The sequence below is a fragment of the Peromyscus maniculatus genome, chromosome 21, assembly GCF_049852395.1.
Source record: "Peromyscus maniculatus bairdii isolate BWxNUB_F1_BW_parent chromosome 21, HU_Pman_BW_mat_3.1, whole genome shotgun sequence".
In the NCBI taxonomy this organism is placed as follows: Eukaryota; Metazoa; Chordata; class Mammalia; order Rodentia; family Cricetidae; genus Peromyscus; species Peromyscus maniculatus.
This window is the reverse complement of record NC_134872.1, coordinates 46,601,759-46,740,812: the sequence shown is the minus strand read 5'-3', so window position 1 is coordinate 46,740,812 and position 139,054 is coordinate 46,601,759. Positions and strand designations below refer to the sequence as shown.

Sequence of the window (139,054 nt, the reverse complement as noted above, 5' to 3'; positions counted from 1 at the left end):
TTCACTAAAAATAGAAACAATATTCCCCCAAATGGACTGGCCCAAGTCTAGCAAGAAGTGAACAAGCCAGGCCTGAGACATCTTGTCATGCTAGATGGTAAGGAGATGGAAGGGAAGGACCAGGAACTAACCAGGGTTGAGCGATTCCCATGGCAACAAAAGCAACGGCCACATGTTGCTATAATGTCAGGAGTGGTGGCACAAGCCTTTAATCCCAGCACTTCAGAGACAGGCAGGCGGGTCTCTGTGAGTGTGAGGCCGGCCTGGTCTATAACAATGAACCTAAATGTATCAAATCTATTTAAATTGTTCATTTATACCTATGTGAAAAATTAAAAGATATTAACCGCAATTGGAGCTCCAATAGAACAGTACACCCGTGGAGAATTCACCAAACCAGATCTGCAAGCCTTCCCAGTTCTGGCAACTTAAGGAAGTGTTGGGGCGGGGGTGGGGCAGGGGAGAGCGACATTGGGGGTGTGAGTCAGCAGGCCACACTGTAGGGAACCCTGCAGGGCAAGCCATCTGGTTTCCTTAGCAAATAAAACGCAAAGGAGGGGAAAAGTAGAAGGGAACTAGGAATGTAAACAGATACCGCACTGACTAGTGTGTATCCCTATTTTCTTAAACCTATAGAATGCATATGGCATTGTGGGGGCGTGGGAGATGGCTCTGTCCTCGTGAGTGAAGACCTAAGCACGGTCTCTAGAGCCTCCACAGATTGCCGGGTGTAAACATGCACATTTTTCCTTTGTTTCATGAGAAGACACTTGGTAAGGGACACATGTGCAACAAGAGATGGATAGGGCTTGATTGCAAAATTCATAAAATAACTGGATTTTTTAAAATTTTATTTTACAATACTATTCAGTTCTACATAACAGCCACAGATTTCCTTGTTCTCCCCCTTCCTGCCCACCTCCCCTTCCCCCCAGCCCACCCCCCTTTCCCACCACCTCTAGATCAAGGCCACCCCCGAGGACTGAGATCGACCTGATAGACTCAGTCCAGGCAGGTCCAGTTCCCTCCTCCCAGATTGAGCCAAGCGTCCCTGCATAAGCCCCAGGTTTCAAACAGCTAACTCATGCAATGAGCCCAGGACCTGGTACCACTGCCTAGATGCCTCCCAAACAGATCAAGCCAATCAACTGTCTCACCTATTCAGAGGGCCTGATCCAGCTGGGGGCCCTCAGCCATTGGTTCATAGTTCATGTGTTTCCATTCGTTTGACCATTTGTCCCTGTGCTTTATCCAACCTTGGTTTCAACAATTCTCGCTCATATAGACCCTCCTCTTTCTCGCTAATTAGACTTCCAGCGCTCCACCCGGGGCCTAGCCGTGGATGTCTGAATCCAGATTCCTCAGTCCTTGGATGGGGTTTCTGGCACAACTATTAGGGTGTTGGCCATCCCATCACCAGAGTAGGTCAGTCCCGGCTGTCTCTTGGCCATTGAGAAAAGGAAGAAACAAAGTGCTAAAGAGGCCCACAGAAATCCACAAAGATACCCCCACAATAGACTGCTGGCAAATAACTGGATTTTAAAGCGCTAACAGGCTAAAAATATTTTCTGTCCTTACATTCTTAGGTCAGAATGGATACATCATTAAACATGTTGTCATCCATTGTAGATAAAATTATGTAATGTAACTCTTTAATTATTAAAGTTAGATACACCAGACAGTGTAGCCCAATGGGTGAATTTCATGCCAAGAGAGAGACTCTTCCTCAAGGAAAGACACCTTTGGTCTAAACACACACACACACACACAGAGAGAGAGAGAGAGAGAGAGAGAGAGAGAGAGAGAGAGAGAGAGAGAGAGAGACACAGACACACAGACAGACAGACAGACAGACACACACACACACACACACACACGACCCATGTGATTCAGGGCCACTCCATACATTAGACCCACCCTGGTCTGTTTGTCCTGTTGTGGAATACCGTCTTCTACTCCCCAGGAGTTCTCATCTCCAGATGCGCTTCCCATCACATGACCCATCACAGGAGGAATGAGCAGCCACAACCATGAGAACAGACAGAGAGCTGTGCCAGAACTGAAGCCGGGTAACGCAGCCGCAGGCTCCCAGCTTCTTTCCTCAGGACCTCTGCCATGGCTCTGTTTCCAGACTGGAATGCCTTCAGATGTCCTGAGCTCCATCTCTGACTCACTAGACACCTTTGTGCCTTGGCTCACACAGGACTCTGTGCCTGGACCATCCTTCATGGACACTCCACCTGTGGAATCCCTATCCTCTAGAACTCCAGGAAATGCCAGGTCTGTCCCACTAGGTGGTCAAAGTTCAAGACTGGGCTGTGTAGCCATGTGTACATGGGAGACACTCAGCTCTGCAGAGGAGGAAGTTCCGGGGCAACCAAAGTGGCTCCCCTCTGTTGTAGAGAATTATTCTCTGAGCAAGACAGCTGCCATCTTCATCAAATAAATAAGCTTTGCCTGCTTGCAGAGTTCATCACGACTGGGCTTGTGGGTTGTTGACATATCTTCATAGAAGGAGGGGGTAGAGAGGGTCATTGGAGGCCGCTTGAGTATCCAGCCATTCCTCCAAGCCACCTGTATGCAATTCTGCTCTAATTGTATGTGGCCTTGGAGTCTTGGGGAGGGACTATAGTGTACAGCTCGAGGAAAGTTACCTGGAGAAGGGTTCCACCCATATGACCACAGGGAAGCCATCACGCATACTCCATGAAGACTTCCTAGTGCAGCTGATTCAAGGCCACCCATGCCCCCACCTATAACCCTGCCCGTCACTCATGCTCTGTAAGTAAGCCTAATAGACTCACTAGCGGGGGCTGAAGAGATGGTTCAGTGGTTAAGAGCACTTGCTATTCTTCTAGAGGACCCAGGTTCAGTTCCCACCACCCATATAGAGCCTCACAAGCTCTCAGAACACCAGCTCCTTGGAGGTCACCTACATGTACACGGGGCACATACAGAAAGACAAAACATCCGTATACATAATTAAAAATAAATCTAAAGTAAATAAACTCATTGATTTTGGTCTTAGTTACTTTTCTGTTGCTATGGTAAGACACCATGAGCAAGACAATTTAAAGAAAAAAATTTTTTACTTGGGGCTCACAGTTTCAGAGGGCTGGAGTCCATGTTGAGGAGCAAGGGAGCAGGCGGGCATGGCGCTGGAGCAGTAACCGAGAGCTCACATCTTTTTTTTTTTTTTTTTGGTTTTTCGAGACAGGGTTTCTCTGTGTAGCTTTGCGCCTTTCCTGGAACTCGCTTTGGAGACCAGGCTGGCCTCGAACTCACAGAGATCCACCTGCCTCTGCCTCCCGAGTGCTGGGATTAAAGGTGTGCACCACCACGACCCGGCTTGAGAGCTCACATCTTGAGATACCACCATGAAGCAAAAAGAATTCACTGGGGTGTTGGGACCAGCCGACCTGTCGACCAGTACTTGAATAGGAGAGTGAGGATTAAGAAAGAAAGAGATAAGAGACAGATGATAGAATTGAGAGGGCTCTCAGTGAATACTGCAGCAGCCACAAATTTATTTCTAAGTCTTTTTATACCCAAAGCAAGGGGCTCAAAAGACTTCCTTACCACGGTTCAAGGAACAAACAAGTGTAAACACCTGCTTAATCTCAAAACATCTGGTAACCATGCCTTTGGCCAATCATCCTGTTATTCAGCCTTAAGGAGCAAAGACAAGCTTGAACTCTCTGACCTTAAGTCAGGATGGAATCAAGCCACAAGCTGGAGTCAGTGTGGGCTCCCACACTGGGGGCGGTATGGGTTTTTGAAACCTCAAAGTGACACCTCTGCCAATGAGGCCACACCTCCTAATCCTTCCCAAACAGTTCCACCAACTGGAGACTGAGTAATCAAATGTACGAGCTTATGAGGATATGGTAGCTGGAATAAGAATGGCTCCATGGGCTCATACATTTAGATGCTTATTTGAAAGGATTGGGAGGATTACAGGCTCTCAGCTATTGCTCTCACACCTACCTGCAGGCAGCTTGCTGCCCTGATGATAATGGATTAAACTTCTGAAACTGTAAGCAAGCCCCCATTTAAATGTTTTCTTTTATAAGAGTTGCCTGGTCATGCTGTCTCTTCATTGCAATGGAATACTGACTAAAACAGGGGGCTAGTCTCATCCACACCACCACGGTTCCCCAGCATGAATCTTGATGGAATCTTACTTTGGTTTGTCCTTAAGACCTTATGAGAGGGAATAGATGCTGTTTACGTTTCTCTAGGGAAGGGATTCTTGAAACGCACTCAGAGATTGCCCATTTCCCCATCTCCAGCTGATTAGGGTAAAAGACACAGTTAACCCTTGCATCTGGACCCTTGATTGCAGGAAACCACCTTTAGCCCCTGATAAATTTGCTTATCACCAACTGTCCCATCCTACAGGTGCATGAAATGAGGCACGGAGAGGTTACAGGCCTGATCATACACATAGCAAACAGGAAGTCTGGCTCTGGTCTACGTCCTTAGCTGCTGCCTTACCCAATAGGGTTGTGATCAGGAGCTGGTGGCATGCCAACCTAAGAAGCAGCTGTCCTCCATTCGGGAAGAGGCTGGGACCGGTGGAGATGGCCGACACCCTGGCTATAGTGTGAGAATAACAGCCCCCGATGAGGTTCTGCAAGGAGATGAAGCCATCTACAAACCTGACTGACCCTAGCAGGAGGGCAGCTGACCTTCAGCCAGCACTGTGGAGACTTCCTTCCCTTCCTTCCTCATACCCTCCTTGAATCATAGCGCCTACCCTAGTCCTGACTGTTGCTCAATCCAGGAGCGCAGTTCCTGTGGGCTGCGCCTGACTGGCTTGGTCCTCTCTTTTCTGCACTTCAAGGGGAAGACGAGATCTTGGACAAGGGACTCCCACATCTGTCCCCTCCGGCTGGCTGAGGAAGGGTGCCATGGGGCCTCTCCACCTGTCTCTCCTGCTGCTGATCACAGGTGGGACCCACCCTCTACAATGCTTTCTTTTCCTCACCTTCCCTGAGCAAATGGCTGGGCGGGGGTGTGGATGTTATGGAGGGGACTGCAAAGGAGGCTGGAGTCCCAGCATGCTCAGTGTCCTGCTTAGCTCTGCTTTTCTCCCCACCAACACGTGTTCTTCACACCATGGGGAGGGTTAAGGGGCTGCTGGACTTGGTCACTGAAGGAGTCGTGAGGGTGGCACTGGCCGTCAGGTGGGACCCGTGGATGCACTTAAGCATAAGTGGGGTGGCAGAATGGGAAAGCAGGAAAAAAGAGGAGAGACTTGGGGTTTGCAGCCTCCTAAAGCCCAGCCCATATTTGACCTCAGCCCTCAGTGGGAGGTGGGGATGCTGAAGACTCTACCACTGAGTACTCACAAATGACAGACTGCTCCTCCCACTGTGGGCTGGGTGCCTCCTATTGCTGAAGAGTAATGGGCAAACCCAGGTGAGAGAGGAGGCTGCCCTGTGCCTTGTTCCTGCAGCCTCTGGAAGTGGAGGGAGCTGTAAGGTACCTTAGCCTGCCTGGAGGCAGAGGGATGGAGGGGCTGGTGTGTGGAGAGAACACACACAGGAGGTCTCTGGTCCCAAAAGGAGCAGGCCACCAGCTCCTCTATCCCGCCTTTCACGTTTCCATCTCAGTAACAGCTGGAGACAAGACACAAGCGGCAGAAAGTTTGGGGGGACCCTTGTCCTCCTGCCCCAGCCACAACTTGGCGGGTGCTCCAATGCCACCAACCTTACCCCAAGAGGATCCCCAAAATAGCAGCCTCATGTCTCCCCCCAAAATAGCTTTGAGACAAGTCCTTCCTAAAAGAGGAACAGAGCCACAGAAATAGGGAAGCTGGGAGTTAAAGGTTAGGAAAGTCGAGCCATCCAGTGTGGATGACTGCAGGGAGGGCAAAGAGGCAGGGGCAGGGAGGTGGCCATCCCAGACCCTCGGGGAACCAGCCTGAGCTCCAAGGATCCACTAACCTGCTCTCCTGAGATGAAGAAGGGAAAAGAGACAACCTGGTCCCACACGACAGCAGAGAAGGTGTCTAAACTAGAACCAGAGGGGCTTGAGGAACAAGACATGGCTTAGTCAGTGCAGCGCTTGCCTTGCAAGTGTGAGGACCTGCATTTGGACCCACGGAACCCTGAGAAAAGGCAGGTGTGGTGGCGTGTGCCTGTCTCCTAGGAATGGAGGCATGGGAGGCAGACACAGTCAGATCCCTAGAAGCGCTCAGGCCGGCTTGGTCTACGTTGTGAAGTTCCGAGCCGCATTAGAAGTTATTGTTTTGTTGCTGTGGCAAACTATCACAACTCAGTGGAAAGAGGACCTGTTGGGCTCACAGTGCCGGGGTAGACAATCCATCCTGGAGGGGAGGCATGGCGGCAGGGGGCAGCTGGTACATTGCATGCTTTGTCAGGAAGCTGGGAGACGAGTGCAGCTGCTGGGCTCTCTCTCTCCTTTTGAGGTAGTCGGGGACTTTGGCTGCTCATATTCAGGGTGGGTCTTCTCACACCAGTGAACTGAGTCCAGGTACTCTCTCATCAATATTCCCATGGGCTAACTTGATCTAAAAAGTCCCTCACAGGCAAGCTCAGAAGTTTGCCCTCTCGATGATTCTAGAGCCTGTCAAGTTGACCATGAATGTTAACTATCTTGCACACTGGTAAGACACCCTGTTTCAAACAAGAAGTGGAAGGTGCCTGAGGACCAGAGCTTATTCTGATGACCACGTGCACACTGTGCTCCCCGCATCCCTGGAGGTGACTCCAAAGGTGTCTGGGAAATATCATAAGAAAATCAGATCCTAGATCCCAGCTGTGCCACTTCCCCTCGAGACCCTAAGCTCTTTAAGGGCAGGATCCTGTTGGCACAGTCTGCTGCTCCTGGGAGACAGATGCTCAGTGACTATTTGGTGTGTGGATGAAGTGACAAGTGGCAGTCTCCTCTGCAGAGTTGTCCCAAGCCCTCAACACAACCGTGCTGCAGGGTGTGGCTGGACAGTCCCTGCGGGTATCATGTACTTACGACTCCTTGAAGCACTGGGGGAGACGCAAGGCCTGGTGTCGCCAGCTGGCTGAGGAGGGCCCCTGCCAACGTGTGGTGAGCACACACAGTGTGTGGCTGCTGGCCTTCCTGAGGAAACGGAATGGGAGCACAGTCATCACGGATGACACCCTGGCTGGAACCGTCACTGTCACTCTGAGAAACCTCCAAGCCGATGACGCGGGTCTCTACCAGTGTCAGAGCCTCCGAGGCCGAGAGGTTGATGTCCTCCAGAAGGTCCTGGTGGAGGTGCTGGCAGGTGAGTACAGTGGCTTGTTGCACCTTTGGCTGGTCCTTGGACCGGGTCTCATTGTTGTGTGACTTTCCCTGGGAGACATAAGCAAATGTCTGTCCTGGATTAGCCACCAGCCACAGATCCAAGAAAAGATTCCTCCCAGGTCTAGCTCAGTGAACTAAAGAGTTTACCAGGGCTACTTGTAGGTGCATGGGTGAGGGTTTGCTAATGGGCAACTCCAAAGCAGCTGTATCAGTGAAAAGCCCATCCCAGCATCCCTGGAGCTCCCTGCATCCCTGGCACTCCCTGAATCCATGGAGCTCCCTGAATCCCTGGTGCTCCCTGCATCCCTGGTGCTCCCTGCATCCCTGGTGCTCCCTGCATCCCTAGTGCTCCCTGAATCCATGGAGCTCCCTGCATCCCTGGTGCTCCCTGCATCCCTGGAGCTCCCTGCATCCCTGGTGCTCTCTGCATCCCTGGAGCTCCCTGCATCCCTGATGCTCCCTACATCCCTGGAGCTCCCTGAACGACTTGTAGGCATCTGGTCCTCACTTGAATTTCCTCTACCCAATAACTGTAATGGCTTGGGGTGCATGTATAAATCTTGTTAAGTTTCATGAGATTCCTGAGCCTTGTAGTTTTCTTTACTTCCTGAGTTATAGGGCCCTTCCCTGACAGGCAGTGGCCTAAAGGAATGGTGATCTCATGGCTTGTCTCTCACAGACCCTCTAGACGACCAAGATGCTGGAGATCTCTGGGTCCCTGAGGAATCGGAGAGTTTTGAGGGTGCCCAAGTGGAACACAGCACCTCCAGGTACAGTAGTGGTCCCCCTCGGACTTCTGGCTGTGACTGGAGATGGAGGTCCGAGGACCAACAGATCAGGCAAAGGCCCAGGTGTAGTCTTGTGTAAGTTCCCTCCCACCCACTAGTGCATCGATGTTTCTGAGCTTAGATATTAAGAAACTAGAGCACTTTGTGACAATTCCAAAAGCACCACTCCAAGATTCTGAAAGGGCAGCACCTATGGGCCCCTGCACTTCAGCAAAGGTCTCAGTACTTAAGCTTACAGCCAGAGCCCTGGGTCTCTGCATCTTCAGAAGAACCGGAATCCATTCTGGATGCTTCATGTATTAATATAGAAATGATACAACCCCTGAGCACGTGTGTAGGTGTGTCCACCCCTATGTACTAATATAGAAATGATACAACCCCTGAGCACGTGTGTCCACCCCTATGTACTAATATAGAAATGATACAACCCCTGAGCACGTGTGTCCACCCCTATGTACTATTATAGAAACGATAACAACCCCTGAGCATGTGTGTCCACCCCTATGTACTATTATAGAAATGATAACAACCCCTGAGCATGTGTGTCCACCCTATGTACTAACACAGAAATGATACAACCCCTGAGCACGTGTGCAGGTGTGTTCTACAGTCCTGAGCAAATGTGCAGCTGCATACCCGTGCACCATACCATACTACAGGAAACAGCTCAGCAGGGAAATGGGATGTGTTTTTGTACACTCAGCAGATCCTAAAACTGACTGCAGATTCCTCTGAGCCCCATAAAGCCCCTTCCCAGAGACAGTGTCACCCAACCGCCTAGGAATTCCTGGTTCCTCTCTATCCCCTCTCCAAGGGCAGGCTTCATCCAGTAGATCATCTCTAGTCTACTATCTTCCTTCTCTTTCCAAGGAGCCAATCACAGGAGACTTCCTTCCCACTCACGTCCATTCTTCTCCTCCTGGCCTGTGTCCTCTTCAGCAAGCTTCTTACAGCCATCGTCCTCTGGGCTGTGGCCAGGGGCAAGCAGAAGCTGGGGTCACCTGTGGCCAGTGGGCTGGACTGCGGACACGATGCTGGGCACCAGCTTCAGATCCTGACGGGTGAGTGGGGCAAGCTGGTGGACATTAGGCACGAACAGGGCAGGGATGGAAGGGACTGAGCCCTATCTGTTGTAGGACCCAGAGATGCGTGAGAGAACTCCAAGATGGAGGAGAAGCCCAGCTCAAGTCCACCCATGAGTCATCCAGCTTGCATTCTCTCCCATCTGCCACCAAGACTTCTGCTTCTTCTGGTTTGGCTTCAGAGGTCACTTCTGCCTAAAGCCTGCCTCTTCCAGATGCAGGGATACTCGTGCTAAAGCCCGTCATTTCTCCTGGAAGCAGGAGCACTCCTGTGTTTCTGTGTGTTGCGTGCAGAAGAGAGCTGGAAGGTCACGTGTGAGCCTCTGGGCTTTGGCCATTAAACACTCTCACACACCAACCCAGGACTATCCACTCTTTCTAGATGCTTTTGTGCCTCATAATGGTCTTCTGTTTCTCAGTGCTGGGATTAAATTCATGGTCTTGTTCATGCTAGGCATGAATTTACCACTGAGATAATTCCCAGGGTAGGATTATGCATCTGGATGAGAAAAAGGGGAAAGGGTACCTTGCTTTGTAGAGGAGAGATACCTGTCCTCAGCCCCTACCCAGGGTCCTCTGAGAAATGCTTCCCAGGAGTAAGGGAAAGTGAAAATTCTCTGTAATAACTTTACACACACGGGCCAACGCTCTTCATTCTACGTGTTCTTTATTGCTGTGTTCTTTGTGTCTTCCATCTTTATTCTCCTCTACGTTTGTATTCTACATCTTTATTCTACATCTCTACTCTACTACATCTCTGTTCTGGGACCCATTACAAATTCCCAAGCATAAAAACTACAAGGCAACCTTCAGGGATGAGCATTCTGATAAGAGTCACACTTAGCAAAGACTTGGTCAGCTTAATTGGTGACTGACCACACCTGTAGGTTGTGAAAGTTCTGGCTGTCTCTTAAAGGGACAGCCACAAGGGTTACAAGGGAAGGAACTGAGCCAATGAGAGATCTAAGGAAGAGGCAAAGAATGTGTGTGCTATTTTATGTGATTAATAATATCTGGGGGACTGGAAAGATGACTCAGAGGTTAAGAGCACTGGCTACTCTTCCAGAGGTCCTGAGTTCAATTCCCAGCAACCACATGGTGACTCACAACCATCTGTAATGAAATCCAGTTCCCTCTTCCAGCCTGCCGGGATACATGCAGGCAGAACACTGTATAAATAATAAATAAATAAATCTTTAAAAAAAATAATATCCGGACGTGGCTAGTCAATTACCAGCCTTTTCCTGTTAATTATCTGAATCTCAGGACCTATACATAGTTAGTCTACTGAGCCTAAAATCTTGCATTATAAACTGGTGTAGAAATAAATACAAAGTGTTAATTGTTATTTGAATCAGAGTGGGGAGGTGCTGGTGGAGGAAGCTTAGGGCAACATAGGTGGTATTGATCTCCTGAAGGACTAAGATACACCAGGGCTAGACACCTGCACTATCACTTCTGGTTCACTATAATTCTTCTGAAGGCTTTTGATCCAGCAAGGCCAGGCACCTGCAATTCCACTCTGTGAAAATTCCACAAGGTCACTTTGTCTGGCCAGTTTTGCCTTCTCAGTGGCTAAGGTTGGAGAACAAGACCTCTAAGTGTCTACAGTCCACAAGGAACAATAGAACTAATTATGAAGCATATTTTAGCATGTTTCTATTCATCAAATTTAGTAAAAGTTAAATGAGAAACCATCGTCTTGACCATCCACAATTATGTGTGCCCATAAGATTGAAATGTAACCAGGGGTTTACATGAGCACATTATATGGAAATGCATGGCAAATGGGGAGATATCCTAGCTGTTCTTCAGGAAGGAATGAAGTTCTTAGGGGAGAAATGAGGTGGCACATGAGAGAAACACAGACAAGGAGCAACTGGTCATTCATAGTCAGTAACCTCACAGCCTGGCCAGGTGGGGCTTCCCATCAAAGAGTGGGTTTGACATATGAACACCAGTTATCACCTGCTGTATACTCTCATGGCCCTCGACATTACGTGAGGCCGGGCGTTCAAAGACACTGTCTGAATTTCACTTCTGTTGCCGTGGTAAAACACTGACCAAAACAACTTAGGGGAGAAAGGGTTGATTTTCGCTCATAACTTCGATTACAGCTCTTCCCAGAAGGGAAGTCGAGGCAGCAGGAACTTAGAACAGTTCGTCACAGCACATCTGCAATCAAGAACAGGGAGGGAATGGATGCAGACATGCTTGTGCTCAGCTCCTCTCTGTACGGTTACCACTTACACAGTCCAGGAGCCCCTCGGGGCTGGGCCTGTCCACGGCAATCAACATGTAATCCAGACAGCCCCCTCAGACATGCCTGTGTGCCAGCTTCATCTAGACAAACCTTCTTTGAGACAGTATTGGGAGGGTCTAGACTTTGTCAAGATGGCAACTAAAACTAACTATCGCGGGTACCCTGTCTTCCGTCTCATAGGCTCCCATCAAGTCCATCTTTTCATCCTGATTTCCCTTCCCTAAGTTTGATCACCAAGTCCTTCTGGGGGATAGCTGGTCATCTTCCTACTCCTCCCCTTGTGGCATTCTCTCCATCAGCTCCTACAGTTGCCCGCTTCCCAGACCCAGGCTCCTTCCTCTCCACCCCCCCGCTCTGCCACTCAGGCCCGTCCAATCCCCTGACTCATCCTCTCATCTCCGAGAGCTGTGCTTCCATCTGCAACTTCCCCTCTGAAGAAAGGGCAAAGACCGAGCCACAGTATCTGAGCTGGGAAAGGATAGTCCACACCCCGGGATGTACTGAGAGGAAATGGAGGCCGGGAGAAGGAGGGGCTTATTCACTGTCTCTAGTAGAGCCTGGACATTCACGTTTCCCTCCACATTCCCGGCACCCTTTTCTCTAGCTCCATCCTGCCAGTGTGTTTGTGAACAAGTGTATTCCAACGCGTTGTTCTGAGTCTGATCCGAGCCTCAGAGACACACACAGATTCTACACTAGAGTGTTCTTGTTCTAGGGAGAGGAGGTGGGGGGGGCCGGCAAACACAGTAAAGGGGTTTTGTCCAAAGTGTGGATGAAAATTTGTAAATAAAGCTGGTGTAGAGGAGATGGAATGTGCCATTTTGAGCGGGACAGTCAAAGGTGATGCATGAAGGAAGTTAGGAAATACGTGAGGACACTGTGAGCAGGAAGACTTTGGGGCAAAGGGAACAGTCAGGACCGGTCCATCTCTTCAGCTCTGCTTCATTTCTGTTGCGGTGATAAAACATCTTGATCAAGAGCGGCATAGGGAGGAGGAAAGGGCCCGTTTAGCTTACTGTTACAAGTCACAGTCCATCGATTTGGGGAAGTTGAGGCAAACTCAAGCAACTAGTCACATTCCATCTTCAGTTAAAAGCAGAGAGAAACAAGTGCATCCCTTCTGCCTGATTGCCCAGCCAGCTTTCCTCCCTTGTACAGTCCCACCCAGTCCAGGAACAATGCTGTCTGACTTCAGGCTGAACCTTCCCACCTCTGTTAACAGTCAGGACAGTCCCCCCAGACATGCCACAGACAGACATGCCCACAGAATGCCACAGACATGCCACAGACAGACATGCCCACAGAATGCCACAGACATGCCCCAGACAGACATGCCCACAGAATGCCACAGACGTGCCACAGACAGACATGCTGACAGAATGCCACAGACATGTCCCAGACAGACATGCCCACAGAATGTTTCCAGACATGCCCCAGACAGACATGCCCACAGAATGCCTCAGACGTGCCACAGACAGACATGCCCACAGAATGCCCCAGACATGCCCCAGACAGACATGCCCCCAGACATGCTCCAGACACCCACAGTCCAACTTCATCTAGACAATCCTTTTGGATTCTCTTCCCAGATGATTCTGGGTTGTATCAAGTTGACAAATACACACCAACACCCTGGGCAAGGGTGAGGCAGAGTGGGATAGAAACTCTCTGATGGACCCAGATGAGGAGGATCAAGCTAGCCATAGACCCAAGCTTTCTATTAGGCCTGGGAGGTAGACACCCAGAAATCCCTGTGGCCACGGTGACATGAGCATGCTTTAACATCTAATATGAACATGGAATTATGGGAAATGTCCATCATGGCATGCCTTCTCCAGCCTCACTTCACACGGCCCTCCCTGGGTTCCAGCCCTGCCTTGTGCATTCCCACTTAGACTATTCCAGTGACCCTGGTCTGGAACTCTGAGATTCTGAGTCAGGTTGCTTTTGGGCTTCTCCAACTGCCTTGTTGTGTCCTAAGGACATTGACTCTTTCCCACGATGGAGTCCGCAGTCTGGCCAAATCCTTTTCAGCTGCCTGCATCCTGAGCACCAGGCTGTGAAGCAGGCCTGAGAGGCTCCCTGAGCCATGCCTGGCTCTGCAGCATGGTGGCTACTCTCCTCTTGGGGTCTGCTCTTCACTCCTTACCTGCTCTTCCGAGTCTGCGATGCCCACCTCTGGGTTCCAGTGACCGTTGAGATGCCCTGCCTTGGGCTAAGGATCACCATGGACCGAACAGTAGATAGATCCTAGGCTTCAGTCTCACCTCTCCCTCCTGACAACTTGTAGTAAGCAGGTTCATCAACCCACGACAGGTTGGCTGATTGTAAAAAATAGATCAGTCAAGCAAGCAATTAGTCAACCAACACTCCCCTGGTCTATTTCACAGGGCTTTAAATGGTTTTGAGGGGGCTGGAGAGATGGCGTCTTAGTTACTGTTGTTCTGTTGCTGTGCGGAGACACCATGACCAAGGCAACTTAAAAAGGAAGCATTTAATTAGGGCTTGCTACAGTTTCAGAGGGTGAGTCCATGGGCACCATGGTGGGGAGCACGGTGCTGGAGCAGCAGCTGAGAACTTAGTCTGAGATCTGATCCACAAGCAAAGGGCAGAGAGGGCGGGGGAGGGGGAGGGGGAGGGAGGGAGGGAGAGAGACTAGACCTGGCATGGGCTTTTGAAATTTCAAGTCACCCCCAGTGATACACATTCTCCAACAAGGCCACAGCTCCTTACCTTCTGTGAATGAGAATGGCCCACATAGGCTCAGCGATTTGAATGCGGAGTCATCAGGGAATGAACTGTTTGGGGAGGGTTAGAAGGTGTGGCCTTTGGAAGAGGTGTGGCCTTATTAGAGTACCTGTGGCCTGTGGTGTGTTGCTGAGGGTGGGCTTGGAGGTTTCAAAAGCCCACACCAGACCCAGTCTCTCCCGCTCCCTCTCCCTCCCCTCCTCCTCTCCCTTTCCCTCCCCCTCCCTCCCTCCCCCTCCCGCTCCCCCCTCTCCCTCTCCCTCTCCCTCCCTCTTGCTCCCCCTCCCTCTCTCTCCCTCCCTCCTCTCCCTCTCCCCCTCCCTCTCCCTCCCCCCTCCCTCTCCCTCCCCCTCCCCCTCTCCCTCCCTCACTCCCCCTCTCTCCCCCTGCTGCTTGCTGATCAGGATGTAAAGCTCTCAGCTACTCTTCGTCCCCAGGCCTGTCTGATTCCCACAGTGATTATCATGGACTAGCCCTCTAAACTGTATGCACGCTTTATTTTATAAGAGCTGTCTTGGTCATGGTGTCTCTTCACAGCAACAGAGCAGAAACTAAGACAGCTTCCTAAACAGTCCACCAACTGGGAACCAAACATGCAAATATACAAGCCTGTCTAAATTAGGGTTTCTGTTGCTGGCAAGAGACACCATGACCACAGCAACTCTTATAAAGAAAACATTTAATTGAGGTGGCAGCTTACAGTTTCAGAGGTTCAGTTCATTGTCATCATTGTGGGAAGCATGGTGGCATGTAGGCAGACATGGTGCTGGATTAGGAGCTGAGAGTCCTACATCTTGCAGGCAACAGGAAGTCAACTGAGACATTAGACAGTATCCTGAGCTTAGGAAACCTCAAAGCCCGCCCCCACAGTGACACATTTCCTCCAACAAGGCCACACTCACTCCAACAAAGCCACACCTTCTATTAGTGCCACTCCCTATGAGCTGATGGTTAAGAGCACTTGGTGTACCCAGGTTAGCCTGCTTTCAGTTGCTTGTAACTCCGGCTCCAGGACATCTGACATCCTCTTCTGACCTTCTCAGTGACCTCCCTGTGAACATCTGCACACACACACACACTCCGTTGTGCACATGTGAGGTCTGAGGACAGCTTAGTCTCTTCCACCATTAGGTCAGTCCCGGGAATCAAACTCGGATTGTTAGGCTTGGCCGCGACTTCACCCACTGAGTCACCTTGAACCCTCACTGGGTTTTTGTGAAGTGAAAAGACATAACGTTTATGGAAATCCTTGCCAGGTGTCCAGTACATTGTAGGTCCTCAGCAAATGCTGACTTCCTCACTATAAAACCCAAATCATGCTTCCGTGGAGGCCAGGGTCCCTCCAGGCCCCACTGGTCCAGCAGTGAACCATATTCATATGAGATCTCAGTTTAATGTATGACACAGTCACATGACACACAGCACCTCTGTGACTGTGTGGAAGAAGTCAAGGGCTGCCTGCATTGTCGAGGCAGGAGACAGTCTGGGTTTGCTGGGGTCTTGTATCCTGGGAAGCTCATTGGTCCTCAGCACACAGGAACAGTGGGTCACCCTGTCATCCCTCTACTAGGTTCAGTTTAGGATGTTGGGGCTCTCAGGTGGTCATCTCAGGTCCTTCTAGGCTTCAACAAACTGTGCCTGGGGGAAAAGAAGGGAAGAGGAAGAGGGAGCGAGGGCAGGCACTTTACTCAGTTGTCGAGGTCAGAGCCTGGTTCCCACAGGAAGCCAATTAAAGGGAAATACTGGGGAAAGCAGAGGAAGGAAGTGTGTCCAATGTGGTCACTCTGGGGACCTCTCAAGACCATCTTCAATATCTGCTTTTCCCCATTTTTCTTGTGTAGACATACATGAAATGTGTGTGTGTGTGTGTGTGTGTGTGTGTGTGTGTGTGTGTGTGTGTGTGTGTGCTTATGTGGGTGTACATGTGGAGGCCCAAGGTTGATGTCAGTAATCATCATTGCTGAGCATGGTGGTGTACACCTTCAACGCCAGCACTAGAGAGGCAGAGGCAGGAGACTTGAGGTTCTCTGAGTTCAAGTTGGTTTACATAGAGTTCCAGGTCAGCCAGGGCTACAAAATGAGACTATCTGAAAGAGAAAAAAAAAATCGGGCTAGAGAGATGGCTCAGAGGTTAAAAGCACTGACTGCTCTTCCAGAGGACCTGTGTTCAATTCCCAGCAATCACATCATGGCTCACAACCATCTGTAATGAGATCTTGTGCCCTCTACTGGCCTGCATGCTGTATACATAACAAATAAATAAATCTTAAAAGAAAAAAAAACTTAATTAAAAAAAAAAGAAAAGGAAGAAAAAATCACCCTTGAGGGTTTCCACTTTATCCACTGAGGCAATGTCTCTAACCAGATCTGATGACATGGCTAGTCTCTGTAGGCAGCTTGCTCTGAGGACCCTGTCTCTGTCTTCCGGGATGCAATTGCGGGAGGGGCTGCCACACCTGCAGTGGCATTGAGATGGGTTCTTGGGGATCCGAACTCCTGTCTTCAAGCTTAGGCGGCAAGTGCTTTATCTGCTGAGCTGTGGCTCCAGCACCCACCCCTGGGGTCTTAGCATGAGCCTTGGGTTTGAACAGAGGGTAGAGGCATGATGAGTAAGGTATTCCTGCCAGGGGCCGTCCTGCCCACCATCGCTGTCTGGCATGGTATTCTGACAATTATTATAACTGTGTGAAGTCGCTCTCTGGGAGGCAAATTTTCCTCTGAGAGCTGGCACCAGGGCTTCAGGCTTTTCCTTCCTCCACCATGAGATTCCAGGGGCAATTCTGATTCTTTGGGAGTCCATTGTTTCAATAGTCTGATACCAGAGGAGGGAAGGGGAGGGGAGGGAAGAAGAGGGACTGAGGGGAGGAGGGAGGGAGGGAGGGAGAGAGGGAGGAGAGGGACTGAGGGGAGGAGGGAGGGAGGGAGGGAGGGACTGAGGGGAGGAGGGAGGGAGGGAGGGAGGGAGAAGAGAGACTGAGGGGAGGAGGGAGGGAAGGAGGGAGGAGGAAGGAAGGTCTTCCTGCCCTTCTCTGAGCTCATCTTCCACACCAGGGCAATGTGTCCATCCCTACATGTGTCTCTAGTTCTGACAGACTCTGTCACATGTTCTGTCTGGTTCCCCAGAGCCCAACTCCTCAGGGCACTTTTGAGACCAGATGCTTCCTCTGCAGGCACTGAGCCTGAATCTCAAAACCCCCAGATAGACTCGCAGTACAAGAAACATGTGAGTGCTGGGGTTCTGCAATGCCCCTCAGGCTCGTGCTTGAACACATGGGTCACAGCAGGTGGTGCTGGGGTGCAGGGACTCGTTAAGAGTCACACTGTCGGTGCTGGGGGGGGCGGGGTATGGAATCCATAGTTCACACCAGGTGGTGCTGGGGGTATGGAATCCATAGTTCACACCAGGTGGTGCTGGGGGTATGGAATCCATAGTTCACACCAGGTGGTGCTGGGGGTATGGATCTTTAGGAGTCACACCCGGTGGGCCCTCTCCTAATCCATCTTTCTTCCTGTCTTCCTCCACGACGCAGCCAGCCACCTCATGCTTCTGTTGCTATGCCTTTGCTATCTTAACAGACCAACACCCCCTGAAATGGTGAACCCCAGTAAACCTTTCCTCCCCTGAGGGGGTTTTGCCAGAGCAATAGGAAGAGTAATACATACATAGGTGCGTTGACTCATCTTCCTCTCTGGAGAGAGGCAGAGACAGAGAAACAGACACCATCGTTCTGGAGTAGAAATGTTTTAGGAAGGAAAGTGAAGGATGAGAGTCTCCCCGGCTGTTCCCAGTCTCTAGTCCTGAGGACTGTTCACTGCTCAGTCACATTCAAGCATAAGGGTTCTTTGCACACACTGTCAGACCATGTAGACGGTGGGAATATTCATGCAGAACACAGCATTCCTAGAACCAAACTAGTTGGCTTCAAGAACGATAGTAGTGCTTGAAAAATAAGAAAGAGAACTTGTAAATTTAAAAAAAAAAATCAAGAAAATGGGGTTGGAGATATGGCACAATGGTTAAGAGCATTGTCTGCTCTTGCAGAGGACCCAGACTCAGTTTCCAGAACCCACAGGGCAGTTTACAGCCATCTGTTCCAGGGGAACACGCACCCTCTCCTGGTTTCTGTGAGTACTGCGCTCACACACATAAAACAGAAGGCAACTGGCTGGGATGTCGCTCTGCTGACAGACTGCTTGCCTAGCATATGTGAAGCCCTGGGTTCCAGCCCCAGTGCTAAAGACACCGGGTGGTGACAGGAAGTCTGAAATTCCAGCACTCGTCAGGTGGAGTGGAGAGGATTCAAGTTCAAGATCACCCTTGGCTACATATCAAACTCGAGGCCAGCCTGGGCTACATGAGACCTTGTCTCCAAAAGAAAAATGGGGAGTAAAGGGGACAGAGGGGAATGGGAGAAGAATATGCAGAGATTCCTAGAAGCCAGAACACAATGGAGAAAGAAATAAACAACGAGGAAGAAAAATTGGGAAAACAGGAAGAATGCCCAAAAAGCAAGGACTCAAGCAGCTAATGACCGGGTGACCGAGAGCAGGGGAGGAAAGAACGTGGTGTGTCCACACTGGAGGAAAGCATGTTCTCTAGAGCCGGGAGGGGAGGTTTGGTAGAAAGGCTCTAGAGTCTAGGCAGGTACAGCAAAGAGGTTGTAGTGATGGAGTGGAGGTCTCCTGGGAACTGGGCTGGTGTGTGTGTGTGTGTGTGTGTGTGTGTGTGTGTGTGTGTGTGTGTGTGTGTAGCCAGGACAGAGGATGAGTCACTCATAAAGACTTGGGAATCAGATGGCCTCAGGCCACATGGAGGGACCTTACTTTCCTTCTTCACAGCTGTTTCTACCTATCTGTACTTGGGAGACTGAAGATTATCCTTATTTCTGGGGCCCTTCAGGAGCTGGGTCCTCTCACCATTCCCTTTGGTGGCGAGTCAGACCCCCTTCTTCCAACCTCTCTCAAGCTCTCAGGTCTTCTGAGCCTTGAGCCAAGCAAGCCCTGGAGAAGCTCCCTGCCCCCAGCCTTGGAGATTCCCACCAGCCTAACTCTGTCGGCCCCTATGGTTACTGGAGAGCCCACGTGACTGTATGAGACAGCTGTTTCCTGCCCCTGGGGGCCTGCAGTGTCCGTGAGGAGGTCACTCAGAACCGACTTCTGCCCAGCCATGGGCTGCTACCTGCTGCCGCTGCTGCTGCTCCTGGGACTGGCAGGTAAGGTGCAGATGGAGCCACACCTCCTTCTGCAGCCTGGAGCATCACAGACGCAGTACCTGGCCCCTGGGTCCCCACGTCTCCGTGCCAGAGGGTGGGCTGGGAACCACTCCTGCTTCTGTTCAGCCCTCACTCCCACTTCTCTTCCTTCCCCAGGTCAGGGCTCAGCTGACAGCCACCCCGAGGTGCTCCAGGCACCCGTGGGGTCGTCCATTCAGGTGCAGTGTCGCTACCGGCTCCAGGATTTGAGGGCTCGCAAGGTGTGGTGCCGGTTCCTGCAGGAAGGCTGCCAGCCACTGGTGACCTCCGCTGTGGACCGAAGAGCCCCAGGAAGTGGGCGCACATTCCTCACCGACCTGGGTGGGGGGCTCCTGCAGGTGGAAATGGTGACCCTGCAGGAGGAGGACACAGGGGAGTATGGCTGTGTGGTGGAGGGAGCCGCCGGGCCCCAGACCCTGCACAGGGTCTCCCTGCTGGTGCTTCCACCCGGTGAGTGTACTCAGGATGGCCTGTGGTGGGGAGTCTTGGGGCCCTTGGGGTGTGGGGCCCTTTGGGAAGGCATTGGGCGAGGTATCTTTTTGACAGCTCTGCGGGACTGAGTGGCAGCGGAACTGCTTGGGAAGCTGGAGATAAGTAGCTGAGCGGGCAGCCCGCTTCCTCTCCCTCCAGTAGCTTTCCATCACAGCATCTCCGTGGCCCTGCGTCTTCCTCCAGCTCTCCCAAGCCTGGCACTACCTTTGCTTTACTTTATGTGACTTGCAAGAACATTAATGGCAATTAACTTTTGTGCTTTCCAGTGTGGGGGGGGAGAGGGGGTGGGTATATGTGTGTGTACATGTGTGTGTATGTGTACATACATGAGTGAGTGTGTATGTGTGTATACATGAATGTGTGGGTGTATGTGTGTATACATGAGTGTGTGGGTGTATTGCACATGTACCACCTGTCCAGCCCCAAAGGATGATACAGGATGTCCATTCTATCCCTCTCCACCTTATGACGGGGTCTCTCACTTAACCTGAAGCTCACCATTTTGGATAGATTGGCTGGCCAGAGAGGGATTTGTTTATATCTACTCCCCAGCACTGGGGGTTCATAGCCGGCATTTTACCGATTGAATTTACATTTCAAATTGGGGATTTGAACTCAGGACCTCATGCTTGCCCACTGAGGCATTTCCTCAGCCCTACCTTCCTCTGATGATTGGAAGTTTATCTTAACAGAGTTTATGAGTCTTCCCTAAGCATTTAGTAAGGGCCTGACCTACAGACAGGATCCTGTAGTTCCTGGATTGGATTTCAACTTATTCGGGGTTTGTTTTCTTTTTTAGAAATCTCACACTATAGCCCAGACTGGTCTAGAACCCATTTATGTAGCCCAGGCTGGCCTCAAACTCATGATCCTACTACCTCAGCTTCCGGAATTATAGGGGATTATAGGTGTGCAATGCTGTGCCTGGTTCCATTCAGTTTTAAAATTTGGGGGAAATTTCTAAAAAATTAAATTAAAAATTAAAACTATTTAAACCTGCCATTTATCCATTAATATTAAATACACTAATGTTTAATTCCCTGAGAAGTCATAATTAAGAAAGCACATTGCTTTTGCAAGTTTTATTCTCACAGCTCACATCTTTCTAGGCATTTATTAAAATAAAAATGTAATTTGTCCAGGCAGTGGTGGCACACGCCTTTAATCCCAGCACTCAGGAGGCAGAGGCAGTGGATCTCTGTGAGTTCAAGGCTAGCCTGGTCTACAGAGCCAGTTCCAGGAAAGGTACAAAGCTACACAGAGAAACCCTGTCTCGAAATAAAAAAAAAAAAATGTAATTTAAAAATAGGGTGCTGGGGTCTTGAGAGCTGGCTTGGTGGTTAAGAGCACCTGCTGCTCTTCCAGAGGATCTGGGTTCAGTTCCCAGCACCCACATGCCAGCTCACAGTCTCCTGAAACTCCAGTTCCAGGGGCTCTGATGTCCTCTTCTGGCCTCCTGGGGCACCAGATACACACAGAGGCCTTATCACATTGGAGTCCAGGTACTAACTGGGCCCTCAAAAGGGTCACTGAGTGTTGCCTCCCATTAGTGCTGAGCCAGAATCCCTGTAAATCCCAGGGCCAGAACTCGGGATGGGATCCTAATCAGCCTGAAGATGAGGCCGGTTACAGGTATGTAGGAGGAGGTCCTCACTGGAGACCCATGAGAGTCAAGGGCAAGGCTGATGTTGAGAATGATGAGAGAATCTACTCTGGGATGGTAAGGAGACTCAAGCAGACCATCCAGTGGTGGCGGGACATGGTCTGAGTGCCCTGGAGAGACTCTACGGTGTGGATGGAGCTGGCAGAGACGGAGAGATGCAGGGGGCGGGTGTCAGGTGGGAGCTGGTGTCAGAGGGGAACCAACCAGGTTTCCAACCAGGCAGAGATGCAGAGTGGAAGGCGTTCCCTAACCCCGAGGGAAGGGTGTTCCCAGTCTGTCTGCCTTCCCCTGGGACCTCGATTTCCTCAGCTTCGGATCTTACCGACCCATGGCAGCTGCTCCACGAGGCCTATGCACTCACTAAATGTTTCCTTCTCTCAGTTCCTGGCCCAGGAGAGGAGGAGGAAGTAGAGGAAGAAGAGCACTATAAAACTGGAAGTCTGCCAAAGGATCCCTCCTTGGACCCCGAGGGGAGTGCTAGTCCTCACGAGTTCATAAGGCCCGAGAACAGGTGCTGAAACTAGTGGTGTGGGAGGCCAGGGGAACCGGGCACTGAACACACAGCTGGCTGTGAGCTGTGGCATCAGATGGAGGCTGGAGAGGTGGCTCAGCAGTTCAGAGTAGTGGCTGTTCTTGCAGAGGACAGAGTCCATTCCCAGCAGTTCTCAACAGCCTGGGACTCCAGCTCCCGATCAGAAGCTCTCTTCAGGCCTATGCGGCCCTTGGCATGCATGTGCCTATGTGCTCTCAAAGACACACACAAATACATTTAAAAAATCATCTCAAATCAAATACTTATTCCGCTGCTGGGGAACTGACGTATTCCGCTGCTGGGGAACATCTCATCAGCAGACAGACCGACCTCTATCCATTTCAGCAACTATCTCTTCATTTTTGTAGAGCTCCAACGAAGACGCTATGAAAATGTGTCTCTCCTCTCCCCGACCTGGGCCTACCCCCATCCTCCCATTCCATCTTCTCTCATTTATGGTTCCCCAAGAGGGTGGCAGTTTCTCCCACTACCCGAGCGCTCTTGGTCGGCAGCCCCCCTCAGGGCTCAGGGCTAAACCGGCCTATCCCTTTCTGTCTCTCAGTATGCCCCTGATCTGGAGTGCGGTGATTCTGCTGGGTCTGCTGGTGGTGGCTGTGGTGCTGTTTGCGGTGCTGGCCACAAGGAAAGGTATGTAGCCCTCCGCCTGCCTGCAGAGGCTCAATTTGGAAGAGGCAGGAGACAGTGTGTGTCCTGCATGAAACATCTCGCCATTCTTTAGCCAAGTTCCCACAAGCTGGAACTCCAGTGGCTGCTGGGGAGAGCAGGAAAGGGAACTTGGCCAGGCCTGGGGGACAGGGAAGAGTGGGAGTGGGACAGGAAGAGGAAGGATGGAGGGAAGGAAAGAGTTCCAGGGGGGCAGGTCAAGTGCTGAGGCCGCTGGAGAAGCAGAAATGGCCAGGGAAGTGAGGCGGGCTTGTGGGGTGCAGGGTGGAGGGGTGAGAGATGGGAGAGGGGAGAGTCTGCACTAACAAGGGCTTTGGAGGCTTTGGGAGCTCGGAGATGCTCTGCAAGTGACGAGACTACTGTTCTCTGTTGCCAGGGAACAGGCTTGGTGTCTGTGGCCGGTCCCAGAGCAGTGGAGTTTCAGGGATGGTAAGAGACCCCTGCAGATCCCCCTCACCCATCACACTACCGAGGAGGTGGAGAAAGACCATCATGGTCCAGACCCTTGCCTTCCTGTATCTGAAGAGTACCTTGGGGCTTAGGATATCTTCAAAGCACCCCCATTCTATTTTTCTTTTAATAAGACAGGGTCTCTTTATATTTGTCTGGCCTATAGCTTACTATGTATGCCAGGCTGGCCTCAAACTCACAGAGGTCCTGCCTCTGCTTCCTGAGTGCTGAGGATTTCCAACTCTCAGATTTTTTGTTGTTGTTTTGTTTTTCAGACAGGATCTTACTAGATACTGCTGGTCAGCCTGGAATTCACTATACAGACCAGGCTGAACTTGAACTCTTGAGTTCTGGGATTAAATGTTTGTGTGTGTGCATGCACACGTAAGCCAGAGGAATACCCTCTTGTCCCTTTGACATACTGGGATTGTTACCGCAGGTCCATTATGACTGCCTTTGCATGACTTAGTTGCTTTTATTCCAGGAACCCTCCTCAGCAGTCCACCACGGCAGTGACCCTGGACTGGCCGCCGGACTGCCCACGGACGTACCGTATGTGAGGCTAGACTCCCCGCCCTCCTTTGATACCGCCTACCCAGGCTTTGCTCTTGATCCTCCAACGAGGAACCCCCCAGCCCCACCCCGCCAGCCCCCTCTGCCTCCTAAGGTTCTGAAGTCACCCAAGCCTGTGACATATGCCACAGTCGTCTTCCCGGGAGGGGACAAAAGTGAAGGAGCCTCCAGTGAGCCTGCTCCAGATCCACCAAACAGTCAAACCCCACCCAGCTAAATAATACACCTTAGCACACTCCGGGGATCCGCCCTGGGGCGTTCTCTGCAGCCGTCCAACACGCCCAGAGTGTGTGAGCAGATGGTGTGACTTGGGGGATCTGGTCCAGTATCCTGGCTTGGCAGCCATAGGAAGTGGCTCTCGGAGATGGTTGAGGTGTTCAGGGAGGGACTCTGCCTGCCACTTCTTGGTGCTGGTTCTGCTGTCTTTACCTATTAGGCTAATAAACCCTGATGATGTGTGAACTCTTCGTGTGTGTGTGTGTGTGTGTGTGTGTGTGTGTGTGTGAGAGAGAGAGAGAGAGAGAGAGAGAGAGAGAGAGAGAGAGAGAGAGAGAGAGAATATGTGTGTGCATGTGTGCACTCAGAGGTCAATGGTAAGACCTTTGAAACAAGGTCTTTCACTGATCCTGGGCTAATAAAAAGCTAGTTGGCCAGAGAGCCTCGAGGACCCTCCTTTCTCCATCTCTCAGAGCTTGGATTTCTGGCACCTACTACGGCACCCAGCTATTTATCGGATGTTGGGGAACTGAACTCAGGTCCTCAGGTTTACAGAGCAAGTGCTTTGTTTATGGATCCATCATCTCCACTGGCCCAGTGTGTGAACTCCTAAAGGTTGAGTGGACAAGACAAAGCCTGCTTCACTAGTCACCTGGTTTATGAACCAGGAAGACTCCGGCCCGAGCCTGCATGGCCGGTGGGGAAGTGGCTTCTCCTCTGGTCCAGACCACCGCAGGACAGTGAGATCAGGACCTGCTCCAAACACTGCCTGCCGCCATCCTGACGCCCGAGGGTACAGATTCATTGACTTGAGTCTAGGAAGCTCTTCTGCTCTGTACCTTGTGAGCAAGTGACCTGTGATCAGCGACGGCATTTGAGGGCCGTCGGGTATGAGGGGTGGGGATAGGGAGCAGGTACTGATAAAGGAGACTCGGGACAGGTGCAGTGTGGGAGATACGACTCAAAGAAACAGGAGGAAGGGTAGGGATGGAAACACACCACATTCCCCCTGGGGGGGGGGGACACCGTGTTTTCAAGCACTGGGATGAAAGAGCTTCTCAGACATTAGTCTCGCCAAAGCTGGTTTTCCCAGTCAGGTAGCCATGTGGCACCTCTGTTTGGCCTGGGAAGAGCCCAGTGAAGAGAAGGTATCCCTGAGGGAAGTGGGCGTGGCTACCGCAGAGGAGGGAGTGGGCGTGGCTACAGTCAAGAGTAAATGTAGGGGAGCCCAGGCTGGAGGATGCCTAATGTCCCTGAAGAATTTCTTCTGAAACTGACGGGAAAAGATTTGCTGTTACTGGGACAAGAGATTGAAGGGCAGGAGAAATGAAGGCTTGGGGCTCCAGGACTGTGACAATGACATGGTGCAGATAAAAAGGGTCCTAAGTTTGACTTTGGCACCTCAGAAGAGAGCTAATGTCACGAGGCTATGTAAGCCCAGTGATGTTACCCTGAGGGAGCTCTAGCAAATGTCCTGAGCATCTCCTGACAAATGTCTCAAGCTGTGATCTCCGGAGAGGTGACTCAGTGCTTAAGCATTTACTATGCAAGCTTGAGGACCAGCGTTTGGATCCCAGAACAATGTAAACGCTGGATGTCGTGGTGCCCCCTTGTAATTCCAGACTTAGACGGTGGAGACAGGATGCTCAGAGCAAGCTGGCTATGGAGACTTATGTTGGTGAGCTCTAGAAGGTGGAGACAGGATCCTCAGAGCAAGCTGGCTATGGAGACTTGAGCTCTAGGTTTGATGGGGAGAACTTTCAGTGAATACGGTAGAAAAGTAATGGAAGGCGATTTCTGACATTAATCCCAGGTCTCTACATGCATGCACACGCAGGCACATACATACAAATGGGCGCTTCTGTCTTAGTTAGGTTTTTATTTGCTGTGAAGAGACACCCCGATCATGGCAACTCTTAGAAGGAAAAATTGAGGAGGCTCGCTTACAGTTTCAGAGGTTCAGGCCATTACCATCAGGATGGGGAGCATGGTGGCACGCAGGCAGATGTGGTGCTGGAGCTAAAAGTCCTACATCTTGACTCAGAGGCAACAGGGAGTCGACTGACACACTGGGCAGTATTCTGATTATAGGAAACCTCAAAGCCCACCCCCACAGTGACACACTTCCTCCAACAAGGCCACACCCACTCCAACAAAGCCACACCTGGGGGCTGCCCAGCATCCCAGAGCCTTGTGTGTGCGGCTAGCCTGAGCAAGGACCAGGATTCAGAATTCTCAGCACAGTTCCTAATAGATGCAGAGCACGTTGGAAAAATCACAAGGCAAACCGCAGTAGTCAGGAACTGTCTGTGAAAGTCCCAGCCTTGTTCACAGTAGACAGGTCACGAACACCAACAAACATGGCTAGTGAGTTGCAGGCTTCCAAACAGAACCCGGTCTGTCTAGCTTCAGGTCTCTTGCTCTTGACTGCTAGTCAGTACTTGAAAACGTAAAGGAGTGCAGGAGGAGGATGGGGCACAGTGGGTGAGAAGAAGGCAGGAAAGCAGGGATGGGAGGGAGGCAGGGGAGGAGACAGAGAAGACGGAGGGTGGCTAGGCACAGGGAAGTGGCTGGGAGATCAGTATGAGTGGATATGCAGATTAGACATTATGTTATGGGCAAACATCCCCCTCCCTTCCTTGAGGTTCTCCTCACGGTCATTTAGAGGGAAGGGCGAATGCTGGGTCTCGGATAGCTTACCACAGGCTAGGTTGTGGTGATATTTTGTTTGTGCTCTAATAAATAAAGCTTGCCTAGAGATCACAGTGCACACGCCTTTAATCCCAGCACTTGGGATCTCATGCCTTTGATCCCAGTACTTGAGAAGCACATGTCTTTAATCCCAGCACTTAGAAGGAAACAGGAAGTGATATGGCTAGGCCAAGAGAGGAAGTGATAAGGTGGGGTGGAGACTGGAGCTCGATCCTTTTCAGTTGAGGGTTCCTAGAGGAAAGAAGTCTCTCTAGTGTCTGACTGCTCTGCTTCTCTGATCTTTCAGCTTCCACCCTCAATATCTGACTCCAGGTTTTTATTATTAACATCAATTAGAATTTGTGCTACACTAGGTCCTATAAATGCCAGTGAAGCCTAGTGGTCAAGGACATCAACTCTAGAACTAAATCTTACCACTCTGTGGCTGTGCTTGCCACGTAAACTTTTTGTACGCTTACACAGTTTTGGTCCCACCAAGTAGTTCCTACTGGATGTGGAGTATGTTTGCACCCGTGTGACCCTGGAAAATCACAAGAGGAACTACCACAGTCAGGAACTGTCTGCATTCCAACTGTGAGTTCTTGGTGGCCGAAGCTGCCAAGTTCTGCTGCTTGCTGGGCCTGGATTGTGGCCCCTCATTCAAATACACTTTCACCAGCCTTCTGTTTTTGGTGGTTTCTTTCACTGCCTAAGCTTGCCTGTCCTGGAACTTGCTCTATAGACCAGGCTGGCCTTGAATTCAAAGACCTGCCTGCTTCTGCCTTCCCAGTGCTGGGATTAAAGGTGTGCACCACCATGCCTTGCCTTAATCTTTTTTTTTTAATTCCTTTTCACAAGTTGGAAGCTTAGCTGGGTAGGGTCTTGCCCTGAGGTCACCACTCCCTTTATTCCATTTGGCATCAGGCCTTTCTTTCTTTCTTTCTTTCTTTCTTTCTTTCTTTCTTTCTTTCTTTCTTTCTTTCTTTTTTTCTTCCTTCCTTCCTTCCTTCCTTCCTTCCTTCCTTCCTTCCTTCCTTCCTTCCTTCCTTTCTTTCTTTCTTTCGCACAGGACTTATATCCATTATACTCCCTGGTACCCCCTTTTCTCTCAAACTGTATATTTTGTATTTTTTTCTTGCTCAACTTGCTCCTTTTCATTTTAGATTTGCATAAGACTGGCCACTAATAACCATATGATACAGTCAATACTAGATGGCTTTGAAATCTCCTCTGCCAACACTGTTAATCTAAAACTCTTCAATTTATCTTCAAGCAGATTTTTTTGGACAAGGGCAAAAAGCAGTCATGTTCTTCAACAAAATATAACAAGAATGATCTCTAGGCCACATACTGATATTGTTTTCCTCTGAAACCTCTTGAGCTGGCCCCCCCACAGTTCAAATCACCCTCAGCACTGTTTCCATGCTCTACTAGGATAGTTCCTTAGTCCTGCCTCCCCCAGCTTAAAGTGACCAATTGCTTTTCTAGTCCAAAATCCCAACATGTTCCATATTCTTCTAGACAAAAACACGATCAGGCCTATCGCAGCAATATCCTCCTCCTGGTATCCATTTCTGTCTTGGTGTTGTATTGACGTAAAGAGACACCATGACCATAGCAATTGTTACAAAGGAAACCATTTAACTGGTCCTGGCTTATGTTTCACAGGTCTAGTCCATTGTCATCATGATGGGAAGCACAGTGGTATGCAGGCAGACATGGTGCTGGAGAAGGAGCTGAGAGTTCTACATCTGGATCCACAGGCCGTAGGAAAGGAGAGAGCCATTGGGCCTGGCTTGAGCTTCTGCAACCTCAAAGCCCACCCCTAGTGACACACTTCCTCCAACAAGGCCACATCTCCTAATAGTTCCTGAAGAACTTATTTAATTATTATTTTATTAATAAAAACCTGGGAGTCAGCTATCAGGGTAAAAACCTGATTAATCAGAGAAAGGGTGGAGAAGTGGCCAGTGACCACCTCTCTCTCTCCTTCCTTGATCCCAAAGGGCTAAGAATCTTTCTAAGCCCCTCCCCACTACTTCCTGTGTCTCTCTATATGTCCTCAGTTCTCCAAAACCTCTATGGCTAATTTTGGTCGGCTAGTAGCTAGCTCTGCCCTCTGATTCAAAGTAAACTTTATTGTCAGTCTTAGAAGTGTCAGACTGTGATCAAAATATTCCACAACATTTCTCCCTTTTTTTCTAAATAAAAAGGGAAGGTTTTAACTCTAACACATTAAAGCTATATACAATAAGAACAATTATCAAGTAAGAATTACATTTGCAATGTCCAGTCCATTTGCATTTGGCAAATTCAGAGAAAATACTCCATTATCTATCCTATCTTCGTGAATCCAAAGGGTTGTATCTAATTCACCTTTTTTCCTAATTTGCATTACCAACCCAAAACTTTCTTTTTAGACCTCAAAACATTTTCTTAGATAAACGATTTAAGCTTATGTCTCTCAACCTTTTACACTTAATACCTCTTTTGTGATATTCTTTTCTGAATTTGGTAACAAGGAAAACTGTAACTATAACTATCTCATCTTCAACTCCAATAGAGACCTGAGAAGGATATAATATTACCTGAATAAACAGGAAGTACAAAGCAAACAACTTCCAAAATTATAGAAATTACAGAAACAGCTGGCTGCCTGGACAGTCACCCAAGTTTTCTTTGCAATTCTGGGGCATCCATCTTCAACCTACAGTCCTAGAATATCTGACAGACTTTTCTGTGAAGCAGGAATTTTGAAGGACTGTCCTACCTTGTCTTGGCAAAGTCATATTCTTTTGTGTCCTGTTTGTCCAATTAGGAGAGCATGCTGTCAGAAGTCAAGGCAAGGACAGTTTCTTGCCCAGTGGCTAATTTGCCACATTGAAAGCAAACTCCATATGGAGGTTCTTCAATGTCCATCATCCTTTTATGAAGTAAACTGGTGCTTCCAGGAGCAGATGTGTCTCACTGTCATGAAAAGCCTTACGTTATTAAAACATCTTAAATGTTATATTCTGCAGATCTCTGAAGTGTATGAAGATCACTTGTATATCTAAAATATATCTCTATTTGACCTTGAGGTTTTTGTTTTTTGTTTTTTGTTTTGTTTTTTTTGTTTTTTTTTTTTTGGTTTTTCAACACAGAGTTTTGCTGTGTAGCTTTGGAGCCTGTCTTGGAACTAGCTCTGAGACCAGGCTGGCCTTGAACTCACAGTGATCCACCAGCCTCTGCCTCCCAAGTGCTGGGATTAAAGGCATGTGTCACCACCTCCTGGTGAAAACATATCTAATATGGCCACAAATGTGATTGTTTTAGATGACTAACAACTAACCTACATTTCTTTTTTTTCTTTTTTTTTTTTCCGAGACAGGGTTTCTCTATGTAGCTTTGCGCCTTTCCTGGAACTCACTTGGTAGCCCAGGCTGGCCTCGAACTCACAGAGATCTGCCTGCCTCTGCCTCCCAAGTGCTGGGATTAAAGGCGTGCGCCACCACCGCCCGGCTAACCTACATTTCTTAATTATTGTCAACAGTTGATAATAATAGCCTTTAAGGACTAGAACTTTACATTACATTTTAAAATGAACTGCATAGGTACAATACCTTAAACAAGAGTTGAAACATATATACAGTGTGTTAAAACAAAAATAACCTTAAATTTCTATCAATATACAAAAATATCTTAAACAAGACTAGAAACATATATACAGTATAACAAAAGTAACCTTAAATTTGTATTAATATGCAAAAATCTATACCAATGTAAAATATTTAAGACTAGTAGTTGCTTCTTTAGCTTGAAAATAGATTCAATAATCAACACTTTTATCCTATCATTCATATATCCCTTTTCTTTTCAGAACGAGATCCATGAATCTAATCTCCTTTGCTTAGTTTCCTCCCTGACTATGATCAATAACAACTTGCAACCAACTCCCCTAAACAATGACAAACAACCAAAATCACCCATCCCACCTCTTGGGAATGTGAGCATCATGCTCTTAAAATTATTTCCCATTGTCTGGGGGCAACAGTATCTTTAGGAGACTCTGAGATAATGATCAAGTCCAGAGAGAGCTAGCTGTTGTCCAATCTTGGTGTGATGGGAAAGTGCAGGGCTTATCAGAAGTCCTGGCTGGAGTAGTCTGTGAGGCTGGACCATCTCAGCTAACTCCTTTGAAGTTGTCCTGAACAGTTTGTAGTCCAAAGCTGATCTTTGGGTGGTGTTTGTCAATTTAGTGGCATTACCACAATCCAGGTAGATTTATCATTGTGGGGCTCTATCATCTTCTTGGAGACCTCAAAGGTCACTGCCAAGAATGCTTACAGGTCACTGCAGAAAACTTAAACATTTTAAATGTCATATGCAACAAATCTCAGAGAGGTTAAAGGACCACAATTTGCTAAGTACATCTGGGATATACAAACTTAATTTCTAGTTACCTGTTTCAGACTCAAGCCTGAAATCTCATACAGAAAGCTAGATGAAGCCTATTTTTAGAATTAGTTCATGCTCTATATGACCATTAGTATCATGACAGGAAGTTTAAATGTGTATATATTTGAATAATATATATATTAACATTATAAATTTTGAGATAATAGTTATATCTTAAGAAGAGTTTTAAAGAGTCAAAATAAAACCAAAGGATCATGAGATTGGTGACAATAAAATAGTCCCTTGGTTTTGGTTTTTCTTCTGTCCCATACCAGGTGGATCTTCTGACACGAGACAGAGATTTTGGATTTTCCTTTAACAAGCATGCTTGGGTTTAGAGAAGGAGAGCCATGCTCCAACTCCAAATCCAGCTTTAATTTTTAACTGAACTGGGACTACAAAAAGACCTTTTTTCTACATGTCTGTAGAGAACAGCAGAAACAAACATTTGGGAAGATTTATGAAATTTTATCCTGTTGGAAATGTGATATACCAGTAGGCCAATTTACTCTTTCTTGGGACACTTTCTCTGAATGATTTGTTCTTTTTCTTCATATGTCTCATCTGTCCAGTAGTCTCCAGATTCTTAGCTGGATGTGTTCACTCTCTTGGAAAGACAAAAACAAAATCCTGTCTCAACTCTAACTTTGAGGACTTTCCCTTTTTGGCAGGTTATATTTGATCATTTTAGATTGAATGACCTCACTGTTTGATGAACTATTGCTGTTCCTAATCCAGAGATCTCTCCTGTTCTAGATGAATCTCTGTCAATTTTGATGGTATCCATAGCTTTTCTTCTGTGGAAACAAGAGCAAAACCTCTTCCCCAACATAACACATATCTTGGTTTCCATTCTGAGGTCAACACATCCTTTAAGTGTACAGGATGATTCAATTCAGCCATTTTTTCCTACTATCCAATGGCTCTGCAGCTGTCATTCCTTTCTCATTGGCATTTAAAACATTTAAAATTAATAAACCATTGTATAATCTCTCTCTGGGGGTCTTTGTTACCCTTTTCTGTTTATTAAGTATATCTTAATTAGATCCTTCTATACCTGCTTGTTCTAGGATTGTATTGTATATCTGTAATATGCTTTTGCTTTATGTTGTAATATGTAATATGTAAAACATTGTTTCATTTTTGCTAAAGACACATGCTGGTACATTGTCAGTCTTAATTTGTACAGATATTCTCATAATGGCCATAACATCTAATGAATGTATAATTACAGAATCAGCCTTTCAGAACTTAAAGCAGTTGCCCATTGAAATTCTGAATATGTATCTATGGTATGACAGACATATTTTAATTTTCCAAACTCTGTAAAATGAAACACATCCATTTGCCAAATTTCATTTCTTTGAGTACCTTTTGGATTGTTTCCTGCAGGTAATGGAATTTGGTTGTAAAAAGAACAAGTACAGCATTTCCTTATAATTTTCTTGGTTTGTTGCCAAGTAATAGAAAAATGTTTCTTCAAACTTTGCTATTAACATGGTATTTCTTATGAAATTCTGAGGCTCCTAGCACATTTCCTACCAATAGCTGATCAATTTAATCATTACCTTGTGCTGGAGAGCCTGGTAGACCCAAATGGGATCTGAGATATGTTATATACAAGGGATGATTTCTATTTCTGACTATTTCATGTAATTGAATAAATAACAAAGATAATTCTGCATCATCTAGAATAAGTTCAGCAGTTTCAATGTGTACAACAATTCTTTCTTCATATTGAGAGTCAATAACTATATTAAGAGATTCTGAGGAATCTAATAATACCATGAGAATAGCATGTAATTCTGACTTTTGGACAGAATCATAAGGGCTTTGAGCCACTTTACTTAAATTTCTTGACTTATAACTTGCCTTTTCTGATTTATTTGCATCAATATAAAATGTAGGGGCTCCAGAAATTGGTGTTCCTCATACAATGTGAGGAAGGATCCAATTAGTTCATTTTATAAACTGAAGTCTCTTGCTTTGGGAACATTTGTTGTTAATCTCTCCCATGAAATTACTGCAAACTCTTTGCCAGTGTTCATTTTCTGCCCATAATGAGGCAATTTCAGCATTAGTAAAAAGGCATCACTATTTCTGCTGGGTCTATTCCTGCTAATTGACAAAGTCTTAATTTTCCTTTCAGAATCAATTCAGAAAACTTTTCTACATAGGCCCTTAATTTTTTACTCTATTTGTGTGGTAAAAATATCCATTCTAAAATATTGCCTTCTCTCTGTATTTTAGAATTCCATTAGGGAGTGCATAGATGGTAAAGTAACCAGAATACAATCAAGCTATGCATCCAAATTACCTGTGCATTCTGTAATTTCTTTTCTGCCAAAGCCAAATCTCTCTCAGCCTCAGCTGATAATTTTCTTGGACTATTTAAGTCCTCCTCACCTTGTAAGGTTTGAAATAAATTACTTAGCTCTTGAGTAGTTAATCCAATTGTGAGTTGTAGCCAGTTAATATCTCCCAGCAATTTTTGAAAATCATTAAGAGTTCATAATTGATCTCTCCTGAATTATAATTTCTGTGGTTGAATTTTTATAAACCTATCTTATATCCTAGGTAATTAATAGAATCTCCTCCTTGTATTTTTTTTTCAGGAGCAGCTTGTAAACTTCTTCAAACATTTTTTTCTAAGGTATCTGAGTCTAAACCAGCTAGTAAGAAACATATCATCCATATAATAGTAAATTAGATTGAGGAAACTGTTTATGAAATATTCCCAATGGCTGTTGTACAAAATATTGATACAAAGTGAAAGAATTTTCCACTGATATTTACATTTCTAAAAGATCCAGTTAACTTCTGAATAGCCTTGGAGGTGCCTATCATTGTTCTTGAATGGTAATTGGATAAATTAAGGCTTGTTTTCTAATAATCTTGGGCCACTCCTCTTCAGTTTCATAATGCCATGGTGTGGTAGGTTCTACTCTAAATTCCTCTGTTTGTGTAGGAATATTTTTCTTGGTTTCATTAATAGGTCTTTCTAAAGATTGTATCTTATCAGTCAATTTTTTTTTAATTTGGCACCAATATCAAACTACTTTTTAAGGATAAAACATGAAATACCAAGCTGATAATGATTATAATAAACATTATGTCATTCCCAGCTAAGCTGATAAACTCTTCATATAATTTTTTCAGTTTCAAACCATTCATTGTGAAAGCATATAGAGACCTAACTCCCTGCATCATAATATTGTTCTCCATTCTTTTTTTTTTTTTTTTGGTTTTTCGAGACAGGGTTTCTCTTGTGTAGCTTTGCGCCTTTCCTGGAACTCACTTGGTAGCCCAGGCTGGCCTCGAACTCACAGAGATCCGCCTGCCTCTGCCTCCCGAGTGCTGGGATTAAAGGCATGCGCCACCACCGCCCGGCTTGTTCTCCATTCTTAACCTGGGGAAAAACTTAAAAAAAAAAAGAACCCCCCCTTGAAGAATTCCCAGGTGGGTGTCTCACCACATCTGCTGATGTGTCTGTCTCTGTGCCACATGGCTGGGCAGAGAATGCGGGTGGTGCACGACCTGGCTGAGGGCAGCTGCAGCTGCTCCTGTGTACCTGGAGGCTGAGAGCGTGTGGTGATGGCAGCAGCAGTAAAAACCTGAGCGGTGTCAGGAGGCCAACAGGACATGGCAGTGGCCCCAGGAGGGGTCCATGGGGAGAGGGAGCCAGCTGCCTGAGAAGTGGACATGGGATGTACTGCAGAGGAAGCCTGCATGGCCAAAAGTGAGGGCATAGAGCTGCCTAAATGACAGAGCCGGCCAGGGGTGGGTGGCTAACTCTGGCGGCATGTGGGACCTAGCTGCGTGTGGCAGTTGGGACCAAGGATGGACAGCAGCTGGAGTCTGCTGTAGAGAGGCTGTAATGGGAAAATCTCTTACGTGGTGGGCCTTGGGGTGTGGAGGGAAAGTCAGCTGTGGTGGCAACTCTGGTGGCTGCAAAGTCGGCTGAGAGCAGCTGCCTTGTGATCGTGTGCCCTGTGTTGGACGCCAGATGAGGCACTTATCTTATTATTCTTTTATCAGTAAAAACTTGGGAGTCAGATATGGGGCAAACACCTGATTGATCAGAGAAATGACAGAGAAGTGACAGGGACCTCTCTCTCTCTCCTTCCTTGAGGCAAAAGGGCGGAGAATCTTTCTAAGCCCCTCCCTACTACTTCCTGTGTCTTTCTATGTCCTCAGTCCTCCGAAAGCTTTATGGCTGGTTTTGGTCAGCTTGTAGCTAGCCCCAACTTCTGATTCAAAGTCAACTTTACTGGCAGTCTCAGGAGTGTTATAGTATGATCAAAATATCCCACAAGTGCCATTCCCTATGAGCTGATGTAGGGCATTTTCATTCAAACCACTACGCCAATCCTGGCTCTTTTTTTTTTTTTTTTTTTTTTTTCCTTAATTTTATACTTACTAGTATTTCACCTGATTGTATGTCTGTTTGAGGTCTCAATCCCTGGATCTGGAGTTACAGACAGTTGTGAGCTGCCATGTGGGTGCTGGGAATTGAACCTGGGTCCTCTGGAAGAGCAAACAGCTCTTAACCACTGAGCCATCTTTCCTTTTTCCTTTTCCTTTTTTTTTTTTTTTTTTTTTTTTTTTTGTTCTTTTCAAGATAGGGCTTTTCTGTGTAGTTTTAGAGCCTATCCTGGAACTTGCTCTGTAGATCAGGCTGGCCTTGAGCTCACAGAGATCCACCAGCCGCTGCCTCCCAAGTGTTGGGATTAAAGGCGTGCGCCACCACCGCCCACAATCATGGCTCTTTAACAAAATTATCACTTATGGGTCCTAATTAGGGTTACCATTGCTGTGATGAAACACCACGACCAAAAGCAATTTGGGGAGGGAAGGGTTTATTTGGCTTGTACCTCCACAGCATTGTTCATCATTAAAGAAGTCAGGACAAATTCAAACAGTAGGAACCTGGAGGCAGGAATGATGCAGAGGTCATGGAGAGCGCTACTTACTGGCTTGCCCCTCAGGGCCTGCTCAGCCTGCTTTCTCATAGAAGCCATGGCCACCTGCCTAAGAATGGCACCACCCACCATGGGCTGGACCCTCCCCCATCAATCACTAATTAAGAAAATGTCCTACAGGTTTACCTCCAGCCCGATCTTATGGAGGCATTTTCTCAATCGAGGGTCCCTCATCTCAGATGATATAGCCGGTGTCAAGTTGGCATAAAACTAGCCAGCACACTTACGTAAGGCTCTTAAGTCCTTCCATACAGTCAGAACTAGTATGCTAGAGAAAGATAATGGCTACTGACACACCTTCGAGGAGACTAGAAGAAGGACCAGTGGTGTTCAGTCTTGCCTTTGGGGTATTCTAACTCTCAAACAAGCCCTCAGTCTATGGTCTGACATTCTTTAAGGGAGGGGCACAAAGATGCTTCCAGTAAGACACAGAGGCTAGGTGGCAAATATCTCTAAAAGCTTTTAGGAGCTGGGTTTGGGGATGTAAAACTATAATTTTCAGCACCCAGGAGGCTAAAGCTGAAGGATCTTGAGTTCCAGAATGACTAGACTAACTCATGAGTCCTTGTTTTTTAAAAATAAAGTTATTCAAGATATTGAATAGCCTCTGGAGGGAGTGGTACTGTTGTTTTTTAACAAAATCACAATCATTTGATTTTACCAATGAAGACTGAGGAGCCAGATGCTGGGGTGAAAGTCTGCTAGGTCAGAGAGGCAGAAAAAGCATCCGGCTGATCTTCCTTCTCTACCAAAGTCCCAGAAATAGCCTTTCTCCTACACCGTCTCAAACAAAACTCCTCAAACTGAATGGCCCTCCCTTCTACTTCCCGTGCATCTCTCTATTCATCCTCCTGACTCCCTTGTACTCTCTATGGTTTTTCTTGTCAGCTGATTGCTTCTTTTACCTCTTAACCTATTGTTGACTTATTTAATCATGCTTACAATATCCAAGCTGAATGTTCTTAGATTAAAGGTGTGTGCTAGGTTTTCCAGTAAATAACTCAGTCTCAGGGTTCATAGTGTGACCAAATAATCCTGCAACATGGTACAATAACCTAAATAACTTCAGTGTGGCCCTAAAACTCCACCCTCTCCCACAAGTCCAGAATGAATCATTACCATGTGGCTATGGAGGAGTGAAGACTCCTTCCTATGCACACAACGCTGTGTTTTAGTCATCCTTCTGAGCAATTAAAACACAGCTCCATCCAGTGTTGAGTGGAATGCAGACACTCAGGAAAGGGCCAGTACAGTAACCCTGTGGGCAGGAAGGCAACTGTGCAAGGATATGTTGTCGAGGTGGGAACTGGGATGCAGCACACATGGAAAGGGGGGACAAAGAAGACCCAAGGCACCTGAAAACTGAGGGACAGGTTCATGACTACCTGTGTTCCAAACCTCAGGCTCCATCTGAGTTCTGAATTCCTCAGGAATACAGCAGAGCCCTGTGCAAGATTTACCCTTTTTATTTTTAAAAAATTGTTTTCACACTGTGGTGGTTTGAATAGAAATGGCCCCCACAGACTCATGTGTTCAAATGCTTGGCCTATAGGGAGTAGCACTATAGGATGTGTGACCTTGATGGGGTAGGTGTGGCCTCATTGGCGGAAGTGTGTCACTATGGGGGTGGGCTTTGAGATCATACATGCTCAAGCCTGGTCCAGTGTCTCTTTCTGCTGCCTGCTGATCTGGATGTAGAACTCTCAGCTCCTTCTCCAGCACCATGTCTGCCTGCATGCTGCCATGCTTTCTGCCATGATGACAATGGACTAACCCACCCAAACAGAAACCCAAGACACACATAATATATTTGATCATGTTTTTCCCTCCCTGAACTCCTACCAGATCCTCCCTGAATCTCTACTCATCTGTCTTAGTTAGGGTTTCTATTGCTGTGAAGAGACACCATGACCACTGCAACTCTTATAAAGGAAAACATTTAACTGGATGGCTTACAGTTCAGAGATTTAGTCCATTATCATTATGGAAGGACTCAGTGGCACATGGCAGACATGGTGCTGGAGAAGGAGCTGAGAGTTCTACATCTTTGATCTGCAGGCAACAGGAAATGAACTGAGACACTGGCATGGCTTGAGCATATATGAGCTATCAAAGTCTACCCCCACAGTGACAAACTTCCTTGAACAAGGTCACATCTGCTCTAACAAAGCCACACATAGTTTTATTCCCTATGAGCTTATAGGGGCCAATTGCATTCAAACTACCACACCACCCAATTCCATGTTCATAAAAACAAAAACAAAAAATAAACAACTGGGCAGTGGAGGCACATATGAAGCAGAGGCAGGAAGATCTCTGTGAGTTTGAGGCTAGCCTGGTCTACAAAATGAGTTCTAGGACAGCCAGGGCTACACAGAGAAACCCTGTCTTAACCTCCCCTAAACCAAGAAACAAACAAACCAAAAACAAAGCAAACAAACAAAACAACCACAGAAAAAGAAAAACCAAAAAACCCAAAAAATTCCAAAAGTTTTGTTTGTTAAGATTTACCTTCCTTATAAAGCAGCAGCTCTAAGCAAGCAGAGGAGAAGCGGACCAGGCCAAGGACAGCATGACCTTGGAGGATGTGAGTCCACTGGCTTTCCCACACGTGGAACAGAGCAAGTCTGCAGAGCAGTCAAGGAGACAGGAAGCTGGTCCAGGAGAAGAGGGGGATCCTAGGCTTTCAAAGCAATCTAACATCCTCAAGATCTCTTCACAGTTCTATTTATACAGAGAACATCTGTGCCGGGGATCAGGACTGTCTCCAGTGAAAGAAGGTGGGAAAATGCCTGGGGCAGTGCAAGGGATCTGAAAGTTTTCTACTTTCCTGCAAGCAGACGGCAGCATGCGGGGGTGGGTGGGGGTGGGGTGGGTTAGGGTGGGGACGGTGCAGAAGAGCATATTAGTGAGCTCCAGATCAGCCCCAGTCCCGTTTTCACTCCAGATCCCCTGCCCTTTAAGATGCTGCTTCCCGAGAGAGTATACTGAGGCAGAAGCATACAAATCGACATTGGGGGAAGATGGGGACAAAAATAGTGTGGGGTAGCATCAATCAAAACTAAGCACGTGAGAAAATTCCATACAAAACTGGATACTTTGTATTAATTAAAAACATAAACTACTGGTCTGGGGAGATGGCTCTGTGGGTAAGGATGGGGACTGGAGTTTGGACCCCCAACACCCACATAAAAGCAAGCTGTGGTGGCTTCAGTCTGTAACCTCACCTTCCACCCCATGCTGAGAGAGGAGGGCAGAGACAGGTGGATCCTCTCTGGCCAGTTAATCTAGCCAAAATAGTGTGCTCTGGTATAAGTGAGAGACCCTGCCTCAAAAAATAAGGCAGAGTGTGATGCCGGAAGTCACTCAGGATCCACCTCCAGCCCAAACACATGCACACACTCACACACTGAATAAATGAATGAACAACTGATCAACCGAATGAATGAATAAATAAATAAATAAATAAATAAATAAATAAATAAATAAATAAATAAATAAATAAATAACCAGCCAATCAAATGATACTGCTTCCTAGAGAGGTCAGGGGAAAGACCAGCCTGGCTGTGGAAATGGAATGGCAACTCCCTCTCCACTCCAGACGTCTCTGCTAGGACACCCTTCTCCCCATGCAGGAAACAGGAACAACGGCAGAAAACAGTGTTTCTTCAGAAATGCAGATCTGAAGAGCACCAGTCTCGGACAGCCCCCCTTAGCGACACCGCCTCCCTCGTGTATCCGGATCACCGTGTTCCCGGCTCCTCTTGTCTGACCAGTTACTCTGGGTTTCTTTTGCTAAACCGAGGCTTGTCACTCCGACCTTTAACGTTCTCCTACACTCATCCCAGTGTGTCCGCGCAGGTCAGTCCTGTCAGTTTGACACAGCCTGGACATAGCTGGGAAGAGGGACGCACAACTGAGAGGCTGACCCCATCGGGTCATGTGGCCATGTCAGTGAGGACCCCCCCCCCCGCATTGCTAACCCCCTGTGGGGGGTTCCATTTCTCGGAAAATGGCCCTGGGCTGTAAAGAAGGGCAGCTAAGGAACCAAGAGGAGGCAAACCGTAAGCGTTCCTCCATGGATGGTTTCAGCTCCTGCCTTTCTTCCCTCCACGACCGACTGTGGCCAGTGAGGCACACAGACCCTCTCCTCCCCAGCCTGCTTTTGTCGTGGTGTTCACCACAGGAAGGAAAGGCCAACAGGTCCCCACCCGGCTTCAGAGTTTTAGTAACATTTATTCAGGGGCGACCCCTCCACTTGTATTTCCAGTCGTGCCGTTTCCTATGATCTCAGACTCCCTCCCTCAGCTGCCTCCTCCACAGCTCTGCCTGGCTCACGGGCATCTCCGGGCACACACCTCTCAGTCTTCCACAAAATCTGTTTCTCCCGCACACTTCCCCAGCTTAGAAGTCTTTCCATCTGTCTCGAGACTCAGGATGTAGATCCTGGATTGCCATTGACTCTTGTCCTTCTCACGTTCCAGAACAGGATCATAAGAGAGTCTTGCTGGCTTTCTCTGGACAACAGGGTCCCCTTCCCACTCTGTTGGCACCACGGTCTAAGCCACTCATTGTCTGACTGGACTGACCTCCTGACTGCTCTCTGCTTCCTTCTTTGCCTGTTTCAGATTGTTCTCAATAGAGAATCCAGACTGAGGAGATGGCTCCAGGAATAAAGGACTTTTGCTCTGTAAGCAAGCGTGAGAACCGGAGTTCAAGCCCCAGAATTCACGTGGAAGCCAGAGGCTTTAACGAGCGCACACCTGCAATTCTGGTGTCCCTGAAGTGAAATGGGCATCTGGAAAGGGCACTGTGGAAGTCCCCGGGCCAGCTGGCTTGGGGGACACAGGGACAAACAACCAAGAGGCCCTGTGTCGAACGAGGGGACGGTGAGGACCAACTCTGGGGCTGTTCTCCGACCTCCCCAGGCACAATATGGCATCCCTCACACACACAATAAATAGAAGTAAACCTTGCTCTCTTTGTAGACACCACCAATGGCTCCCATTTCCTTTTAGAGCAAAAGCTCAGCCCTACAGTGGCTTACAAGGCCCACGCTGCCTGCCAACCAGCCCCTCCCCAGGTCCTTTGAGCGCATCTCCTCCCTCACCGTTCCTTCTACACGGAAGGCATGACCATGCAGCCCTCCATCAGTGCCTTCCTCTCCGCCCCAGCGAGTCTTAATTCTTCCGGTATTTGCGCTAACATCACCCCTCTGCAAGACGTTCTCTAGGCACTTAATGAAAACTGACTGCCCAGAACCCCACGTCCCTGCTACTACTTCATTTTTATCCTCCATGTTTATTGCCACCTAGCACATACGTGCTTTCCTATGTCCTAACACGCCCCGGGGTTCCCCAGAGCCATGATCAGCGTCTGGCATCAGGATGCTTTTCTAAAGTACCGAGCAGGCAGGTAAAAGTGATGGTGAACACTAACACCAGAACAATCTATTTCCTTTCCTTTCTCCTAAGTTAGTGTCTCCAATCCCTTTAGAACACGGACTCGAGGAGAGTCTGGTGAAAGCTCTGATTACCCTCACCAAATGCTCCTTTTTATTAGCCCAAGTATTGACTGGATGCTTCGAGATTTTTGGTGTTTAATTGTTGTGATATTCATATCTTGGATACATTTTTTTTCACAAGCAGCCATTCCTTTCCCAGCTTTTATGTGGGTGCTGGGGATTTGAACTAGGGTCCTTTGATTTCACAGCAAAGGCTCTTACCTGCTGAAGCATTTCCCTTATTTCCTATCTCCTGGATATGAATCTTGTCCGATGTACACTGGACAAAGAGTTTTCTCCTCCTTCTGGTGCTTTTTTTTCCTTTACTGTGCAGACAACTATGCTTTTTTGACCTGGTTATTTACAATACATATAGTCACACTGAATATCTTCCATTATTCCCTTCCTTTTACAGGCTCTCCACCATTTATAGCCAAGGCCTTCCCCAAATGCTCTTTTGAACACACACACACACACACACACACACACACACACACACACACATACACACACACGGAAACCCATCTGTGAGCTGTGAACAAGAAACCTACTTAGACAGATGAGAAATGGTGTCTAGTTAAGTCTAGTTAGCTGGAAGTCCAAGCCAAAACAGGAGTGTGGCATCCTTCTCCCTAGCACTTGATGTTTCTGAGAAAAGCCCAGGGATTGCTCACCCTCATCTGACTTCTGCATCAGAGCAACCATGCAGATAAATGTGTGGCTTTTGCTGAGGCCTCCAGGCAACAGTGTTCAGAGTAGATGTACCCAGCTTCTCTTTGCTGAGAAGCACAGGGAGGTCACACCCTACTCTGCCAACATTCAATTTTCCTTCCTCCATGAGAGATCAAACTCTACTCTCATGGGGCCACTATAGTCTTTCAAACCCATAAATGTCTCCCAAGCTTCCTGCTTGGAACCCCATATACCATTTTAAGCCATCACTGTCAATTAGGAAACAATTTCTTTTTTTAAAGTTCAGACTAGGGTGATGATTTAGTGGGTCAAGTGCCTGCTGTGACATCGTGGGGACCTGAGTTTGGATCCCCAGCATCCATGTAAAAATCCAGGCATGGAGGCATACACCTGTAACCCTGGCAGAGGGAGGCAGGTGGATGCCAGGAGCTCAGTGGCCAGCCAGTCTAGACTAATCAATAAGCTCCAGTGTCAGTGAGATAGCCTGTCTCAAGAAATAAAGTGGACAGTGATAGAGGAAGACACCTGCACTGACCGATAGCCTTCACAAGCATGCACACACATGTGCACAAGCACCCATAAGCATGTGCACACACTCACAGAGGCTAATTTTTTCAGTTTCTTCTTGCCACATTCAGGTGGTTGGTAGAGCAAGGTGGAAGACCGAGGCCTGGCTGCCGCTCTGCTAAGTGATTTTAGGTTACTCGACAGCAAGAGAGAGAGGATTCTTAGATGAATGTGGGCAGAGCTCCTGGCTAGGACCTAGCTTCACTGTGGCTCTCTATTGCCTTAAGGAGAACCAGGACAATTTGGCTGGGCTTCTCATTTCTCACAGGGGTTGTTAGAAGGTTGCCTCAGGAAACAGGGTTACTGAACTTTTCCAAAAATGTTTGAAAAAAGACACTAGACCAGGTCCAGAGGAAATTCTTCTTCGGAAGTTGAAGGGTTTGTCTAGCCAAGGTTTTTCCTTTGGGCCGCTACCTCACAAAAAAACATGGGGACTTATTAATTATGAAAGCTCAGTCTTAGCTTAGGTTTGTTCCTAACTAGTTCTTATAACTTAAATTAACCCATATCTTTTAATCTACATTCTTTTATGTGGCTCAGTTACCTTTCCTCTGTACTGCCAATCCTGCTTCCTCAACATCTGGCTGGTGACTCCACCTTCTTCCCAGAGTCCTCTCTCTAGAAGCCCCACTTATCTCTCCTGCCTAGCTATTGGCTGTTCAACTTTTTATTGCACCAATCACAGCATCCTCAGAGTGTACGAATATCCCACAACAGCCAATTGTTTGGCCAAGGTGATCTGTCCATGTTGAAACAGACCTAGAGACAGGAGAAGAAGAATGTTGCACATGAGGGTAGGAACGTGGAGAAGTTAGACGTACCATGCTGGCTCTTTGGCTATGACCTGCAAGGTTATGATATGATCAGATTTTCTTCACTGATTTAGGAAAAACAAGGTCTTGGCACCTCTGATAGATTTTATTCAAAGTGAAACACATATTATACACACAACCCATACAGGATTCAGAGGCAGTAGAGAGGGAACTGGAAATAGTGTCTGAATCTTTCTGAGGGTTGGGGCTTTCTTATGTTTAGATGTGGGATGGGTTCCCGCTCTCCCTCTGAATTGGCTATAGTGGGAGTATCCCCAGGGATTGAGTAATCCCTGGCAAAGACAAGGAAGCTGATTGGTTCCTGCCACAGGAGCCCATCAGTGGGAGATTCTTTGGGAGATTCTCTCTCTCTCTCTCTCTCTCTCTCTCTCTCTCTCTCTCTCTCTCTCTCTCTCTCTCACACACACACACACACACACACACACACACACACACACACAGTGTGGGGGGGGCTCCAAGTCATTGTTTTGAAGAACTTGCAAGTTGGCATCTTAAATGTTTAAGTGGAAAGTACACTGACCTACCTGAGCATTTTTCCCAGCATGCCTAGGGGGCTATCTGACTCTTAGCCCCTCAGCTGGGATCACTGTGGTGCCAGAGGGAGCTGAGCTGAGCTGAGCTGAGCTGGAACACAGCTTGTCTATCAGCCATGTCACAGCAGCTCTGTAAGCAGGGACAAGGGAGGAGACAGAGCTACAGAGAAAGCACTCTTCTCTCTCACCACCCAGACATCTGTCTGTGGGCAGCGAAAGAAGGCTCCGAGATGCTGCCACATGTGGGCCAAGACGCAGATGCTCAGCTGGTGGGGAGCACTGAGTTCTCACCAAGCCCTGCATCTCTCCTTCCTAAACGGGTGGTTCCTGCTAGAGAAGACATGGAGGTGGGTGCTGAAGCGCCATCACGTTCTAAAGTGGACTCCTCAAAGTCTAAGTCTGATTCTAAACCAATCCTTAAATGGTGTAGGGAGTGGGTGGGTGGGCTTCCCACACCCAAGCCAACCCTCATGGATTTCTAGAAGCCACTCTAGAGGGACACAGCATTATGTTGGTTCTCCTTGAAATGTAAGAACAATAATTTCTTAAGAAGGGAGTGCCCACAGGAGGAACTTGTCAAATGGCCTTGCTGGAGACACTGGGGCTAGGACCATTGTGGGCCGGGTGACACACCTTGCTGGACTTTTAGCTGTGTATGTCTCTTGCTTTCTATTCATTTATTTCAAGTGTAACTTCCACTTTCTCTCCCCCACGATCTTTCTTGTGTCCTCATGAAGCCACCTCTTTACATGGCTTTGCTGGAGGTCCCAGGGCAGCAGCAGCAGTTGTGTGGGCGTGGCCCATCCTTCCAGGTTCACATCCATGCCTGACTACCTTGCCAAGAATGGCACTGCTCATGAAACGTAGCTTGAGAGTCTGGAAGAACATAAGCACTGTCCCTGGTGGCAGAGGCTTCTACAGCGTTCCAAATGACAAACTTAGCTGCCTTTTCCTTGGGCACTCACTGTGGGCATCCACACAGCAAATCAGCTGCACATGGCTGAGGCCTTTTTTGGCACAACGGTTGTTTTTTTTTTTTTTTTTTTTTTTCCTTACTCATCTTGGAGCCAAGACCCAAAAGAGCAGTCCTTGTTTTAATTTTAAAATTTTACGAGTGTGTATTTCTGTATGTGGATCTGTGAAAATGAGGACATAACCGCAGGGGCCAGAAGAGGATGTAAGATTTTCTGGAGCTGGAGTTACAGGTGATTATGAGGCCACCAACTTGGATGCTGTGATTTGGGTCCTCTGCAAGAGTAGCAAGACCTCTCAGCTGCTGAGCCATGTCTCCCAAGGGCTTTAATGGGAAAACGACTTCACACTTTTAGCCTCATTATAAATTACACTCTGGTGATAGAAAGGGGTTCTCCTAGCAACCTTTAGAGATGTCCCTTAGGGAGCCACAAGCGTACAAAGACCTCCCAGGGCTCTCCTATGACAAACCCGTTCCCTACGGACTGTGCTCCCGCCCTCCGCATGTCCTGTTTTGTGTTTGACTCATTCTGAAATGCCTTTCTTCCTCAAAGCCTGGCGCCCAGCTTGCCTGGAGGGCTCTGAGAAGCAGTCTTCAGGCATCAGCAGGTGCAGTGTGGTGCTGTCTCCCCATGGTGACAACTGTCCCACACAGAAGCACCACAGGGACCCTCCAAATGGAAGCCAGTCTCCCTCTCTGGGAGGGGCGCGGGGGTGAGTAGGTAGGTTTCCCACAGAATCTAATCTGCATCGGCTTTCCAGAAGCCACACACACAGGAGGGCACAGCTACCATGCTGGCTCTCGTCGAAACGTAAGGAGACCACTAGAATCCAGAAGGGAATCAGTATTTTCCTCCCTTATGGCTAGACCAGGCCCCTGGTTCACCTTTGAACTTGAGACAGGTCCTCCTGTCCCCACGTGACTGGAAGCACACCCTAAGCGTTAGACTGAGTTGTTCAACACTGCCAGCACTCTTCCTTGGGAGCTTGGTTTCTGGAAGGACAGGCCTGCTGCATCTCACCTTGAGCTCCCAGGGTCTGCTTTTCCCCGGCTCCTGAGATAAATGGAGAAGCTAGTCTTGATTGTTCAGATTTCTGGAGAATCATAAAGCAGCAATCATACCCGAAGGCTGTGGGTTTTGCAAGCGCATCTGTGTCTACAGAAGCCAGGTCAACCTTGGAATATCATTCCTCAGGTCTGTCCACTTTTTTAAGACAGGGTCTCTTAATGGCTTAGAACTTGCCAAGCAGGCCTGGCTGGCCGCTCAGCCGGCTCCAGGGATTGTCCTGCCTTCATATCCTTACTGTTGAGATTAAGCCAGGGCTGCCCCATGCCTTTTACACATGCTTTCTAGAGCTGAAATGAGGCTCCCATGCTGAGACTGAGATAGCTTCCCAGCCCCAAGCTGTGGATTTTAGTTTGCTCAAAATTTAAGCAGTGTATCTTCATTCCATTTAGGTCTACCACATGGAAAATTGAGGGCTGTTTTGGTGATAAAACATTATGAATGTTTCCAGGCACTGGACATGCAGATTTCTCAGATGTCATCCTTGCTGGGAGTGGGGGTGACCACCTGGCAGGAAGATAGTGAGTTGGAGGCCAGCCTGGGCTACATAGCCAGTTCAGATCTCAAAAAGCAAAACCAAAAACCAAACAAAATAAAGTCAAACCACTTTTTACTATTTTTATAAATTTATTTAAAAAAATTGCAATGACACCAATGATCACCTGTACCCCCCTTGCTGGTGGGGAGACCTACATAGTTGAGACCCAAAGGAAAATCACGACATCATTATCAGGCACCCTGCAGCCAGGGGAGGCTGTTGGTGCGGCGTCTGGACACTGGCGTGCCCCGTTTATTGCCAGTGCAATTCAAATCTACACATTAGCTATCCTGCAACAGAAGTGCTCAGGAAGTACAGAGATGCACCAGACCAGCAGCCCACTCCTCCACTCACTGTGTCTTTGAAGCCATCACTACGATCCCAAGAACAGGTAAAAAGAACTAAGTTAAACAAACAAAAACCCAGAACTCAGCCGCCCCCCAGGCTGTGACGTTGTGCTACAATACCACAAAGAAAGGGTCGTGAGCTAACCGCAGTGCAGGGGCAAATGGAAACCCAAGCATCTGTCTCAAAGGAAATCAAACTCAAATGTGCCTTCCTCAAAATGAAACTCAGCAACGATACGAGGTTAAGCTTATATACAAACTTATGGAGACAAATAAATAACATCTACAATTGCTGGCTTAAGCACTAGACGTTAGGTCTGAGGAATCCCTGACCTTCCCTTAGAATCCTCACCACCACAAAGGTAGAAATTCCTCATGGTTTTCAGTAATATCCGAAAGCTCACGTGAAGAGCCAGAAGTTTCTAGTGAGTTTACTAAAAAAGGATTAGCCCCCTCTGACATCTGGAAGCCAGGAGCAATGGCAAGATTCCTGGGAGCTGGAAGCGATGGCTTACTTCATGCTTCTCCGATTAAACCGCTCTCCACACCTGTGATGTTCCGTTCTAAGGTTAAAATCTTTCCCATCCTCAACACAGAACGAAGTCAAAGAGCCGGTCTTTAGACTTGACTGGTATCTTAACCAACCCCAAGTCTTGGGAATGACTGCACTTGACTCTGACTGCAGAGCAGCAGCCCACTCTTCTCCTCCAGCCTCAGCATCCACAGGAGATTGCGGGCTGGCTGTGTGTGGCTCAGCGGTAGAGTGCTTGTCCAGAAAACACATTTCTGAGGCCCAACTCATCCTGGGAGCTACGGCCCAATTCCTGACCCCGCAGGAATCTTCTTCCCAGTCTGTAGTGGATCCCCACAGCACAGATGCGTGTGCAAACCTTGCTACAAGGCCTACAGAGAAAGGAGAAAACAAGTGGGAACTGGCACCAAAGAGATCAGCTGCCATGGGAAGAACATTCAGCCTCTGGGCAGCACGAGGAGGCGGGGTGAAGAAGCCGAGTCTCTCCTCCACTCCGAGCTCCAGCAGTGTTCCAGTATGCGTCCAGGATGGCCACCTCAACAGTGCTTCTTCGGACACTGGAAGGAGCACACCTCCACCTTCCCTTAGTGCACGGCAGAAGGTGGTCAGCGTGAATGTGAGTGAGTGACGTGCTCTCTTCAGCCTGAGACCCAGGCCTGGCACCCAGCCACTGGGGAATCATGCTCTCTGGCAGCACCCGGGCAGGCAGGACACTTGCTCTCTAGAGGGAAATGCAAAGATCCTTCCCTTCCCTACTCGCTGTCATAAAGCCCATGATTAAAGATCCTAGGTTTGCCTCTGTTGAAGAACCACCGTACACGTCGATACTTCAGCACAGATGTTGTGAAGTTTTGTTCTCTCCTGGGAAAATCTGCTGCAAGGTCCATTTACTCTCTAAACTGTCTTTAAAGTGGCCCAGTACGAATGACAGCCCGGAAGGCCTGTTAACAGGGATGAGCAGACCAGTCAGAGCTAAGTCAGTGATGTACCTTTTAGACAGATCCTCAAGGTCGTCTATCCTTTTATCCTGAGTCCAAAAGATCCTCTCTGGACTTTCTTGGCTGAAGTAAAACCAACCTAACATGTGGGCAGACAGGTTCTTATCACACAGCCAGAGACTGCAGCTCAGTCTGCTGCCCCATGTCTGAACATGAAGCTTCTGTTTCTTGAGAGCCACCTGAGTGCAGTGCATCAGCCAGCCCGACATCCCGCCAGGGGATGGATGCTGGTGACACTCCACAGGAAGGCATGGGCTGCGGCTGCCTTGACTGCAGGCCAAGGTGAGAAGGCTGCTCTCCCTACTCGATGGCTGACTGGCTGGCCTCAGACCACTCAAGAGAAGTGCTGGGTATGGAACGCTGGGCTGGTCAACACCTCCTTGTATCATCCAAATTCACAAAAGGTCAGTGTCACCGCCAGTCTGAAAAAGGTCCTGAATGAAAGGGTGAGACAAAGGCTGGCAACTCCAGTTCCTCAGCCAGCACTGCAGCTGTAATCCTGAGCTAAGCAGTTCCTGTCCTGAGCAAGGGCAGCGTGCAATCATCAGTGTCCCATTGGAAGAGTCGGCCATTTCCAAACAGTGGAAACAGTGGAGAGGAACATGACTCGTCAGCTCTGCCGCCCTCCTGGGGTTAGGAAACTCGGATAATCTGTGCCATGGCTTCTTCATCAGCTTGGTTTGGATCCTACAAAGACAGAACAACAGTCCTTTACGCAGGAGTTTCTGCCTCTTACAACTCACCACCCAGGGAACCCACCCAGCTTTCAAGTAAACCGAAGCTCCAAAATGATCTCTTTTTCCGCACACATGGTTTAAATACAACTCTACCATCAATGAGGGTGGCAGGTCCATCCCCTGAAAGCACTAAGGCCTGGCCTGGCTCCCCATCAAGCTGCATGGTTGATAGAGTTTTGCTTTCATAGCATCCTGACCTGTGCCCACCCTTAACATACTTGCGTGGCTAGGACAAAGACCCGAGCAAGCACCATGACATGCTGTGTTTGGAATCCTATTGGTATTCTACTCCACAGGTAAAGGACTAAGAGGCTACGGAACTTAAGATCCTCTAGTCAGCATGGAGAATAAGGAGAGCCTTTAACACAATGGCCCACAGCTGGCAGCCCCACAGACAGCACCAAAGAACAGAAGGGCTGTCCTGCTGCAGACCACCTTCATGACTGAAGGAAGTGTCAGAGCCCACCCATGGACAGGCCAAGGAAACCCAGGCTGCCTCGAGTAGACCATGAAAGTCTTTACGATCTGATACAGAAGTGCCTGTGGTCAACGGAAGAGGCTGTAAGAATACGGAGGAATTCCACGTGATGACAGTGAAGCCAGCCAACCAAAGGAATTCAGCAACTCATCCAGTACTTGCTGAGTATTTGTTCAGAACTGGATCCTAAGCTAAGCCCAACAAACGCAAGAGAACAAAACCTATTTTGATGTAACTTACACTCTAGTAAGGGAAGCAGTGTGACCCAAACAGAGAACATTTCTTGATGATTTTCATACTTTCAAGTGAAGGAAGAACTTGCAGGAAAAGACAAGAGTAAAAGAGCTCTATCTCGAGATGAGAGCAGGCTAAAGGCCTTTCAGAGCTAACCAGGCCTCAAAGGAAGGGGACAGAAACTGCCTGTTGGTGGCACACACCTGTACTCCCAGCACTTAGAAAACTAGGGCAGGAATACTGCACATTTGAGGCTAGCCTAGGCTATGCAGTGAGAAAAAGATACCCATGCAAAACGATGGAGAAGGAGCATCTGAGCCTGGAGACTGGAAAGACGCGGACCAGGCAGGAGAGAGAGAAATGGGTAAGGGCAGGTGAAAGAGAGCGCAGAGCTAGAAGAGGCGGACAAGCCTACTGGCCGCAGCTATCTGCCGACTGACCTGTCAAGTTACTCACTTCTCAAAGACTCATATTCATTGCAAAAATGGTGACAAGAAGTCACTCCTATCCCATGGCCCTGAGGTCGCCAGTCAGTAAAACAACAACTAAAAGTTTACTGGAGTGCTTAACACAAGACCTGTCATGTAGTAATAAATGTCACCTACTGCTAATAGAGCATGCTAAAAGAAAAGAAAACCTTTCCTTGAAACACAGGAATTGAGAAGAAGGCAATAGAAAACATTTAGAAAAACAAGAAGGGAAAGAAAGGCCACGGGGTGGAACCTTTTAGTGCTTTTAAAAAGAAGGAAGCTAAGCAACGACCCCGCACTCTGTGGAGGACACGTCTCCTTGAATGGAGGACAGCTCGCTGCTGCTGAAGAGAAGGCAGGAAGCAGAGGACGAAGGATTCCACCCCCTTACCTGCATGTGAGGACTATCCTTTTCTTTTGGAGAGAAGAACCGGCCCCCTTCACCTCGCTTCCGTGCCATGGCGTGTCGATGCCGAGACTCGTGGAGGTATTTCTGAAAACAGGAACACCTAACTTGGTGAGAGCTGCCGGTCACCCAGTGCATTCAACTGTTCAAAGTTCCAGACAGTGGCACTCCAAGACAATGAACGGAGGGAAACGTGATGACCGTTATCCCCTTCCCAGCACTGATCCCAGAGGGAGGCGTGCCTGAGCGGTGGCAGGTCAGGAGGAGACACCATCTCTACGCTCTCTGCAGGTATGCTAGACTGGGTCACTGCATGCTGGCTAATGTGATGGCTGGACAGCCTCCTTTGAAGAGAGCACCTCTTTCGTATTCCCTTGGCCCCAGCTCCATAGCCATTACAGACTACAAGTGACAGACAAGCACTGCAGCTGTAGACGAGACGAAGTCCGAGGACAAGTCACCTCTGGACTTCTTTCAGAAGAAAGGGGGAAAGAAAGCCTCTGGCTTATAGCCACTGTGTGTTCTTACAGCAAGCCTGCCTGCCTCCCATTGTTTGGAAGGGACAAGCAAACACCCTACTCAAGACACTCTTACAGGCAGAACAAACGTGCTGCTTCCCGCCTTTCTAGTAAATGTCACCTACTGCTAATAGAGCATGCATACACGGCATACGCACCCTTCTTTCCTTTGGAATTTTCCCTTCGGCCTCTAGCTTGGCCCGCGCTTGTCTCCTCTTAAGGATGCGATGATACTGTTTGGCATTCACATACAGGGGCTCTTCCTCCAGCATCTCCGCTCCAGGTAGAGGGATTCTTTGGATAGCAGGCACAGAGCCAGCTCCAGGCACCATCTGCAGGAACAGAGGCCAGCCCTGTTAGTAGCATGAACACTCAGAATAAACTGCACATTCACACCTCTCTTCTGCTGTATCTCCAGTGTCTAGAATAGGCTGAGACACTGGGAGGCATCAGAATGAATTATGCATCTTGTGAGTGTCGACCACTGTTAGTGCCTGAGATGGAGTTCAACTCCAAGAAGTTCACACCATAAGCAATTTCACAACCTGCAGCTGAGATGGGGAGCCCGTGGAAAGCTCCTGTGCCAGAACACAAATGGGGAACAGCCTTCCTTACCATGACCATTCCTCCCGAGTTGACCACATTGCCCGCCACCGGCAGTGTCACGGTGACAGTCCCTTGTCCACTGCTGGTTGTGTTGGTATTGGCTCCTGTCTGAACGATCTGTGCTCCTGCCAAACTGGCTGCTGGGATGGTGATCATGCCTGAAACAGGGACTGTAACTTTAAGAAAACAAAACAAAAAAACAGGCACACGGAACAGAAAGAAGGGAAGACGGTTAGTCCCGTCCACCTGGCTATCGTATACCCTCCTGGACAGACGCACTGACAAACGCCAGGGAGAAAAGATGCCCTCCCCCACTCCTTTACTCCATTTGCTAAGCAGTCTGTGTAAGTTCCTTTTTGGAAGTGTCTATGAATGGTCTAGGGCCCAATTCTACATACATTATACTTCCACCCCCATACTATACACTCTAACGATGGTATCCAAAGGGCAAGATGATGTGGAGGCCTCCTCACGGCCATTCCCACGGCCAATGCAGCTGCAGCTCTGCTGCTGCTTTTCCGTGGGGAACAACGTGCTGCAGGCAGCCCGAGGACCTGGTCACACTATACGAGCCTTGCCGGGGCTCAGTCCAGCCTGGCTCTCTATGTGACTACCACACAGCTACTCACTCTCTGCATGTAGTACACTGTGAGATCTTGGTCTCAATCGAACCATCATGGTTCTGGCTGAGCAGCCTTTCTGGGTTTAGTTAGCTTCCAAAGCCTGTAAGTAGTCCACTCTGAGCCTGCCTCTTCCCCAGCCTGTCTAGACTCGTGTTCCCTCATCTCCTCCTAGGGCACAGATTCTCTGTATGTGTGTTTACATCGTCTCAGCCAGGTGGAGGCTGAGAAGCCCTCTTGACTCTAAAGTAAACAACTAGATGACTAGATGTAGAGGCCTAGAACTAAACTGCAGCATCAATGGGCTGGTCACTATGGTGACAAGAATTGATAATCCCTGGCCATCTGGTGGAAACCCTGCTGTTGTGTAAATGTGATGTGGACTTCACAACACCTCTGAAGCATTCCCAGGTACACAAAGGCTAGACCTAATGGCAGCAAAGTTCCAGGGCAATAGTGGCAGCTTACCTTGCTGGAGAATTGTGCCATCTGCGTTAACTGGCTGGTACACGATAGTCTGCCCTTCAGCAGTCTGGGCCACTTGCTGTCCCTGGACAGCAATTTGCTGCTGTGTCTGTAGAAAACAATGACATGCTCAACAGATGCCAAAGACCCACCGAGAACCCAAGGACATTTTTGATAGCTTTCGTGCATTCATGTTCTATGTGAATGAGATGGCTTGCTGCTCACCTGAGTCTGGCCGGCGGTGACTGCAGTCTGTGGCTGCTGAATGATGATCTGCTGAGTCTGACCCTGCTGGCCTTGCACCTGCACTGCCTGCCCGCCCTGAATCTGGATCTGACCAGGGGGGACCAACTGTATCTGTGAAAGACAATACACTAAAAGGTTGGCACCAAACCGAGATGACTCCGTTGGTTCCTTATTTTTGTTTTTACTTTTCATTTTTATTTTATGTGTATGGGTATTTTGCATGCATGCATGTATGTATTCACCATGTGCATGCCTGGTGTCCACAGAAGCCAGAAGAGGGAGTTGTATCCTCTGGAAATGGAGTCACAAATGGCTGTGAGCTACCATGTGGGTACTGGAAATCAAATCTGAGTCCTCTGGAGGAATAACTAGTGTTCTTAACTGCTGAGCGCTCTCTCCAGTCTCTCTCCTTTGGTTTCTGCAAATTAGCTGAATAAATTCCTCTAGAGACCAGGAAATATGTGGAGGCACATGCCTTTAAGTCTACAACCTGGGAGGCAGAGGCAAGATGGTCAGGAATACAAGGCCAGTCTTAAAGGACACAGTGAGTTTGAGGCTAGTGTGTGGCCTACTTAAGACCCTAGTCCCAAAATTACAACAGAGTAATAAATGCTCAGAAGAGGACAGGAGTCTTGTCCTAATATCAGCTATCAATTACTGAAAAGCTTGTTTCTGTTTTTCAAACCATCAAATAATATTGAATATTGTTTGGGATATCAACAATTAAAGAATCGGTGTTCATTAAAAAAAAACATTGCTGGAATGGTTATCTTTTTAAAGTACATTTAATTAAAAATACTCAAGTGCTTTATAAACCAATAAAACAACTTTCAAAATATATTCTTTCTAAGTCAAATGTTAAGCTTATGGCAGCCAAGCTTAACATTATGATTAGGTCCTTGAGAGACAGAGATCAGCTGTCAAGATTCCTGATCCACAGAAATTGAAATGTACAATCATCAATTTGATTGAATAAAGAATCATTATGGAAACAAGCCCTAGGCACGTCTGTGGAGGGAGTTTCTAGATTAGACAAACTGAGGTGGGAAAACCTATCCTAACTGCAAGTGGCATCCCGTGAGCTGGGGTCCTGAACTGAGTGAAGAAAGGAGAAAGCGAGCTGACCCACGGCATCCATGACTCCGCCTCCCGGCTGCAGATGCGATGTTCCTGCCATGTCTCCTCCCCATGCTGGGCTGGTGCCCTTAACTAATGTGAGCCAAAAGAAAAGTAACTAATACAAAAGCTTCTTGCTACAACCATGGGAATAGACAACATGCACAGCAGGAGACAGGGGAGGTGAGGGACACCTTGTATTCCTCCTCTTACTCCAGTCCGAAACCCTCACCACCACTCAGCACCGCCATTAATGTCCATCTACCTCTCCCAGACTTCTCCTTTGCTTCCAGGTTTTGGAGCACCAAACCTCACAGAGCAAATAGGGAAGGCATGAGATCCTGTGTGGTACCCGAGCCTAGTTCCTTTCCTTATCTAATTGCCACAGTCACTTGTTAGGAGTATCATCAGAAACTTGACAAGTTTTGAAAGTTTTTCTTTGAAGGCTTCTAACTTGAGGAAAGGTTAAAAAAAAAAGCCTCAACACTCTGCTCAATGTACAGAATCCCACTTCCCTGACTGCTGGATACAAACCTCTAAAGATCCAATGAGAAAGTACTTAGAAAGGCCCCACAACTCAAAATTTCTAGTACTTTATACTCAAGAACACCCCCAACCCAGAAGTCAGGGTGCCCAGCTCCTTAAACAAAGTCATTGCCATGGCCCACCTGAGACCCCCATCTCCCTGCTCAGCAGCTTTGGAAGCGTTCTGTCACTTCCCTGACCCATCTGAGGAGCCCTGCCTGCCTCACACATCCCGCAGCTGGGAGGTTACCTCCAGTTAGGTGCCTTCTACCCACTGAGGCTGTAAAGGACATGCCTAGGACCTCAAGTTCCCACAGCTCTCAGCTGACTGACTGTGGTAGGAGGAAGGGGAAGAGGATCAGGACAGGGCCCCATGTCCTAGAGACGTTCTTCATCTATCTGGTAGGCTGTACACCGCCCAAGTTTTCTTAAGGACTCTCAAGTATAACAATTAAAAGTGTTGGCAGCTGACTAAAGGTGAAGACACCTGACACTGACGGACGACTAGCCTGCATCTGTGTGTGCAAACCTGTACACACATGGATATATATACCACCCATACTTATATCAAACTTCACTGATGTGCAATCTAAGTACTTTTAAAATACCACTTACCTGCTGTAAACCTTGTGTTCCAGACACAGGTACTTGCATGATAGTTTGGCCTTGTCCACCCGGCACAGCCTGGACCATGATGGGTTGGCCAGTTGATGTAATTAGCTGGCCTCCACTGACTTGTACCATTAATGGCTGCCCCTGGACCTAGAATGAAATAAAACACCAACAATGAAACAGCGTAAGACACAGTGGCTTCACCAGACAGTCACTGGTCACTGGAATTGTCTTCCTGCTTGGCAGGAGGGGAGGCAAGACAGACTTTAGTGAAAGTCAGTCATCCCCCACCCCACAGGGTCTTTCTATGTAGTGCTAGCTGGTCTTGAACTCAGAGATCCTCCTGCCGCGGCTTCCCAAGTGCCAGGATGAAAAAGTCAGTCTTTTTACCTCCCCCTCCCCATGTGTTTGTCTGTGTGGAGCTTATGTGCATATGCTGCTGCAGAGGGTGGACTGTCAGATCCCCTGGGAGCCTGAGTTACAGTGATTAAGAGCTGCCACACAGGTGCTGGGAACTGAACTCAGATCCTTTGCAGAAGCAGTATGTGCTCTTAATCACTGAGCCATCTCTGCCACTCCAAGAAAGTTAAGTGTCATGCTCTTCAGATACCTCTGCTATTTTTGATTAAGTGCCAAGTTGGATATCCAAAAGTCAAATATAAGGAGCCTATTGAGAATCTGGAAAATCTCAATAGATGTAAGGTATTTATCACCAAAACCAGGCTGAATTTAAGAAAGCAGTCAAGTCACCAGGTTGTTTGCCTTCTCAAACAGGTACCCAGGAATGGTTTCTGGTACCGACTGGAAGATCGGCAGTGAGGGAGGTAATGGTGGTGGTGAATCCAAGCAGCCCTAACTCTAGCATATGAATAAATAGGAAGAGCTCTGAAAGCTCATGCGAACCTTCCTCCTGGGTTTCACTCAAAAGGGAAACATGAACGTTCTCTTCCACTTGACCCGGAGGAGTCCAGGAATGGTGGCTCCTTAAAGAGTCCACCACTGAAGACTCATGGCCTGGGTGGGCCAGTCATCTCAGCACTCGGGAAGCTGGGGCAGGAGCATGGGCTTGAGGACAGATGGGAGCAGAGTGAGCTCCACATAAGCCTGATGAGACCCTGTCTCAAAATCAAACCAAATCAACTCTCCAGAAATACTTTCCGGTCAGTCTGTGACCACCACAGTCGAGTTCTGCATACTGCATCTTAAATAATTACATAGTTATTTAATTATCAGACGCAATCAAACACTGAAATCAGATAGCTATCATGTGTAAATGATTTCTAATCTTCAAGTCTTCTGCGTCAACAGATCACTCTAGAAAGGAAGTCATCCCAATGTGAAAACTCAGGGAGAATGCCGTCAGAGGCCCAGAGAGAAGTTGCTCTGGAGATGGGGATGAGCAACAGGACAAATCCAAACTCCCACTGTAGACTGACTTTGCTTGAAGGAACTATCTGTAACAGAACAGCTAAATACTTGTTCTCAGTTCCAGCATCAGTCTCCTCCAACAGCATCAGTCAACTGTGCGGACGATGAATTTGTCCTAGATAAGGAGATGGTGAGGCTCTCCTGCTACCACTCACCGCCATCAGAACCATGGCAATAGCCCACCCTCAGGGCTGCCCCTGAGAAACTGTAAAGACTTTATGGCTTATTTGCTCACATTCTCTCCTCTTAATTCTCCACTGAAATCCCCTTTGCTGCACCAATGCTTTTATGCGCTATGTCAGGAAATTTATCAGAAGCCTTACCACGGGAGTAAGAGAAAGAATTACTTAAAATTCTCCTGAAATGCTGAGATTTACAGAGGAAAATTCCCATCATTCCATTTCTTTTCAATGCAATCTGGAGCTCCTGGGGCTGACACAGCTGTGTTGTTACTGTGTGCTGTCAGGATGTGCAGCTCCCTGAGTGAGAGTGGGGGCTAGAGCTGGCACTGGATAGTATCTCCTCCTGCTCGCCACCCTGCTACTCTGAGACAGTCTCCCAGGGCTCCCTGATTTAGGCAGCCAGCCCCGGGGGCTGCCTGTTTCTGTGCCCTAGTGCTGGGGTTACAGGGCAAACCCACATATTTATGTGAGTTCTATAGATCCACACTTAGGTCTCCACACTGCCACAGCACTCATTCCCCAGATTTAAGACACAACAGTTTTCTGGTTATCCACCGCCCCCCCCCCCCCCCCGCCCACCAACACACACTAACATGCTATATATCATGCGATAACGGAGATGAGACTCTGAAGAGCTCACCATGTCTACAACAGATGCTAAGGACTCATGCATGAGACAGAAGCCACACAGGTAAGAGCACGTTACTAACATTCCCATTCCACGGTGGTTAATGACAACCCCAGACACCATTTCATGTATTAACAAGATGAAGCAAGCAGGACAGAAAGCTACTGCGCTCCCTAAGATTCCACCTGTGCAGGAAGACAAACAGAACCCCCTTCTTTTGTCTTAATGTATGTGGAGAACTCGCCACTGTCATCACCAGACACTACTAAGCGCCAGGGTTGGGGCAGGTTGACAGGGTCAAGGCCTTACTGTAGTGGTTCTCAACTTGTGGGTCATGACCCTTATGGGGTCAAATGACCCTTTCACAGGGACCGCCTAAGACTATCAGAAAACAGATTATTTACATCACAACTCATAGTAGTAGCAAAATTAGTTATGAAGTAGCAATGAAATAATTTTATGGTTGGTGGTCACCACAACATGAGGAGCTGTATTAAAGGTCACAGCATTAGGAAGTTGAGAACCACTGGCTTACAGGAAGGGGCGGTTACCTTCAAGAGGATCTCAGCAGCACTCACTAGAAAGTGGGATGCCAGTTTGTCTTTGGAAGCTCAACTAAGTCATTCCAATTCAGTGGAGGATGACAGGGAGGGCAGGCATCTGAATCCTGCCAGTTTCTCAAAACCTTTAGTTCTCAATGGACCCAGAAAAGACCAATGCTGCTACTCTTATTTTTCAAGGATATTTAAATTGATTTAAATTGACCATACATGATTCTGAAGAACAGCACTGGTTAACTCCAGTTCATTTTTTTTTTCCATCTTTGGTTTTTCAAGACAGGGTTTCTCTGTGTAGTTTTGCGTCTTTCCTGAAACTCATTCTGTAGCCCAGGCTGTCCTTGAACTCAAGAGATCCTCCTGCCTCTCACTCAAAGTGCTGGGATTAAAGGCGTGTGCCACCCCCCCAACCCCCACCCCCACCCCCCGTTCTGTTTTTTCTTTTTTTAAAGAGAGCCCAACCTGGTCCCAGATTCAGACTCTCATTCCTCCTGCCTCCATATCCCAAGTGTTGGGACAGGAGGCAGGGACCACCATACCCTATGCTCGACTTAAATATGCCCATCCAAGAGATATGCCATCACCTCAGCAGAGCCCGTAATGAGACAGGAAAGGCCATGCAGTCCTCAGATAAACTTGGCTCAGTGCAATGGCTGTTGGCTGTCAAAGTGCACTTTTAGCAAAAACAAAACACAGTACAGCCAGGCCTCTCCAGGCCACTTCTCTGGTGTAATATAATTCACAAAACTTCACCAAGTGGCTGGACTGGCATCTGAGCACTGAGTAAGCTCTAAAGCCATCTGTAAAATGTCTTCCTGTGGCTTGTTTCCTGGCATTTCTAAAGCAACACACTTAGCACATACTTCTCAGAAAACAGACAGCAGTCACCAGATGTTTTGGCATGGGACACTGGCATGTTGGCCTCAGAGACAGGTTAGCAGCACAAAAGGCATGCGACTTTGCCATTCAACTGGAGATCCAAACACAAACAGCAGCGGACAGGCAATGTTCATGCAGTGCTCACAGAGAATCAGAGAGGGCACCACTACCTGGAGGGTCTGGACTTGCTGGCCTGAGGCGGATGCCACCTGGGCCTCAGTCTGCAACTGGACAGCAGTGACACCACCCTGCTGCTGAGAACAGGAACAGGAAGAGCTTGAAATGTATCAGGATGGAAACGTACAGCTCAAGACCTGAGATCACTTGAGGGAGAATGGGGAGTCTCTGAAAAGCTTCATTCCACACAGGAGCTTTCAAAGGTGTGGACTCCCATCTCCAAGCTGTCATATAGCAAGGCTGTCCCTAGAGTGGGCCTTATAACATACTTCTGTGACTTAACACAACAGGACAATGCAGGCCTTCCTTACTTCCAAACACAGGGATTTTACCCCACTGCTATGCATTTATGGTAAAGATTTCTTCATTTGCTTAGGCTCACAGGAACAAAACCACCAGGTTTTAAAGCCTTGAAATGACCAAGTTTCTGTGGCTTTAACACAGCACCACGGAAGAAGGAACTAGTCATGGTGATCCAAATTTCAGCCTCGAAAGGCTGCTACTCCTGCATCCCCCAAATGAAGACTTATTCCCATCCAAATGACTCGCTGCTTTAGAGGCAACCTTTTCAGAAAGCCATCTGACTTCCTATCCTGGGGAAGTCCTCCCAGGAAGAGACCCACCAAGGCTCTGCCCATGTGAAGGCTCCCAGGCCCATTTGCTAAGGCAGCTGCAGGAAGCTGCTAGTGCTACAGCAGAGTGGACAGGGGGGAGGCTGGGGAGCTACCAAGCTCACTAATCCCCTTTAATGCAGGGCAGCCTCTCTCCTTGACCAGTGGGATGGAACTCATCATCAATACTTCCTTCACCCTCCCTCTAATCTGTCTTAGTGAACCTCTGTTCTAAGGAGAAAACACACCCAGGACAACAGCACTGGCCTGTGAGCAGATAGAAACAATGTCTTTTTTCCAAAGCTGGGGGGGGGGGGGGGGATGGAGAGAAGGTTTGCTTCTATAAACCTAGGTAAAAGCATGGCAAATGTTTTCTGCGCACTAACTCAAACATCTGGTCCACTTCCTTATGGAAGAACTGGCAGCAGGAGCTCCTCTTCAATATGTACTTATTCAGAGCAGCACCCAAAGTATTATTCTAATATTAACTGCAACTGTTCAGAATAAACTCTGGGGTAGAACAGACCAGCAGACTGCCTGAAATCTGACTGTTGTCTATTGTGGTTAAACCTTACTTTATCACAAGTTGGCATAAAACAAAGGGAACAAGTAGACCAAATCCAGAGCAAAGCAGAAAGTGTTCTGGCTTTCTTTTCAATAAGCTACAGAGGGCCAATGTACTTCTCAAGTGTCTTCACAAAGAACAGATGCCAAGTGGCAACACACGGGTTCCCAGTGCAGCACAAGTCATGAGACCCGGGAGGGTCTTGTAAGGTCTGACAGGGCCCAAGCACTTCCCCAGAGTAACCACAAACAAGCCCCCGCTCCGTCACCAGCTCCAGAACTGGGATGGTCAAAGCACACCGGCTCCATACCTGCTGCTGAATCTGGCCAGCCTGCACCACGATCTGCTCTGTGGAACTATTGCTGTTGGTCGTATACTGCTCCATGGCCCCGCCACGTAAGAGTCCTGTGGCTTCACTCTACAGATCCCAGGCAGCTGCCAGCTAGGGAATCCTATTAGAAAGGGAAGGAGAAAACCTAAAGTGAGTCACTCGGCAAAGCTCTCTTAAGACACCATCCTTTATTTTCTAACTATAGGCGATATTACTAAGAAAACCAACAGGAGATGTTTGAGCCAGCCTGGGCTATACAAACCTTCCTCAAAAAGACGAACCAACAGAGCCAACAGAAACATGATATTGTATTTTCACATTTAAAAAATGCCTGTACTTATTTTGTTCCTGGAAACTTACCTTGTGTGTTAGCTATCTCTGTGATGCTGTGACCAAAACCTAACAAGAGGAAAGGAACTGTTTCTTTTGGCTCAGTTTTAGTGGATTTTAGTCTTCCATGTCCTTATACAGGCTGCCACCAGCAGAACGTGGGCCTAGATTAAAGGTGGGTTGTCCTACCTAAAAAGATCTGGATTAAAGGTAAGTCTTCCCACTTCAAATGATTCAATCAACAAAAATACCTCAAAGGTGGGTTTTAGTTAATTCTGGACGTAGTCAAGCTGACACAAGGAATAGCCATCACATAACACTTGCCAAATTTATCTGTTTTTCTTGAAGATTTCATTTTTTATGGCTGTATAAATTCCATTTTGCATATGCAAGGCATTTTTATTATCCATTCTGTTGATGACACATCTAGGTTGGGTCCATTCCCTTGTTACTGTGCAGCGCAGCAGTAACAATGGATGTGCAAGCATCTCTGAGGTAGCACAGACCCTTTGGGTCCATGCCTACAGGTGGTATGGCTGGGTCACGTGGCAGTTCTGTTTAATCTGCTTGAGAAACCTCCACACTCATTTCCACCAACCAGCTGTGTAAATGAGGCTCCTCTCCCCTATATCCTCAACAGGACTGGTGGGTCTTTATTTTCTGGATGACAGCCATTCTGACTTGGGTGAGAAGGAGAGATGGCGTAGTTTTAATTTACATTACCCTGGTGCCTAAGGATAGTGGTCACATTTGAAGATACTGGCCCTCTGTGCTTCTTCTGAGAGCTGTGGAACCTATCTACTGACTGGCAGGTCTAGTCTTCTGGTGGTTAATGTTTGCAGTTCTTGGGGCTAAGGAGGTGGCTCAGTTGGTAAAGTACTTACTTGTCTCATGAGCATGAGGACCTGAGTTTGATCCCAGAATGTCTAGAACTCTGGGTGTGGTGGTGAGTTTATAAGGCCAGGGCTGAGAGGGCAGGGACAACACAGCCCTGGGGCTCTAGTTCAGCCTAATTAGTGAGCCCCACAACAATGAAAGTCCTTGTCTCAAAGGAGGACAGCAACTGAGGATGCGCAGTTGCCTCCAACAAACAACTAATAATTTTGCAGATATTAACCCCTTGTCTAAAGTACGCTAGGAAACTTTCATTCTGCAGGCTATTCACTTTGTTAACTCTTAATTTCACATAACCCCATTTGTCAATGAACACTACTGCCAGTGCCCTTGGCTCCTAGTCAGAAGGTCCTCATGCTTTACTGCCTGCACATCACCCTGGACACACACACCTGATCTTGTCGGATCTCACAAATCAAGCAAGGTTGGGACTCATCAGTCCCCAGTACTTGGATGGAAGACTATTCTTTTCTATGTCTATATCTCAAGTGTTTTCCTCTAGTAGTAACTTAACTCCTGATTAAAAAAAAGAATGAGTAGGTGAACGATGAATTGGCATTTAGTATGGCAGATGCTAATGGTAGACTCTAAGTAGTAGGTACATGGGTATCCATCATAACACTCTTTCAACTTCACTGCCTACAAATTTCTATGCTACAAAGTTGGGGAAAATACTCAATAAAAACAATAATCAGGCACCAAGCAGAGGTGACACACACCTTTAATTCCAGCACTCAGGAGGCTGAAATAGGTGGATCTCTGTGAGTCTCAAGACAGTCAGAGATACACAAGAAACCCCCTCTCAAAAAACCAAGAAATAAAGTAATAATAATCAGACTTATTATCCATAACCAAAACAGACCACTACACCTTTAGTGTGGGTTCTAATGGACTTGCAATGGGAAGATAATGTAAATAGCAACATAACTAAACTTGATTGCTACTTTATTAGCATGGCTTTTACATAATGTATGTAACCTGCCTGGACCACGCTGACCCTCTTTTTTTCTTTACAAATAATCCCCCTTTTTGTCGGTTTTAATCTAGAGTATACGCACGAGAGAACATAGTTGGTGGTTGTCTTTCTGAACATGCCTCCTTTCCCTTACTGCGTTGTTGCGGTTCCATTTGTTCTTAATGCACAATAGTCCATTGAGTACACATCCGTTTACCACTGATGGGCACCTAGACTCCTAACTTGGTGGCTGTGAGGGCACAGCAATGAAATGCAGTGCCTTTAGTATATATGTTAGTTCTGTTCTCTTCAGGTGTAACCCCAGAGCGGTACAGCAGTTTCATGCACTAGTTCTAGTCTTAGGTTTTGGAGAATTTCCACACTGGTGGCTACTCCTGGTGTCAACTTGACTACATCTGGTATTAACTAAAATCAAGCAGCTGGGTACATCTGTGAGGAATTTGTCTAAATTCAATCACCTGAAGTGGGAAGACCCACTTTATACAGGTGGCAGCCTGTATAAAGGACATGGAAGAAGAACACTTCTGCTCTTTCCCTGCTTGCCTTTGCTGGCAAGTTCATTCCTTCCCTGGCATTAACAGCCTACTTCTTCAGGATTCTGGTGTGTATGGAACATCCTGCTTTGAGGACTGAACAACCTCTGGATTCTCGGACTTTCTGTTGGTAGACAGCCAATGGCGGATGAGCTGGATCACAGGGTATAAGCCACCTCTACACACGCACTCTCTTTCAGTTCTATTCCTTGAGAACCCTGACTAATATATGCACCAATTTCCATATACTCTCTATAGTGGTTGAACTAGTTTATATTCCATCCAAGGATATTTAAGAGCTGCTCCCATTCTTGACAGCATTCTGTCTTCTTCTTTCAGTGTGTGGGGGGGTGTTTGAGACAGGGTTTCTCTGCAGAACAGCTGTCCTGGAACTCCCTTTGTAGACCATGCTGGCTTCTGCCTGCCTCTGCCTCCCTGTGTATGTAACACTATTCTCTATTTTCTTAATGACAGCTATTCTGACTTGAGTGAGCATAGTTTTGATTTGTATTTTCCTGGTGGCTCAGTATGTTTTTTTTTTATACATCTACAGGCCATTTGTAATCTTTTGATAACTGTTTATTGTGTAGATTATTTTGGTTTTTTTAATTTCTGAGTTTTTTTCTATATTCTAGATATTAATCACATCAGATGAAAAGTTTACTGATTGTTATACCAGCCTTTGAATGAGTTGATTCTTGGGAGACTCCAGGTACAATAGGGAAAATCAGCCAAACTAGGTGGCTCTACTAGGGAAACCAATGTTTCCCCTTTTAGCTGTGTGTGTGTGTGTGTGTGTGTGTGTGTGTGTGTGTGTGTGTGTAGACAGGGTTTCTTCAAATAGCCCTGATTGTCCTGGAACCCTTTCTATAGACCAGGCTGGCCTCAAACTCAGAGATCCCCCTGCCTTCCAGGTGCTGGGATTAAAGACGTGAACCCACACAGCAGGCCTCATGTTCACACATTTTACCTTATGTCTAACACAAAATGTCTGTCTTGAAACTAATAAAGTTGAGATTACAATATAAACAAGCATGGCACCATTCATATAAACCCTGATATCGGTAGCCTAGACAGGAAGAAAAGATCAGAGTTCCTTGGGCCTGAGAAAGAGAAGGGGAGGCTAACTGGGCAAGCTCCACAAACCTTCTGGGGTGACAAAAGTTCTCATCACTTTCCAGAAGTAGGGACTGTACCCGTGTGGAGAGCTTTAAAAACTCACCAAGATATACACACATACACTGATTACACTTTGATGTGAAAAATAGAGAGTATTAACAGTCTCTGTATTTCAGTACGTCCACTAGCCCCAAGTCCCCTTCCTATAAGGCTTTCTTCTTGGCTAAACGTCCATAAATCTGCATCTTATCAGATTAAAATGTAAAATGGAGCTTGAAGGATGATTAACAAGTAGCACCTAGACTTCGTTAGTTTATCCTGCTGATACAAACGCCTCGCCATGGAAACCCGCTGTACTTGGAAGGGTTTGAAGAGCAGAGGCAGCTCCAAAGGCAGCAGCCATTCTGCATTAGCAAGGGAGCCGTGGCGCTTGCTTCCTGGCTCCAGTGGAGCTGCATGTGCCTGCTTCTGTCAACTGCAGCTAGAACCGCACGTGACCTGACAGGCTGCCCTCCTCAAGTGCTCCTCTGCCCAAGAGGAGGACGAAATTGAGGCTGCTGTATTCAGTCTGTCTAGCTCTTCCACCACATTCTCAATGTTTCTGAAAGTGAGGATAGAAATGAATATGAATGAGAGTGGGTTTATTCTGGTCTCTCATTCTTTCCACAGCACTCCCTGCCCATTTAAAAGGCACAGAAGCAGTTGGCCAGAGCTTAGATTCTAACTTCAAAGAGGCTTTTAAGTCTAAAAGGGAACAAAAATGTCTTCTAGACTCCTAGGAGGAGAACAAAGTAAACACGAGTTTGGAAGATAGGCTTCTCTAGCTGGGGATAAATCAAGGAAACCACCAGGAGGAGGTGTCATGTGAATGACCTGAAGTGTGAGGTCCTGTCTAGGGTGAAGTCCTTCAAAGGGGAAAGTCTCAGGCTGTGACTAGCGAAAGCCAATATGCATTACTTTTTCTTAAAATGCAGAGGCAGATAACAAGTGGAGGCTCTGACCGCCCTGGCGACAGTCACCAGAGGATAACTGCCTTTTGTCAGCAAAAACATTTGGCATTTTCAAGTGGCCAGATACATCCATTTTTAAAACACTAAGGTCAGAACACCCGGTCCAAAGGCAACTCTATTTTTAAAAAAGATTGAACCCGTGCTGACGCTGACCCAGTTACTATTGCAAATGTGAGAACTAAGGCATGCCAGTTAGTTGTCAACTTGACACAAGCCAGGGTTTGGAGATGAGAAAACACCGACTGAGAAAATGCCTCCACTAGACTGGCCTGTGGGCAAACATGTGGGCATCTTCTTGATGAATGTGGGAGGGCCCAAGCCCTTGTGGATGCATCTCCTCTGGGCAGGAGGTCCTGAGTTTGAGCCTTGAGGAGAAAGGCAGCAAAGAGCACCCGCTGAAGCTTGAGTTGTCTGGACTTCCCTTCATGGACTCTAAGCTGGGAAAGGAAATAAACCTCCCCAAGTTGCTTTTGGTGTGGTGCTTGTCACAGCAATAGAACAGGGAACTAGAACATAAGGGAATTAAGAAAACCATTTGTTTTCACAAAGAAAAACTTCCTAAAATGTGAAGCTGTTTCAGCTCAGGAGCACTGGATTAGTTTTCTCAAATCCATCAGATAAGATTTCAGCAAACATTGTCAGGTGGGGGCGGTGGCACACGCCTTTGATCCCAGCAGATAGGCGGATCTCTGTGAGTTCAAGGTCAGCCTGGTCGACAGAGCGAGTTCCAGGAGAGGCTCTAAAGCTACAGAGGAACACTGTCTCGAAAAACAAAATCAAATAAAAAAAATTCAGCAAATGTGACTAAAGAAACCACACCCAGAAAGCGGGCTCCATCTAAATGCTGAGGACAACTGATGTTTGGCCAGAGAAAAATCTCCCCCCACACACACCAATTCAGTTATTATTATGGAGTAGAATCCTTAACTTTTTTTTTTCACCGATAGGGAGAAAATCCACTCTACATCACTTTTAAGCTCCATCAAAGCAGTTTCCAAAAATTCCTTTGTGAGATCTGCAAGGTTTTACACACTGGACTTTCCCGCCTAAACTCTTAGTCCTACTGGCCCTTTCTGCGTCCAACAGCACTATCTGCTGCCTACACATGCTCTCCTCGCCCAGGACATTATCCTCCAACGCCCAATCAAGTGTGCCGATGAAAATTGGCTGGCTTCCTCATGCAAATAGCACTTCCCGCTACTGCACTAGACCTCTACATAACACTAAGCCCCAGGTATTGATTTCTCACGGGCCAATCTCCACAGGGCAGGCGTGGTTCCTACCTCTCCCGCTCGCAGCACTTAGGTGATGCCCGCCAAAGACTACTCAGCACATGGAAGACTTTCTCTCGCTCAAAGGAAAAAAAAAAAAAATCTCGGCATGTAAGTTTTTTTAAACATCTTTTGAAAAAACGTTCACACGGGATTTGGGAAGTGTATTAGAAAACAGACACGAGTGGGCTGAGCCGAGTGGTGCCTAACACTGGCAGCACAAAAGGTTCAAGGCAAGCAGAATCAGAGAGCATGCAAGGCGCAGAGCTCACAGGAGACTCGGATAAAAGAAACGGAGAGATGCGTGCCCCCAGTCATTAAGAATGCACGAGGTTATCAGTCTTGCAAGACCGAGGTTCCAAACACCCAGCGAAAAGAGGAAGAGCGCTTGGGTAGGCTCCAGCACGGAGGTGTGCCGGCATCGCCGGCCGAGCGGGGCGGGAGGAGAGGAAATGACGAGCAGAAAGGGGTGGTAACGGCGCCGGGCCGGAGCCCCGGGATGGCGGGCCGGGAGGAGGGGCGCGGCGGGCGCGCTAACGGCCCCGGGGTGGGTCTTGCAGGCTGCGCTGCGCGTCCCCGCCTGGCCTCGCTTCGGATCTGCCGGCCCGACTGCCTAGGGGCTCCGGGGACACGGGCCTCACCGGGGCCCGGAACGGGGGACACAAGGACAGGTCAGAGGATGAGGCTGGCACGACGCGGGGAGACCGCCACGGTCCGCGGCCGGCCGCTTGGCCAGCTGCCCTCCCGGTACCCGAGCAGCAGGGAGCAGCGGCGCAGCGGCCGCGGGCACCGGGAGCGGATCCGGACTCCGAGGAGCCTGGCCCCGGGGCGCCATCCCTACGCTGGACGGCCCCCGTAGGCCTCCACGGGCTCCGAGCCGGGGCTGCCGGCTCCCCGGCTCCGGCAGCCTCGGCTCGACTCCCGGGCTCGACGGACGCCTGGGCCTCTCCTGAGTGGTCAGCGAGACCCGCCAATCGGGGCGCTGGGGCCGGCTCTGGGCCGCTGGATATTGGCTCCTCATACTCACCGTGCCTCGCTCCCCCGGTTCGCTGCCCGCGCTGATTGGCTCCAGTACCGGACCCCGAAACCCAATCAGAGGCTCCAGCCGCCGCCGCCGCCGCCACTGCCGCTGCCTCGCAAAATGGCGAATCTGAACAAAGGGGAATCGGGCCTCCCTCCAACCGCCTTCGCGCAAGCGCCTTCGAGACCACGCCCCATAACCCCGGCCAAGCTGGCCCCGCCCCCCGGCAGGGGCACTGCGCAGGCGTCCCCGGGGCCACACCCCCTGCCTAGGATTGACGCCGCCTTCCGCCGTGTCTTACGCAGGGAAGGCGCCTTACTGGGCTTCGCAAGCACCGCCCCGAGCCGTACACTACGCAGGCGCTGACACGCCCTTTTTATTTTTTATTTATTTATTTTTTTTTTTTGCCCACTGTCCACCCATTTCTCAGCGACCACGGGGACGCACTCCCCCCCCCGCCAGCCCCAATGCGCAAGCGTTCCTCTTCTCAAGTCGGGGTCGGCACCTTGGTACGCATGCCTGAGCGGCGGCGGGAGACTGCACAGTTTGCCGCCGGAAATTCTGAAGCCTTTGCCATAGAGAGCGGGCTCGGCCGGGTGGTAGCTAGAGAGGCTCACTTCCGCCCCGTTAAGGGGTGGGGGCCGCCATCTTGCGTGCGTGCAATTAAAGGCCGTGGCGGCATTGGTTCCGCGTCGGGCCTCTTGGGTTGCTCCCCACCTACCAGGCTTCCATCTCAAACTCTCCCCTGCGTGCAGGCGGGGCTGTCGACGGCCGATTCCTTTGCAGGTGAAGGATGACTCCCGCACAAACTCTCCTGCGGGACCCCAGGACCGACCCTCCTTAGGGTGGGAGGAGAGACTGGGAAGCTCTTTTAGACTTTCCTTCCTGCACTCTAGGAGCGATGGTGATCCTCCCCGGACCGCACACCTCAGTTCGATTCACTCTGATTGCAGCTCAATGGCACTGTGCAGAGCCCCTCCTATTTTCTTCTAAGCCCTATCCTCTGGGAAAATAGCAGCCCATTCTAAAATCTACCCTGCCAGGAGGCGGTTTGCAGTTAGGAGGTGTGTCTCGGGACTGCCTTGGCCCCCGCTCCTGGAAAGCTGTTTTGTGCTGCGTCTTAGAGGCTGAGTGAACTCACGTTAAGAGAAAAGTAGAGGAGGTGGGGAAAACTAAGTGGGGTTGTCACGGTGATCCGAACATGCTGTGTTCGGGCCGCGTGAGTGTTTTTACCTGCTTCTCCTTTTCATTAGCAGAAGAAACTCTTAAATTCTGGAAATAGCGACTCCGTATCATGGCCGGCCGCCTTAATGAAGATCCAGAAGGAAGTCGAGTGCGTGACAACTATTAAATTTATCGGTGAAGTGAAATTCAGAATAATTGAGGTCAAAAACATAAACACTTTCTAATTAAACCAATAATTGGATTTTCGCGGCACCCCCCTCCCGGTTTGTTTCTCCAGCTGATTTACTTAGGAAAGGCTAATACAATCCTAGGCAGAGATCATCCATCACTTTCCTTTTCCAGATACTTTAATATATGGTGGTTAATTCTGTAAGATGGGAAGGTTTGGCTTTAATTCAGATTGGCAGTGGAGAAGCAGGGGAGGGGGGGGGGGACGGGACAGACCGGGAGACCTCTGTTGAAGCTCTGAAAGAAGTAATCCTTTTCTGTTTTTTTAACACGCTTTTTCTTTCCGTTTGCACATTTTAGATCACTTATGTGAAAGGAGATCTTTTCGCATGTTCCAAAACAGACTCTTTAGCCCATTGTATCAGTGAGGATTGTCGAATGGGTGCTGGAATAGCTGTTCTCTTCAAGAAGAAGTTTGGAGGGGTACAGGAACTGTTAAATCAACGTGAGTTTTGAGAGTAGCCTGTTTCATCCTGGCTGAAGCATGGTTTGGTCTCCTAGTACACTCTATTTACATGTGTATTCAAAGAGATTTCTAACTAGTGCTTTTAACTTTTCAGGTTTTTTTTTTTTTTTTTTTTTTTTTTAATTTCCTCACAAGAATAGCCTCTGGTTTGGATCTTTACCATACCAAATCAGAGTTCTTTTTTTTTTTTTTTTTTTTTTTTTTTTGGTTTTTTCGAGACAGGGTTTCTCTGTGTAGCTTTGCGCCTTTCCTGGGACTCACTTGGTAGCCCAGGCTGGCCTCGAACTCACAGAGATCCGCCTGCCTCTGCCTCCCGAGTGCTGGGATTAAAGGCGTGCGCCACCACCGCCCGGCTCAAATCAGAGTTCTTATAAAAGTTTTCAATCTCTTCCTCTTTTGTGTGTGTGTATAAGTTCATGGTGTGCAGATACATATGTGGAGGCCAGAGGCTGACACTATCTGGCTTTGAGCTTGCCCATTTAGCTCCATTAGCTGGCCATCAGGGCCCTGGCACCCTCCTATCTCCATTTTCCAGTTTGGGGTGCACAGTGTGTACCCTAACGCACAGATTTTATGTGCAAAAAACTAGGGGTCAGACTCAGATTCCCATGTTTGTGCAGTAAACACTTCATTGATCAGTTCATCTCCCAAACTCTGAAAAATTCTTCCAAAATTATTTCACTTCTCTCAAACCTTTGGTTAACTGAAGGGCTTATCAAGGTCCTTATGCCCATTATGCTTGGAGGTCAAGATCCTGTACTAAATACTCTTCTGTTTGTTCTTTCTTTGAAGCAGAGTCTCATTGTGTAGCCTAGGCTGGCCTGGCACTTCCTAAGCTGGTTTTGGACTCTGAGCAGTCCTCCTGGCCCAGTCTCCTGAATGCTGACATTACAGGCATGAGCCACTGCACCAGGCTTTTTCAACTTATTCTTCAGAGAGTAGTTTGTACTGGAAGTGGTACCAGACACCGTTAATCCCATTGGTCAGAATACAGAGAGGGGTGGATCGCTGAGTTCAAGGCCAGCTCCGTCTAGGTACTTAGACCAAGGGAGAGTAGTTTGGAAACCGCTTCTCTACAAACCTCTCCACCACTCTGTCGATGACTTTACATCAGAACTGTACAGTACCTCTGGAGCTTCTGAAAGAACTTCTCAGACCACATTTCAGGCCCATCCCTCTTCAGAACAGCTACTTCTCCAGACTTCTAAGATGATAACTAAGACCTTAAGAATTGTTTCTCATAGCTGGGCAGGTGGGTCTCTGTGAGTTCGAGGCCAGCCTGGTCTACAGAGCAAGTTCCAGGACAGCCTGGGCTGTTACACAGAGAAGCCCCAGGCATGGGGGGGGGGGTGTTCCTCATAATGTTTAATACACACTGAAAGGTCATCGCTGGGATGGGGATGTGGTTTAGTCTTGTCAAGTGCTTGCTGAGCGAGCATGAGAATGTGAGCTCCGTCCCCAGAACCCCTGTGTTTTGTTTCGTTTTCTTTTTTAAAGCTATGTACAGACATACTTGCTCCTCCCTGGGGAGGTGGAGGTAGGTGGATCTCTGATGCTCACTGGCCAGTCAGTAGCTGATTCAGGGAACTCCAGTTTTAGTGAGAGACCCTGTCTCAAAAGAAGGAAAAAAAGAAAAAGGAATTAAAATATAAGATGATGTGAGGTGCGGGGTGGGGTGGAGGATGCTGAAGACATGACTCAGTGATTAAAGACATGAATTTGATTCTTTACCTCCACATTGAGTATCTCACAATTGCCTGTAACTCTGCTTCCAGAGAATCTGATGTCTCTGACCTCCACAGGCACGTGCACACACACACACACACACAAACACACACACCTTGTTAAATGTGTTTGACAGATTTTGAATAGCGGCACATTCTAAGACAATTTCCAGACAGTTAACATTAGTGTTTTTAAGTGGGCAGGTGACAGTGCATTTGAAATTGGGATAGGTACACAGGTCTATAAAGATTTTTCTTACTGAAAGTGTGGAGATGGGTGTTTTGGTTTTCTTTTTCCTTTTTACTATTAAGTAACTGTTTTCTTAGAAAAGAAGTCTGGAGAAGTGGCTGTTCTGAAGAGAGATGGACGATATATATATTACTTGGTAAGATGGGGCCAAATCTTCATACCGAATGGATTGGCAAATTCCCTGTGTTGATCACGATGCTCCATCCTAGACAGCAAAGGATGCCAAACAGCTTCCAATTTGACACCAGCTCAGCTCCAGGGGAGCTGGCTGTTTGGAGCACTGAGTTAGGCATATCAGACTGCATCACAGCTCCATGGTGAGACGCTGTGCTGTCCACTGTAGGCCTGTGGTCCAAGAGTGGTGGACCTTAGGAGACCCACTAGCCTTTCTTAGTCACAGTGAAAGGAAACCTTGTCTCAGGAGATCTCCCTGAGGTACTCTAGTAATCTTCCCTGTCAAATGCAGAGCCACAGAATGCTCTGATCCTTTCCTGCCTGCTATGAGAATGTGGGTTTCTTTACCTTCCACACCATCTTTGGACCCAGAGGTGTGGCTTCTTTACAGCCAGTTGGGTGATTTAGGGCCAAGCCACTACAAACCTTTTCTAGCCAGCAAACAGAGTACGGAGATACGCTAAGCTGTTGGCACTGTCCTAAAAGGCAAGAATGATGTTCTGTTAGCAGAATTACCTCTTGCTGCTTCATTTTCGGGAAACAGAAGCAGGGGAGCATGATTTCTAAATGAACAGACTTTGAAGGGGGCTGCTCGGGCAGTGTGGGCACCTTGGCACAAGTGTGCCACTTATCTGGCACAGAATTCACTACCTTGCTTAAGCATGGCAATAGGCACAGCTTTCCTGTGCCGTGTGGTTTTCCTTGTTACACATCGGAGTCTGTTTCTCATTTATTAGTGGCTTTTCCTGTGGCTACGGGACATTGGGACATTGTCGTCCCTGCTGAAAGTGCTAATTCTTTCCATTTCAGGGTGTGGAGGAATCTGGTGGCTTCCTCATTGGCTCCTTTTCTGGGAGGTGGAGCTAATGAGAGTTTGAATCCTTTCTTTTGTGTTCAGATTACAAAGAAGCGGGCTTCGCACAAGCCGACCTATGAGAACCTGCGGAAGAGTTTAGAGGCCATGAAGTCCCATTGTCTGAAGAATGGAGTCACTGATCTCTCCATGCCCAGGCAAGGAAACCCAGGGTCCTAACGAAGATTGAACTGATTGATTGGTTGAATCTCTAACTTCCAGGCCAAGCCGAGAGTGTAGATGTAAAGGTAGACATATCCCTGCTCCTCAGAGCTCCCTTCCAACTGGCTCTGAGGCTGTAGGATAGCTGTTTTCTAGCTTAGGTTGAATGAATCAGGATAAGTAATGGGAGGCACACACCTGCCTCAGCTCCTCTGGGGAGTGCCCTTGGTGTTCAGACACATCTGTTGAGTTCTTGACTGGTGTTGGAAGCAGTGGAGTCCCAGAACTGAGACAGCAGCCACAGCTTCTTGCAGGCTGCTGCCAATCTCCTCCAGTTGAGTCTGTGCCAGGGAAGCTGTCAGTGATCTCTGCCGTTTCTGCTGCTCACCTGCTTGTCCTTCCATGGGGAGCAGTCAGGACTTGTCCCTGCTGTCCCTTTGAGAACTTGAATGACATTGGGTCTTCTGTGACCCTTTGCTTCCTCAGGAACTGGTCTCTCAGCCAAAACGCTTTAGTTCCTGTCTCTTCACGCCTTATATACCTTTCTCTGCCTAGCCATCACTTCCCTCCTAGTGCTGGGATTAATGGTGTGTATGCTTCCCAAATACCGGGATTAAAGGTGTGAGATCTCAAGTGCTGGGAATAAAGGTGTGAAACTCCCAAGTACTGGGATTAAAGGTGTGAGATTTCAATTGCTGGGAATAAAGGTGTGTGACTCCCAAGTACTGGGATTAAAGGTGTGTGCCACCACTGCCTGGCTCTGTTTTCTCCTAGACTGAGTCAATCTCATGTGGTCCAGGGTGGCTTTGAACTCACAGATCCAGACGGATCTCTGCCTCCCAAGTGCTAGGATAGGTGTGTGCCACCACTGCCTGGCCTCTATGTTTAATCTAGTGGCTTGTTCTGTTCTGTTCTTCAGGCAAATTTACTAGGGTACACAATATATCACCACCTTTCCCCTTCTCTTTTATTATCCTAGTAGTTTTCAGTCAGTGCTTACCCAAGTGTAAGTGACTTTGGGTGTGACCACAACATCAATTCTTTTTCTTTTTCTTTTTTTTTCTTAAATGTACATTGGTGTTTTGCCTGCATGTACGTCTGTGTGAGGGAGTCGGATCCCCTGGAACTGGAGTTACAGACAGTTGTGAGTTGCCATGTGGGTGCTCTTAACTGCTGAGCCGTCTCTCCAGCCCATCATCCCTTTAGTATACTCATGGCTTATGTATCAGAAACTTTTTTTAAAAATCGCTATTCTTGAGGAAGTTCATTGTATTGCTATCATGTGAAATTGGGATTTTAAGTGTCCCCTTTATCCCTAGGGCTGTTGAGGATCAGTGTCATATTAAAAGAAAAGTGTCAGATGGTAGAGCTTTACAGGTTGACCAGCAGGCTGTGACGATCTCATGTCGGCCACAGCCCACATTTCTGGACATTGCCTTTTTTGCTTCCTTTTACAAAGGTCCTCCTCTCCCTTGCATCCTCCCTAGCATTCCATTATTGTAAGTGTGTTTTAAACATATGTGTGTGTTTTCCCGTCCACTGAAGTGAGTTTTCATTGAAAGAGGGTAATTGGGCTAGTGGCCTCATGTCAAAGAATGAAATCATTAGAATGTAATAAGAATTGCCAGCGGCGGCAGTGGCGCACGCCTTTAATCCCAGTACTCGGGAGGCAGAGCCAGGCGGATCTCTGTGAGTTCGAGGCCAGCCTGGGCTACCAAGTGAGTCCCAGGAAAGGTGCAAAGCTACACAGAGAAACCCTATCTCGAAAAACCAAAAAAAAAAAAAAAAGTAATAAGAATTAATAGGCAAGAGAAGAGATATGGCGGTCACCTAAGAACTGTCCTGAGTGGCTTCCCACTGAGACTGGACTGTCGATTCTTCATTGTGGCTGCCTGTAGGTGTGCACCCCAGGACTGGGCCTTGCATAGAGCCTAAAGGAAGGGGGGAGGAACAGCCTCCCAAGTACTTTTAGGTTTTGTTTATCCACACTTGATCATAACCGAAGACCGGGAAACGTTGAGATTTCTTCTTCTGTTTCAGGATTGGATGTGGTCTGGATCGTCTGCAGTGGGAAAATGTGTCTGCAATTATTGAAGAGGTGTTTGAGGCAACGGACATCAAAATCACCGTGTACACGCTCTGATCAGATGAAGATTTGGATGACTCGTGGTCTTTGTGTTGTTGCTACTTGGCTGTAGGACTAAGCACCTGTGGGACCTCAGAATGGGCAGGGGACAGTGTGTGAGGGATCTGTGTCACAGGCCAGCTGTGGCTTTCTGTACTCCAAGACTGGAGGGTGCTGGGCCCACGCAGTGTGGCAGGGAACCAGCTTAGTAAGCCCACCGGGTCGGCCTGTTTGGCTCGTCCACGACCGGATTTGTTTGGCTGGCCACTAGGTGGCAGCGTTGATTCTAAAGCTCTTGCTTTTGAAGAGAAATTCCGGGAGTGGTAAACTGTTGCAATTCTTTGCGTCTTTTGTGACTGTGCACCTGGTGCCAGTCTGATGTCATCAGAATCGTCACAGGAAAGGATTCTGGTTGTTTTGTGGTAGTTACACGTGTAGGTTTCTGCTGTCACCAAGGGGTTTGTGGGGACATGAGTGGAACAATAAACCTTTCTGTTGGGGTCACTGAGGTTTGGGCACATGTGCGTCTGTGTTCTTTGTTCTGGATCTTGGGGACAGGCTAAACCTGTGACTTAATTTTGAAGAGCCAGGGTTCACTGGGAAGAGCATCAAGGTAAGAGGTAAGTGCAGACAGGATTGTGTCCACCTGGTTAGAAGGCGGGGGTGTGGATTTAGTCAGGAGGCTGGCGAGGAGGGTTCCAGGTTCGTGTCTCTCCCTCCCTGGAAGATGGGAAGGTTACAGCTAACCGGATCTCAAGAGCACTGCGGTCATTGGTTCCTCTTCAGAAACTCAGGACAGACCTGTCTGGAGGGAGGAGACCGCCTGCGCGTTACTGGGGAAACTAGGAACCCTCCGGCCTACCACTGAAAGGCTCCCAGTGTGAGTGCTGGTTGCTCAGGAATGTGTTTCCAGCGTAAAAAATAAACAACTAAGTTTTACAGAAGGCTTGTGGGAGCACCGGGAAGGCACTGGCAACCCACCTTGGTACTTTCTTCCAAGAGGCAGCAGCTTGGAAAGTGTTTCACTGGGGACAGACAAGTTCTACATGTTGCTGGGGTGGGGTGGGGGGGTTCATTACAAACTTAGACCAAAGCTTTTATTGGAACCTTCTCGTGTCTTTAACACTGTAGGGAGAAATGTCTTAATTTCATGAAGTAGATGAGATCAGGGTGATGGGCAGAAGATGATCTTATTTCACTGTGGTAAATCTTTCCTTTCTCCACAGACTCAGTCTGTAGCCTTAATCTTAGGCTGCCCCTCTATCCAACTACACCTCCAGCCCCTACGGAAACATCTCAGTGCGTAGTCAAATCGGTAGCTCTCAAGGACTCCTTTGCTTTTAGGGGGATTATAGTTAATAGTTAATTTTTGTCAGGGAACCTGATTATCAGTGACATCCTGGGCCTTGATGGGGATATTATCAAGTGACTTGGGGTCAAATTCCAGTGAGTCATCACCCATGAAACCTGAGGGAAGGAAACAGCCTGACAACAGATGAGCACAACCCTCTTGGAAACCCAGATGGATCTGACTGACACTCAGGTGTGTGAGTGTGACTTCACCTCTGCAAAGCACTCCACAGACCTTTTGGGAAATGACACTTGCCACCACCCGGTCATGGTCTCCAAGTGCTACTTTTGGGAATCTCACAGTGTGTATGAACATTGACTTGGTTCTTTGGACCCTCTCTAGTGAGAAGGAAATTGCTTATTGCCTGGCCGTTGAGGTGTGGCTATCTCATAAAATTCCACGAGCCTTGTGACCCCCACCATATTATCTTCAGAGGAAAGGAAAAGCTACCGTTGACAAAGAATCCCAGGGGAAAGTGTTTTCTTTATTTTTCAGTAGTGCAGGGATGGAATGAGGGCCTTGCATATGCTAGGGAAATACTCTGCTGGCAAACTAGAGCTCCTCCTTCCGGAGGAAGTCCATGCATGTGTCGTAGCGTGCAGATGGAGGTGAGAGGACCAACCATGGCGGTCTTCACCTTCCACCCGGTTTGAGTCCGAGTCTCCTGGTTGCCACTGGGTAGGCCAGGCTGGCTAGCACACCTCCAGGGATTCTCCACCTCTTATCATGTGCTACTGCACACTGCCTTACATGGGTTCTGGGGATTTGAACCCTTGCTGCCATTTCCCCAGCCCTCAGGAGAAAATATTGAAGGTTGGGGTCATGGTGAGAAGTCAGCCTTGGAGAGTTGGTTTCCTTATTGTCAGGACCTGACTTGACTACCCTAATGTCACAGCTTGGTTCTTAGCCTACAATATCCCTGTGCCCAGCATCCATGCACTGTCCATGGGAACTTTGCACTGCCCAACTTTCTTAAAAGAACAGGCCACAAAAACCACACTATTTCCTTTATTAATGATGCTATTTTGCCTTTAAAAAAAAAAAAACACCAACAACCCAGCCCAACTCAAAACACTTTTCTTGATGTATTTCAAAGGTCTGTGCCTTGAATGTGAGGATCTTTGTCTCAGGCAGCACCCTGGGGAGGCAGGAAGAGCCTCCACCCCCAGGTGCCCACAAACAGCTGCTTTTCTTCCCTTCAATTCCCTTTCCCCCAATAGCCACATCACAAAAGACGTGACCAAATGGCGGCCTGGGTGCGCTGAGTTCTGGGAGGGAGGGCCTTGTCCAGAACAACTGGTTGGTGTCAGATGTCCAACTCCAGGTATAAGTGGGAAGACAGGCCTGTCCTGGGTGCCATCCATGTCACTGCTTCTCCGGGTGGCAGCGGGCAGACCTTCATGGAAAACAAAGCATGTTACTGAGAGCCTCGCCGACCCGACAGCCAGCCCTCTGAGATAACCGAGGCTTCTTTGTACCTTTCCGAAAGAGACCCTGGCTGTTTCCTCCAGGGCCTCCTGTGTGTTGGGAAACTCCAGCTCCAGGGGTGGGGGTGGAGGGCCCAGGGCCCCTCAAGACTACACCTACAGGGTATTTAAGGTTCATCCATAGACCTTCCATATGGTTTCTCTTCCCCTGAGATCTCCTGGGGATGCTTTGCTCATTAAATCTGCACTTTTAATTCAGCTTGAATTGGTATATTGCATTGGTGGGGTTACCCACTACCCGGGATGATTTTTCAAAACACTCATCACTAGCCGGGCGGTGGTGGCACACGCCTTTAATCCCAGCACTCGGGAGGCAGAGGCAGATGGATCTCTGTGAGTTCCAGGCCAGCCTGGGCTACCAAGTGAGCTCCAGGAAAGGCGCAAAGCTACACAGAGAAACCCTGTCTCGAAAAACCAAAAACAAAAAACAAAACAAACAAAAAAAAAAACACTCATCACTGTGGTTCCTGGCTGAGCTAGGGTTGGGATGTTTCTTTCTTTGCTTTGGTATGGTTACAACAGTCCCAGGGGAGATCTGCTCGGAGTCTGTTATCTTAAGTTAAATATATGGTACAAAGATTCGGCTTGGCGTGGCTTGGCTTGAGATGGGGTTCCACAGTGTAGCTTTGTCTGGCCTAGAATGTACTATGCAGACCAGGCTAGTCTCAAACTCAGAAAGCTGTTTACCTCTGTGCTGTGGGATGGTCTGTATGTCAAATTGCTCTGATTGGTCAATAAATAAAACACTGATTGGCCAGGCAGGAACTAGGTGGGACAAGGAGAGAGGAGAATTCTGGGAAGCGGAAGGCTGAGGCAGAGAGACACTGCCAGCTGCCGCCATGATCAGCACGGTAAGCCACCAGCCATGTGGCAAGGTATAGATTTATAAAAATGGGTTAATTTAAGATACAAGAACAGTTAACAAGAAGCCTGCCATGGCCATACAGTTTATAAGTAATATAAGTGTCTGAGTGGTTATTTTATACATGGATTGTGGGACTGTGGGGCTTGGTGGAACCTGGAGAGAAACTCTAGCTACACCTCTGCCTCCTGCATGCCGGTCTGCTAGTCTTAAAGCAGAAGATGAAATGAGATGTATTTATTTATTGGGTGCTTCTTAGTACACTTTAAGAAGGGCTGTTCTTTAGGGTCATTTAGACTCTGCCGTAGCTTTTCTGTTGCCTTTGACCTTCCCCTCAGGAACTTGGAAGACTCACAGATATGCACAGGGAAGTCTGCTAATGCGTTCAAGAATACTGGTCGTATCTGCATACACAAGGAGTACTATTCTTTTTGAAATTACATTTACTTATGCATATGGGTGCATGCATGTTTGGAGGTTGAAGAATAGCTTTTGGGAGTCAGTTCTCTCCACTATGTGGGTCCCATGGATCAAACTCAGGTCTTCAGGATTGGTGGCAATCACCTTCACTTGGTGAGCCATCTCGCCGGCCCAGAGAATTTTAAAATAAGCTGACTTAGACATGCACTTCCCCTCATGCTCGATTATTTATTGAGTACCAGTTAAAACGCTCCGTGATTCCAGATTAAAACTTTTTAATCATCTGTGAAATTCATAATTTAATGAAAAAAAAAAAATCCCTGAAGACTTGCTAGTAGTTTGGGAGCTGGCAGAAGTGGCCTGTAAGTCTTCCCAGGGCTGCCAAGATAGCTCAGGTTAGGCTCCTGCCACCAGGCCTGACACTCAATCCCAGCCCCGGAACTCATGGTGGAAGCGAAGCCCCGACTCTGGCAAGCTGTCCTCTGACGGCCACATGTGTGCCACGACACGTGCCCCCCCCAATAAGTAAAAATTAAATATAATTTTATAAAGTGGCATTGGGGGGGTGTTTTTGTTGTTGCTGCTTTGGGGATAGAATAAGTAGTAGCCCAGGCTGGCCTATGAACTCTGCATTCTCGTCAATCTACCTCTTGGTTCTGGGAACACAAGCATAGAATAATAATACTTAGATTATTTTTGTTATTGTTGTTGTTATTGTCAGTGGCGCTGGGAATTGAATCCAGTATGTATGCATGCTAGGCAAGCATTTCACAACCAGACATACCCCAGCACAAATGTTTGGGCTTTGTAAGCATTCTACCACTGAACTACATCGCCACCCCAAACTCTCTGGGTTTTTCTTTGTTGTTTTGAGACAAGGTCTCTTTAGGTAACTTAGGCTAACCTGAGAATTGTTATAACCTAAGACAGCCTCTAGCTTATGATCCTCTTGCCTCTGCCTTTGGAGTGCTGGGACTGTAGGCACATACCACAATATTCCTCTCTCCATGAAGACTGCAAAAGAAAGCAGCTCAGGGTTAAAGTTAGGCCAGTGGTCACCATTCTGGTGAGTCCTATGCTATCTAGACAGTTACAGTAGGGGTGCATACACTAACAAAAATCTTTAAGGAATTGTAAGCAAGTTCTGTATTTCTAGGCGTCACCCTCGACATCTGTTGTTACTGCTGTCCTGACCCAGTGTCCTGTGTTATTTTATGGTGGGAACCTACCTCATGACTGCCCACAAAGTCTCTGTCCTTTTGCTGAAAAGAATAGACCGAAAATGTGTTGGCTAGGACAGGAAGACGCAGCCTGAGGCTGTCTGGGCACCCCACGTGCTTACCTAATAGCAAACACCTGCCAACACGCAGCTCCGGAACATTGAGATTTCCAGAACGTGCCTGTGAAGCAGCGTCTTCTCTTAAGGGTATTAGGAGCGAGAAACATCAAACGTAAATTGAATGATCTTCATGGACACATGCTGCGTCCATGTTTTATGAATACAGCAGTTGTTCCAGAATTAAACTCGGGTAGGAGTGCAGTGAAGAGCCTTCACCATCACTAGATTTTGACCAGCAACCCCGGCCTTGGAAAGGGGTTCAGTCACAGCAGTTCCATGGGAGCAAAGTAGACCAGACCAAATTCAAAGGATAGTGAAGGATCTTTTACCCTCTTTCCTGAGGATAATTGGCCTGTTTCTGTGAGAGTCTAATTTACCCTCAGCAAGAGGCCAAATTGGCCTTAATTGTGTCCTAATTATTTGCCTAAACAGCTCATCTTTATTTCCAGTTTCCTATCACCTCTTGACATCTGGAGGAGGCTACTTCTGAGCTGCTAGTTCAGTTACAAACATCTCTTAACCCTTTAGACATTCTGGTATAAAATAGCTCACTACTCTCACCTGATAGCATTTGACTCTCCATGAGTTAGTTCCCTGGGTGATTCTCAGTAAGAATGCCCTGGCCTTAGGCATCCACCCAGCAAACACTGAGCAACTCAAAGAACAGCCCTTTGAAAGCGGGAGAGCAGATCCGGCTAAAATCAGAAGATGAACGCAGGCTTGGAGAGACAGCTCAGAGCTGAAGAGCTCTGTGTGCTCTTCCAGAGGACCTGGCTTTGATTCCCAGCACCATGTGGGGCCTCACAAATACCTGTAACTCCAGTCCCACAGGATCCAATGGCCTCTTACGGCCTCCTTGGTACCAAGTATGCACATGGTACACGAACACACACACAAGCAAAATACCTATATCCATACATTTTTTAAAAGAATAAAACTTCAAAAAAAAAAAGAAAGAAAGAAAGAAAAGAAAAGAAAAAAAAGATGGCAAAAGAAAAAAGCAAGAAATTGCCCCCAAGAATGAAAATTCTGCATTACAGAAAAACAGAGGTTGTGAATTTGGGAATAGGAATCTAGGAAGTATCCACAGTAAGGACTTGGAGTCCCAGAAAGTGGAGTTATGGGTGATTGTAAACCACCACGTGGATGCTCAGAGTCAAACCTGGGCCTTCTGTGAGAATAACCAGTGCTTGTAACTACTGAGGCATCTCTCCGGCCCTTATTTTTTAATATAGATTTGTGTATGTGTGTGTGAGTATGAGCAAGTGCATTCTAATGTCCCAAGTGCAGAAGAAGGTGTTAGGTCCCCTGGAGCTGGAGTCACAGGCGGTTTTGAGCCACCCAAGTGGGTGCAGGGAACCAACTTTACAAGCGCACCAGTGCTCCTAACGGCTGAGCCACCTCTCCAAACCCAAGACGTGGATTTAGGCAGAGGGATCCAGGGGAAAGGGGATGAAACAATGTTCTAGAATGTTTCTACAACCAATTAACACAGAGGAGTGCACCCCCTTCCAACTGTGTTTCTTCCTACCTGACCTCAAGTCTTCTACCCAAGTAAACACAGAGGGCGCCAGGGCACCGGGAAACTCACAGAAGGCTGCGCTCTGCTGCCTACTTCAGGATATCTGCCAGCTTCTCCTCATAATATAGGAAGTTCTCCTGAATGTCCTCCCAGGGCTCAAAGGCCTTGGATTCACCCTCTTCTTGCTCCACAAAATTCTGCCAGATGTACTCGAAGTCCTGGGGTTTCATGATGCGCAGTTTGCAGCCAGCCTCCTTGAGCTTCTTCAGAGCGGCCTGGACCTCTGGCTCCTCCCACATGAAGAGCCGGCCCACCAGGATGAGCAGGCGCAGGTTCTTGGTCTTGCTGAGCATTTTGAGAATTCGGTCAGCGCAGGCTGCACAGGGGCTGGAGGACACGTACCAGGTGACATTGTACTTCAGGGCCGGGTCGCAGGCCGGCAGGATGGTGTTAAAGAAAGCCTCCTCAGCATGGGCACCGGCATGCTCATCCTCCAGGTAGCCCCGGGTCGCCTGCACCTGGCCTCCCTTGCTCTGAGCTTCCACCACATAGCAGAGGAAGGTCTTGTTCCGCCCCGAACTGTACTCCACGTTCCGGAACTGAAATTTAAAGTAGTTGACAGGCAGCCGCTCCCTGTAAGTCAAGGAGACAAGGCAGGGAAGAAGGGAATGATGAGCCCTTGTTTCTTGGACCTAGATCGGGCAGCTCTCCAAGACCCATTCATTCTTACTGAAAATGGGCTTTGCCTGTGCTAATACTGACACATACATACATACATACATACATACATACATACATACATACATACATGGGGGGGGCGCACAGAGGTCAGGACTGCTTACTACTCTTCGAGGAGACGAGTTTGGTTTGATTCCCAATATCAATGTTCAGCGACTCACAACCACCTGTAACTCTAGTTCCAAGAGCTCTGACATGGCTTTCAAAGTCACCAGCACACATTCAGTGACATATACACATCAGTATAAAAATACTCACCCCTTAGAAACAACAAAGGTCTTTTTATGTAGCCCTGGCTGTCCTGGAACTAATGTAGACCAGGCTGGCCTCGAACTCACAGAGATCTACCTGCCTCTGCCTCCCAAGTGCTGGGATTAAGACACCACTGCCTGGCATGAGAATAGCAATTTAACGAGGCAGTAGGTTGTGGAATTTCTCATGAGGAAGCAGGACAAAGATTTTATGGAGTGTTCCATATCTTCATTTCTATTTGTAGCTCACATAGATTGCATTTTGGTCATGGAGTGGCCTATATCTCATAATACCGTGTTCTCCTATTGGCTGTTTCTCAATTGAAAGGGGTGTCACATGATCAGGGGCTAAGAATTATCTGTGAGACAAGTCTACCCGAGGGTATCACAGGGTAGGTAAGCTTGGGTGTAGTATCGGATCATTTGGCCCTTGGCCTCCACATGGCTGTCATCTAATAATAGCTAGGATGTAGACGGGAGCCATGTAAATAAACTGTCAAGAATGCTAGAACACTGCAAACGTGGACGGGAGAGGACATGGAGTGTGATGGTTAGTTTGTCAATTCCACTGCATTTAGAACCACCCAGGAGACACATCTCTGGGAATGTCTGTGAAGGTGTTTCCCGGGAGATTTACCCTCAAAGGGAAGAGCTAACCTGAATTTTAGGTACCAAACCGTGGGCTCAGTCCTCAGATTGGAGAGAAGGTGAGCAGGCCAGCATTCAGTGCTTCCGGCTCCCTGACTGGATGCCATGTGACCAGCTGCCTCACTCACGCCTCCTCTGCTTCAAAGGACATCTCCTCACTCTGTGGACCCAAAGAAACTCCTATTCGGTTGCCTCTTGTCAGGCATTTGGTTACAGCAACGAGGACAGTCTTGGGACGACATATGGAGAGGGTCGTGAAAGTTAAACCTTGATTCAGGAGTCAGTACAAGTGTTTTCTAGTTCTCGAAGAAAAGCATGGCATCCAGGGAAGACCTGGTGATACCATGCTGGTGCAGTACAGCTGGGCACGGCCTGCAGTTTAAAGAGCCCTCTAGATATCTTTGGCAGTGGGCTTGGTGCGTAGATTTAAGGGGAGAGTTATACCAGGCAGTGGATGGAATAGGAGTAGCTAGGCATTTTAAAGAACAGCGTGGCATTGATAAGGAGAGCAGGCGTCAGAGTTGACAGTGGTGTTCTTTTAAAATTACATATGTATAAACCTTTATTTATATTTATTTATTTATTGGGAGGAGGCACTTGTGCCACATCGTGTGTGTGGAGGTCAGAGGACAACTTGTGAGCGAAGTTTCTTTCCTTCCACCCCGCGGGTTCAGAGGATCGAGGTTAGGTCATCAGGATTGACAGCAAGCATCTTTACCTGCTGAGCCAGCCATCTTGTGGGTCTCTAATATTGTTTTTAGTTTTCTTGTTTGTGAGTGCTTTCCTAAAATGTAGAGCCGTATAGGTTTGGAGCCAATGAAAATGAGAGTTTTCAAAGTCAGGAGTGGAAAGTGCTGGCCAGAGAGCCTGCTTCCCCTGTTCTGCCGGCCACAGGGGCTGGGGTTGCGGCTCTGTGATCGCTGCACCTGCTGCAGGACATGCCCCGCTAACTCACCGGGGGGGGGGGGGGGGGGGGGGGGGGCGTGTCCAGGGCTACCGGGGAGTCCCTAGTGTCCCAGACCTGGCTGCTTAAAGCGAAACAGCCGATTGGAAGAACCAGGAAGCCCCAGTGACTTACCTCCTCCTGGCCTCATCACAGAACGTCTCTACCCATGTTCCCATGTTCCCTGCTGGCAAGTCAAGTTTCCAATATGGAGATGGATCTGTCGGAGGACCCAGCCCCAGGATTCCTGCAGGGCTATATTTAGCTCTCTAAGCACCTCCATCCCTAGCTGGAAGTGTTTATTATTTACTTAACATTTCAGCAGGAGCAATCACCTGCTGTTTTTCCTTTCCTCTTTCAGACCCTGATGGAATACTCCCCATTGCATAGTTTCGCTCACCCACCAAACCACCCTCCGGCTCTACCTGTTCCTCAGGGGTCCCCTTTCTTCCTGAAAGAGATTCCTGTTCCTGAGAACACAGAACTCGTGTTTTTGGTATTTAAAGACTTGTTAGACTCCTCGCCCTCCCTGACAGGAGTCCAAGCCAGAGCCCAGAGTTGCCTTCTATGCTGGATTCTGGGGGAGGGTGGTGTCGGAAGTATTTAGGGCTATGCTGTAGGCTTGGGGCTTTAAGCAGTAGCTGCCCCATGTGGTCCTTCAGGGTTTTGTTGTTTGGTTTTCCGGTGAGCTCCCCTCATCCCCCCACACACCCCATGCGTAAAGCGTTGCTTCAACTTTGTTCGGTGTGGCCTCACTAAAAGCAAGAATTGGGCCCAGTCAACAGTAGCAAGCTGGCTGAGTGGATGAGAACTACTTCTGGAAGCCCCCCCTCCCACAGGAACTCTGACATTTGCCCCCTCCTCTCCTTCCCCAAGCATGAAGGAAGAGAGAACCCAGAAATCCTAAACCCATGGGAGAGGAAGAAAGGTCGCCTCTCTATAAATATCCTTTCTGACCCAGCCCTGCCCAGTCCCGAGCCCACCCCGCCCCGCTCCCTGGCAGGGCCTCTGGGCTAGCTGCTTAAGGGAAGACCTGCTGCCTACACTCGCTTGGCTAGGCTAGAGCCTGGGCTTGCCGGGTTCCTCTGGCTCCTCCGTGGGCCTCTCGGTCAGAAGGAGCAGAAAGGTCAAATAAGGTTCTTTGGGTCTCCTATGGACTACCTCAACCAGGAAAGAGCTGGCAGAGGCCTGGAATTATTGCAGAGAGCTGGATAACATGGCTACCCCAGGCAACTGTGGAAACACAGGATACACCATAGGGGAAGAAAGGAAGCAGGGACTCGAACTTCTCAGTTGTAAACCTTTTTCCTAATCACACAGTATGGCTGAGTATTACTCTCAACCTCAGTAGATCTCACGGTTAAAGAAGGAGGGACATCCTGTCTCTGTGTGTAACCGTGTGATGTGTGATGTGTGCATGCGTGTTGGGAGGGCAGGCTGGAGAGTGACGACGGCGGCAGGTCTTGTTCTCTGCACCTAGTCACTCGTCCAGGTGAAGACCCAAGAGTGTGACTCCAGTGCCCTCCTTAGGCACCGCTCACACTGGGCATCGCCAGGAACAAACAGAGAAACACTGGACCCTCATACCAATTCACAAAAGAGAGTACGTCTGCCCAAGCAGGGAGAGCCAATGTGGGTGGGTGTAGTATGTGTTGTTTCCAAGGTGCATGCTTTAAACATTTGTGTTTCCCAGGCACAGATACATAATGAAGGGGGGCAGCAGTGGAGTCCCTGTAAGCTGGTCAGAGACGGACTATCTGCCACACAGTGGCCCACGCAGTGGAGCGAGCACTCGGGACAGACGGGATGCTGACTGCTTCAGTTTCCCCTCACTGGACCTGTCTGTGAGCCCTTGACCGAGGGGGAGCTGCTGCTTTCGATAGACAGCCGCCTTTCTCAGACTCCCGGTGCCGACACCAGGAGAGAGGGTGGGAGATCAGGTGCTCCCCCAGCCTGCCTGGAGCGACTCAGCGCCAGCAGTTAGGCCACGTCATCACAGACTCCTCTCGTGCTCTCTCGCTCTTGCTCTCTCTGTCTCTCATGTACCCACTCTGAGACGGCCTTTCCCTCCCCCAACCCCAATAAATCTCTTGCATGAGATCTGTTGTGTGGTGTGATCTTTGCGGCATACCTTCGCCTGGAGACCCACCAAGGTACTCCCGCCTTATAAACGGTGGGCCCAGTCAGGAAGAGGAGTATAGAGCAAAACAGAAGGTTCTAGAACTAAGGAGAAAAGGCTAGATTTGCAGAACTGATGAGGTTTTACCCAAAGCAAGCAGGAAGCCAGTGCCTTCTCCATGGGACACTCAATCCACACAGCTTTGGCCTCCCTGAAGGCCAGGGTGGCAGCTAGTGGGCCATTTCCTGTTTCCAGTAGCCCACTCTTCAGCATGCTCCAGAGGCCAGGGTGGGGATTTGTGGCATAAAGAATAGTGTTGAGGGGCTGGGCATGGCAGCGCATGCCTTTAACCCCAGCACTGGTGAGGCAGATGGGCGGATCTCTGTACATTTGAAACCAGCCAAGTCAAGACCTGACTTTGGATCTCCAGAACCCAAGTAAAGAGCCAAATGTGGTAGCGCCCCTGTCTGTAGCCCTGGCAGGAGGCAGGGACAGAAGACTCCCTGGCAGCCCATGGGCCAGCTAGCTGGGCAGACACTGCAAAACAAGAGACCCTGCCTCAAACAAGGTGAAGGTGGGGATCATCTCTCAAGGGAGTTCTCCTCTGACCTCCACATATACACCATGGTATGCATGCTCCCCCCCCCCCCACACACACACACACGGTGTTGAAGGCTCACTCCACAGACATACATGTGAGCAAAACATCCATATGTACACATACAGTAAGTAAACCTAGAAGACTGAGAAGACGTGGTTAAGAGAAAACTCATTGTGCCATTTATCTTCAGCCCACCGTACCCTGTGACAGCAGGCTGTGCTTTCTACAGAAGCATACACGATTCCACACATAGAAGGGTGGCACTAGGTAGGTCCAGGATCACCATGGCAGAGATGGGAAGATGGAGATCGTGTTGTCCTAGAGTACCCCTGTGCTTTCTGCAAGGGAATGCTTGGAAAATTCTATGTGCTGAGAACTGCAAGTCTCTTTATATTCTCTGCATTAGAAGCCCTCCCTCCAGCTCACTTCCTGTTACAGCACCTGGCAGACAGCCTAACACATGAAGTGCCCATTCATTAGTCCATTCATTTATCCTACAAATATTTATTGAGCACCAATTGAGAGCTAGAGATAAAGCAGTGAGAGAGAGTCATTGCTTTCCTGCAGGACAGCTACCCTAATGGAAATAAGCACTAAGTGCACAATTCATAGGTGGCAAATATTCGTGAATATAAAAGTCCTCGTTATGGTTTGCTTCAGGTAGTGCTATGCTCTGGAGTCACAAGGTCCTGAGGTTCATGCCCTATGACTCTGACTAGCCTTGAGCAAAGTCCCTGTCCCTCTGAGGTTTATTTTTCTATATGCAAATAACTGAGTAATCCAATCTCCCAGATTTTGAGCAATAGTAGACATTTAATAAGCTATAGCTAGTATTGATGCATGATGCCATCTCTAAGCCTCTAAGAGTTTTACCTTTCAAAGAGCCACCCTGAGCTTAGGCAAACCACAGAAAGAGGAACTTCCAGAATTGAGACAAATATAACCAGCTTTCTGAGAGAAAGAGGAAAAAAAATCCCCAAGTTGTAATGTGTCGTGATTTTTCTTTTTACATAATCATCATAAAGCGTGTGTGTGTGTGTGTGTGTGTGTGTGTGTGTGTGTGTGTGTAATTGCACATGATGTGTGGTGTGGACATCAGTCTCTGGATGTCATGCCACCTGTTTGGAGTCCAGAGGACAATTTTGTGAAGTCGGTTCTTTCCTTCCACCTTTACGTGAGGTCTGGGACTCAAACTCAGGTTGCCAGGCTAGCATGCAAGCTCCTTGACCTGCTGAGGCATGTTGCAAGCCCAGAGTTTGCTAATTTCTCTCATGTAACCCCTGCACTATGGAGATCTCAAAGCATGAGTGGAAATCACTGGATACAGGATGGGGAAGAGATGGGCAGAATCTTCTCTCCAGAAGGGAGGATCTGGCTTCAGCACACCCTATGGCTTTAGACCCTTTTCCAGAATCTTCTGCCATCTTTCTTGTCCTTGTGCTCAGGTCTGCTTTCCATCTATCTATCTGAAGCACCCCATGTAAACAGAATCACCACAGACAAATCTCTCTCCTCGTGCCTCTACAAACCCTCCTTGCTTCAGACTGTTCCTGAAATGTGTTCTCTGCTCTTCTAGCTTCAGCCCAAATCTAAGGAGCATTTTAGAGCCATCCCCTGTGGAGCCAAGACTAGGGAAGGAGCGACTTCGCTGGCCCTCTGGAAAGGGAAGGAGAGGCCAGCCATCTTTCCCGGTCCGGAGAAGACAAGGCCACACCTCTGGGCTATTTTAAGTATCTGTTTATCCAGAGAGGCCTAGAGGACAGATCACCACAGCTGTTGCCTGTGTCCAGGAAACACTCAGAGCTCCACCTCCATCCAGAAGTGCTCTCTGAGACCCAGAACTGTGCCCCTCTGTGCCCCTGTCTCTGAGCCTTGGCTCATGGAAAACCTGTAACTCTCATCGCCATGGGAGACGACACTTGGCTGGGAGTCCAGAAACCTGTCACTTCCTGGTTCTTTGGTCTTAGGTATATTATTCAGTTTCTCTGAGTCTGTTTCTCCTCTCTCTCTGCATTATGAATAAGCATTCTCTTGACTGTGTTGTGAAGCCTTAGACAAATGTCGGTTACTTCCGAGACCTTCAGGCTCCACTGCCCTGAGACTCCAGTGCATGTTCAAGCCAACAGTCTAATTTTGTTGTTGGCTCACCTTGCCCCTGTACCTGGGAGATCAAGAGCTGCAGAGAGTGGAAGGCATGTGTGTAACCCAGGACAGCATGGTCCAGCATGCTCAGGTGTCAGTAAAAGGATCCTCTGCCATAGGCAAGCCGCTGGAATTGAGGACTCTGCTGGCCTGTTTGCCCTCGGCTTTCCCTGTGTCTATATTAGTCCGTGCCCAGCTGTTCCCTTAATCCTAGGATGAGAGCAGGATTAGCTGGGTGAGCAAGAGTGAATGGAAGTTCAGTGGCTACTCACGTCTCAGGAACCAAGCTACATTTCCCCTGGGCTCTCTTAGAAGTCAGAAAATATCTGAGCAGGAAGGGACATTAAGAATCAAGTCAGGTGAGCTTCCTCATGTTAGAAATAGGAAAATGGAGGCCACGCCTAGGGCATTGCACATCAAGCATAAGACAGCAGCAAGTCCAGACTTCTCTCCAGGGCTGCTTCTCCCCATGAGAGCATCCGCGGCTTTGTTCCCCCTGAGAATCAGTGTGCCCCCACCCAGTCTTTGCACATTGCCGAGCCTGCCATGAGAAGCCCCGTGCAGGGGGAAGCCTGCCACCCGTCCCTTCTTACTCCCTGCCTTGACCTAGCAGTGTCTTTCTCTCTCGGAATAGAGAGAGGTGAGGAGGAAGGCTGCTATTGTTCATTTCTGGAGATGGGACAATCTGGACAAGAGGGGACCCTGAACATGGCTCTCCCTCAGGGACCTGTAGACTGTTTGATCTGGGCACAGTTGCTCCAGGCTGTGTGGAGCTTGTGGGACAGCTCCTCTGGGTAGAAGCTCCTAACGTCTGCACTCCGGGAGATGACGGTCCTGCCAGGACCTTCTCACCACACTCCTTGGGGGTGGGTCATATGCACAGGGGCTGGTGATACCCAGTACCCGCGGCAAGTCCAGATGGCCCCAGGGCTCTTTCTCTCTCCCTCTCCACAGCATCCACGCCACCACCATCCCTCCTGAAGCTTCTCTCAGCAAGGCACAGTTCTGCCTTTGCACACATCAGAAACTGCCATGATTCTGTGGCTCCCTTTCTCAGAGGCACTCCCCATTCCCATCTCCCACTGATTAGAGTCTAAAGTGTCACCTCAAGAAGCCAAGAGTAGCTGGATCTGGTGGTGCACGCCTTTAATCCCAACACCGAAAAGGAAGGGGCAGGAGGATCTGTGTGAGTTCAAGGCCAGCCTGGTCTACAGAGTGAGATCTGGGTCAGTCAAAGTCACATGGTAAGACCCTGCCTCAAAAAAAAAAAAAAAGTCAGGAGGCATTTGCCGCCCTGAAGCCCCGGCTAGGATGTTGGCCACAGAGCTTGAGCCTGACCTCGGCCCTGTTATTTCCCTCCTAACCTTCCGCAGCCTGCTCAGACCCCACACTCTCCCAGGCAGGAGACCCCAGCCCCCACACAAGGCTCACCCAGTGACGATCTCAAAGGGCGGCAGGTCAATGAGCTCCTTCAGCTTCTCAGGGTCTTCTAGGTTCTCCAGATCTTCTCCATTCTGGGAGGCCGGCGCTGCAGCCTCAGCGACCTCTTCTTTCTGAGCCATGGAGGGACAGTGGCTGAGAAGTGGAGGGGCTGTGAAGCCAGCTGGAGCCTGGCGGCAGAGTCCCAAGCAGCTGTCAACAGCTCAGCTTGGCTGGGGATGACCAGGAGACCAGGCTTGGTGCTCTCGCCCGCCCTCGGCTGCAGGCTTTATAAGCAGGGCCCCCACCCCTCCCCGGAGCTGTCTCCCTCATCTTTTTTTTTAACTGGATGACTGTCGGTGACAAGGGGGGGGGGAATGGAAACTCTGGCCATGCTTCTTCCCCTATTTATCAGCAGGCAGACAGGAAGCTGGCAGGTGTGGAGGGCTGGGCCAACTCTTCCCCACCTCTCTCTCCCCTCTCACCTTGTGTTCTCAACAGAGCTCTTGGGGAGAAGCCCCACAGTGTTTTAAACAGGATGAGAGCCTGTGGTGGTAGAGGAAATTGTAGAGACCCCGGCCATTCCTGTTGGGGGGTCTGGGAGGGCACGAGATAGAAACCAATGCTTTGAAGTGAGAACGTCTGTTGTTACTTCATGCTGCATATGTTTGTTGTGAGTCCTGGTTGCCACAGCAATTGGCTGCTGGTCTTTTTTCTTTTAAAGATGTCTATGTGTGTGTATGTGTGTGTGTGGGGGGGGGGGTCTGTGAGAGCATACGCTTTTCTGTGTGTATGGTGGCCAGAAGAGGACACCAGGAGTCTTCCTCTATTGCTCTCCACCTGTTTCTTTGAGGCGGGATACCTCCCTAAAGCTATGCCTCACTTGTCTGAGTTAAACTAGAAATCAGTGAGCCCCGTCATCCTCAGGTTTCTGCCCTGCTCCGCGCCGGGTTTACAGGTGTTTCAAGGCCACCCAGCTTTTTCTGTGGGTGCTGGGATCCAAACTCTGGTTTTCATGATTGAAGACCAAGTTCAATCATCTTTCTGGCTGCCAACCACTAATCCTACAGCCTTAGGGTGCTCAGTTTACCGAGTTCCAAAGTTTCTAAATGGGCCTGCTAGCGAGTTTAGTGGTTTACCTGTAAAAGTGTATTTAAGACTCTCCATAGCCATGGGAGATAATTCTTGCCACACTAAACATGGGGACACAGAGACTCACAAAAGGGTTAGGGTGCTTGCTTGAGGTCATAGAGACCCAAAGTGGATCTGGTAGGATTAAAATCCCATTTAGTGCAAAGGGCAAATGTTCAGCCTTCATCCCCTGCATCAGGCCTGTGCTCATCTGACAAACGTGTGCTGAGCAGATGCTCTCTGCCAGGAACTGTTCTAGGCACAGAGGTGCAGAGCAATCCAAAGAACGAAGCAAAGGAGAGCCCTGCTCTCAGGGAGCTTGCCGGTGTCAGCGGCCAGACAAGCTAAGTCAAGTAAGTGATAGGTTTCGGTAAGTGCTGGGGAAATCTGACCAAGGGTGAGATTACATTTTAGAAAGATGTTTACTTCTTATTTGTTTGTCTATTTGTTTATTTTTTGAGACAGGGTCTTGCTATATAGTCCGGACTATCCTGGGACTCTGCTTGTAGACCAGGCTGGCCTCAAACTCAGAGATTTACCTGGCTCTGTCTCCCAAATGGTGGGGTTAAAGGCATGCATCACTGTGCCTGGCCTTTCTTCCTATTTATTTATTTATTCTTTTTTTTTTTTTTTTTTTTAAGACAGGGTTTCTCTGTGTAATAGTTGTGGCTGTCTTGGAATTTCCTCTATAGACTAGTCTGGCCCTGAACTCACAGAGATCCTCATGCCTCTGTCTACTAAGTGCTGGGATTAAAGGCATGCACCACCATGCTGGGCTTGGCCCTTATTTTTTATTTTTAATTGTATGCTTGTGTGTATGTCTCTCTGTGTGTATATATGCATGTGAGTGCAGGTGCCTTCAGAGGCCAGAAGGGGGCGTCAGATACATTGGAGGTGAAGTTACAGGAAGTTATGAGTTACCCATAGGGGTACTGGAAACTGAACTCAGGTCTTCTGCAAGAGCAAAATATGCTCTTAACCACTTAGCTACATCTCCAGCTTAGATTAGATTTTAATAGGGAAGGACTTTGGAAGAAACAGGGAGTGCTGGGAAGGAGACAAAGGAGGCATTCATACGCCTATCTAAAGGGAAAGTGTTCCCAGCAGAGGGGGAGGGGGTAGGTGAGGAGGGAGTGAGAGGTGTGTGCAGGGGGATTTTTTGGGGTGGCTGCAGAGGTTCTGAGATTTCCTGCTACGTTTGAGGAAGTAGCAACACCACCTGAGTGGTTGGAGAGTCTTAGGAAGGAAGCCGGAGGGAGAACAGAATATTGCTGTGGGATGCCTTTCTGTACACTGTGAATATACGCTGTTCCCATTGGCTAGTAAATGAAGCTGTTTTGGCCTATGGCAAAAATCCATGTATGGCCAGGCAGGAAATCCAAGTAGAGATACAGAGAAAAGAAAGGTGGGGTGAGTGAGACGCCAGCAGCCCCCCAAGAATGTCAAGCAAGATGTCAGCAGACTGGTAACGCCACAGCAACGTGGCGGCTTATAGATTAATAGAACTGGGTTGAGTTATAAGAGCTAGCTAGCAAGAAGCTTGAGCCATAGGCCATCCAGTTCATAATTAATATAAGCCTCTGAGTAATTATTTTATAAGCAGCTATGGGACCGCAGGTGGGAAAGATTTGTCTGGACCTTGGGGCTGGGCCAGACCAGAGAAAATTCCCGCTGCAGGATAGGGGGGCTGTTGTCGCTGAGCTGGTGAGACACACATTCCACTTCAGTTTTTGCAGATTCAGTGCAGTGGTGCACACCTGTGAACCCAGTGTTTGGGAGAAGGAGGCAGAAAACCAGGAGTTCAAGGCCAGCATTGACTATGTACTGAATAGGAGGCCAGCCTGGGCTATGAGAGACCCTTCTAAAGCTCTAACATATCATACGTGCTGTACTATACTATACGGCACTGTATTATGCTACACTGAACATACTGAGGGGCCCATTAGAAGTTCAGTCAAACCAGACAGAGAAAGATTCGAGCTAGAATGGCATTGAAGGACAGCTGGGCAGTGTAGAGCTCATGTGTTGAGTGCTTAGCAGCCCCCCCCAACCCCGAGTTTCTATATTTGGGGTGATACAAATGCTCTAGAATGCTCAAGGAAATGAAAAAGTGGCCAAGACCACCTGCTGATTAAAATGAGGACCCTAAACGTGTTGGTTACAGGTAGGGAGGCTGGGTACATAACTTTGTAGAGTGCTTGCTTAGCATGCTAAAGCCCTGAGTTCGATCCCCAGCACCAAACAAACCAGGCATCAATCCAGCACTGAGGAGGTACAGGCAGGAGGACCAGACAGTCCAGACCATCTTTGGCTATGTAGCAAGATTAAAGCCAGCCTTGCCTACATGAAACTGTCTTAAAAAAAAAAAAAAAAAAAAAAAAAAAGGTGTTCTAGGGAAGTGGTCTGGGGGTCAGACTAGAGAAGAGGAGTCGGGAAGAGTGGGATGTGGGACTCCATTTCTAGAGAGTTCTGAGCTGCATAGTGCACCATTAGTATGGGTTCCGAGCATTTCTAGTACTTAGGATGGTCATATTGTCTCTCTGCTGTCCCGTCAGAATTACTACAAATGTTACCTGAGGTCTTCTAGTTGGACAACAAATTACATGTTTGTCCTACTTATTAAACTGATGACTGATAGTATTTGTGTCCAGAGAGTAAAATATGAAATTTCTCAGGAGACTCAAACACAGGATGTAAGAAAGTGCTCAGTCCATGATGCAATGTCAGCAACAGCTGATAAATAGTCAAGAGCATTTGTTATGACATAAGCATACAGCATCTAGATGCAAAGCATTGACTCCATTCTCCGATTGAATCAACAGTTAGTGAGAGCTCGTATATGCCAGGTGACATAGTGAATATCAAGACTGTAGAGATGAATATGCAGGGCTTGAGTCTGTAACATCTGGGGCATTAATCAGGCACTCAAGCATGCCTCGTCTCATTTAGTCTCACACGTGAATTATTGGGCTCACTTTGCAAGTTAAGGGGCTGAGTGCTTGGAAAGGGAAATTGATTTGTGTAAGCTCAACATGGGTTTGTGTTCAGGCCTTCTGAGCCTAGGTCTGGTCTCATTTCTAGGGCTGCATCCAGGCACCTCTTACTCAACATCTCCAAAGTGCTGTACCTATGAGGCTGGGGGAGCCGGCTCATGGTTAAAGGCATTGCCATGCAAGCTTGAGGACCAGAGTTTGTGTCCTCAGAACACCTATCAACGCCAGGTGTGTGTCTTGGCTCACCTGTAATTCCGGCCTTAGAAGGAATGGGATCCCCAGAGCGATCTGACTACCAAGGCTGGACATATCTTGCGCTCTGTGTTTGATTGAAAGGCCTACCTCCGTGAAAGAGCGATGGGGGCTGACTCCTGATGTCAGCTCGGGCTTCTACAGGCATGCACATCAGCATGCACGTCCATACATACTTAAAAATGCATAAGCACATACATACATGCCATAAACACATGCACAAGGCGTGGATAAAAGTAAAGCATTGTAAATATGAGTCCCTCAGTGGAAGAGGAAGAGCCCCGGGTTTCTGGAGGACAATCCTGTCTGTTCACTGGTACTCAGGGAAAGACTTTGTCCCTAAGACATGTCCTTACATCTTGGTTCTCACATACAACCTTGGATAGGAAGGGAATGAATCCCACTCACAGCCCCATCTTAGCTTGATTCAGGGTGGGATCTTAGACATCTTGGGCCTCAGTTTCCCTCTCAAGCTACTGAGCTATTGCTCTAAGGAATGGAGATGATGGCGTGGGGTCGGTGGGCAAAGTCCACAGGTGCTGGCGATGAGCTCTGGCAAGAGTTTCCTGACCCTCCCCATGGCTCTGAGCGACTCTGGGGGAGAGTGAAGAGGTGCCTACAGGGGCCCTTGCTGCTATGGCACCCATAGATAATTTCCCCGTCGACCTCTCCAGGGGAGTGCGCTGGGCCTTCCCCAGAATGAGGACTTCCTTTTCCACTGTTCCTTTCCAGCTTCTCCTGGCCCCACCCGCCCCGCCCCCAGGCCCTCTGGCCAGCGCTGGCTATTTATAGCACCTCCGAGGGACCTGAATTCCTCGCTGGTGCCTGGCTCTCCTTTCCAAATCAGGCCAGTTCCTCTGGCAGGCCCAAAGTGCCGCAGCTAATGTGGAGGGGGTGGGGGTCAGGAACCTGGCTCCTCCCCACGAGTTGCCCCTCTGCTCTCCGCACAGGGCCAGCACACTCTGTCCCCTTTGAAGCCTGTGTGGGGACAGGTCTGTCAGTTCTCTTACTGCATAGCGGGGCATTTCATTCAAGGTCACACAAGGAGTTTAGTGGGGCACTGCAGTTTGGTGCCAGCCGAGGCTTTCCCCACGATGTCATGATGCCTGGGATTCAGGAGCACCGAGTGACGGCTTTTGCACTCCCTGGCTGCTAGCCTGACCCTCCCCTGAACACCTGAAGATGAACCGATTCATTCCTCACCACATTATTGCTGGCTGGGCGCCTGTTTTACTGACAAAGGAAACTGAGTCCTGGAGGTTGAGTGACCGGCCTAAGATGGTACCTCTAGGGAAGGTAGAACTCCTGGCTTCCAGAGCCGTGTTCTTAGCCCTTATCAGGCCAGCTGAGGAATGTGGTGGGGGAGAGGAACGGGGGAGAGGAAGGGGAGGGGGCTGGAGAGCTCAGGAGTTCTTGCTGAGAAAGCACGCTCTGGGAAATATTTGGTACTGAGCAGCAGCTGTGTGTTGGGTTTAGGGGTACGGAGACACCCCACAGTTTGGGTGGAAAGCAAAAGGAGGGTGGCCTGTTGGCATGACCCCCTCTGCTGGTGGCAGCAGCTTGCAGGAGCTTGAAGACACACAGGAAAAGGTGCAGACTTCCCCCCCCACATAGCCCAGGCCCCACGGTCATTGCAGAAAATATTCGGGTGAGGAGGGGCCAGGGCCCGGCGCCGACCCTCTGTTCTTGGAGACCCTCTGGGTCTTGGAGGCGTATCGAGCCGCTCTCACTGGAAAGGGGAGAGGCCCGCAGAGGGGCAGGCGGAAAATAGAAGCCCCATCAGGGGAACCTTTAAATTCTTACTCTGTGAAAGAGGATACCTCAGGAGGGTGTTGACAGAGTGGGTGTTTTATGTGTAGGGACAGCTGGGCCCCTAACAGTGTGTTGCCCAGAGACCCAGTCCAGGCGTGCTGCCCCTCTGGTCACTACTGAGACAAGGAACACAAACAACTGGCTGGGCTGGCCACCAGACACCCCCTGGCGGGCAGGAGCCTGCCTTCTCTGGTAACCGCTCTGTTGACATAAACATGAGGTGTCCAAGGCTTTGAGGCAAGGCTGGGGACAGGGGTGGAAGGTCAAGGGTCTCCCAGAGTCTGAGGCTGGGCTTGGAGAAGACACCAAAATCACAGGGGCAGGCCAGGGTGTATGTTCTGTTGCACAAAACACAACAGTTGCCTTATCTTGAGGGACACACTGCCCTGGGCAAACAGGGGCAGTGTAGGACTGGCCCTGGTCGCCATGGTCTTCCATTCCCGTGGCCACTCCTGGCACCACCCAAGCTGCTGGGCATTGCCCAGCTAGAGTCTTTGAGGAAAATGATCTGATAAGAACTGTCCATTAGAGTGACTAATAGTGTTCCTCTTTGAAGGGATCTTGCAAGGTCAACCAGCGACTACCTGGAATAAGCTATGAGCTCAACAACCAACATTTGGGAAGAGAATTTAGCCCTTAAGAGGAGAAAGGCTTTAGAACAGAGGCAGACAGAAAGGGCTTAGGACTTTGCTGTTGCTCCTTTGAGCAATGGTTCCTACATGGGGAGGAAGACTCGGCCATCTAATCCCTAGATAGTGAACGGGGCCCTGACTAGAAACCTGGGAGGCAGTGTAACCAAGATGGCATCTTCCTGATTTTGTGCTCCCAGAGGTGACATGAGTGTGTGGGGGTATGATGGAATGCTTTCAAAATTAGGGTTCTTTAAAAAAAAAAAGTCGTCCTGGGCTGGGAAGTGGCTCTGTGAAGAACGTACTGCAGAGGACCCCAGTTCCAATGCCAGCACCTACATCAGGGGCTGTAACTCCAGCTCCAGGGGAAGCAGATGCCTCCGGCCTCCAAGGGAACTGACGTTTACATGCACATATCCCTCACACACACAATTTAAAAATAACATTAAAAAATGTATTTTTTTTTCTATTTTTCAATTGTTGACCTCTGTAGGGAATGTGTGGGAGAAGAGACGCTTGCCCCACATTCCCACCCAAGGACCTGGCCTCTCCTTCCAAAGAACCTGAAGATACAGCTCACTGGCTAGAGAGCTTCCCTAGCTACAGCAAGGCCTGGGCTCCATGTCCCCACCACAGGAACTTGTGTGGTGGTTCACTCCTGGAGTCCCGCTCTCTGGAGATGACAGCAGGTGGGTCAACCTTTTAAGATCACCCTTGACTACACAGCGATTTGCAGCAGCCCAGGCTAAGTGAGAACTCGCTTTCAAAGAAACAGAGCAGGGCTGTGGAGACAGTTCAATGGGTAAAGGCAGTCGCCACCAAGCTTGGTGACATGAGTTTGATTGCCATGATCCCCTTAACTCACAGGGTTAAGGAAAGAGCAGACTCTTCACATGACCTTGAACAAAAGCTCCCTTTAGGCAAGGTCTGAGGTTTCCCAAACCACAGCACACAGTGCTGACCCCACAGGAGTCACCAACAGACACCCTGAGCTCAGCCCTGCATGTGAATCAAGGCTGAGAACTGGCCAGCACCAGTAATAGGAAAGACAGAGAGAGGAAAGGCTAGGGTACGAGATGGTCCTTTCCTGGCACAAAGACACAAACACACACAGAGACACACAGACACACACATACAGACAGACACTCAGATACACATACAAAGACACAGACATATGCACAGACACACACACACATACTGACACACACACATACAGACAGATGCAGACACACACAGATACACACAGACACACAGACACACGCACACACACTTCCTGGCCTTTTTTCTTACTTTCTGTTATATTAGAATATTGCCTAGAGTGCCTGTTGAACTCTTGGTCTCCAGCAGGTGGTACTGTTCTGGGAGGTTCTGGAAACTTCAGGAAGCAGGGCCTACTTGAAGGAAATAGGTGGCTGGAGGTGTGCCTTGAAGGTTACACCTGGTCCTTGATTCCTTCTCTGCCTCCTGTCCCTACCCCTATGATATGGGACAAGCATTGATGGAGTGGACCCTCTGACGCTGTTAGTGAAAACACACGTCCCTCTTCAAGTATTTCGGTCACAGCAACAAGAAAGCTAACTGAAAACATTCTGTCAGTTGTCACAGCCGCAGAGAAGGCAGAGACAGACCAAGAATGGCCCGAACTACACATGATCCATTTTCCTATTTTTGTGTATTTTTCAAGGTTTGTATTTGTGTGTGTGTGTGTGTGTGAATATCATATGCATGTGGGATCCAGAGCAGTGTATCAGTTAGCATGGAGCTGGCGTTACAGGTGATTGCGAGCCATCCCGTGTGGGTGCTGGGAACAGAACTCCAGTCCTCTGCAAGAGCATCAGGTGCTCCAGCTGCTGAACCATCCAGTCCCTGTTTTGTATATTTTGTGTTGTTTCTCTATAGATTAGGATGGGCATCAGGACCCAGAACTAGGTTTGTTTTTATGTGTGTGTGTGTGTGTGTGTGTGTGTGTGTGTGTGTGAGATCCGGTAACAAAGAGTCCTCCAAAGGTGATAAGCCCAACTTGAGCTTCCGTAGCGGGCGAGGTGTCCCACACTAGGGCATCTGGACCCAGGCTTGTGTCTTCTGCTTGTCTGAGTTAGATCACAGGTGGGAAGCATCTCACCTATCATCTCACCATTGGCAGTGAGCAGTGCTCTTGCGGAGGACCCAGGTTCAGTTCCCAGCACCCACATCAGGTGCCTCCCAACCACCCGTGACTGCAGCTCCAGGGGCGCCAGTGCCCTTTGGCTTCCATGGGCACCTGCGTGCAAGTGGGGCACCTGAGCTCACAGAGGCGCAAGGAAAGCACTAAGCAAAATGAAGTTGTTAGGTTTTCAGTGTGTCGGTGGGATTTTCCTGGCCTCCCGCATGCTAGGCAGGTCCCCACTGCTGAGCTAGCCCCAGCCCGGGCTTTAGTAGTTCTCTTGACACACAGACAAATCCACACAAATGTAGAGCGTCAAAAGCCAGTCGCTTTTGGCCCTGTGGCAACCGTCAGGCTAGCTCACCGATCTGAGGAGGTGGCTCCTGGCTCTTATTAAACGGTGGCTTCCTGAGTTCTGTGCTGGAACGGCTAATGACTGAGTTAATGATTGAGTGGACTGAGTCTCCTCTCTGGGCCGCACACCCTTTCTCCCATCATTCCATTCACCCTTCCGCACACGGCTGCGAGGTCCCGGTTTTGCAGATGAGCAGTGTGAAGGCCAGCTGCCGGGAAGTCCTGCTGGCCAAGTTAATGAATGACAGAGTTGGATTCTGGGTATTAATTAGCTTCTCTCACCCGAGGAAACACCTGTGAAGTCAACTTCAAAGGGGAGCAGGCCTCTGTGGGCGCTCGCTGCAGACGCTCCAGTGTGTGGCTGCCTGGCTCCGTTACTGCGGGCCCGCCCACGGGGAGGCTCAGCATCATGGCAGCCGTGGGTGGGGGCGGAGCCTGCGCACCTCGTAACAGAAAGTAATGGAGAGAGAGAGACAGAGACAGAGACAGAGACAGAGACAGAGACAGAGACAGAGAGAGAGGCTCACAGTGACCAACTTGCCAGCTCCTTCCGACTAGTCCCCACTCCCATAGTCCACACAGATGTGACACTATCGATAGCCTAATCCACGGATGAGGTCGAACTCCATGCTCTCATCACCTCTGACCTCTGACTCATTGAGGACCAAGACGTTGTGAACTGACCTTCCCCGAAAAGAAAGAACATACTTGTGCTGAAGACTGACTGATTAGGGCTTCTCGCCTGTGGAGAGTTGGAATGGTGCGGATCCAGAGCCAAGCTATTTCAAGCTAGCCACCTTAACGGCCATTCTCCGTGTACCTCTGCATCTGACCTCACATCCTTGTGGTTCAGAAGTCAGTCTTTTTGGAATGTGTTAAAGGACTAATAGCTCCCCCAAGCCCGAAGCTGAGAATGTCATCAGAGAGCAGAGACGTCTGTGCTCTGACCACCTGCCAGGACTCACCGACGTATGTGCAAATGATTATGACGTCCTTTGTCCTGGTACTGTGAAAACCTCATGAAACCGTACCGCGCTGGAACACGGAAATGGGGAGCCCGAATCTGTGTGCCTGGGTCATGCTCACTCTTATTTGATTCCAGGATAAACTCTTATTCCCTTTGAGTTAGGAGCTGCGGAGGTTTTGTCGTTTGTATGTGTGTTGGGGGCTGTGTGTTCATATGTGTGCGGAGGCCAGAAGGTGACGTCTGCGTTTCCCTCAATCACTCGCCTACCTTGCTTATTTTTTTTAAATGATTTATTTATTTTGTTTTATGTGTCTGAGTGTTTTGCCTGCCATGTATGTATGTACAATGCTTTTGTGCCTGGTTCCGTGGTGGTCAGAAGAGGGCGTCAGATCCCTTGGAATTGGAGTTACAGATGTGAGCAGCCATGTGGGTGCTGGGAACTGAACCCATGTCCTCTGCAAGAGCAGCAAGTGCTCTTAACTGCTGAGACAAATCTCCAGCCCGACCTTATTATTTTAATTAATTAACCTTTTTTTTTTTAAAGACAGGTTCTAATGTAGACCAGGCTGGCCTTGAACTCACAGAGATCCATCCGCTTCTGTTTCCTGAGTGCTGGGACCAGAGTTGTACACCATCATTCAGCTTTCTTCTTCTTCTTCTTCTTCTTCTTCTTCCTCCTCCTCCTCCTCCTCCTCCTCCTCCTCCTCCTCCTCCTCCTCCTCCTCCTCCTCCTCCTCTTCTTCTTCTTCTTCTTCTTCTTCTTCTTCTTCTTCTTCTTCTTCTTCCAGCTAGGGTCTTTCATCAAATCTTCTGCTAGGCTGGCTTGCAAGCCTCAGCCATGCTCCTGCCTCTGCATCCCAGCACTGTGGTTACAGAAGTGTGCTGCCACTCTTGACTCTTCTGTGGGTGCCACGGATCCGAACTCAGGTCCTCATGCTTTCACAGTTTACTAAACGAGCCATCTCCTCAGCCCCGAAAGCTGTGTTTTTGTATCAGCATCTTTGATATATGAGTCAGGGGGACATTTCACAGCTAAACTGTGACAGTCTGCCTCCAGGGACAGACAACTAGCCACTGCACTCTACAGAGTGATCTGGCTCTCAGGGCCGGAAGCTGGGCTAGAGTCCATGGCCATCAGGCATCAGGTCACTGGCCACAGCGTGGCGCAAGGCCCTACATATAACAGTGGTTTCTCATCTGGCTGCAGATTAGAATCAGAAGAACTTTCTAGAACTCTGTAAACGCTCTTTTTCATTCCACCCAAAGGCAAGGGTGGGATTGGGGGGGCGGGGCAGTGACATTTTGATTTTCTATTTTCAAAGTGTGACAATCTGTTCACTTACTGGCTCATTTAATCCATCAAAGGTATGTGAGTACCTACTCTGTCTCCTGCGGTTCCCTGTTGTGTGGAACCTCCCTGGATGGAGGGAGGGGGATCGGGGTTCCTCTGCTGTGTGTGGGTGAGCTCTGGACAGAGCCAGTGTGTTCCCCTCTCAAGTGTTGCTGCTGCATGGCGCCTTTCCTCTGGGAGATGTTTGCCTCCTTCCCGACAGACCTCATTCTGCTTCAGATTCCAAACTGAGCCCACAGAACCCCTGACTGCGGGAGTTAGGTTCTGAGAAGCGGTCCAAGTCCAGAGCCCTTGATCTTCAGTGGGTGGAAATGGTGTGTGTGTGTGTGTGTGTGTGTGTGTGTGTGTGTGTGTGTGTGAGAGAGAGAGAGAGAGACAGAGACAGAGACAGAGACTGAGAGAGAGAGAGACAGAGACAGAGCAGAGAGAGACAGAGAGACAGAGAAGAGAGAAAGAGAGAGAGAGACAGAGAGACAGAGAGAGACAGAGAGAGACAGAGAGAGAGTGAGAGAGACAGAGAGAACTTACACCACAGCAGTACCCGTGTGGAAGTCAGGGGACAATCTGTGGCCTTTGGTTCTCTCCTGCCACGTGGGGCTTGGGATCCAACTCAGTTGTCAGGTGGTCTCAGACACTTATCTGTCGTCATCATGCTGACTCCTCAGTAGTCTGTTTCACTTAGTTTTCTTTTTATGTACTGTTTCAAGAACCTTTTTTAAAAAATTTGTTGTGTAGCCAAGGATGACCTTGAATTCATTTCCTGAATGCTGTTGGGGTTACAGGATTGCACCAACGCTCTAGACAAAATTCCGTTTTTATTTAGTGTGTGTGTGTGTGTGTGTGTGTGTGTGTGTATGTGTGTGTGTGTGTGTGTATGTGTGTGTGTGTGTGTGTGTGTGTGTGTGTGTGTGTGTGTCACAGTGCTCATGTGGAGGGAGGTCAAAGGACGACTTTTGGGAGTCATTTTTTCCCCTTCCCCGTGTGGTTCCCAGTGGCAGAAACCAGGTTTCTATCTGTTTGGGTGGCAAGGGCTTTACCTGCTGAGCCGTCTTGCTGGCCCAGGATTCTGTTTTTGAGGTAAGCGCCAAATGCTAAACCCTGTGCTGGGCTTGGGGAGGCATGTGAGGGGGGATGGTGGCCACCCTCCCCAGGGTGTGCTCCCACATCCACTCCTCATCACTCCTGCAGGAGAGGCTCCCACTCTGCAGCCCCGGACGCTGGCTTCCATATCCACCTTCCGTCACACCCTCCAAGTCAGCAACGGGATTTTATTCCGTTCTATTTCTCCGAAGTCTAAGGACAGCAGCCACATCGAGTGTCCCCAGCTCCACATCCTCCCCTCCCGCTTGCCACCCTGCCTTCTCTCCCGTAGCCTGGTGCCTCAGTTGCCCTTCTCGGGCGGCTAAGGCTGGTACGCTGGACACAGGCTGTCCCTCCACAGGCGGTAGGTGATGGCGGTGGTCACGGTGAGCCAGGCCAGGTAGGGCAGCAGGAGCAGAGCAGCCAGCTTGTTGATCGGCTGCCAGATAAGCACCAGGCTCGCCACCAGCCCGTAGAGCAGCAACAGGTCCAGGAGGGCCTGGCAGAAGTGTTGGGAGGGTATAGTCATGCCAGGACCCTCTCTCTGTCTTTCTACAGTACCCTGACCCAAGAAATCCCACCCCTGGGGCACTGTGCACACTGTAATAATCGCACACATGTCGCTTGCTGGTCCCTGATGTCAACTGTCTGATGTGGGCCCTGTGGTTCATGCTCTCCTTCTCCCAGAACGGAACACCACGTGACTTACCAGCCCAGGGTTGTCGGCTGTCAAGAAGAGCAACAAGAAAGTCCAGCTGAGGGTGAGCTGGAAAGTGTAGAGGCCCAGGGGCAGTGCTAGGGGCCACCGGAAGCCCCCACCCAGGTCCTTCCACACCAGGTAGGAGGCGTAGCTGCAGGGAGAGGGGGTTCTGTAGGACCCAGGCCCCCCGGCATAAGGCCTCTTGGCATCAAGGCGTCAAGGCGTACCCTGAGCCTGGCATGTGGGCTGGGGACTGCAAGCATCATTTGAGCCCCAAGGGAGGGGCTAGAGAGACGGCTCAGCAGTTAAGAGCACTTCCTGCCCTTCCAGAGGACACAAGTTTGGTTCCCAGCACCCATGCCAAGGGGTTCAGAACTTCCTGTATCCGCAGCTCCTGCCTCCTTCTGGCCTCCGTAGGCACTCACACACAGCATACACCCACACAAACACACACACAGGCAGAAAGACACAGACATATTCACACAAGTAAGATAAAGTGAATCTTGAGAGCCAAGGGAGAGCTGGTGTGAGGAACTGGGTGGGAGACGCTGGGTGTGGTGGGGAGAAGGCTGAGAGGGTTAGAGACAGGGAAGTGGAGGGCCTGCTGGAATCTTAGGTATGTAGGGCATTTCTGTTGGTGGGGACCCCTACTCGAAGAGAAACAATGGGGTGCCACCCATTTGGAGGCCAGTATTCAGCACAAGCTCACACACAGGGAGATTCGCAGGTACCAAGGCCACACACTCACCCCATGACAGAGTAGATAGTTGCCCACACAAGCAATATGACTTTGTGGGGTGGGCACCAAGACAGCTTCCTCTCATCCTCACACCAACCGGATGTCTGATGATGAGTGAACATGCAAATCAGGATGGGTCCCAGGAGGGGCAAACCCACGAAGACAGGCCCTTGAAGCAGCATTCACCGCAGAGAGGCAAAATCTGGGGAGGCAGAGAGCATGCTGGGATGAGCCTTCCTCTGCCCCCCCACCTCCTGGGCCTTCAAACCCGAGGATTCCCTAGCCAGAGTTCCTCACAGGAGGTCCCCTCTGCAGTCACCACCCCCTTGCCATTCTCTGGCATCCACGCCTTATGTTCCCCACATTCACTACTTGCTCAGCCCCGGGGAGCACGGCTCAGCATCTGTCTTTGCTTTGAGTCAAAGGCTTCCTTCTCTCTAGGGCCATCTGACTCCTGGAAGTCAGGACCAGGCTTGATCTTCATCTCCCACCACAGGCAGCTCCTGGCCAGGCAGATAGCCAGCCTGTAGGGTCTCAAGGACCGCGCCTCACTGCAGCTGACAGTGGCATCCTGGAGGGAGTGGATGAGCCTTGCTCTCGAGTCACAAGGCTGGACTTAGCTGGGGCCATTTCTTTGATTTTCTGTCAGTGCGTTGTCTGAGGTGAACAGATGTTTGTGTGTCTCCCCAGGAAAAGTCACATGTCCTGAGTGGAGGAGCCAGGCATTGCTGTGCCGGCTCTAACCACCCCTCCACCCCCCATCCCCCACCCCCATTACCTCACTCATCTTATCTCACTGCACCAGACTGGAGCACTCAAGAGGCCCACCCAGGCTGCTCTGCCCAACTTCAGGCATGGCCAACGGACGCTGTGGATCCCCTTCTCTAAAGCATTTCTTCTCACCTGCTCCTGGCTCCTCAGAGATGCGGTCTGCGTCTCCCCATTCCCATAGGCCTGGTCTGCAAACACAGGTGTCCGGATTTCTTGTGACTTGACTCCCAAGGACCCATCAGCCTGGCCTCTGATGGAAAACCGTCATTCCCATTTGCATGTTGCTGTCTTTGTATGTTGTTTTCATGAGGGCCAGGGGTTAGACCCTCCTCCAACCAAAGCCCAGGTCAATGTCAGTCTTCCCACCTGCTCTTGCTATTTCAGCTTCTAAGACCAATGGAATTTGACAGAAATTAAAATCTGATTGTTTTCAGTGTCCCGGAGTGACCGACAGCGCTGCCCTTTCCTGTGGGTCAAGGACAAGTTCTGGAGACTCCTGGGACAGGGCTGAGCTTCATGCATGTGTGCCTTTTTCTGTTTGGTTCTCCCGGCTTCTCAGGTCTACTTCCCGTCTCCCTGTCTCAGTTTTTCCTAGTTTTTAATCCGGTGCTGGAGGTCTCCCTCATTGACCATGGCCATGCTGCCTTCTGTTCCCAGGCCTCCCTTACTTACCTCAGGCACACACCTCCCAGGCCGGCTGCCTGATCATCTGTGATGAGTGCAGGGCAGAAGAGTGAGGGACTGGAGAGGGGTGGAGCTGGGCTCCTGCCGCTCTGCCTTTCTCAGATGGAAAGGGTGGTCACGTTGCTGGGGAGTCTCTGCTGTGGTTTGCCTGAGGGCTCCTGTCCATACACCCACACCTTGGTCTCTGTGTGTGCGTGTGTGTGTGTGTGTGTGTGTGTGTGTGTGTGTGTGTGTGTGTGATATTAGGGATTAAATGAACCCAGGGCTCATGCCTGCTATCAAGCACTCTACCACTGAGCTGCTCTGATCCTCTTCCCCTCCCTTTGTCCCTTGCCTCAGCTCCTTCTTGATACCCGGGTCTTTGGAGGAGACCCCCTTGGTGGACTAGTTCGGAGTCTGACATCTGACCTTCTCTAACAGCCCAGGCCTACTGGTACCCATTGTCTCTGTACCTGTGACCCAGCTCTTTGTCCCTGGGGATGATAAGGGCCCCCAGATGTCCCTAGAGCTCTTCTGGAACCAGATTGTCTCCAAGTGAGGTAAGCACCAGCTTTGGAAATGAGTTCAGGATCCATGAACACAGTCCCCGATTACAGCCTCTTGGTTGGCCTGTTTCCGCCTGGCTGGGAACTAGAGTTAGGCATGTCTTCCCAACCCCCAAGCATTTTGTGTCTCAGAGATGAAAGCAGCAAGCAGGAGAGGTGGGCGGGGAATCTGGGTAGGAGGGGCCTGGTGCTTCCTCCCAGCCACCCCGAAAAGGGACAGGGGAGAGTGTCCCTGTCTGCTGGCAAGGCCCAGTCTTCTGTGTGACTCAGACAGCTTTGTGTAACGAAGGCAGCTGCCTCTCTGTGTGTCCCCTGTCAGTTCTGAGTGCCCTTCCTTGTGTCTCTGTGGGCTGGATGCTCTCCAGGGTCCCTGGTGACACCCACCGGAGCTCCTGGTGGGTGTTTGTCTGTCTCACTCTCCTGCCCAGGAATGGAAGCAGAGGGGAGGGGGTCGCAGAGAGAGGGGAGAGAGAGAGAGAGAGAGAGAGAGAGAGAGAGAGAGAGAGAGAGAGAATGTGCAGCTAGAGAATAATGAACTAAAAGAGAAGCCGGCGGTGGTGGCACACGCCTTTAGTCCCAGCACTCGGGAGGCAGAGGCAGGCGGATCTCTGTGAGTTCGAGGCCAGCCTGGGCTACCAAGTGAGTTCCAGGAAAGGCGCAAAGCTACACAGAGAAACCCTGTCTCGAAAAACCAAAAAATAAATAAATAAATAAATAAATAAATAAATAAATAAATAAATAAAAATAAAATAAAAGAGGAAAGACAAGGAAGCTATTTCGATACGTTCTTTTATGTGTGCATATGTGCACATGTGTGTGCAGGTGCGTGTGTGTGCATGTGGATGAGGGGTATGCTATGTGCACACGGAGGCCAGAGGATGGCCTTCAGTGCCAGCTCTCTCAGTTGGAGTCCACTATTTTATTTTCATTTGAGGTAGGCTCTTTCCCTGACCTGGAGCTGACCAAGTCGGCTGGGTTGGCTGGCCAGTTAGCCCAGGGTTCCATCTGCCTCTACCTCCCCAGCTCTAGGGTGTCTTTTATGTGGATTCAAGCCTTTGAACTCGGTCCTTGCTCTTGCAACATAAACACTGTACTGACTGAGCCCTCTTCCCAGCCATCTCTCTCTCTCTCTCTCTCTCTCTCTCTCTCTCTCTCTCTCTCTCTCTTTCTCTCTCTCTAATTGTATTTAGGGGCTGGAGAGACAGTTCAGTGGTTAACAGAACTTGTGGCTCTTGTAGAGGACCTGAACTCAGTCCCCAGCACCCACACCAAGTTCCTCACAGCAGCCTATAACCCCAGCTTCGGGGGATCTGATGCTCTCTTCTGGTCTGAAGGCTCCCATACACAGGTGGCATGCACTCACACAGACACGTACATATAAATAAAACATAAAATAAAACAAAAGCAAACATAAAACACATTCACATAAATAAAAATAAAAAAATTAAAAATTGTTTTTTATTTTTGATTGATGCACGGTAACTACATATTTATTGGGTATAATGCAAGATGTCTTGATACATGGATACATTTTGTAATGATCAAATCAAAGTAATTAGCATATTAATTTCCTCAAACATTTATTATTGAAGTTGTGAGAACAGTCATAATCCTGTTTTCTGACTGTTTCAAAATGCATGGCACATTATGGTCGACTGTAGGCACACGGTTGTACTGCAGTCTCACAGAGCCCCAGAACTTAGTCTATCAAACTGCAATCCATCGACCAGCATCTCCTGCCCTCTGCTCCCAGCTCTTCCCGGACTTTCATATCTGTATTCCCATGTTTATTGCAGCGCTGTTCACAAAAGCCAAGATATGGAGTTAGTGTAAGAGTCCATGGAAAGATGGCTGGGTACCCAAGAGGCAGATAGCTCACAGATGGACAACTTCCTGCCCCTAGGGGCTTTCATCCTTAGAGGCTCGCGGCCGTCTCCAGGGCTCTGCTCTTGAGGGCTCAGAGCCTTGGGAGTGTCGGTGCCACCTCCAGCTTGTCCCCAAGGGCAGAGTCCCACCAACTCTGAGGGGTACGGAGGAGGTATGTGAATCCTTCACACTGGATGGACTGAAAAGAGACTCTCTGTGCGCAGACCGGCTACACTGCCTCACCCGGAAGTTTCTCTGAGCTGAGATCTCCCTCCCAGACTCTGTGGAAACAGCGGTTGTGTTTGAACAAGATTTCCAGGTGAGTTCTGTGCGTCAGTAGTCTGACAAGGTTCCTTCCTCTTGGTCGTACTCGCAGCCTTTGTTAGGGGCTGCGGCTCACCAGCAGAGGGCGCTGTGAGGAGGGGGCTTCTCGATGCAAGACCTGTACCAAAGCGGCCCCCCTTCCTCCTCCCTTCCAGACCTGCCGTGGGAAGTGTGCCGACTCCCATGCCTCACCTGGACTTTGCCGATAGACAAAGACACTCTCAGCCACCCCTCCTTAGCGTGACCTGGGAGGCAGGACGCTGCCGGGAACTGGCAGGCCACACCTGCCTGGGTTCCCCGCCCAAGGCCACTTGTCTGCTGGCCTGGAGACAGGTCTGGCTGACCTATGTTTCTTAGAAAAGGAACTATTGCTTCTGGATGCGCTAGCGGCCTCTGAGAGCAAGCTGACTTTAAGGTGAGTACCCCAGGGGCGGCTGCAGTGGGGGATGGGCATGGCTAAGAGGCCCAGGGAAGAGCCAGGTCAGTTTAGCTAGTCTGTGCCTCGTGAGGACCCTCTGCATGGGAGAGAGGAGAAAGGGCCCGTGCTGGCTGGTGTCAGGAGCAGGGGGATGATTCCGTGTTTGGTGGAAATGTGTACCGCGTTCACGAATGCTGGCCACAAACTGTGTGTGTGGCCTCATTCATTCTGTTGGTAGTTTTTGCTGTTTTCCTGGTACTGTGGCTTGAACCCAGAAACTCAGGCTTGCAGACAAGTTTGTTTGAGACAGGGTCTCGCTATGTAGCTCAGGCTGGCCTGGAGCTCACTACTAGGTTGACCTCACACTCAGAGATCTGTCTGCCTCTGCCTCCCAGGTGCTGAGATTAAAGGCATGCCCCCGCCCCTGCCCCCTCCCCCCAGTGCTGGGGCCTTATTTTTTTAAGACAGACTCTTACTGCATTGCCCAGGATGGCCTTGAACTCTCTGCATGCTCAGGACAACTTTGAATTCGTGACCCTCCTCCTTTGGCCTCCTGAGTAGCCGGGGTCACTGGCCTGTGCCACCGAGCCTGGTTTATCAGGTGATGTGGTGAGGAGCAGTGAGGTGGTGAGGGTGGAGTGTCTACAGGATCTGCACAGACCTCTGCAGGAGGGGTCTGGATCTTTGTTCAGGACAGGTGAGGATAGTATTCTAACGTCCCTTGTTTCGGGGAAGTGCTACCCAGAATGCTCTGGCCTTGAGACAGACAAGTTGGAAGAACTGGATTCTGAGGAGCTGGGACTGCAGAACAGTGAATTTGCGGTACTTCAGGCGACTCCCCTAAACTTTGGTTCCTTTCCCTTCTCGGGATCAGAGGTGGGGTGAAGGCCAAGGGAGTCTGGAAGAGTGGTCAGGGGGCCCCAGGCTCGAGCTAGAAGGAGCTGAGCTGCTGCAGGCCGGAGAGATGACCAGGCTCCCTGGAGGCCCAGGGTGCCGTGGGAGTACTCTCTACTGACTGTCTAGGTGGGGCCGCTGGGCAAGGGACCTGGCCCTATGGGGTGGAGGGGGTTTGAACTCTGGTCTTTAGAGGCCCCAAGAAGGCTGTTGCCCTCTCATTTCATTCTGGAACTTTGGCGGGCAGGGCATAAATGCCACTAGCCATGGAGCCCAGAGATGCCTTTATTCCTTTTCAACTTCCTCTGGTTCCTCCTCCTCTTCCTTCTCCCCCTTCACCTCTTCCCATTCACCTCTTCTCCTCCCCCCTCTGCCTATTTTCCTTCTTTCCTGTTTTTACTTACTCATTTTTATTTTATGTGTATAGTGTTTTGCCTGCATGTGTGCCTGTGCACCATGATCATGTAGTGCCCACAGAGGCCAGAAGAGGGCATCCGATCATTTGGGACTGGAGTTCAGATGGTTGTAAACCCCATGCAGGTGCAGGACTCAAACTCAGGTCTTCTGAAAGCCAGCGTTCTTAACCACTGAGCCATCTCTAGTCCCTTTCCTTCTTCTCTCTCCCTCCCTCCCTCTCCCATTTCCTTCCCTCTCCCCCCCATTCCTCTCCCCCCTCCTTCTCTCCCTCTCCTCTCCCCCTCCCTCCACTTTTCCTCTCCCTCCCTCTCCCCACCTCTCCCTCCCTCCCTCCCTCCACCCTCCCTTCCTCTCTTATTTCGAGACAGAGGCTCATTCTCCGTCCTTAAACTCTCAACCTTCCTGCCTCAGCCTCCCAAGTTCCGTCATCACAGAGCAGAACCGTCTTTCTTCACATTTGCTCCCTTTCCATCCGACACCATTCTCAACGGAGAGACCTGGGAGCAAAGGGGGAGTGGGGTAAGCCCGAGGGGCAGGGCACCCCGAACTCATCACCTCTGCACATCTTCAGTTCCTACTGAAGAATCCTCCCTCCGTCCCTGCAGCAGGCAGAGACGCGGAGACGCGTGTGAGTCCGACACAAGTCAGGCCATTACTATTACAGTTTTGAGTAGCTGTAATATTGTTAACAGTGAAAGCGGCAGGTGGGGGGGGGAGCCTCGAGGGGAGCTGGCTTCCTTACCCAGCTCAGCTCCCTTCCTCCGCGGCCTGATTGACAGGGGCCTGCAGTGTCCTGGCTAAAGAAGGTTGTGTTTCAAGATAAAGTGAACAGCGTCGCATCTCCTGTGCACAGTTCAGGGAGGACAAAGGGAAACAGGTCCCTCCCCGACCTCCAATGGCGATGATGGTGATGATGATGATGATGAGGACGAGGAGGAGGACGAGGAGGACGAGGAGGACAAGGAGGAGGAGCGTCTGCCTGTCTGGCAGGGGCTGGGAAGGGAGTGAAGTCTTTGAAGGTCTTCAGGAGGGAAAGAAGTGTTGAAGCTTAGCTGCTGCTGATTGCTGAGGAGAAGGGCGATCCTGGGAGCTTTCTCAGTTAGTGCAGAACTCGATGAGGTACGGAGGCTTCCTGAGAAGGAGGACATCACGCCTCAGGAATCCAGCTGTCAAGTGGAGGAGCTGCATTCCCTCGGCAGCTCCTCCAGGGCTGAACAAGACATCTTCGCACTTCTGGAGCCTCCCATGGTGCCTGGCATGCAGCTGGAGATCAGAAAACACTCATTTGAGTGAGAACGCTGTGGGACACATGTAAGGAAGAGCTAGATTGACAGTGGAGAGGCCGTGAGCCAGTCAAGGGCTGAGGCATCACCAGGGCTTCGGGGATCCACAGCCAGGGGCCAGAATGCACAGGGAATGGGGAGCCCGGCCCCACCAGCATGTGTGGGTGTTGGGAGTTAGCAGGACGGACTCACGGAGGAAGTACAAGGTGGTGGAAGCAGATCCAGGGAAAGCTGACATGCATCCTGGAGGTTGCTAGAAGGTTCTGAATTTCTAATGGCTGCCACTGCCAGGTAATCAGGCGAGCCCTCCGTGAGCATGTGCTTTTGGTCTGCCTCCTTTCAGCCTCTCTGTAGGTCCCACTTTTTTTCTTCTTCCTCTTTCTCTCTCTTTTTTTGCTTCCACTTTTAACTTTTGCTGATCATGTTGTACTGGATGTATGCCTGGGAGCTACCTTCGGACTTTTATGGCAGGAGGAGGGGCATAAATAAACACACTTTTGGATAGTGCTTTATCATCTCAGGTGCTTCTCACATGATCTCATGCCGTCCTCATTAAGAAATGCAAAGCCCTAGGACTCAACAACCCCCCCCCCCCCACACACACACACACAACCCCCAAGGACCAGGGACATGGCTTGACTGACAGCATGCTTCCCATGTAAGCATGAGACCTGAGTTGGGTCCCCAGGACCCATGTGAAAATGTGGACGTAGTGGCTTGCATTAATAATCTTGGCACTGAGGAGACCGAGATAGGTGGATCCCTGGGTCTCACTGGCCATCCATCCAAGCCTCCTGGGTGAGCACCAAGTCCTAGTGAGAGACCCTGTCTCAAAACACAAAGAAAGAAACAACAAAGCAAAACAAACCAGCCCAAACCAAACCAAACCAACCAACAAACAAATAAACAAGGTGGGGGCTGGAGAGGAGACTCAGTGGTTAAGAGCACTTGCTACTCTTCCAGAAGAGGGGAGTTTGGTTCCCAGCACCCACGTCAGGCAGCACACCTGCCTTGGACTCTAGCTCCAGGGGAATTTGCTGCCTCTGGTTTCTGTGGGAACTGTACTCATGTGCACACACACACACACACACACACACACACACACACACACACACACTCCTTTATGTAATTTCAAATGATAAAAATAAATGTAAAAAAAAAAAAACCAAGGTAGATGGCTCCTGAAGAATGATATCCAAAGCTGACATCAGACTTCCACATGTATGCACACCCACATACACAGACACAGACACACACACAACTATAAAGTTCATGCAAAGGACATGCTTGCTGTGAAAACTCCAAGTATGCAGAGTCTGCCAGATTCATTCCTGTGTTCTCCAGTTGTGATTTTCAGTGGCGATCACTAGAGCAGGTCAGGATTATATCCTTCCAGACTTCCACTAAGACACGAGTCATCACAGAACTGAGAGTGTGAACTACGGCAAGCCCCAGGCGAGCTGTGCCCTAAGTGCAAAGGGAAATAGGTCACTAACGAGCTCATACCCACTGCCTGCCAAAATTATATATATATATTTTTTTCTTTTTGGTTTTTCAAGATAGGGTTTCTCTGTGTGTTTTTGCGCCTTTCCTGGAACTTGCTTTGGAGACCAGGCTGGCCTCGAACTCACAGAGATCTGCCTGCCTCTGCCTCCCGAGTACTGGGATTAAAGGCGTGCGCCACCACCGCCCGGCTTCAAAATAATATTTTGAATGTGTTGGATTAAATACAAATATTATTATTTTAAAATATTTTGGTATTCTTTGTGTGTATGTATGTGTATGTGTGTGTGAGTGTATGCCTGTGGTGGGTTCCCACAGAGGCCAGAAGAGGGTGCTGCATCCCATGGAGCAGGAGTGACAGGCAGATGTGAGACTCCCAACATGGATGCTGGGGTCTGAATCTCAGATCTGAAGAGCAGTAGACACATTTAACCATTGAGCCACCTATTTCTCCCGCCCCACTATTACTTTGTAATGTGACCAATAAAATATGTCAAGTTACAGAATTGGCTTGTGTTTTTATGACATACTATATTGAAGACACTTCAATTTACTCTCTCCTCTCCTCTCCTCTCTCTCTCTCTCTCTCTCTCTCTCTCTCTCTCTCTCTCTCTTTCTTTCTTTCTCTCGTGCTCACAGTATACTTTCTTCACTTGTTAATCACACTCAAACCCAGGGCCCTGTGCATCAGAGCACTCTGCCCTCAGCCTATACATGGATTTTAGATCAATGAGATTGAAGGGGCTTTTTTTTCCCTTACAGATTTTTTTTTTTTTTTTTACGAGTGCTCATAAATAAGATAAATTTTGTTTTTGAGATGCTATGTTGCCCAAGCTGGCTTCCAGTTCAGGACCCTCCTGAATGCTAGGATCACAGGTGTGTATCTCTACTGACTCAAAAGTAGATATTTGGATGGATGAGGACGCTGAGGTAAATCAAGCATATGACAAGCCTAATGCGTGCAGTGATCGACATGGCTTCGAACTCATGTCCTCTCCCTCAGAATACGAGTTCTTTATGCACTTGTATTTACTTAGCTGTAACTAGGTTGTGGAGAACTGTGGGAAGCTGTTTATTTTTGAGACAGTGTCTCAGTTTGTAACTCAGGTTGGCCTTGAACTTCAAATCTTCCTGCCTCCCAAGGGCTGGACTTATAGATGTGTACCACCATGCCTAGCTCAGGAGGGTTCTTCTGTTTGCATGTGTGTGTGTGTGTGTGTGTGTGTGTGTGTGAGTGAGTGTGTGTGCCTGCATGGGGGGAGGGGAGAAGGGGGGAGCATCCCTGTAGGGGATGGAATCCTCAGCCTCCACAAATTAAAGACTTAGCCCAGCCCTTCTGTCTCTACCCACTTTCCCCTCAGGCCCTTGGCCTTGGCTGGTGCAGGGGTGCAGGAGTGGCCAGGCGGATGAGCCCCCAGGAGAGTTCTGTCCACCCTTTTCAATTCCTCCTGTTGGTGGGGATCCCTGTGGCCAGCGCTTTCCTTCTGGTTCAGTGCCTTCGCCGGCACTGTTCTCGGTGGCTGCCAGGGGCCTGCCAGAAGCCAGATGACCAGGAGGAGACAGTGTCCCCACCCACTCCGTCACCAGAGTACGAGCTCTCAAGGCAGAGCCCACCCTCCACACTACCCGAGGTGGCTGCATTCTACCAGGAACTGCACACGCCCACCCGGGGCCAGACCATCACGCGCCAGCTGATGCATAAGCTGCTGGTGTATTCTGCTCGAGAGGTGGACCACCGTGGTGGGTGCCTGATGCTCCATGACACGGGCATTTCTCTGCTCATCCCACCAGGTAACCACTCCCAGCATCCTTCTTGGCAGAGTTCTTCAGGCAGCCAGGGAGGGTACCCCATTTGAGCTCCACCCACAGATAGCTTTGGAATTTGGAAAACTGTATTTATAGTTTAGTTTTATTTTAGATTCCAAAGTTGGATTCTCCAAAGATGAGTCTCCACACATCTTTTGGGACAGTTTCTCTGCAGGTGGACGTAGAATGCCTTGCTCTAAGACAGCCTGCTGTAACAACTTTCCTAACAAAGGAAGGAAGACTGTTGTGTGTAAAGTCACACAAGTCCCCATACAAGTGGCTGTGGCCCTGGAAGGAAATGGGGGACTGCTTTAGAACTGAACCCTAAGTCAGCTCACTGTGGACTTCCTCATTCCACACAGCCTCTCCGTGTTCTGCTGGCACCCTCAGTCCTGGGCTTTGGGCTCAGATTCCCTGCCCACTCTGCCTGGCATCCTTCAAGGGGCAGAACATTCCTACTTGCCAGACTAATCTCAGCCCATTGTCCCTCCAGGTGCTGTGGCGGTGGGTCGGCAGGAGAGAGTGTCCTTGGTCCTGGTGTGGGACCTGACAGATGCACCATCATTATCTCACAGACAGGGACTCGTGAGTCCTGTGGTGGCATGTGGCCCTCATGGGGCCTCTTTCCTGAAGCCTTGCACCCTCACATTCAAGCACTGTGCCCAGCAGCCCAGTCAGGCCTGTGTCTACAGCAGCAACACTTCCTTGCTGGATGCCAAGCACTGGAGGCCTCTGGGTCGGCCGGGGGCGTATACCTCCCGGGATGAGTGTCGTATCCTGCTCTCTCACTTCAGGTAGGCCTCGTCCCTTGGCCTGTCCTCCTGCTCCGTGACTCCCTCTGGCACTGTCCTTTCTCTCTGTCTCCTTATCTTTGTGTTAGAACTGCCACCCCATTCTTCATCTAGGACCCTTTGACAGTCTGCTGGGACCTTTGTGTCCCTCCCTGGGCCTGCTGTTCTAATGCCCACGGCAGTCCCTTCTGTCATCGGAACCCCATCTGAGACTCTGCCCCGTTGACGTCTCTGCCTGTCTGGAGGCAGCTGGTTCAACTCATCCCTCTGTCTAGCAGGCATGTGCAACCCACATTCCACAGGCCCCACACGGCCCAAACAGCCAAGGACAAGGCCCAACACACAGCTGTAGACTTGCTTAAAACATATTGAGATATTTTTTTGAAGCTTAATTGCATGGTTCTTGAGTGTGACTGGATGACATCATTGTGCCCCAGTGTCAAAAGGCTGGACACGCCTGCAGCGAGTGTGTCCCGTCTCCATATCCATCTTTTCTGGCTGCCTCCTCTGCCTGTGCTGCTCCAGCGCTGCCCCTGAACTCCTCAGGAAGGGCTCCCGTCATGCCTCTTCTCCATCTTAGGGTCTTAGGCCCCTGCTTCCCAGTTTTCTTGTCATCCATTGACCCCCCAGGAGGACCACATGCAGGACCCCCTTCAAACTTGGGGACCCCGTGATTAGTCTCCGCTGCCAGGTAATCCACGGTGGCTCGCCTCTCCAGTAGGTAGCAGTCACAGTCTTAGTCACTCTCTCACTGCCGTGACTCACTTGGGCTCACATTTCAAGGGTTAATCACGGAGGCCGGGGGTGGAGGCAGCTGGTCATACCGCTCTTCAGTCAAGCAGCAGAGGAAAAGACAGCAACATTTGTCTTTCCCTCAGTCCAGAACCCCATGCCGTCTGTCGGGGTGGGTCTTCCCACCTCAGTAACTCACTTGAGAAACTCTCTCACTGATGTGCCCAGAGACTGGTGTCCATGGTGATTCAGATCCTGTTGACAGTGTGAACATCACGGTCATCATGGCCCATTCGCTTCCTGACCCTTTAGGCCACTCTGTCTCTCACCGGGTCCTCCTCCTTTGCCTGTTTGGAGTGCTCCCCTCACCACTTAGAGACCCCGCAGGTGACAGGACCATGGTGGTAGGCACCTCGGGATCCTGCCTTTTTGGAGCTTATGCTCGGGTGTCTGTCTCCATCTCCCTCCACAGCCTCTACACCTGTGTTCTGGAGGCACCCCTGGGCCAGACAGCCCGCAAGTGGCTGCAGCTGGCAGTGTTCTGCTCCCCGCTGGCCCCGGGGCAGACCCACCTGCAGCTGCGCGTCTATTTCCTGAACAACACCCCCTGCGCCCTGCAGTGGGCTATCACCAATGAGCAGCCCCATGGCGGACGCATGCGCGGGCCCTGCCAGCTCTTCGACTTCACTGGGGCCAGAGCAGACCAGTGCCTGAAGCTCAAGTACATCTCTGAGGGTGAGGTGGGCCCCGGAGGGTGGGGGTAGAAAGCTCCGTGAGAGGGAGGGTTCAGGGCTCCCCTCTGGCCTTCCAGGAAATGCAGAAACCCCAACTTTATTTCTTGGACCTGGTTCTTGGGTTCTTGGACCAACAGCCTTAAGAGGACCTTCTGGCTTTGTTCATGTTCCTCTGTCTCCCACTCAGCCCTCGCCAGCCATCCTGGGATGAAAGGATGAGAGGTGGGAGGCTGGAAGCGAGAGGAACCTCAGATTGGGAACTGTGTTCTGAGTTTGTCTGCCTGCTGGTGCCCTTCTTAAGGCTGGGGCTGCTGATGGTGTTTCTGGAATCCTCTGTGTGGTTGTGGACAGGAACATTTCTGGGGAATACAGCTGCTTTAAGAGGTGGGGGTAGAGTAAAAGAGGCTGATGAAGGGCTGTGTGTGTGTGTGTGTGTGTGTGTGTGTGTGTGTGTGTGTTACAGAAACACAAGCATAGAAACCAGGCCAGTTTGAGGTGCCCACTCAAGCTCTTGTATCTCCATGGCTTGAGACCCACATCCTGACGCCTCTCCACAACCTCTGAAAGACTTGCAGTAGGCCTTGCATGCTAAGGACTTCCGCTTCTGTCCTCTCCCCAGGCTGGGAAAACGTGGATGACAGTAGTCGCCAGCTGGTTCCCCACCTTCATATCTGGCATGGAAAGTGCCCCTTCCGTTCTTTCTGCTTCAGGAGAAAGGCAGGTACGGCCGGAGCCCTGCACACTTCCTGATCTCCCTCCCAGCCACCCCACTCTACAGCCCCACCCTCTGCTCCTCCCCGAGTCCTTTCCTGGCTCACCCATTTTCTTCTCTTTGTAGCCAATGAGAATGAAGACTGCTCAGCATTGACCAATGAGATCATTGTCACCATGCATACCTTCCAGGATGTGAGTTGTGCAGAGGCCTAGAGGGAGGGCGGGCCCTGAGGAAAGTCTGGGCCAGGGAGCTGGGTCCAGTTCACAGGGACCAGGGACCTGATTACAAAACAAAGCAGCTCAAGAGAGCATTTGCCATGAGCTACCATGCCAGATCTTTAAGGGACTTAGACTGGCTGGCCCCAAGCTATCCTCCATCCCTGAGCCCCTTTTATGGATGGATGGATGGATGGATGCATCAGAAAGTTAAACGATTCAAATCTACATTATCTCTTTCTCCCAGCTCAGGACAGCTAGGGCATCTGGAAGACCTGGCCTCCTCCAAGGTGACTGTCCCCATGTATCTTCAGTGGGGATGACTAGGAAGCCGGACTTGAGCAGGTGGAAAGGGTTAGCTATCTCCTGCTCCCTCTCTCCCTCCCTCCCTCCCTCCCACAGCCACAGGGGAGAGACAAACACGTCAGGTTTGAGAGTCTTTGGAAAACCAAAGTAGCCTCTCGCAGGATGGGGGCAGACGCCACACACTGTCATTTGGGGAGCCCAGTTGGAAGTCAGTTTCTCTGTGAGTGGGCGGTGCCTTCCGCCAGCTTAGGATGCACCCCGTGTGGTTTTTATCATCCTTAGGGGCAAATCTAAGCCTGATTGTGGGGTTCTGAAGTCTGGAGGCAGAGGGTCCCTGGTCCTGGGTGGGGTGGGGGCTGTGTCTTCCGGTGACAGGCCTGTGACAGGTAGAAGGACAGTCACGAGGAATACAGTGGGGCCCCTTGGGGGAGGAGTTTCTCATGACCCCTGCATGTGTTCCCTGTCCCTGTTGGTGATCCAGGGCTTGGAAACCAAGTACATGGAGATCCTCAGATTCCAGGCGTCGGAGGAGGAGTCCTGGGCAGCACCACCTCCTGTCTCTCAGCCACCCCCCTGCAATAGGTAAGGTGACGGTGGCTTGGCTGTTGTCTGGGGGTGTTTGGCAATCCTGCCTCAGCTCCCCCAGCAGGTAAAGGGAATGGAGAATGACTGAGTCCCTTTGTGTGTGTGCGCGTGTGTGTGCATGCGTGTATGTGTGTGTGTTCCTGTGGGTGTGTGCAAGCACATGTGTGCATGCAAATGGAGGCCAGAGGTGAACCTTGGGTACTACTGTTCCTCAGGAGCCATCATCTTGTTTTTGAGATAAAGTCTCTCATTGGAACTTTGGAGCTCTAGATGGCCAGCAAGTCCCAGGAATCTGCCTGTCTCCCTCTCTTCCATGCTACGGTCACACATGCATGCTGCCACACTGGCCTTTTATGTGGGTGCTGGTTATGAGGCCCTCATGATTGTGTGGCCACAGATTGAGCCTTCCTTTGGTTTACACCGTGTCCCCTGTCTCAGGCTGCCCCCGGAGCTCTTTGAGCAGCTGCAGATGTTACTGGAGCCCAACAGTGTCACTGGGAATGACTGGCGCAGACTGGCCTCCCACCTGGGGCTCTGTGGCATGAAAATCCGGTAAGAACAGGAGGGCTGTAGTGGAAATCGAAGGTGGGTTGGCCTGGGGGGACCTCAGGACATCCCGGGAACTGGGCCACAGACAAGGTGACTTGAGAGTTACCGAACGGCCACTCCCCACCTGAATCCCTTTAGAAGGACAGCTCCTTCTACATCCTCAACCTCAGAGTAACTGTCACCAGACACTCAGGTCCACAAACGGCCACCTGCCTTCCCTGTGTTTCCAAAGAAACTGGAAAACGGAATTGATGGAAATAGATTTACGTCCAGTTTACCCAAAACTGGGGAGAGGAAGACTCCAGTCCCTCGTAACTGACTTACAATCTAGTCATGAGACAAAGGCTGGAAGATGGCTAGACCTGGTTATAGGACCTGCTCTCTCTCAGGGACTGGGGAAAGTGACTTGTCCCCGGGTTGTCCTCAGCGTCTCAGTTCTTTATACCAGAGACAGTTTTATTCTAATTACTGTTCAAGTCGAGGACTGAAGAACATGGGGGCAGGCATTAAGATTCCAGTTTTTGAAGAAAGTCTCAGGGGTTGCTTGGGGTGGTGGTGTAACCCCCCCACTCCCCCAAGCCCGTCTGTGTGTCTGAGCCTGGCCAAGCTCATGGTTCAGGTCATTTCTTGGGTAGGCATAGAGAGGAAGCCTTTGTGTGTTCTCTCTGGAAGTCAGCTTCAAGTTCACACCCCTGTGTGTCTGTCATATGAATTTTGTAAGTGAAAAGGAAGTAGTGATGGTGTCACAGCTGAGGAGAAGGGATCCAGTGCCTCAGCAGAATTTAGGATCCTTTGCTCTCTCCCGGGACTCAAAGCCCATTCTTTCAGCCCGAGATCCATTGTATGGTGTCTGTCTCATAGTAGGCGTGCAATAAATATTTCTCAAGAACTGATACGAGTCACTGGCACTAGTGAGCGCTCTCCACACTGTGGCCCAAGGCACGGAAAAGCAGATTATAGGATGATGTGTGTACAGCATGTAGCTGGAAGCCTGCCGCTTGTTAGCACAGTAAGTGTTAGCAATCACAGTGGCTGGGGCTCCTGCCAAGGAGCCCACAAAGGGACCGGCAGAAGAACGCTTCTGCGCAGGTCCTAGAGTCCAGGTTTGGAGGCCCTCGTCTGGGATCAGCTAGAGCCGGACCTTGGAAGCAGAACTGATTTAGGCAATTGTCAAGTGCCTGTCTTTGTGCCACTAAGCACTGGGACACAAGAGTGAAATATGTTTTCACATCCTAGGAGCACAAATGGAATATAGCAAGGACCTTTGAGAATAACAGCCATCTTGTGTGCATTCAGTATTACGGAACACTGAAAAGAGAGACGCAACAGTTGAAGCAAGGATAGCTGAGTACGGCCAGAGGGCTGCAGAGCTGAGAGTCAGAAAGGACATCAGAGAGGAGGCCGCGGAGAAGTCATTCTAGTTGTGAGGAGCAGCTGAGGTGCAGGGGACAGGATATGCAAGGTGACGTAGTCGTGGGCCTGGAGACAGGAGGCTTAGGACGGGAGGAGGCAAGGACCGGTCAGAGAAAGAGGGCATCACAAGGTGGTGGAGGAGCGAGGCAGTCAGGAGCTGCGGATGGTAAAAGAGACTCTAGAAGGTTCCAGAACAATGGAGGGTCATCATAGGAACTAGGAATGTGATACAACACAAAATCATAAGCATACTTAAAGCTTGGGTTTTTCTGTTTTGTTTTTTAATTTGCATGGTTCTCGAGTGTGAAGTTTGTAGGTAACACCTGTCTCAGTTTGTTTTTCTGTTGCTGTAGTAAAACCCCACGGACAAGTCGGGCGGTGGTGGCACTTGCCTGTAATCCCAGCACTCAGGAGGCAGAGCCAGGCGGATCTCTGAGTTCGAGGCCAGCCTGGTCTACAGAGCAAGATCCAGGACAGGCACCAAAACTACACAGAGAAACCCTGTCTCAAAAAACCAAACCAAACCAAAACCAAAACCAAAACAAACCAAAACAAAACAAAACCCCACCACAGCCAAAAGCAACTTGGGTAGGGAAGGGTTTATTTGTTTATTCATGATCGTCCATCCTGAAGGGAAGTCAGGGCAGGAACTCAAGACAGGAAACTGGGGGCAGGAGGGCAGGAACTGATGCAGAGGCCATGGAGGAATGCTGCTCACTGCCTTGCTCCTATGGCTCGCCCAAGCCTCATTATTGTACCACCCAGGACGATCTGCCCAGGGATGGCTTCACCCACAGTTAGCTGGACCCTCTCATATCAATCACCAATCAAGAAAACAACCCCAAAGACTTGCCTACAAGCAATCTATAGGGGCATTTTCTCAGCTGAAGTTTCCTCTTCCGGATGACTGTAGCTTCTGTCCAGTTAACAACAAAGCTAACTAGGACACCGTTGTCACAGTGTCAAATGGTTAGACATTCTCAGAGGCTGTCTTGTGCAAGATTTCAGCTTAGTGAGAGGAACCCGAGGCACAAGGGGAGCAGAGCGCAGGGGTGTGGTGCAGGGGTGTGGCGCAGGGGTGTGGTGCAGGGTAGGTCTCATACTGCTCCCCAGCTTCCCCGCTTTCCTCTCACTGTGCCCCTGTCCCTTGGAGACAGGTTTTTGTCCTGCCAGCGCAGCCCCGCCGCGGCCATCCTGGAGCTGTTTGAGGAGCAGAATGGCAGCCTGCAGGAGCTTCACTACCTCATGACCTCCATGGAGCGGTTGGACTGCGCCTCGGCCATCCAGAACTACCTGAACAGAACCCCCCGGGGCAGCCCTGCCACGATGCACGGAGGCACCTGGGAGAACGGTGGCTTAGAGCTGGATGAGAAACTCTAAGCACGCCCCGCGGGGCCTCGCGGGGTCCTGCAGTAGACCTGGCCATGCGTATGAGCTCAGGGTCAATGCCGCAGACGCGCGTGGACCGAACAGGACCCCCAGTGAGGCCAGACAGCCCTGTATCAGGACTGCTCTCCATCCGGCTGGCCAACTTTGTCCTGAGTGCAGGTTCCCTCCTGGCCGGTAGGGGGCGCGAGAGTCTGGGAGATGACCACAGCCCAGCCAGCTTCCAAAATGCGGTTTAATTTTCTCGTGGACGGCCAGGTGGCCCTGCGGGCACACTGAGGTGGAGACGGCTCAGTCCACAAGTATTCAAGGAGCACCGAGTCTCAAGTCTCAGCACCAAGCTGGAATCGTGGGGAGTGTCGGCTTCTTTGAACTTGCCCTGGGGAGTCTGTTCTGCCGAATGGAGATGCACTCACACCAGCTGAGAGCAACATTCTAGAAAGCGCCTCCCTATGGCTAGGGGATGCGGTGGCTGTGGAGCTGTGCATAGCTTTGAGTTGAGGAGGGAGGGCGCTGAGATGGGCTGGAGCAAAGACAGGTCTCCAGAGAGAACCTTGGGAGAGATCTTTGGGTGGGGCTTGGGGAACAGGGTGGATGCAAAGAGGGAAGCACGAGTGGGTGTCGAGCTGCCTTCATGAGCTCACCTGATGGGTGCGAGGGAGGGTGGCCGCGGGGTCCAGGCCAGATCCAGAGGCAGTCATACCTACTGTCCTTCAGCTCCTGTCCCTTCCCATGGAGTTCACAGCTGTCTTCCTCCTCTGCCGGTCTCTCTCACCACACATGAAGCTGAGAACCCACCCTCCGTCTCTGGCTCCTCCCCCGCAGTTACCCCCTTTCAGAGGCAGCCTGTCATTCTGTGGCTCAGGTCTTTTTTGACTGCTTTTTCTCTATCCAGTCATGGAACGCCCCCCCCCACCTTTTTGTGTTCCTTTCTTTCTTAAAACAAATCCCCAGTCACTCCCTCAGGCGAGTGTCTCCAAACGAATGCTATGCATCAAGGCTACTGAAAGAGCCCCAATTATTCCAGGAGTGAATGAGTAGAGATTTCCCCCACAGATCAAGATCTCCCTTAGGGTCAGGAAGTAAAAACTAGATTAAAGGACACTCCACCCAGTCAACAGGTCCAGCTGTTAATACTCTTGCTTACCAATAGTCTTGTTAGTTTGTCCAAAGGCACACAATCTCTCTGGAAGCGCTAACAATTCACTTCTCTATTTGCGTAAACTATTGGTACTTTTTAATGGTGAGCAATATTAATTAGTAAAACATGAAAATGCCTTTCTTCATAACTATGTTTTGCCAAGACTGATAAATTTGGATATAGGTATGACTTTTTAATACAATTTTAAATTTCCAATGACTCGTAGGTGTGTGTATATGTGAGTGCAGGTGTCAGCGGAGGCAGAGGAGGCCATTGGCTCCCTGGAGCTGGAGTTACAGGAGGTTGTGAGCCACCTAACCACAGTGCTGGGAACTGAACTCTGGTCCTCTACAAGGGCAGAATGTGGTCCTAACCCCTGAGCCATCTATCTCTCCAGCCTCCAGGGACTTTGGATGGTGAACTCATACCGATGAGCATTTGGCAGTTTGCACTTCTGGGATGAAAACGATTGTTCCCTCAGGCAGCTCGCTCCCCCTTTCCTGAGCAAGCCTTGAGATCTGGGCGCTTGGGCCCCTCCTTGTTCTTAAGCCTGTCTTGTTCCTCTCTGCCCTTCTCTCCACTCCGCGGCTGATCTGCCCAAGTTGGTGCCGTGGCTCAGAGTTGGCCAGCAAAGGGAACTTTCCTCCCCTCCATCTCCTGCAGCTGCTTCTCTGCCCAGCAGGCCAATCAGAGGCATCTTTGGAGTCCTTTCTGGAACAATTGATTTTATATAGCAAACAGAAGCCACAGGGGTTACAGGAGAGGGAGACTGTGGGAGTTCTGATTCCCGTCATGGGAGAGAATGCTTTCTGGCATGTGTTAAGTTTCGCTAGAGGAACAGAAGTGACGGGATGTATAGTATAATTTTAAAGTATTTAAAATGATGTTTATTAGATTGGCTTACAGGATATGACCTGAAAAGTCCAACTTGGCTGTCTTCACACCAGAGAGACAGAGAACTTGGTAGTGGTTTAGTCCATATGGGTGGGTTCCTTAGCAGTCCTATGTGCTAGAAGTCTAGAGGATTCCTGGGGAACCCCTAGTCTTCTGTCCACATTGGAAACCTGAAGAAGGGGATCTGGGAATCAGGGTTTTGATACCAGGAAAGAGCGGTGGCCGCCACAGTAACAGGGTGAGAAACTTGCCAGCCAGAGTGAAGGCAAGCAGGCAAAAGGCCAAGGTCTTTCTCTTGGTCTTTCTTTTTATCTGTCATTGGAAGGTGCCCCCCCCCACATGTAGGGTGGGTCTTTTCCACTTCAAATAAGAAAGTCAAAGCCAACCCCTCAGAGGTGTGCCCAGCAGCTTGCCTTTGAGTTGATTTCAGAGCCAGTCAAGCTGACAACCAAGGTGATTCAATCTCAGGCTGCCAGAATACATTTCTAGGGCTGGCAAAGGGATGCCTGGATGTCCCGGGACAGGTCCTGGCTGTGTGGTACCTGGAGGAAGAACCAGTTCCCACCTGAATATTTATATATATTCCTGGCACCTAAAGTCAAGAGAAGGTGTGCCCTAGTGGATGTCATAGACTTAATGCGTTGCCCTAACTTTGGGCTGACTTGAGTGGGGGCCTTTCCATCCTTGGAGCAAAGCAGTAGAGGAAGAGGTCCACCAAGGACCTTCGAGTCCACAGACTGGACAGAGATGTCACGCAGTGACCCAGTCTTATGGAGATATTTTCCTCTTGTGCATTGACTTTTTACTAAAACCCTTGATGGCTGCTTGTGGCTTCTCTTCCAGTCCTTCTCCTGGTAGGTCACCTGTCTAGTCCTGAGAAACAGCTTCATGACTCTGCTCTTGTGAATGTCATTGAGGCCTGTCTTGTCTAATCTTCCTCCCATGGTCAAGAGTCTGGGGTCAAAGGGTAAGGTGGAGTCAGCACTCCAGGGCTCACGGGTAAGCCCATGTCAGTACCCACTCAGAGCACGGGTGGTAGTACTGAGGTCCATATCTGTGTTATCCAATTGAAATACACTGAGAGCCACATGCACGAGCTCACATTTTCTAAGAGTCACAACAAAAAAATGTCAGAAGAGAGATGCTGAGATGGCCCAGAGGTGATTGCTGCCAAGCCTGACAATCTGAGTTCAATACCCAGGACCCACCTGATGGAAGGAGAGAACAGATTCCTGCAGGTTGTTCCCTGACCTCCACACACGCACTATGGCACAAATGTGATTCCCTCTCCCTAGAGAGAAATGTAATAAAATTTTAACATAAAAAGAGGCATGTGACATCAATTTGGATAATATGTTTTGTTAACTCTAATATATCCAGGATACTATCATTTCTACATACAACCATTCAAAAATGAGTAGCATATTTAAATTCTTTAAGACTACTATTTTTAATCAATTAATTTGTGTGTGAGAGAGAGGAAGAGAGGGAGAGAAGGAGAAAAGAGAGCGAGAGAGAGCGAGTGAGCAGGTGTGATGGGGTCAAAGGACAACTTTTGGGAACTGGTTCTCCCCTCTCACTGAGGGGCCTGGGGATTGAACTCAGGTCCTCAGCCGTATGCAGCAAGCACTGTATTTGCTGGGCCTCCTCGCTGGCCCTCATTCATTATCATTATGGCTGTGTGGTTGCTGTGTGTGGTGGGTGCACCCACATGTGGAACCCAGAAGGCAACTCTGTGGGGTTCTCTTTGCCACCTTTATGTGAGTTCCAGGCACGGCACTCAGGTCTCTATGCTTTTGAGACAGGAACCTCTGCTTCCTGAGCCCACTGTTTGCCGTACTAAATGTCTGGCATCTGGGACGCACTTCCTAGTTAACAGCACATTTCTACCTGTGTGTCACTGTCGTTTCTGTCTCCAGTGTCTCTGCAGAGCCCATGCGTTAAGGGCTTCCTCCTCAGTGTGTCTCATGCTATTGAGAGGGAGATAATGGGACCTTTAGGAGATGGAGCCTAGTTTAGGGAGTTAAGTCTTTGGGGGAAACTCAGGATAAGATTTATCAGGACCCCAACTTCTTCCTTGTCATTTGCTCGGCTTTCCAGGCACCGTGAGGCCCTCTTCCTTGTGCTCTCACCGTGAGGCCCTCTTCCTTGTGCTCCCACCGTGAGGCGCTCTTCCTTGTGCTCCCACCGTGAGGCGCTCTTCCTCAGGCTCCCACCGTGAGGCGCTCTTCCTCAGGCTCCCACCGTGAGGCGCTCTTCCTTGTGCTCCCACCGTGAGGCGCTCTTCCTTGTGCTCCCACCGTGAGGCGCTCTTCCTTGTGCTCCCACCGTGAGGCGCTCTTCCTTGTGCTCCCACCGTGGGGCGCTCTTCCTTGTGCTCCCACCGTGGGGCGCTCTTCCTTGTGCTCCCACCGTGAGGCGCTCTTCCTTGTGCTCCCACCGTGAGGCGCTCTTCCTTGTGGTCCCACCGTGAGGCGCTCTTCCTTGTGGTCCCACCGTGAGGCGCTCTTCCTTGTGGTCCCACCGTGAGGCGCTCTTCCTTGTGCTCCCACCGTGAGGCGCTCTTCCTCAGGCTCCCACCGTGAGGCCCTCTTCCTCAGGCTCCCACCGTGAGGCGCTCTTCCTCAGGCTCCCACCGTGAGGCGCTCTTCCTTGTGGTCCCACCGTGAGGTGCTCTTCCTTGTGCTCCCACCGTGGGGCCCTCTTCCTTGTGCTCCCACCGTGGGGCGCTCTTCCTTGTGCTCCCACCGTGAGGCGCTCTTCCTCAGGCTCTCACCGTGGGGCGCTCTTCCTTGTGCTCCCACCGTGAGGTGCTCTTCCTTGTGCTCCCACCGTGAGGCGCTCTTCTTCGTGCTCCCACCGTGGGGCGCTCTTCCTTGTGCTCCCACCGTGAGGCACTCTTCCTCAGGCTCCCACCATGATGTTCAGTGCTATCACATGGCCAAAGCCCCTGGGCTTATTGACCGTGGATGGAAGCTTTGAAACTGTGAGCCCAAACCTTCTTCCTTCACTAGTATTTTGTCATAGTGACAGAAAGCAGCTAGTATTTGTTAACTAGTCATTTGAAATATTTGATATGTATTCAGTTCTCATAAAATTTATAGCTGAACAAAGTACACTCAACAGGGCTGGAGAGATGGCTCAGAGGTTAAGAGCACTGGCTGTTCTTCCAAAGGTCCTGAGTTCAATTTCCAGCAACCACATGGTGGCTGAAAACCACCTGTAATGAGATCAGGTTCCTTCTTTGGGCCTGCAGGGATACATGCAGACAGAACACTGTATACATAATAAATAAATAAATCTAAAAAAAAAGTACACTCAACATACATAGAGCAACCATCTATAACTCCAGGTCCAGGGAATCTGGTATCTTTTTCTGGCCTCCTCGGGCATAGACGCATATGGTGCAAATACACACAATGCAGGCAAAACCCCCATACACATAAATTAAAATAAAAAATTTAAAAGGTAATCTATTTCATTAAAAAGCATTCTAGATATCACACCTGTACTTTCAGCACTCAGGAGACTGAGGCAAGAGAATTGCTACAAGTTTTCCTACAAGGGGCCAGCCTGGGCTATAGTGTAAAATCCCATCTAAAAAAAATTTATTCTAGGCTTTTGTATTTTCTGTTTTGCTCTTTAATTTAGGAGAGAATCAACATAGGATTATCATATTTCTAAAAGACTTATTGTGTGTTTTATTGTATGTGGGTGTGTCTTGTGTTGAGTATATACCACATGAGTTCAGTGCCCACAGAGGATAGAAACGGCCATCAGAGTTAACCCCCCTGGAGCTGGAGCTACAGGCAGTGTGAGCCTCTGATGTGGGTGCTGAGGAAGCCTTTGAAAGAACAGCAAGTGCTCTAACTGCTGAGCCGTCTCCCACCCAGGATGACCGCATTCTTGTTTTGTCTACTGTTCTTTCTCTTAATACTCTCCATGAGATCACAGACCCTTTAAGGCCCCGTCTGCCAGAAAGGAAGAGGATGATCAGGATAAAGGATGGCCTGAGTGTGGGTCCTGGGAGCAGAAGCCAGGTCCTCTGGAAGAGTGTCCAGTGCTCATAACCACTGAGCCATCTCTCTAGCTAGCCCGTTATTTATCTTTTAACAAGCCTTACCCACATGTTTCTTCATTTGCTCAGTACATGCTGGAGTGCTCACTTTGTGCTTAGGATCATGGTGGGCTTTTGTTTATTTTCTTATCTGTAGGTAATCTTTCTCACGCTGGTTTTAATCTTGTCTACACTAGTTTCTTGTCAGTAGAGATGTTACAGCTTCTGGCAAAAAAAAAGTTAACATCAATCTTAGCTGGTTAATGCCATCATGTTATAGAGATATTAGCCCAAGGACAGGAATATGCTGAATATTAGTTGTCAGCCTGCAGGTGAGAGAGGATTCAGTTTCTAAACATGCTAGGGAAGATAACATCAGAGAGCGGAGAGTGATGTTTGGGAAATGCTAAGGAGGGTGCAGATGGGATTGTAAAAGAGGTTCTTAGCGGGGTAGAGTGGAGATGGAGTGCACAAAGATACAATGTGTGACCCTCCCAGCGTTGGGAATCTTGGGTAAGCATAAGCATACATCTAGGTGTGGTGATGCACGCCTGTGATCCTATCTCTCAGAAGGCAAAGGCGGTCAGACTTTTGTGAGTTTGAGCCAGCTTGGTTTACAAAGTGAGACCTGGTCTTAAAAAATACAAATGAAAGTATGCAAGACAGAAGGTGGCATTGGTTGTCTCGGGAATTTGTGGGAGTGCTTCACACCTGTCCTGGTGCCTGCCGTGCTGGGGTTCCCCAAAGCCGGGCTGTGGTCACTCTGGCTGAAGTGACCATCTGGTGTAGTTTGGATATGGAGTGTTCTGCCAGAGGATCCTGGGAGGAACTATTGCTTTTCTACAAGGCAGTGTTCAGAGGTGGGGCTTCTGGGAATTGACTGTATCCTGAGGGCTCTGACCTCATCCATGGATGATTCCACTCGTGGATTGGGAATTTGATAACAGAATCGGGAGGTGGTGAAAACTGGGAGTTGGAGCTAGTTGGAGGAAGTAGGTCATTGGGACATCCCTGGATAAATGGGCCTCGTCGTGGCCTCCATGAGGTGAGCCCCATGGCCCTGCCACTTGACCCCATTGGGATGACCTGCCTCGCCGTGCATGTACCCAAAGGAAATGGAACCAAGGCCTCTGAAATCAGGAGTCAAAGTAAATTCTACCTCCCTTAAGTTGTGCGGTGCTTAATGAGATTGTCAACCTGACAGGATCCCCAGGTGTCTGTTTGCTGCTGAAGCTTCCTAGCCAGTGACACTAGGTTACAGCTGTCTGGAAGGCCTATGGCCAGGCAGATTGGTGGCATGGCTGGTAGCTCCTAAGAACAATGGAAATGGGGCTGCAGAGATGACTCAGTGGTTAAGAGTGCATGCTGCTCTTGCAGAGGACCTGGGTTTGGTTCCCAGGGCCCATATTAAGTGGCTCACAACTGTCTGTAACTCCAGCTCCAGAGGACTCTGAAGTTCTCTTCTGCTCTCTGCAGTCACTGCGCTCATGTACACACACACACACACACACACACACACACACACACACACACACACACAGAGAGAGAGAGAGAGAGAGAGAGAGAGAGAGAGAGAGAGAGAGAGAGAGAGAGAGAGATCTACACAGAGACACAATTAGGGATAAAACTAAAAATATAACCATGGAGGTGTGCTTTCCTGGCTATTCCAGAGCCTGCGGGTGGCAGAGGTGGTGGTGGTGGTGGTGGTGGTGGTGGTGGTGGTGGTGGTGGTGGTGGTGTGGGGTGGTGTGGGGTGGGGTGATGGCAGCAGTGGCATCAGTGTCAGGCTGCTGGTGATCCTAAGCCCGGACCCCATGTGTTTAATGAACCCTGATATACTTCCAGAACACTCTCTCTTTGCATACATTCTCTAGAATTAGCTTCTTTTACGTGGAACCAGGAGTTGTACATTCAAACCCTGTAAATTTACACGAAAGCCACGAAATAGCCTAGGCTCTGTCTTAGCAATTGTCTTAGTATCTTTTCTTGTGGCTGTGATAAAGTACTCAACAAAAACAACGTAAGGTAGAAAGAGTTTATTTCAGCTCACGGTTCAAGGGATTGGCCACCATGGTGGGAAGACACAGCATCAGGAGCCTGAGGCGGCTGTTCGTGTGGCATCCACAGTCAGGATGCAGACAGCGATGGATGCTGCTGCCCAGCTTCCTCTCTCCACCTCTGCAGTTCAGGATCCAGTCACAGTGGATGCATCTTTCCACATCCTCACTTCGATGACCACGGCTAGGATAACCCTCCACAGGCATGCGCAGAGGTGCGTCTACCCTGGGATTCTAGATTCTGTCAAACTGATGATTAACAGCAGCCATCACAGCTGCCGTCCCAGTTAGTGACCAATCTCTCACCATCTTTACGGTCAGGAGTCAGGGTAATTTTGCATATGGGCTTTCAGAAGGCTGCTGTTGGCTGATGGCTGATGGAGACTAGAGTGTCCGTTTCCATGGTGACCCTCCCTGTGGCTTGTCTTTGGACGCCAGTTGTGGTCCTGAGCCTTGGTTTCTCTCCATGGACTTTTTGAGAGTTCTGGCAATGTGATGATGGCATCATCCATTCCCAGATGTTCTACTGGGGTGAAGACAGCTGTGAACTCTCTGGAATATCCTTCTTCTCATGTTTGCGCATGGAGGAGGCTAACTTTATTTATGTGTTTCTCTTTTCAGTCTGCTGTGTTGAAATATGTATACATTGTAAAGTGCCTAAATAGAGGTAATTAACACACCTTACGTCATGTGCTGATTTCTTGTGATGAGAACACAGAATCCATTACCTTTGGAGGCTTCTCAAACACAACATATTGCTAAGTATATTGAAGGAAGGTTTTGTTACTCTTCACCCTGAGGAACCCGGGAGCAGTGTTGTTTAATTATTTTGTAGAAGTTTAAACAGTCCAGGGCTAGGGAGATGGCTGAGCCAACAAGAGCACTGGCTGCTCTTCCAGAGGACCCGGGTTCAATCCCTAGAACCTATGGTGTCTCACAGCCACCGGTGATTCCACAGCCCCAGGGGATCTGATGCTCTTTCTGACCTCCACAGGCAGCAAACCAAACACACATGATACAAAGATATACAGATGGAAAACACTCATACACATACAATAGAATGAATGAATAAAAAAAGTTATTTTTTGTCTGTGTGTACATGAGTATGTTTACACATGCATGGATATATGGGTTCACATGCATGTGTAGTCCATCTCAAAGGGTCATTCCTCAGGTGCCATCTACCCATTTATTGATTAATTGATTGATTGATCTATTGATTGCTTTTAGAGACAGGGTCTCTCATTATCCTAGAACTTGCCAAGAAGGCTATTCTGTCTGACCAGAGCTTCTGCGACCTGCCCGCTTCCACCTGCCCAGGGCTGGGATACCAAGTTCTTAGTATCACACGTGGCTCTTTTAAAGTATGGGTTCTGGGGTTGAACTGCACTCCTCAGGCTTGTGGGGTGAGCGCTTTACAAGCTGAGCTACATCTCCAGCCCCCGGGCTGTATCTTGGCCACCATTTCTCAATAGAACAGCCCTATAAGGCAAACAGAGCAGGTTGGAATGTCCCATCTTGTAAGCGAGGAGACTGAGGCCTGTGGCAGCATGTGTGGTGGTTGGAGGTGGTGTCGGGAATCAGACAAGTCTGGGCCTTCACCCTGATTCTTCCCCTTCCCAACAGTGGAGCCTTGAGTGGGTTGCTCACACCCAGCTGACTTCTCTCTGTAGGATCTGAATCTGCGTCTCTGCTAGCGACGTAGCAGTACCATCCGCAGGGAGGTCCGGGTTAAACAAGAGTGTGTCTGTGATATACTGAGCATGGCACCTGGTACTTCATAAGCACTCGGAAGCGGGCGTCTGTGACAAGTATTCGCTCCGATGACAGATTATATATTTCAGTAATTTGCACAGTGTGTTGGTTATATTTACCAGCGAACACACTCTCCAGGACTTGGAAACCAGAGTACAGTCCCCCCCCTCTAACCCACTTCCCCACAGCCCCCCCTGCTCCGTGCTCACACCTCCCCTTCCTGCTTAGGTGTTGTGTGTTAGCCGACACTTGAAGAAAGCAGGTGTGTGCTCTTCAGGGGCTTCCCAGCAGCATCGGAATTGCTGTAGATCTCCAGGAAAGCTTTCAGCGAGTGCTTGTTAGCTTGATCAGAAATCAATGGGGAATGGAGTGAATGCACCTTGGACACACACACTCTCTCTCACAATCTTTGCAAATTTCTTGTAGCCCATCTTAAAAAAAAAAAAAAAAAAAAAAAAAAAAAAAAAAAAAAAAACCTTATTCAAAGCCCAGACCTTGTACAAAGCCAATCTGCTACCTCCCCAAAGGGCAACTTCAATGGTAGATGTGTGGGGGAATCTCTCAGACCAAAACCAGCCCAAACACATGACAGTCCCTCACAGCTTGCCATACACATCAGAAAGCTGAAGGTGAAGGGTCAGAATTATTTTCAGTCTTGTATGTGGTGTGTGTGTGTGTGTGTGTGTGTGTGTGTGTGTGTGTGTGTGTATTGTGTATTGTGTGTGTGGGCATGTGCATGCATATATTGAGGTGCAAGGTTGGTGCTGGATTTTTCCTCTTTCTCTCTCCACTTCATTGTTGAGAAAGGCTTTCTCTGAGAGAAGCCCATTGTTCAGGTAGCCTGGCTGTGCAGTAAGCCCTGGGGATCTACCTGCCAGCAGCTCCCTGCCTCCGCCCCAGGGCTGGGGTTCTAGTCATTCAGTACGCACCCAGCTTTTACAGGGGTCCTGAGGATCCTGATTCAGACCCACAAGCCTGTACTGCAGACACCTTACGAGCCACCTCTCCAGCTCCGAGGGTCAGTGGTCAGTGATTTCCACACGTGAAAGACCTGGTTCAAATCCAGTCTCGTCTCTTCTAAAACCTGAACTAGGATGCCACAGGTCTGCTCCAGCCCCCACCCTTGCCAGAGTCAGATATCTGTGCTAAATCTTACATCTCTATTAGCTCTCTGTTAAAACACACACCACTTGTATTTTATCTGAAAGAGGTTCAGCTATGCTGCCTTGCTGAAGTTCATTGATTAAATCAGGTAGCTATTAGCCAGGGCAAGGACTCATCCATGAAGAGCATCTTAAGGCGCACCTAGAAGGGAGGGTGGCAGATGGCTAGCTGAGCACAAGATTGCATTTCTTCTTCTGTCAGTAAAATAACCACACTGGGCAGGGCATGGTGCTACTCACCTGTGAGTCAAGCCCAGCAGCTGGACTTGGCATTGGAGGAAAGCCTGGACCACATAAAGATACCTGTCCCCAGAAATGGGGAGGTATAGCTGGGGTGTATCTCTGTTGGTAGAGTGCTTGTCCAATATGTAGGAGGCCCTTCATTCTATCCTAAGCACCACACAAAACAGTGTTGGCACATGCTTGCCATCTCAGCACTTAAGAGGTGGAAGCAGGAAGATCAGAAATTTAAGATCATTCTCTGCTACACAGAAAGTTTGAGGCCAGCCTGGGCTACATAAGCTCCTGTCTTTAAAAAATTACTATGGCCCACTTTATCCAACCCCCTGTCTCACTGCAATTAGGTGAGTGTGAGAGTGGAGGATAGAGGTGGGATGGAGGGATGCAGGAGACTTCTATGCCCAGTGTTTCCAGTGCTCATCATGGCTCCGCCGGCTGCCTTTCTCCTTCCCACTGACTGCAGGGAGGCACAGTGATGGCCCAGTGTCATGGTTCCAACATGAAATGCTCACTGTTGAACAATTGGTCCCCAGTTGGTGTTATTTTGGAAGGTTCTAGAAACTTGGGGTGTGGGATCTAGCTGGAGAAAGGTTAAGTCACTAAGTCCTCTTGGGCTGTTTTTTTGTCCTGGGCACTTGTGCTGGTTAATTGTCAGCTTGACAAGATCTTGAATCACCTTGGAGATAAATTTCTAGGCATGACTGGGAGGGAGTTTCTAGACTGGGTTCATTGAGGGTCAAAGACCCACTTTTAGTGTGGGTGGTCCCCCCAGTCCACGGCTGGGATCCCTGACTGTGATGTAATGTAACCAGCTGCCTCACACCTTTCCTCTATGGATACAATGTGACCAGGGGACTCACACCTTCCCTGTGTGGATACAATGTGACCAGCGGCCTCACACCTTTCCTCTATGGATACAGTGTGACCAGTGGCCTCACACCTTCCCTGTGTGGATACAATGTGACCAGGGGCCCCACACCTTTCCTCTATGGATACAATGTAACCAGCAGCCTCACACCTTCCCTGTGTGGATACAATGTGACCAGCAGCCTCACACCTTTCCTCTATGGATACAGTGTGACCAGGGGCCTCACACCTTCCCTGTGTGGATACAATGTGACCAGCGGCCTTACACTGTTGCAGCCACACACACACACACACCAGCTGTCCTAGATCCTTAAACTGTGAGCCATGAGAAACCCTTCCTTGGGTTGCTTTGTCAGACATTTTCTCACAGCAACGAGCCAAGTAACTGTTTTGGTTTGTTTTCTGTTGCTGTGATAAGCACTGTGACCAAGAACAACTTGGAGGAAGAAAGGATTTATTTGGCTTACACTGTAGGTCACAATCCATTATTAAGGTAAGTCAGGGCAGGGAGTCAATCAGAAACTGAAGCAGAAACTGTGGACGACTCTTGTTACTGACTGGCTCCTAGGCTCACCTTCAACTTGTACAGCCCAGGCCCCATCTGCCTAGACAATGTCCTTCCCACAGTGGGCTGGGCCCTCCCACATCAATCATTAATCAAGAAACTGACCACAGGCCATTTGATGGAGGCAATTCTTCTATTGATGGTCCCTCTTCCTAGGAGTGTCAAGTAGATAACCAAGATGAGCCATCACAGTAGAGAATACATCCCACCATCAACTCTTAGTCTTTCTTTGCTTGTTCACCATCAAGCAACTGGTTTCTGCCATAGGCTGTCTCGGGCTCCCACAGGCTGCCATGGGCTCTCACGAGCTCCCACAGGCTCCCACTACCACAGTGTTCCGCATCCCCACAGGCTCACAATCAGTAGAGGCAAGGACTGAAATTGTGAGCCAAAACACCACCCCCCCCTGCTTTGTGCCATTTATGCCAAGTGTTTTGTCAGAGGGACAAAAAGCAAATGTACTCAGCTTCTACAGTGCCAAAGATAACCCCACATCAGGAAGAAGGAGAAATACCATATGGAAAGAACCAGAGTGCCCAGCTCTGCCTGAGCAGAGCTGCCTGCCCACCAAGAGGTCTTCCCCAGAACTTGTGAGAAAGACATATATTTCTAGTCTCTGCAAGCCGCTGGGTTCCGGTTGGATTCCACGGTTGTGGCGGCTTCCCTGTGTGTCCAGATTAGACACGTTTACTCACAAGGCTGAACATGGGGTGACTTCTCAGCAAATGTTAGCTCCTGCGATGACTGTTTGCCTTTCCGAGGCTTGTACTTATCTCTAAGCCTACAGTGGTGAGTGGCATCTGCTCTGTGTGCAGCCTTCCTCCGGGGCCCTGGCAGCGAGGCCTGGGCCTGGATGGGGCATTCACCCTCCCACATTGAATTCCAAGTCACCTAAGGTCACAGATTGTCCAGGACAGCTCAGTTGGGATTTGCCAATATCAAGAGGTAGTTCTTGGACCCTGACCGGAGTCAACACCCTGACTGACTCAGAAACATTTCAGAGTGCCTGAGGGCAGAGGGCACCCGTGGACCGGATGGTGTGCTAGCTAATGAGAGACATATCCAGAGGTTCCCAGATGTGACTGGATGGGAGTGACTTGAGGTGTAGGTGAAGCTGTGTAATAGCAGGTGAAAGCAGTGACTGGTGTGGCCTGTGGTGTAGTTCTAAAGGCAAGCCTCTGTGATGGTAGTGGATGTGGAGGAAAACATGACTTACTCTAAAAATAAAGTTGTGGAAAAGACTACTGAGTCAGAGGCAGCTAGGCACCCTACACTTTTACTTGTGGTGGGGCTACTACTAGGTCGTGGTATTTCTTCAACAGCAGAGCCCCGGGAAAGCCCATGAGTCAACATGTCTTCAAACCCCTCCTGAGAACGCCATCCCTACACTGTTGTGGTTTCTTCTCAGGCTGCAGCAATTTTCCAGATTGCGTTTAGAAAATTAGGGCTCAGGGGCTGGGGGTGCAGAGCGCTCCAATAGCACACTTGCAGCCCTGGACTTAATCCCCAGCACCTCCTAACTGGGTGCGGCGGCACATGCCTCTAAAACCTGCACTTGGGAGTTGGAGGCTGGAGGATCAGGAGCTCAAGGTCATCCTCAAGTTGTACCTGTTTAGCCAGGCTAAGATATTCTAGACCTTGTCTCAAACAAAAACAAACAACCAAACAACTGACATCAACAAAAAAAAGAGCTGATGGAGGTTCCTAATCTGTAATCCCTGAATTGGAGAGTCAGAGACTGGTAGATCTCAATGGCCACATGGTGTAGCCAGTTGGTGAATCCAGGTTCAGTGAGAGATTCTATTTTAAGAAATAAAGTGGAGCCAGGTGGCAGTGGCACATGCCTTTAATCCCAGGGCTTGGGAGGCAGAGCCGGGCGGATCTCTGTGAGTTTGAGGCCAGCATGGGCTACAGAGTGAGGTCCAGGACAGGCACCAAAAGTACACAGAGAGTTTCAAACCCTGTCTTGAAACCATCCCCCCAAAAAAGAAAGAAATAAAGTGGAGAAGTGACTGAAGAGAGACCTGATGTCTACCCCAGCATGCATGAAGGAACACATGTGTGCATGTGAACCCACACCCACTTGTGCACACACTGCAGGAACATGTACACTATGCACTACACACACACACACACACACACATGAAAAAAAAGAAAGTCAAGGTCTTTCCAAGGCTGTCACATGTCAGGCACCTGCTCCAGAAACCCTGCAGTGTTCAGAACATTCTTTTGAACTGTAGGTTGTTTTGCCTAAACTAGTCTCTTGCTGGATTAAACAGTCAAAAGCCGAGCTTTAAACAACACCAGTGCCATCCAGGCTACCCAGGATGTGCATGCTCACACTCTTGGGAGCTCTCGGGTTCTTTGAATGGTGGATTTGGAAAAGCCTAGATTTGATCCCTGTACCAGCCCCACCCTGGGCAGCAGTGCAGTGCCCTTGAACGCCTTCCAGCCTGGCTTTGCCGTGGACTCTTGACTACTGTATGTATGCCTTGGCAGGTGCTTCCAGAATAAACTCATTTCATCAACATTAAATATTTGTTTTGGCAAATATTTCTCTTGCACGGTTATCCTAGGAGGCTCTTACTTAAGGGCTCCTGCACCTTCAGCCTCAGCACTGACCTTCGTGTTCTGAAAACGGTGATGACTTTTGAGACATTTGCGCCCCTGTGACTTGCTCCAAACATCTGTAAATGTGTACATAGGAGCAAGTGAACGCTCTTTCAGCACACGGAAAAGACTGCTTGCCTTAGCCTGGATCGTCAGTGGGCTGCACACATGTTCCCACATCTGGTCTTTTGTTCACGTGACAAGCATTTTTTAAAAAATAGCTTTGGCCAGTGTAGTGCTTTTCTGCATGAAGACAGTAGATTTAACCACACCGATAATGTCACCACCGACTCACTTTCTACCCTTTCCGGGAGTCGACTGTCAACTGTGTAAG

At 49.2% G+C, this 139,054-nt stretch overlaps 7 protein-coding genes across 29 annotated transcripts; 4 read left to right on the top strand and 3 right to left on the bottom strand.

The window, feature by feature from the left end:
- The first annotated feature begins 4,772 nt into the window (after positions 1–4,772).
- On the top strand, positions 4,773–9,521 carry Trem2 (triggering receptor expressed on myeloid cells 2). Its single transcript, XM_042266108.2, has 5 exons — positions 4,773–4,953; positions 6,923–7,273; positions 7,973–8,063; positions 8,952–9,142; positions 9,218–9,521. The coding sequence occupies exons 1-5, from the start codon at positions 4,914–4,916 to the stop codon at positions 9,232–9,234; spliced, it is 690 nt and encodes a 229-aa protein (XP_042122042.2). The 5' UTR covers positions 4,773–4,913; the 3' UTR covers positions 9,235–9,521.
- A 9,755-nt stretch (positions 9,522–19,276) lies between these two features.
- On the top strand, positions 19,277–24,283 carry Treml1 (triggering receptor expressed on myeloid cells like 1). 2 transcript variants are annotated; one of them, XM_042265948.2, is made up of 6 exons: positions 19,277–19,387; positions 19,544–19,876; positions 21,963–22,092; positions 22,676–22,761; positions 23,174–23,226; positions 23,847–24,283. In XM_042265948.2, exons 1-6 carry the CDS (start codon positions 19,342–19,344, stop codon positions 23,919–23,921), a joined length of 723 nt encoding a protein of 240 aa, XP_042121882.2. In that variant the 5' UTR covers positions 19,277–19,341; the 3' UTR covers positions 23,922–24,283. The 2 variants fall into 2 exon arrangements, with proteins under 2 accessions (XP_042121882.2, XP_006996969.3); XM_006996907.4 differs by having other exon boundaries at positions 23,732–24,283.
- A 22,638-nt stretch (positions 24,284–46,921) lies between these two features.
- Nfya (nuclear transcription factor Y subunit alpha) lies at positions 46,922–68,610 on the bottom strand. 13 transcript variants are annotated; one of them, XM_076557594.1, is made up of 10 exons: positions 68,281–68,610; positions 61,100–61,241; positions 59,607–59,690; positions 55,766–55,912; positions 53,489–53,620; positions 53,267–53,372; positions 52,188–52,336; positions 51,731–51,904; positions 51,040–51,141; positions 46,922–49,416 (listed from the first exon to the last, which is right to left on the bottom strand). In XM_076557594.1, the coding sequence occupies exons 2-10, from the start codon at positions 61,172–61,174 to the stop codon at positions 49,363–49,365; spliced, it is 1,023 nt and encodes a 340-aa protein (XP_076413709.1). In that variant the 5' UTR covers positions 61,175–61,241; positions 68,281–68,610; the 3' UTR covers positions 46,922–49,362. The 13 variants fall into 13 exon arrangements, with proteins under 13 accessions (XP_076413709.1, XP_006996968.1, XP_042122482.1 ...); XM_006996906.4 differs by having other exon boundaries at positions 52,188–52,354; positions 59,604–59,690; positions 68,281–68,459; XM_042266548.2 differs by having other exon boundaries at positions 52,188–52,354; positions 59,604–59,687; positions 68,281–68,439.
- A 76-nt stretch (positions 68,611–68,686) lies between these two features.
- Positions 68,687–75,959, top strand: Oard1 (O-acyl-ADP-ribose deacylase 1). Of its 9 annotated transcripts, none has more exons than XM_006996898.4 (6): positions 68,687–68,783; positions 69,528–69,607; positions 69,988–70,132; positions 72,205–72,263; positions 73,200–73,312; positions 75,357–75,959. In XM_006996898.4, the coding sequence occupies exons 2-6, from the start codon at positions 69,569–69,571 to the stop codon at positions 75,457–75,459; spliced, it is 459 nt and encodes a 152-aa protein (XP_006996960.1). In that variant the 5' UTR covers positions 68,687–68,783; positions 69,528–69,568; the 3' UTR covers positions 75,460–75,959. The 9 variants fall into 9 exon arrangements, with proteins under 9 accessions (XP_006996960.1, XP_006996964.1, XP_006996957.1 ...); XM_006996902.4 differs by having other exon boundaries at positions 68,765–68,783; positions 69,531–69,607; XM_006996895.4 differs by lacking the exon at positions 68,687–68,783 and adding an exon at positions 68,830–69,060 and having other exon boundaries at positions 69,531–69,607.
- Positions 75,960–77,784: 1,825 nt separating this feature from the next.
- Positions 77,785–93,727, bottom strand: Apobec2 (apolipoprotein B mRNA editing enzyme catalytic subunit 2). The gene is made up of 3 exons (XM_006996903.4): positions 91,296–93,727; positions 82,492–83,055; positions 77,785–78,188 (listed from the first exon to the last, which is right to left on the bottom strand). Exons 1-2 carry the CDS (start codon positions 91,424–91,426, stop codon positions 82,512–82,514), a joined length of 675 nt encoding a protein of 224 aa, XP_006996965.3. The 5' UTR covers positions 91,427–93,727; the 3' UTR covers positions 77,785–78,188; positions 82,492–82,511.
- A 10,428-nt stretch (positions 93,728–104,155) lies between these two features.
- Positions 104,156–106,975, bottom strand: Tspo2 (translocator protein 2). 2 transcript variants are annotated; one of them, XM_015990143.3, is made up of 5 exons: positions 106,878–106,975; positions 106,338–106,393; positions 105,444–105,636; positions 104,705–104,846; positions 104,156–104,494 (listed from the first exon to the last, which is right to left on the bottom strand). In XM_015990143.3, the coding sequence occupies exons 3-5, from the start codon at positions 105,614–105,616 to the stop codon at positions 104,318–104,320; spliced, it is 492 nt and encodes a 163-aa protein (XP_015845629.3). In that variant the 5' UTR covers positions 105,617–105,636; positions 106,338–106,393; positions 106,878–106,975; the 3' UTR covers positions 104,156–104,317. The 2 variants fall into 2 exon arrangements, with proteins under 2 accessions (XP_015845629.3, XP_006996956.3); XM_006996894.4 differs by lacking the exon at positions 106,878–106,975 and having other exon boundaries at positions 106,338–106,450.
- Unc5cl (unc-5 family C-terminal like) lies at positions 105,548–126,727 on the top strand. Its single transcript, XM_076557591.1, has 11 exons — positions 105,548–107,428; positions 109,525–109,619; positions 109,780–110,039; positions 115,501–115,930; positions 116,439–116,739; positions 117,941–118,203; positions 118,822–118,923; positions 119,041–119,108; positions 119,920–120,020; positions 120,462–120,575; positions 123,143–126,727. The coding sequence occupies exons 4-11, from the start codon at positions 115,546–115,548 to the stop codon at positions 123,363–123,365; spliced, it is 1,557 nt and encodes a 518-aa protein (XP_076413706.1). The 5' UTR covers positions 105,548–107,428; positions 109,525–109,619; positions 109,780–110,039; positions 115,501–115,545; the 3' UTR covers positions 123,366–126,727.
- The last annotated feature ends 12,327 nt before the right edge of the window (positions 126,728–139,054 follow it).

Bases quoted from the DNA above. Each gene is read 5' to 3' on its own strand.
- Trem2 (XM_042266108.2), top strand. From the start codon at position 4,914: ATGGGGCCTCTCCACCTGTCTCTCCTGCTGCTGATCACAG. The intron at 4,954-6,922 runs GTGGGACCCACC...TCTCCTCTGCAG, and splicing joins TCTCCTGCTGCTGATCACAG to AGTTGTCCCAAGCCCTCAAC. The intron at 8,064-8,951 runs GTACAGTAGTGG...TCTCTTTCCAAG, and splicing joins GTGGAACACAGCACCTCCAG to GAGCCAATCACAGGAGACTT.
- Treml1 (XM_006996907.4), top strand. From the start codon at position 19,342: ATGGGCTGCTACCTGCTGCCGCTGCTGCTGCTCCTGGGACTGGCAG. The intron at 19,877-21,962 runs GTGAGTGTACTC...TCCTTCTCTCAG, and splicing joins CCTGCTGGTGCTTCCACCCG to TTCCTGGCCCAGGAGAGGAG. The intron at 22,762-23,173 runs GTATGTAGCCCT...CTCTGTTGCCAG, and splicing joins GGTGCTGGCCACAAGGAAAG to GGAACAGGCTTGGTGTCTGT.
- Nfya (XM_006996906.4), bottom strand. From the start codon at position 61,174: ATGGAGCAGTATACGACCAACAGCAATAGTTCCACAGAGCAGATCGTG. The intron at 59,691-61,099 runs GTATGGAGCCGG...TCCTGTTCTCAG, and splicing joins CTGGCCAGATTCAGCAGCAG to CAGCAGGGTGGTGTCACTGC. The intron at 53,621-55,765 runs GTAAGTGGTATT...TGTCTTTCACAG, and splicing joins GAACACAAGGTTTACAGCAG to ATACAGTTGGTCCCCCCTGG.
- Oard1 (XM_006996898.4), top strand. From the start codon at position 69,569: ATGGCCGGCCGCCTTAATGAAGATCCAGAAGGAAGTCGA. The intron at 72,264-73,199 runs GTAAGATGGGGC...TTTTGTGTTCAG, and splicing joins GACGATATATATATTACTTG to ATTACAAAGAAGCGGGCTTC. The intron at 73,313-75,356 runs GCAAGGAAACCC...CTTCTGTTTCAG, and splicing joins ACTGATCTCTCCATGCCCAG to GATTGGATGTGGTCTGGATC.
- Apobec2 (XM_006996903.4), bottom strand. From the start codon at position 91,426: ATGGCTCAGAAAGAAGAGGTCGCTGAGGCTGCAGCGCCGGCCTCCCAG. The intron at 83,056-91,295 runs GTGAGCCTTGTG...CTTGACTTACAG, and splicing joins CCCTTTGAGATCGTCACTGG to GGAGCGGCTGCCTGTCAACT.
- Tspo2 (XM_015990143.3), bottom strand. From the start codon at position 105,616: ATGCTGCTTCAAGGGCCTGTCTTCGTGGGTTTGCCCCTCCTGGGACCC. The intron at 104,847-105,443 runs GTGAGTGTGTGG...CTCTCCCTGCAG, and splicing joins ACTATCTACTCTGTCATGGG to CTACGCCTCCTACCTGGTGT. The intron at 104,495-104,704 runs GTAAGTCACGTG...CACTTCTGCCAG, and splicing joins CAGCCGACAACCCTGGGCTG to GCCCTCCTGGACCTGTTGCT.
- Unc5cl (XM_076557591.1), top strand. From the start codon at position 115,546: ATGAGCCCCCAGGAGAGTTCTGTCCACCCTTTTCAATTCCTCCTGTTG. The intron at 118,204-118,821 runs GTGAGGTGGGCC...TCCTCTCCCCAG, and splicing joins GCTCAAGTACATCTCTGAGG to GCTGGGAAAACGTGGATGAC. The intron at 120,021-120,461 runs GTAAGGTGACGG...CCCCTGTCTCAG, and splicing joins CAGCCACCCCCCTGCAATAG to GCTGCCCCCGGAGCTCTTTG.